The following is a 144,179-nucleotide window of genomic DNA, read 5'->3' as shown; positions in this document are numbered from 1 at the left end:
TGGTAGATATATTCTTAGGAAGTAGGTTACCACAAGATGTATAACATCTTATTTTATATTTATACAAATAAATACAAAGAAAAGAAGATGTCTGTATTTTAAGAGCAAGTATAAATATGTCCCTGGAGACAAAGGAGAAAACTGTCTTTTCATGTACTTCCTAAAAAAAGAAAATAATTAAGTTTTCCTTTGTTGGAAGAGGTTTGGTGGCTAATACGTGGATTAGAATAATAAAAAGACAAACAGTACAAAATGGGCAAAAGATCTGAAATAGACACCTGACAAAAAATATGAATAACCAATGTGCACATGAAAACAGGATTCAACATCATTACTCATCAGGAAAATAAAAACTGAAACCATGATACACCATTACAACCCCAATAAAATGGCTAAAATTTAAAAGAGTGAAAATAACAGATAATGACAAGGATATAGAAAAATGGAACTCTCATTTGTTTATGGGAGTGTACATGACACAACCACGTTGGAAAATTATTTGTAATTTTCTTATAAAAATAAAACATTCACATATCATAGGACCTAGCAATTCCATTATTAGGTATCTATTGAAGAAAAATAGAAAGACATATTTACAAAAAGACTCACTCTAACATGCATAGAAACCTTATTCATAATAGTCAAGATCTGAAGGAAAAAAGACCCAGGTGTTCAACAGAATGAGAAGAGTAAACACTCAATATTCATACTACTGGCAATAAAAGGTAAAGCATTGTTGATACATTTAATAATATAGATGAGTCTCAAAATATGACTGAAAGAGGTCTTAAGGAAAAAATACATCTGTAATTCCTTTTACTTGAAATTCTAAAAGTAATCTACAGTGCAAAACATAACCATAACATTAGTAGCCTCAGGAGAGAAAATGGAGAATTGACTGGGAAGAGTATAAAAGAATTTTCTGGAATGATGGTAATATTCTATATCCTAATAGGATTTTTGAGCTACATAGGTCAAAATTTAGTTAATGTGCACTTCAGATTTATACATTTAATTACGCACACATTTTAAATAAAAATAAAAACTAGGTAAATATTGAACTTCAGATAATAAACTGCATTCTGAATTATTTAAGGGGAATTGTATAGAGGTTTTTAGTTTGCACTGAAAGGTGTATAAAAAATAAGATGGATTAATAGATGGCCAAAGAGAAAAATGGACTTTCCTGGTGGCTGAGTGGTAAAGAATCTGCCTGCAATGTAGGAGGCTTGGGTTCCATTCCTGGGTTGGAAAAATACCCTGGAGAAGGAAATGGTAATCCACTCCAGTATTCTTGCTTGGGAAATCCCATGGACAAAGGAGCCTGGTGTGCTACAGTCCATGGGATCTCAAGGATCAGGCACAACTTAGCAACTCAACAACAACAACAAAAGAGAAAATAGGTACCTAGATTTGTGATGAAAACAAGCACAGTGAAGTGTTAATAGAAAAATCTAGGTGCTGACGTAAGTGCTTAATATAAAGTCAGTTTTGATCTATGTACAAAAATATAGTGTGTGCTCAGCTGCTCAGTCGATGCATCTTCTGCATTGCCAGGTGGATTCTTTACCACTGCACCACCTGAGAAGCCCAAAAATGTTCCAAATTGAAACCAAAATACAGAGCCTGTATATTATTTAAAATCCATTCATTCAACAAACTTTGGAGCACTTAATGTGGACCATTGTTCAAGATGCTGGCAATATGGTAGTGAATAAAACAAAATCTTCAGTCTGATGAAGTATACACATTTCTACTCTATACAGAAATAACACATACATCGGGAATATGTAAGGTGGTGAAAAAGTCTAAGAAAAATAATGCAGAGTAAGGGTAGACGTTCCAATTTAGACACTGTTAATGGGAATCTCTGATATGGTCACATCTCAGAAGGAACCTGAATGAAGTGAGGGAGTACATCGGTGTCAACAGCATTCCAGGTGGGGAAGGCTTTTAGGTGAGTGTGTATGTGTGTATACAGCCTGTTAGGAAAAAGCATGTGTGGTGGTGGGGGAGGGGAAAGGAATCAGTGTATCTAGAGAAAAGCACAAATTAGATAGAAAATAAGACCAGAGAGATGGGGCGGGGTGGGGGGGGTATGTCGAAGGGTAGAGTAGAGGAGAAGTTTATGTAGGGCTTATACACTATGGTTAGAAACTCAGATTTTCTCCTGAGTAATATGAGAAGACATTGAAATTCTTTGAGTATAGGACTAAAGGGATTCGACTTATTTTAAAAGGACCCACCTGTTTCTTGGTAATACACAAAAAGGAGACAGTTTTGATAATAGACTCTAGGAGGTAGTGATGTAAGTGAGACAAGTCCAGTCTCTTTATACAGAAAGTCTACTCAAAAATAAAGCTGGCAGGGAGTGACATCACCAAAGTGGCAATATAAGTTGTTCTTGACTTCACACTTCCTCACAAGAACAGATGCTGACAACTATTCTAGAACACAACACCTCTGAGAGAATCCTAAAACACAAAGGTAAGGTTGAAGCACTTCTTGCATTATAGAGCGCAGACTGGTCTGGTAAGAAACATGCTTACGTGTCAATAGCCTTGCCCTTCCCACAATGCCAGCATAGCACCACAGGCAGATGTCTCCCTTGAGCTTCCAATGAAAAGAGAATCTCAAGGGACAAACAGCAACACCTCCACCAACCAACACTGTGAGTAATTTTGTGAGAGTCCCTATTATGATCTCACACCAGAGATTATGGAGGAATATGGGGGGATTAACCATTTAGAATCTGACTGTGATGGGAAAGAGAGAAGGGCTTGCAATGATCAGCATGTGGATCTTGGTAGACTGAGTTTATACCATCAGGGCCCAAGTATTAACCTCAGTCAGCAGCTTAGTTCATCTGTAGAACCGAGTCAGGGTATACTCTCACCAGGGAACTCTACCTGATTCAAATCCTCAAGTATGGAAATTTGCTGGCACAAGAGCCTCAATTGCCCATGCCAGTCAAGGGACTGAATCACATCCCCACTGGCTACAGAGAATGTCTTCTAACCAGAATAACTGGGAGGAAACTCCTGGTTGCCACGCAGTCAGCAGTACTTGAGCTAAAAGGTAGGCAGGCAGAGCTAATAGCCAGCTGAAGTAAGACAAGAAAGAAAGCTTTCTCAGCTTTAGAACTGCTTATCTTGCTACACTTAAACAGGAAATCTCACTCATTGCTGAAAAAAACATTGCTTAAGCCTTTCTGGCCAGGGAACCTAACCAGAAAACACAAAAAGCTGCATAGCCCGTTGAACAGCTCTCTGTATCATAAAACTTGAGCACAGTCCATGGCTTTTCCCATCCACAGAATAAAACTGGTGATCTCATTTGGCCAGGGAATTCAGTGCACACTCTGGCCTGATCCAGATGCCCAAGTAATGAGCTATATAGTCCCTGGGTCCTGTGCTATTGCCCTGTCAAGGAAGGAGAGTAAATTCATAGCTCCGTTTACTACTGAACATAGTACCCAACTCAGAACATCTAGTAAGCCTGACCAGAGGATCCAGGCTATTGCAGACTCTCAGCCTCACCTGAGTAGTAGGTCAGCAATCCTATCCAACCATTCTCAGCCAATGGCAACCATCCTTATGCCCATTTTCAGAGTTCAGACAGTTGCCTTTCCCCAAAATAGACCATAATAGTGACTCCACATGATAAAGACATTTCCAATGGACACATCCAGAAACCCAAACTGAGTTGACTCATGAAGAACTGTCTCTGCTAAAGCAACCTGTCAAGTATAGAAGAGGAACCCAATTACTGAAGTGCATAGATACCAATATAAAGACTCGAGGATCACAAAAATTCAGGGAAATATGACACCACCATAAGATACTGATAAAACTCCAGTACCTGACCCTGAAGAAATAGAGATATGTATTATCAGACAAAGAAGTCAGAATAATTCTCTTAAGTTTTGTGAACAATAAAAAAACACAAACAACAAATTAAGGGGGAAAAGGCATAAACAAAATGAGAAGTTTGACAAGTAAATAGCAACCATAAAAAAGTAAAATCTAAAAATCTAAAGATGAAAAATACAATAAGGGAGTTTAAGAAGTCAGTAAAGACCTTCAAAAGGAGACTTGGCCGTGCAGAAGAAAGAATCTGTCCTAACTAAGCCAGGATATTGGAAATTACCTAGTCAAAGAAGCAAAAGGACAAAGAATGAAAAAGAGTATAGAACGTCCTAGGTGATTATAAGACAAAATGAAAAGCAGTTTTGACATAATAAGAATTTCAAGAGAAGAAGCAAAAGAGAAAGGGTCAGAAGGCCTGTTTAAAGCAATAATGGCTGTAATTTTCACAAACCTGGAGAGAGACATAGATTTCTAGGTCCATGAGGCCCAGAGGACCCCAAATAGGTTGAACCTGAGTTCAACACTTATAATTAAACTGTCATAAGTCAAAGACACCTAGACTGTTAAGAGAAACAAGAGAAAAGAGAGAAGCTACAATCAACAGAACTTCCATAAGACTACAAGCAGATTTTTCAACAGCAAGTTTTCAGGCCAGGAGAGAATGGAATGAAATTCTGACATACTCAGAATATTGACAGAAAATAATAGCCACCAAGAATTCCAAACCCACTGAAGCTGTCCTTCAGAAACAAGGGAGGAATGAAGACTTTCCCAAACAAACAAAAGCTGATGAAGTTCATTACCACCAGGCATAACTTATAAGAAATTTTAAAGGAATTTCTCTGAGTAGAAGTAAAAGAATGCTAATTAACATTATAAAAATATAAAAATGTACTGTAACTATTACTTGTAATGGTAAAAACAGTCATAGTTATATATTGCAATATGCTAATAGTCGTGCATAATTCACTTACAACTCTAGTTTAAAAGCCAAAAAAAGAACAGCAAAACTAACCATAGTAACCTGTTATTAATTACATATTTTTATGTCATATAAATTGTACCTGCAATAATCTGAACTGTGAGGTGGAGGAGAAGTAGAGGTATAAAATTTAAAACTTCTTTTCAAGTTGTCAGTTTTAAGTAGATGTTATATGTTTAATATATTTTATGTAATCCTCACAGTAACCACAAGGGAAAATTCTGTAGTACTTACAAAAAACAACATGATAAGGAAGTAAAACATACTGCTATCAAAAGATATAAAAACACACAAAAATATAGCAGGATAAGAAACAATAAGCAAAACTATAAAGCAACCAGAAAATAATTAACAAAATGGCAATAATAAGTTCTTAGTAAAGTTGCTCAGTCGTGTCCGACTCTTTGCAACCACACGGACTGTAGCCTAGCAGGCTCCTCTGTCCATGGGATTTTCCAGGCAAGAGTGCTGGAGTGGGTTGCCATTTCCTTCTCCAGGGGATCTTCCCGACCCAGGGATCGAACCCGGGTCTCCAGCATTGCAGACAGACGCTTTACCGTCTGAGCCACAAGGGAAGCCCCTGGTAAATAAGTTCTTACCAGTCAATAATTACTTTAAACAAACAGATTAAAGACAGAATGGCTGAATGAATTAAGGAACAAGATCAATAATATGCTGCCTAAAAGATATTCACTTTAGCCTGAAAAACATACACAGCCTGAGGATGAAAGAATGCAGATTTCAAAGACATTTCAAGCAATGTTAACCAAAAAAGTAGGGGTGAACATACTTGTACCAGACAAAAATGGTAAAAAGATACAGTAAAGTACTGTGAAAAGATACATCATACAGTAAAGTACCAATACATCAAAAAGATACAAATTTTATGTTTATACATCCAACATTGGAGCACCTAAATGCAGAAAGCAAAAAATAACAGAGTTAAATGGAGAAATAAATAGTAATACAGAAATAAGTGGGGACTTTAATACCCTACTCTGAACAATGGATGCATCATCCAGGCAGAGAATCAATAAGGAAACAGTGGATTTGAGCCCTACCACAGACAAAATAGTCCCAACAGACACATAAAAGACATTCTACCCAATAACAGTGAAATATACATTCTTCTCAAGCACACAGGGAACGTTTTCTAAAATAGACCATATGTTAGGCCAAGTCTTAGCAAACTCAAAAAGTTGAAATAATAACAAGGATTTTTTCTGACCACAGTGGCGTGAAACTATTAATCAGTAACAGGAAAACTGGAAAATCTATGAACACATGGAAATTAAATAACACTCTCCTGAACAACCAAAGTATAAAAGAAGAAATTAAAGGGGAAATTCAAAAGTTTCTTGAGACATGAAAATGAAAATACAACATACCAGAACATGTGGATACATCAAAAGCAATTATTAGAGGAAAGCTCATAACAATAAATACCAACATTAAGAAGTTAGCAACTAAGCAATCTAACTATGCTTTAAGGAACTAGAAAATGACCAAACTGAGTCCAAAGCTAGCAGAAGATATAAAAATTGGAGCAGAAATAAAAGAACAGAAAATGCAAAAGAACAGAAAAATAATAGAAAATATTAGCCAAACTAACAGTTGATTCTTCAAAAAGATAAACAAGATTGACAAACCCTTAGCTAGACTAACCAAGGGGTAAAAAAAGGTCTTATATCAGCAAACAAGTTTCAAAAATAGAGACATTAAGACTGATACCACAGAAATTCAAAGAATCATAACAGACTGATGAAAAACTATACACTAACCAACTGGACAATCTAGAAGAAGTTTTAAAATTATTAGAAATATAAAACTTACCAAGACTTATTAAGGAAGAAGTAGAAAGTATGAAACCTGTAACCAAAAATCTCCCAATGAGGAAAAGTCCAGGAAAAGATAGATGGTTTCAGTAGTGAATTTTATCAAACATTTGAAAAAGAATTAATATCAATTTTTCTTAGTCTTCTAAATTTGAACATGAAGGAACACTACTAAATCCATTTTACAAGACCAGCATTATCCTGATGCCAAAACCAGAAAAGGACACTACTAGCCAAGAAAATAAATGCCAGTATCCCTGGTGCAAAAGTTCACAATGAAATACTAGAAAACTGAATTCAGTAGCACATATCATTCTTCATAAGCAAGATGCAGTTATCCCTAGGGTGCAAGGTGGTTCAATGTACACAAATCAATGTGATACATTAATAAAGTGAAACAAAAAATTAAATGATCACCTCAATAGGTACAGAAAAAGCATTTGACTAATTTATGCATCCATTCATGATTTAAAAAAAAAAAAACCTTAAATTTGGCATAGAAGAAATACATGTGAACATAGTGGAGGCCATTAATGACAAATCTTCAGCTAACATCATAGTCAGTAAAGATAGGTGAAAGGCTTTTTGTCTATCAAGAAAAAGCTCGATAGAGGAATGAAAAGGAATAAAACAAGGGTGCACTTATCTGCATGGCAAAGGCCCTTGTCTCTGTGCCTATTAACATAGTACTAGAAGTCCTAACTAGAGAAATCAAACAATCAGAATTAGAAAGGAAGAAGTAAAATAGCCTCTATTTGCAGACATAATTTTGTATATAGTAAATCCTAAAGACTCATTAAAAATATGTATAGGTTAGGTTTAATTAGTGAGTTCAGGAAGGTTGACACAAAAGTCAGTGGCATTTCTATACACAACAAATTTCCTAAAAAAGAAATAAAGATATTGATCCTATTTATAATAGTACCAAAAACAATAAAATACTTTGGAATAAATTTAACTAAGGAGGGTAAAAGATCTCTGCCCTGAAAACTGTAAGGGTTTAATGAAATAAATTGAAGATACAAATAAATGGAAAGGTACCTGCATCCATGGACTGGAAAAATTTATATTGTTAAAATGTCAATACTAACAAAAGCCACCTACAGAGGCAATGCAATTTATATTAAGATTCCAATGGAGTTCTTTAAAACAAAGTTGAAAATACACTACTAGAATTTATATGGAACCATGAAGGAATGGGCTTCCCAGGTAGTACTAAGTGGTAAAGAACCTCCCTGCCAATGCAGGAGACATAGGACATGCAGGTTTGACCTTGGGTCAGGAAGATCCCCTGGAGGAGGACATGGCAACCCACTCTAGTATTCTTGCCTGGAGAATCTCATGGACAGAGGAGCCTGGCAGGTTATGGTCCATACAGTTGTAAAGAGCTGGACAGGACTGAAGGGACTCAGCACACATGAAGGAATATAAAAACAAGCAGGAGGCATCACAGTTCCTGATTTCAAGTTATACTGTAAAACTACAGTCATCAAAACAGTATGATACTGGCAGAAAACCAAACAAATAGACTAGTGGAACAGATTTGAGAGCCACAAATACATTCAAGCACATACAGTCAACTAATATTTGACAAAGGAGCCAAGAATACTCAATGGAGAAAAGAGAATCTCTTCAACAGATGGCACTGGATAATTGGATAATAACACATGAAGAGTGGAAACTAGGTCCACATCTTACACCAATCACAAAAATTAACTCAACATGTATTAAATCCTTAAATGTAAAACCTGAAACCCTGAAACTCCTAGAAAAACTTAGTAATAAGTTCCTTGACATGGATCTGGTAATGAAGATGTAGATATAACACAAAGCACAAACAACAAAATCAAAAATAAATAAGTGAGGCCACAGCAAGCTAAAAAACTTCTGCATATCAAAAGAAACTATCAAAGTTAAAAGACAACTTGCAGAATGGGGAAAATGTTTGCAAACCAGATATCTGATAAGAGATTAATATCCAAAATATATGAAGAATTCATATAATTCAATAACAAAAAACACTAATAACCCAATTTAAAAATAAGCAAAAGACTCAAATAGACATGTTTAATGAAGATACATGAAAGGCCAGCAGGTACATGAAAAGATGTTCATCATCACTAGTTATTAGGGAAATGCAAATTAAAACCACAACAAGTTATCACCTCTGTCAACTACAAATTGGCACTTGCCAAGAGCATTTGCCCGTGACTGAACAACAACAAAGGCCTTTGCCATCTGCCTGTGCTGCTACAGCTGCTTATCTTTAACACTCCTTGAAGGGAATTCAGGGTTGAGAGCAAGGCACTCTGTGCTCCAGGGAAACTGGTGGAATAGGTCTTTAGATAGTTAGATATTTTCAGGAACTGATTTCCTGACCACAATCCTTGCATCTCCTCATATCTAGAATAGCACTAAATCCCTTCATGGTGACATCAGCTCCTCATGACCAGCAGTCAGTGCGTTATTGTTTTGAACTACCCCTCACCAAAATCTCATATATTGACTTTTCCCAACTGCCTCTTTGGAGTAGTCTCTCAGAGCTATCTGAGTTGCTGTCTTTTTGGCTGTAGTCCTCATGTTTCCCCAAATAAAACTTAACTCACAACTCTCACATTGTACATCTTTTTAGTCAATATTTCACACCTGTCAGAATGGCCATCATCAAACAAAAGACGAGAGCTAACAAATGCTGGCATGAATGTGGGGAAAAGAGAACTCTTATGCACTGTTGATGGAACAGCCACCATGCAACACTGTGCAACAGCCCTGTGGAGGGTCCTCAAAGAATTAAACTAAACTAGAACTATTATATGATCTAGCAATTTGATTTCTGGGAATATATCCAAAAGAAACAAAAACACCAACTTGAAAAGATATCTTCATCCTCAAGTTCATAGTGTAACCAGGAAGGGTTAACTTTGACTCCGAGCTGAATCTGTTCCCCTTGCTTTAACCCTTGTTTTTGCTGCTTTTGTTATCTCCTGCATTGCAGACAGATTCTTAACCATCTGAGCCCCCAGGGAAGCCCCTTTTGTTATCGTATGCATACATAATGGCTCATCTTGGGGAACCCTGTCCCTCTCTGCCAGTTAAACTGAAGAGCCTTTGTTCATAGCTCTTTTCACCTGTAGATGGTAGGAAGAAACAAAGTAACACATCCCCCTGCCTGAGGCTTGCCATTCTAGGAGATATTTGCAAGAATTAAATGGTCTTTTTACTTTATTTGGAAAGCTGGCTGACTTAGAAGATGGAAGACTAATGTCTCAAAAAGACCATCTTGTCAGGGCCTGGATACCAGGTTCTTTTATGGATCAGATATGGGGGAGGTGAGAAAATAAAGTCATATTCCTCACCTCTACACCTCATCTCCTGGATTTATTGGTCTCTCATGCAGCAAGCAGAGCAAGCTTGGACTTGGTAACAATAGCAGCATTATTTATAATGGCCAAGACATGGAAATGATGTAAGTGTCCAGCAATGGATGAGTGAGTAAAGAAGTTGTGGGGAGATATATGTATGTATATATGTATGTATGTACACAAACATATATGTGTATACACACATATATGTATACACACATAAAAACAAAATGGAGCATTATTCAGCCATAAAACATGAGGAAACTCCCACCATTTGCAACAACACAGATGGACCTTGAAGGCATTACTGTAAGTGAAATAAGCCAAATAGACAAAGACTATATGATCTCCCTTATATGTGGAATCTAAAAAACAAAAAACCAAAAACTCATATAAAAAGAGATCAGACTTGTGGTTAACAGAGGAAGGACAAGGGATATTTGGAGGAAGATGGCCAAGAGGTATAAACTTCCAATTATAAGATAAATAAGTACCATAAATAATTATGATATAATGTACAACATAATAAGCAATATAATATATGTAAGTCAACCCATCATGCCATATGTCTTAAACTTATGTATTATGTCTCAATGAAACTGGAAATAAGGTGTCTTTGACCAGGGTAGTTTGTAATGGAAGTGGTGAGATTATGTGTCCAGACATGATTCTGGATATATGTAGATAGTACACGTGAAAGAATTTCTTCATGGGTTGGATTCAGGTTATGAGAGGAAGACAGGGAAGAACGAAAATGAAAAGTGGAGTTGCCATATACTAAAATGAGAACTACAAAAAGGAAGAAAATTAAAGTTGTTTAGTCACTAAGTTGTGTATCTTTTAAGATTCCATGGGGTATTGTCCACCAGGTCCTCTGTCCATGGGATTTCCCTGGCAAAAACACTGGAGTGGGCTGCCATTTCCTCCTCTGGGATCATTCCTACACAGGATGTTGCTGATGGATAGGAAAGGACTAGTAACTGACCTTAGGCTGACATTTAAAGCTTATGAGTGACTATATCAGCAGAGCTTCCCTAGTGGCCCAGATGGTAAAGAATCTGCCTCTGGTACAGGAGACCTGGGTTCAATCCCTGGGCTGGGAAGATCCCCTGGAGAAGGAAATGCAATCTACTCCAGCATTCTTGCCTGGAAAATTCCATCGACAGAGGAACCTGGCAGGCTACAGTCCATGGGGTCAAAAAGAGTCAGATTCAACTGAGTGACTAACACTTCACTTCTTCAATGACTGTAATAAAATTCTCTTTTACTCCTTATTCTTCAATATTATACATTTAAATATCCTTAGGCCTGCTTTTTCCTTTAGTTCAAATTGTGTTAATTTTAGTGTTGACCCTTGAAACTGAGTCCTCTCAAATGATGGTGAAAACAATATCAAAGATGATGAGAGAATGTTCTCTTTCCCTAGAACAGGAGAAAAGCAAACAGTATTCTGCATCATAAAACTAAGGTAGTTACTTGAAACTATTCACAAAAGGATTCATCTTACTTTCCTGTCCTAAGTGGAGTCTTGTATGAATAATTGTGTTTTTTCCTGATGTTATAAAATTGCCCTTGAAGTATTACTTATAAAACTATATAAGAAATATACAAATACATTGAAGAGGTGATTTCTAATATTCTGAGAAATATCTTTAGAACCTAAACTCTACAGCCCTTTTTGCATTATTCTGATAATTTTCTGCCAAGGTAATAACACTAAAAATATCATATATATTTTCCAAAATCTTACACAAATTGGGGCTCTCTCTCTTAAGCCAAAAGAACTATAAAATTTCCTTATCCCCCCTTTATTACTAAAGAAAAAAATACATCTCAGGACTCTGCTAAAGTCCTTCAAACAAAGAGAGCCTTTGTCTCACTTAAATTAGTAATGTTTTTGATCAAAGTCTTTAGGTGGAGTGTAGGAGATAAAAGCCTGATTGGAGCAGATACACAAGAGAATAGAAGAAAAGGACTCAAAAAGTAAGTCAAGGCAACTCATTCAAGGAATTTTGCTGCAAGAGGGAGCAGAGAAATGGGGCATTATCTGAAAGAGGAGGTGGGTAAAAAGAGAGATTTTAAGATGGAAATAATTATATCATTTTGCAGACAATGGGAAAAATACCATAGAGCAAATTTTGAAGAAGTAGGAAATAAGGGTGGAAAATCACAGGGACAATGACTTTGAGGAGGCTGGGAAGGGCAAGAATAGAGCACCAGGAGAGTAGTTGGCCTTAGATAGGATTGCAGCTTCATCCAATGTAACAGGAAGATAGCAAAGACTAAGTGCAGAGGCTTTTTGGTAAAAACATGTGAACATTCTTTCTGGGTTTCCCCTATTTTCTCAGTGAAAAAAAGAAATATGTTCATCAGCAGATATCAAGAAAAGGAAGTCTTTCAAGTTTGCCAGGAGAGAAGAGATCAGAAGGTAGGGAAAATGTGCTGACTAGAGAAAAGTAATCATACTGCTAGCTTCTCTCAAGGCCTAATTGAAATCTGTGATCAGGAATTTAAAATCAGACCAGGCAACACTTTGGTATGTATTCATTAGTTAAATATCCAAGTGCCACTGTGGGACAAAGGAAGTAGCATAAATTCATAGTCTGTATATTTACCCTCACTTCTATCTCAGCACAAAGAGGGATACAGGGAGTAGGGAAGTAGATAGTAGAACCAGGTATGGACTGTATAAATGAATATACATGTAAATATATACACACATGTTAACTGCAAATTGACACTTGCCAAGAGCATTTGCCAGCGACTGAACAAGAGCATTTGCCATCTGCCTCTCTGGAGAGGAGATTGAACACTCTGCTGTTGCATCTGCCAGCCTTCAACACCCCCTGAGGGGAATTCAAAGTGGAGAGAGGGGCACTCCACTCCAGGGAAACTGACGGAACAGGTCTTTAGATGGTTAGATATTTTCAGGAACTGATTTCATGATTCCCTCCTTGCATCTCTTCATATCTAAAAAAATCACTAAATCGCTTCATGGTGGCATCAGCTCCTTGTGACTACCAGCAAAACTTTCGTAGAGTAAGTGCTTGATTGCATCGAACTCCCTCCTCACCAAAATCTTACCTATTGACCTTCCCCACTACCTCTTTGAAGAAGTCTCTCAGAGCTATCTGAGGTACTGTCTCCCGGGCTGCAGTCTTCATTTTGCCCCAAATAAAACTTAAATCTCACATTGTGCATCTTTTTAGTTGACACAATATGCCCACATACATATACATATACAAATCAGTTCTTCAGGGAGCAATATAATTATGCTCATAATATGTCTGGGTCCAGTTTTTCTTATTATATCCTTTTATAAAATTTCCTACCCTTCAAGATAAATTCTTTTAAGTTTAATTAGCAAATAATTATTCATGCCAAGAGAAAAAATCAATTGTCTTCACAAATAAAGGTAAACAATAGTTAGAAAAATATACATAAGAGAGTCAACTAAAATCAACATACATCATGTAAAGATATAAACAAGCCAAATTCAAAAGAACCTATGCAATACTAGTTAGAATATTTGCCTTGCAATCTCCCATTAAATATTTTATTTCAACAAACCAATATCATCCATCAAATTAAACCAAAATTGCTTTTAATTTTATTAGCTTTACATTTATATATGTTTTAAATTTTTATTTTGTTAATTAACAAGACTTTAGAGTCATGTAAATATAAGGGATTTATGCCTAGTTTTATGTTTGTACAGATTTGAAAAGAAACATAATAAAATAATATAGTCAAGTAGAAATCTGTATTATTACTTTGTAGGTATCCACTCACTAATTATATTTGAACACACTAGAATTTAAAGGATCCGTAAAAATTTTCTATTTAAATGGGACTTTTAAAATTCCCTTTAAAAGTTATTATTAAATTGGGTTTCCCAGGTGACTTAGTGGTAAAGAATCTGCCTGCCAATGCAGGAGATGTGGGTTCATTCCCTGGGTCATGAAGATCACCTGGAGAAGGAAATGGTAATCTACTCCAGTATTCTTGCCTGGAATTGGGCTTCCCTTGAAACTCAACTGGTAAAGAATCTGCCTGCAGTGCAGGAGACCCAGGTTTGATCTCTGGGTTGGGAAGATCCCCTGGAGAAGGAAATGGCAACCCACTCCAGGATCCTTTCCTGGAAAATCTCATGGACAGAGGAGCCTGGTGGGCTGCAGTCCATGGGGTCACAAAGAGTCAGGCACGACTGAGCAACTGACACTTACTTACTTATTCTTGCCTGGGAAATCCCATGGACAGAGGGTACTTCAGGGTTACAATCCCTGTGGTTGCAAAGAATCAGATATGACTGAGCAACTGAGCATGCAACCAGATATTTAGGAGAGACATGTAAGAGTTGAAAAGCCCCATCCAATATAGAAAACTATAAATTTACCTCTATAAACTAGGCATTTTACATGCATTGTCTCATATTTATAATAAAAATAGTATAACAACCATCACCACTACCACACTATCTGGACTCCTGTCATTCACTAAGCATATTTTATGTGCCAGGTAAAGTCAAGTCCCTTTGTAAACATTTAATTTTCAGATGTTATTTATTAATAATTACATATTCAGAAATAGGATAGTCATTTCTCACCTTTTATATGGATGAGGAATCTGAATCATAACAAGAAAACTGTCCATGATCACCAACAATTAAGACATGGATCCAGGAACTGGACTTCTGAGTTCAAAGTCTAAGATACAATGAGCTTCAAGGTCGAAAGGAGTTTGCCCAATGTTACACGGCCAGTAGGCAGTGAGCTAAAGCTAGTCTGGCATTTCCCTCAAGCCAGAGGACACACTGCAAAAGATCTAGATCACAGCCAGCTCCCCAGAGAAGAAGAGAATGGAATGCTTGTGAAAACTGAACAGTGGGACCCAAAGACAAACCTTTCCTTTCCAAATTTCCTCTCTGAAAATCAGGCCACCATCACTCTTAAATGTTGAGAGGACAGCCTGTGGATATTTACATTGCAGAGATTTAAGCTGAAAATAAAATATAACAAGGAAATGATTTCACAATGAACTTTTATTACTATACAGCTATGTGATCTGTCAGAAATGCCTTAAGTAAAAATTAGTAAGAGAACTTGGGATAACAGCAAGGGGATCAAAAAGAATGTAAAGTCAGAATCTTTTCTGCTTTTTAAGGCATCTGCAGATGACTAGTGTTGTCTGGCAGGCTACAGTCCACAGGTTTGCAAAGAGTCAGAAACAACTGAGCATGCCTGCACGCAGTGTTGGAAAAACCATTTGAGTCAATGTATGCAAGGCAGGGTGCCCGCCGAGCACATAAATGCAACTGCCTCAGGCTCTAATCAGACTGTTTCCTTGGCTCGTCTGAACCCTTGGAGAGCCTGACCTTTCTTCTCACCAGGTCCTCAATATGACCCAGATCTACAGAGTACTTAGCATTTTTCAACATGTTTTACCTCTCTTCGAGGCACCAAAGATTTATGTCAGAACTGAAAAATATAATTAGTACAACAACAACAACAAAAAACAGCTAACTCATTGGAGAAGACCCTGATGCTGGGAAAGACTGAAGGCAAAAGAAGAAGAGGGCTGCAGAGGATGAGATGGTTGGATGGCATCATCAACTCAATGGACATGAACTTGGGCAAATTCCAGGAGACAGGGAGGGACAGGGAAGCCTGGCATGCTGCAGTCCATGGGCTCACAAAGAGTTGGACATACTGACTGAAGAACAACAACAAAAAATGGTCTGTTGTACTCTTTACTATCACAGGGGACAGGCATACCCTTCACCCCACATATTAGCTGCCTCCCCCACAGTACACACTTAATAAATACTTAGTATATGAAGGAAAAATGCTTAAAAAGTGAATATATGTGAAATACAAAAAGATTACACAAAAGACAGAACTGTACATAAAATCAATTTCCTTAATTACCTCTTAAGGAACACAGTTTATAAAGGAAACTTCAGCTGTCACTCAAAACAAATGACCCTTTGAATCTGTTTCTTAAAAGGTTTGCTACCCAAAATGCCTGGATGTGATTGGAAATGCAGAATTTCAGGCTCCACTCCAGATCCACTCAATCCAAATCTGCAATTTAGGTAATGAGTATCCACATTAAGTCTTGATAAGCTAGTATGTTCTCAAAGCCTGGTCACCACCAGCTCAGAAAGAGTCAAACACAACTGAACACCTAACTTCCTCCATAACTTCAGATTTTCTCAACTGGTATCTCTGGATAGAATTTCAGGACTGCGTGTAGCAATAAGTACCATTTGTGATTTCAAAGTGATTGATGTTTGATAATTGTTACTTTAAATAAAATTGATATGTATGGCTTGCTATAGATCCAACAAAATAATATTATGAAAATGAGTTTCTCAGGAAAAAATTCCAATCAGTTATTTTTTTTTTTAATCTGAATTTGGTTTGGTACAAATAGGTAGATTTGGTCTATTACTACCCAGTCTCCTGGGGTGTGTGTGTGTGTGTGTGTATATTTGTGTGTGTGTATTAAACCCTAGAATTAAAGTCTAGAATTTAATTAAGTCTAGAATTGGAGCTGAAGCTCCAATACTTGGGCCATCTGATGCAAAAAGCTGACTCATTAGGAAAGACCCTGATGCTGGGAAAGACTGAAGGCAGGAGGAGAAGGGGATGACAGAGGACAAGATGGTTGGATGGCATCACTGACTCAATGGATATGAGTTTGAGCAAACTCTGAGAGACGGTGAAGGACAGGGAAGCCTGGTGTGTTGCAGTCCATGGGGTCGCAAAGAGTTGGACACGACTGAGCTCCTGAACAACAACAAAGTCTAGAAAATCATAATCAACATTCAGATATATAATTAATAAAATTATAGATAGAAAAGCCCAGAGAGAGAATAGAGCACTTAGGAAATATCTTCTGCAATAGGAAGACTTCCAAAGAAGAGATCTTCCCTTTAAAAACTAGATTAAATTCTACTCCCATAATCAACTCCCATATTGTGCCTATTGACAGTAGCCCATAATGTTGGTTTCTTCTACTTATATAGGAAAGTTCCCAAAGGTAACAAATAAATTATAATCCTTGTGAGACAACATGGATTAAATTGCAGAGAGGAAGAGGGTACCACAGATTAGCACATACCCTCAGACTTGAAAACTCTCAAACCAGAACAGGACACACTTCAGAGATTATAGTCCTTTAATCCATAGTTCCTTCTATATTCACATGAGTTTATCAATGAATGTGCCCTGGAAACAGAGTTGACTTCACATCACTGACCATCACAAATAGTATACAGGTCAGAAAGGCTGCATTTCTAGAGACTTTTTAGCCTTATTCTATGATTTATTGGAACTTGTATCTAGGAAGTCTTTATACTGCTAACTTTATATCTGAAAGCTGTAAAATATTCTTTACAACCAAAGATTTCAAACATTTTATTTACTGAGAATATAACATTGACATGGAAATTGCTTTAATGTATATTTGCTTGACAGTCATGTTATTTAATTTTTGGAATATGGTAGGGAAATTTTTAAATGAAATAAACTTTCAGACAAATTCTCAAATCATAATATAACCCATGAAAAGAAGAGATTTCAAAATATAAAGTTAAATGTATCTTTGAAAGATTATGACATTGATTTTTCAGTTCAGGGTTACATTTTTGGTAATTCTAAGGATCTATATCACATTAAATCTAAATGTTTTCTAAAAATCTATATCCCAAACAACTTATTTTAAAGTTAAAAAGTATTTTATGAGAACTTCTTGTTTGAAAATTATCATTGCTTCAGAGACTAGAAATCAATGGTGCCTAAAATACTGTAATTTTCTTTTTTCATTCAAACCTCACTTCAAAATTGTAAAATATAAGCTTCTTATAAGATCACCACAGGAAATCAATTTAGTTAAGAAAAAGATATATGAAAATATTCTACCAAAATTGTATAAGCCTCAAGCTAAAAAAAAAGGGTTGTTTGAGAAAAAGAATTCTATTATGTTCATAAGTCCTGAACAGAAAGATGACTTGTCCACCTATTCTAGGAATTTGCAATAGTTTATCAGCCGTGAGATAATCAATACTATATGGAAGCTCCTGAAGCTCTTCAAAGAATCATACAGGTACATAAATCTATGGAAGATGACTCATATGGGAAGGGCTGCAGTCAGACATAAAATGAGAACTGCCACAAAAAATGGAACCTGGGGCAACTCGAAATAACTTGAAGTTGAACAGATAAGTCCAATTTAAAAACCAGGCAAATCAATATGGAAGACTTGACAGAAATTATAAGAAAAACTATTTAAATGTAAAAGAAATTATTTTGTGTGTGGTAGAAAAAAAATATTTCTGTTCCATTTTCCTTTTTTAAGCTCTCCAAAAATGCATAAAGCAATGAATTCCATGTGTTTTCCAGTGTCCTGTGTACTAAAGAAAAAGTTTCTTTACTATGAAACAGCCATTTTTTCTATTCAAGGCTTGCATAGCACTGTGGATATCTTCCCTCAAGTCTGACATTGCAGTAACCAAAATACCCTTGGCCAGAAATAGTGGTAGTTCAGAAAACTCCCTCAGATATCCTTTTACCAGCATCTCCATCCAAGCTCCCATTAGAGTCTAGAGTAGGAGCACCAAACAACGTTTTCTTATAGTACACTGTGCTTTTAAAGCAAAACTCAGGAGTAAGGCACTCATTTTCACATTGTAGTTTGGTAATTATTTTAGTTTGACAAATACTAAAACATACTAACAGGCAGAAAGGTTTTCATATTCACTCTTCTGTGCTCACTGGATGCCTGAATTTTAGAGGATGGTAATTTTTCAGTAACAATGTACTCAAGGAAAATCACCTAAGCAAAACTAATGCGTACTCTTAATCTAATTTTCATTATACAAAATCACTTTTCCCACATAAAATTAGCAATGACATGGATTGATTTTTTTAAACTATGGTAATTTGAAAAAACCGTCACATTTCTTCATACAGTTTTCACCTAACCTACATATTTCATCTGTCATGAATGATATTAGCATTTGCATTAGCATTTGCAATAATACCTGTGACTGCCTTATATGGATGAGAACATGCTTTATCCATAAAGGATGAAGTAAATAGCTGCTTGGTTTAAGACAATATCTGACTCTTCCAAAAAAAGAAACAGATAAGAATCAGCCACTATATTACTCTATAAATAAAATTCCCTATGATAAAAAAATTTAAACAACTGTCAGGGCGCTCCATGCTCAGATGACTATATATGAAGTTCAGCAAATTGTGCTAATACTTAGGGCCCATACTTTATTAAAGATATCTCAGTTAAAGGATTAAAATATTTGATTTGCTTTAAAAATAACCAAGAAGTGCAGAATGGGTTTTACATCCTAGGCAGAAATTACTTAAATATGTATATGTTGTCACCAACAGAAGATGGATATTTTCACACAAACAAATTTAATTTGGATAATGAGACTAATAACACCATACAGATACTACGAGGGTATGAAAAGCTTATTACTTATATAATGACACTTTCTGGGGAGGATAGAGTAGGCTCCCAAGATTATGCAAAAATGACTTAAAAGATCAGTGAGAGGACACTGGCTTGGGCTTGGATTTTTGTGATGGTCAGAAGGTGCAACACAGGTTTAGGTTACTACAAATATGGTTTGAACTTGCTGGCAACATCAAATGAGGCAATACTCCAGATTTCTTATCAGCTTGTTCAGCTATGGGTCAAAAATAGGGAGAATAATGAGGCTTTAAAACTGTCAGCAGACAATCATCAAAAATGGAGTTGGACTCTGTATTATAATTCACCCTTGATTAATAATAACCAAAATGTGCCATGTTCAACTTCATTGATTGGAACTTAAGTAAACCATTATGGCACTTCATGAGGTCTGTAGCCTGAGACCTTTAAGGGTGGTGAGAGTTTTTGGATGACTGACTCCAAGAGCCCAGAATGATATATTTTCAGAAGTGAAATGAATGCCCTGGTCACTATTAATACTGTCTGGAAATGAGAGGTATAAGGAGTGCTTTGGTAAGGTCTTACATTGTGGCTTTAGTGGTTTAAAGATATGTATGACCTTGATTTATATATTGGGTATTTGTGAGGCAAGAAATTCTCAGAGTTCTCTACCCAAAAGGATCCAAGCTTGGACAAGGAATCATTGCTACCATTGGCCAGGCCATCTGCCTAGGAGACCATAGGGAGTGGCTCAAGAGTTTATAGAACTGTGCAGAAGGGGTTACTTGTGAGCCAGGGCATCAGGTACTAAGGTGACTGCATGAAGTTTAGTTAACCTTGCTAACCCTTGGGGGCCCATCCATTAATGGGGATGAAAAACAGGCATGCTCCATCTAGTTTCTTCACATGGTAGGGGCTATGTCACCCATAAAATGTATAAACACTTTTACTCCATTGATCTCAAGAGGCTTCCCATGTGGCCAAAGTGATGTAGAAGAGGAGGGGCCTCCTCAAAAATTATGACACCTCTCAACAGAGTTGACTCAGGAATCCAGCTCTCCTGCAGGTGAGATAAGGCCAAGGACCCAGGCTTAGTTCTGACCCACAAGTAACATTTCTGCTTTAGCTTAGAGGCCTCAGTAGCTATTCTTAGCTTGCAAGGTGCTAATTCTATAAGCCAAGGACTAATGGGCAATCTGGTACAGTGAGCAGGTCATGGACTCAGAAACTGTGAGAGTTGTTCCCAGAAAAGCTTAGTATTCTAATAGCAACTTCAACTCTACTGGCTTACAGCATCCAAGCCAAGGATAGTTTCTTGCCCTGCAAGCTCAGGGACAACTTTTGGCTGTCTCAGGTGGTCCAGAAACTCCAGGAGGTGTAGAATGTTGCTAAAACCTCTACAATGCAGGAGTCTCTGGAAGGTACTCTTGTCAGATTGCAACTTAGTCAGACACTTGAGACTGCTGTTGTAGGGAACCCCATTCAAGATTGACCAGTTTGCAAGAAAAAACAACGGGTTTGGGCACAATTTGTAAATGAGAACTAGGTTGCCTCCAGAATCCAAAAGAACTAAAAGATGTTGGGATTATTCTAACATTGTTGGTACTGATAGGTTGTTGTTGTTTGTTTTGTTTTGTTTTTGGTCAGCATTAGGAATGAAGAGACCCTTGACTAATCAAATAATGCCAAGACATTTTACTAAGGTAATGATCTCGTACTGTGTGACAATGGTCCAATCCTTTTTGTCAGCTCCTTTGTGAATGTTTATATCTTAAGGAGTGTGTTGAATGAGTGTTCTTAGAAGAGGATGTTTAACTGTGTTATGCTATAACTGTGCTCCTAGAGAAAGTTGGACAGGTTAAAATGCTGCAAATATTGTGTGTGATGTTTTGGCTATTGAGATACTCCGTGAACAGCCAGGTAAAGGTGTATTGTCTTCCTTCTAAGGTCAAAGGTAACTGCAACTGAGAGGCTGTTGAAATAGACAGTGAATCAAATTAGTTAAAACATATGACTGCAGGGTATTTGCTGGCTGCAGGTTGTGCAGAATCAGTAATTTCAATAACATTAGATATGGGGTCCTTAATGGGTGGGACCACATCATTAAGATTGTGGTAATACACTGTGAGGTACCATTCACTGGATTTTAGGTTACTAGCAGGCCAAATTAGGCTGTTATATACAGCACTGGGAATAGTCATTTCTTCTCTCTATAGGTTCTATATAATGGACTTTAATCTCTGAAGTCTTGTTTTAATTTCTATTCAGCTCTATTAACTGTTAAGAAATATCCATGGAGTCCTATTTGTCAAGTCAGTTTTAGGCACAAATATCTGAAGTGATATTTACTCCATTGGGTCAGAGATTCAATGTCTACTATGGTATATTTTAGGGCAACAGATGCTATGAATGTGGGTAAGTCAGGCAAAGCAAGAGTTCTGATGGAGGACAGATAGGTTTGCATCATGTTTAGTTACCCAGTCATGTCCATACCTGTGAGACCCCGTTGACTGTAGCCTACCAGGCTCCTCTGTCCACGGAGATTCTCCAGGCAAGAATACTGGAGTGGGTTGCCATGCCCTCTTCCAGGGAATCTTCCCAATCCAGGGATTGAAGCCAGGTCTCCCTCATTGTAGTAGGATTCTTTACCAGCTGAGATAGAAGGGAAGCCCAAGAATACTGGAGTGGGTAGCCTATTCCTTCTCCAGGGGATCCTCCCAACCCAAGAATCAAACTAGGATCTCCTGCACTGCAGGCAGATTCTTTACCAGCTGAGTTACCAGGGTCAATCAGACAAAGAAATAATTCTGATGGAAAATACATAGGTTTAGCTCACCTTAACTATTTTATGTTTGTTAACTACCCTAAAGGAGCTTCCCCAGTGGCTCAGATGGTAAAGAATCTGCCTGTAAACCATACAGAATAGCTTAAGTTTAGCGGGATCCCAAGTTACAATCATAATTTGGGTACCAGTATCAGTGAAGGTTTGCTAACTGATATATTTCAGCAGATAATAAAGTTCACGCAGGATAAATGGGCTAGTGGTGCAAAGAACATTTTGCACCCATTATGTTTTTGTCATACAGATTAATTTAGCAAATTTTTGCTTTCCAATTGGGTCAAGTTTTAAACCCCTGTTTCAGTTTTTGTTTCCTCTCTCAATATCAGGTTGGGTTTAATTGTTTGGTTTTTGTTTTATTGCTTGTTTATTTGGTAGTTAGCTTCCCTGGTGACTCAGATGGTAAAGATTCTGCCTGCAATGAGGGAGATCCAGGTTCAATACCTGGGTCGGGAAGATCCCCTGGAGGAGGGAATAGCAACCCACTCCAGTACTCTTGCCTGGAAAATTCCATGAACGGAGGAGCCTGGTAGGCTACAGTCCATGGGGTCGCAAAGAGTCAGACACGACTGAGCAACCTCACTTCACTTAGTTGGTAGTTACTGGTTAGACCTGAGGTGGGGAAGGAGATACTCTCCACCCTGCTCAGATTTATAAGTTTATTTTTCCAGAGAACCCCAAATCAGTATCAGGTGTCTCCCATGCTAACAGTGGCTTTGGTAGTTTCAAAGATCTCAGACTTAAATCAGGTTAAGATCAACCTCTTGGCTGAGTCATGGGTGTATCATGAGTATTTGGGCATTTTCCCCTGTAACTTTGAAGATTAAAATCTTTTTTTGGCAACAGAGGCACAGACAGTAGCAGCAGGAGAAGTATTCTGTAGGGTCCTGGTGAGCCATCTGCTTAGGTGTGTGGACCTCAGTGTGACAGAGTAACCACTCTCCTCCATATGAGGGACCAACCAAAGAACCTGGATGATACACAGAGTGCCACTCTTTCCTTGAACACTGTACAGAATGGAGACTTAGTTCCTGGTTAAGACCCAGGACCAGTGGTAACAGGGATGTTCCCTGAGCCCCAAATTAATCATAACTTAGATTGGAATTGAGACAACGGGGGCACAGTTGGGTCCAGGCCATAGACTGGACTCTTTTTGTCCCTCACAGCACTCAAGAGAGCTAGATAAGGCTGCTGCTATGGCAAGGTTGAGGTACAACCAGCAAGCAAGCCCATCAGAGTCAGAGAGCAAACAGAAGTACACAAAGGCTCAGAATGAACATATACCGCTTCTACCATATTCTGTTGGACAATGTGAGTTACAGGACCATCCCAGAGTCAGAGAAGGTGGGAACTACAAAATTACAGGGCAACAGGCATGGGTATAAGATAGCCTTTATTTGGGGCCATCAATGTCATCATTCCTTGGGCTGACCAACTACAATAAATCTCAGCATCTTGTGACATACCCAAAAGATTGTCTTGAGGATCGAAAAATAATAATTTTTATATAATAACTGACACACAGCAGACCCTAAAAAATAGCCACTTCTCTTTTCTCTCTATAATCCAGGGGCATGGTATATTTATAATAAGAAGATTCTCCTCTCTTGACCAAGCAAAGTGATGCAAAGGTAAGGATCTGATGAAAGCCAATCCAATTAAAACTATTCCTTCTTTTTTTAGGGAGCTGAAACTCCAATACTTTGGCCACCTCATGCGAAGAGTTGACTCATTGGAAAAGACCCTGATTCTGGGAGGGATTGGGGGCAAGAGGAGAAAGGGACGACAGAGGATGAGATGGCTGGATGGCATCATCGACTCGATGGGCATGAATTTGAGTAAACTCCGGGAGTTTGTGATGGACAGGGAGGCCTGGCATGCTGCGATTCATGCGGTCGCAAAGAGTCAGACACAACTGAAAGACTGAACTGAACTGAATGATAAGAATCAGTGCCAATCAAATTTTTATGTTCATGAAATAAAAGACTTGGGAGCTATGTGTGATTCTATCTCCTACTATCATACTAAAAGAAAAAATCTAGAATGCAAAAGAACAAAGTGCACATGGAATATTTTTTATGAATCAATGCCAAAGAGACAGAGGGTCTTAGAGTAGGTTCAAGTGCTCATTTCTAGTTGTCCTTGGAACCCACCAGCTTCAGTGATTTCTGTTAGCGAGATACTCTCTTACACAAGCAATAAATTTTCCTTTTTACCAATTTCAAGTTGAATTTCTGATACACCTACCAAAAGAACTTCAATATAAAGGAATATATAGGTTCCAGTCAAAAATTCTCCTTCTTAGAACCATTGCACAGGTAAATAAGAAAAACTAGAAATTGTTTTGGTAGTTTTTAAGGATTAGCAAAAGAACAGAAGAAAAATAACTTAGGTGACAATAAAATTTAAAACAAAATTGCATTTTATAATTATTTAATTTTTAAAATTTGATATAGGGGGCTTCCCTGGTAGCTCAGCAATAAAAAGAATCTACCTGCAATTCAGGAGATGTGTGTTCAATCCCTGGGTCAGGAAGATCCCCTGGAGAAGAAAAGGCAATCCACTCCAGTATTCCTGCCTGGAAAATCCTATGGACAGAGGAGTCTAGTGGGCTACATTCCATGGAGTCACAAGAGTTGGACACAATTGAGTGACTAAGCAGTAATAACAAGCTATTAAAATATTAATACAATTTTGTTTTATACACAATATTTGAGATAATTCAGATTTCCTCAAATGATATTATGGATTTTAATTCCCAGCTGTGTTTATGCTCAACATATGGCAATGCCAACTTAACTGAAAAAACACAAATACTGATTATTCTTCCTTATGATTAATCTTAAATCTTATGCAATTTCAATTATGCAATTTTTTGGTTTTTTTCCATGCCACATGGTATAAGGAATATCACTTTAACCACCAAGGATGAAACCTGTGCCCCCTATGAAAATGGAAGTACAGGCTCTTAACCACTGCATTGCCAGGGAAATTCCTTAATTATGGAAGTGTTGAAGCCTGCAACCGTTATGTAAAATATTATATTTTTTATTACCTAACAAAGTCTGGTTTAACCCTGAAAACTGTTACATGCTGGTTGGTTAAGAAGTCTCAAGTAGTACCAAAAAAGCAAATTGTAATCAGATGCTGATATTCAAATTGCTGAGTGCAAAACAACTATTAATATAATTTTTAAAAATTCTAGACTATTTCAAAAAATTTATTTGAATATAATCAATTTTAAGCATTAATTATTAGAACATAACAAACAACTTGAATTAATGGGAGAATGGACATTTTTTAACTTTGTCTAAGATCCTTTGGGTGTCAATGAAAAATTAATTTTTTTCTGTATTTACAGCAAAGATGACCAGTATGTAGTAGGTTGAATAATTTGTTAGACGGCTATTTACAGTATAAATGGAAAAACTGAAACTGGATCAGAAATACAAAATATAATAACAAGCAATACAAATAACTGTAAGTTATTGAGTGTCCAAATGTTTTTCGATGTGTTCTGTATGTATTAACTCATTTAATCCTTAAAAACTGTTTGCAGTAGATCTTATAATTTTAAAATGAAGAAACCAACACATAGAAGTGCTGAGTAACTAAACCAAGGTCAAATAACTAGACACTAGCCAGTATTTGAACTGGGTAGTCTGGTTCTGGGGACATGCACCCTGAATCACTATTCTATTCTGCCTCTCATTATATTCATAGTACTGGTCAGGGATTTTAGAAATTAGTATTATGGATTGAATATTTCTGTTACCTAAAAAGTCTTACATTGAAACCCTAACCCCTGGTGTGATGGTATTAAGAGGTGGGGCTTCTGGAAGGTGACAAGTTCATGAGGGTAGAGGTCCCTTCCACCATGTAAAGATATAGTGAGATGATAGCTTTCTACACACCAGGAAATGGACACACACAAGAAACCAAATCTGCTTGCATCTTAATCTTAGATTCCCCAGACTTCAGAACTGAGAAATAAATATTTGCTGTGTAAGCAATCCAGCATATTGTGTTTTTGCTATAGCAGTCTGAACAGACTAAGATGGAAGGTCTTGGCATTCTGGCCTTGGCATCAAGAATAAACTCTATCCCTGTATTTGGCATGAAGCTATTTTGTGAACTGGTTGGGAGATCTGGGGTTGGGGAGATGAGGAGTGTTGAGGGCAGGAGTAGAGTGTTTTGAGTGCCACAGAAATAAAGATCCAGAAACTCATGATATTCTGAATGATGATAAAATTATCGGTCAGTCACTACTGGTTCTAGGGCTGGCTGTTAGCTCCTCAGTCATGTCCGACTCTTTGGACTCCCCGGACTGTAACCTACCAGGCTCCTCTGTCCATGGGATGTCCCAGACAAGAATACTGGAGTGGGTTGCCATTTCCTTCTCCAGGGGATCTTCCCTACCCAGGGATCAAGCATGGGCCTACTGTGTTGGAGGCAGATTCTTTACCATCTGAACCACCAGGAAAGCCCTGGCTCTAGGACTCAGTAGGTAAAAATGACTGGTGACACCTTCTAATAAAAGGGCAATTCAGGGACTTCCCTGGTGACTCAGTAGTAAAGAATCTGCCTGTCAATGCAGACATGGCTTCAATCTCTGGTCTTGGTCAATCATGGTCTGGGAAGATCCACAAACACAACTATTGAGCCCACAGTGTAGAGCCAGCGAGTTGCAACTACTGAAGACCTTGCACCCTAGATCCTGAGCTCCACAACTAGAGAAGTCTCAGCAATGAGAAAGCTCACACACCACAACTAGACTAGCGCCCACTCTCCACAGCCAGAGAAAAGCCCATGCAGCAATGAAGACCCAGCACAGCCAAAAATCAATCAATAAATAAACCATTTTCTTAAAAAGAGCAATTCATAATAAAGGACATCCGCTATTTAGAACTATTTAGAAGCTATTAAAACGTAGCTGGAATGTAGACCCTGTAAAAGCTGGGGAAAATATCACATGAGTATGTAGGTAGCGTATGAAAAACTGCATTTAGTACTGTTCTCTAAGTAAAGGAAACTTGAACACATAAGTCTGCTCACAGGTGCTAGGGAACATTGAAATTAGACCACCCTGGAGTGGGAGGGTCCCAAACACCTTCTGAAGCAGTGTTTAGGCTGAAGTAGGGTAACTTCCTGAAGCTGAAACTCCAATACTTTGGCCACCTCATGCAAAGAGTTGACTCATTGGAAAAGACCTTGATGCTTGGAGGGATTGGGGGCAGGAGGACAAGGGGACGACAGAGGATGAGATGGCTGGATGGCATCACCAACTCAATGGGCATGAGTTTGAGTAAACTCCAGGAGTTTGTGATGAATAGGGAGGCCTGGCGTGCTGCGATTCACAGGGTCGCAAAGAGTCAGACACGACTGGGCGACTGAACTGACTGACTGACTGAGGGTAACTTCCTGGTGGCTCAGATGGTTAAAAAAAAAAAAAAAAAAAATCTGCCTGTCATGCAGGTGACCTGGGTTCAATCCCTGGCTGGGGAAGAACCCCTGGAGAAGGGAATGGCAACCCACAATTGCCTGGAGAATTCCACGGACAGAGGAGCCTGGCAGGCTACAGTCCATGGGGTTGCAAAGAGTTGTCTATGACTTACATTTTTACTTTCACTTCAGGGAAACTTCAAGGCTCTTCTTGAAAGAGAATGCCTTCAAATTCTGAAGAGCAAAGAAAAAATGGAAAGACCAGGTAGCAATATCAATAATAAAAATAACTGAGAGCAGGATGAAATGAGACTCAAAAAATAGCTTGAAATTAATGGTTTCTTAGAAAAGATTATGAACTGTAAACCCATACTACTATGTCACTTTTATGTGGTTGTGGGGTGTCTCTGTGTAATATATTAGAACCCTAGACATTTGTGTTAAGTCTGTTCTGGCTTCTGTAACAAAAGTACCACAGACTAAGGGACTTCCCAATTATAAACACAGGCATTGCTCACAGATTGAAGGTTGGACATCTGAGATCTGATTGCCAGCATGGTCAAGAGAGGGCACTCTTGGGTTGCAGACTTTATCCTCACCTGGTACAAAGGGCTAGGGGTCTCCATGGGGTCTCTTTTACAAGTTATTAATCCTATTTGTGAGGGCCCCATCCTGATGACCTGAACACCTCCCAAAGGACCCTTCCCTAATACCATCACAATGGAGTTAGAATTTCAACATGAATTTTGGGGGTGGGGGACACAAACATTCCAACCATAGCAATACTCTTACATGCATTTTCTGATGTATGTGATTAGGGGAAATAAAAATAAGATGTTCTTACTGCAAGCAGATCACAAAATAGTTGATCCATTTCTGTGCAGCCCTGTCCTATATAAAATTTAAAAGAGCTTTGAAAGCAGATGTCTTAGGATTCCCAAGAAACAGTTAAAAACAACTGACAACAAAGGATCCTGAACATAGATTGAGATGCAATTCCAGAAAAATCATCTTTTATGGTTTTATTCTTTCTGCGATATGAAGAACTTACTACCCTTTCCACCTCCCTTTTGTAGGTGATGAAAGTGGGGCAGTGCTCAGAGTTCTGATCACATCTCTGCAGTTTCCATGTTTTTTACACTAGTATCTTCAGATAGAATGCTAAATTCTAGTTATAATCAAATAACTGTGTGTAGGAATGTATATATTTGACTCACCTAACAGAACCTATTGAGCTCTCTCTACAGGTCAAAGGCCAGAGGTGCACTTGGACCCCAAATATTCACATGCACTCATTTTGTGAGCATATACTATGTAGAGGGCTCATTTCTAAGTATTTGCTAAACCTCAATAAACAAAAAGTCCTTTCTTTCATGCAGTTTATTTATAGTAGAGAAAATGGATTATTAAAAAAAATACACATGAATGTATAAATTATCACATAGTGGTATTAAGAAAACAGATAAAAAGCAAGATCATAGGTGGTAATGCATAAAGGACAGATATTTTAGTTGGGGGGACATCGAGGCCACTCTGTTATGGTGATAATTTAGGAGAAAACAATAAGAAATTGGAAAGTAAACCCCAAATGTAGTGTCCCATGCAAAAAGAAGAGTAAGTACACAAACAACAAATGCTGGAGAGGATGTGGAGAAAAGAGAACCTTCCTACACTGTTGGGAATATAAGTTGATACAGCAACTACGGAAGAGTATGGAGATTCATCAGAAAACCAAAGCAGAATTAGTCTATGATCCAGCAAGCCCACTCCTGGGAATACACCCAGACAAAACTGTAACTCAAAAAGATGCAAGCACCCCTATGTTCATAGCAGCACTGTTCACAATAGCCAAAACATGCTGCTGCTGCTGCTGCTGCTAAGTCACTTCAGTCGTGTCCAACTCTGTGCGACCCCAGAGACAGCAGCCCACCAGGCTCCGCCATCCCTGGCGTTCTCCAGGCAAGAACACTGGAGTGGGTTACCATTTCCTTCTCCAATGCACGGAAGTGAAAAGTGAAAGTGAAGTCGCTCAGTTGTGTCCGACTCCCAGCGACCCCATGGATTTCAGCCTACCAGGCTCCTCCGTCCATGGGATTTTCCAGGCAAGAGTACTGGAGTGGGGTGCTGTTGCCTTCTCCGAAACATGGAAACAGTCTAAATGTCCATCAACAGATGAATAGATAAAGAAGATGTGGTACATATTTATAATGGAACACTACTCAATCATAAAAAGGATGAAATACTACACAACCATAATAATGCCATTTGCAGCAACATGAATATTATACTAAGCAAAGTAAGTCAGAAAGACATACCATATGACATCACTTATGTTGTTGTCATTCAGTCACTAAGTCATGTCCGACTCTTTGCGATCCCATGGACTGCAGCACGCCAGGCCTCCCTGTCCCTCACGATCTCCCAGAGTTGGTCCAAATTCATGTCCATTGAATCAGTGACATCATTCACATGTGGAATCTAAAATAGGGCACAAATGAAACTATCTACAAAACAGAAACAGACACACAGACATAGACAATAGACTTGTGGTTGCCAGTGTGGAGGGAAGGAGACAGATGAACTGGGAGTTTGAGGTTGGTAGATGCAAACAATTACATTTAGAATGGATAAACAAGAAGGTCCTAATGTTTAGCACAGGGAGCTATATGGAATATCCTGTGACAAACCATAATGGAAAAGAATATAGAAAAGAATGTATACACACATGTAACAGAGTCACTTTGCTCTACAGCAGAAATTGGCACATTATAAACCAACTATACTTTGGTAAAACAAGAGTAAGTACAGAAACTCTGAAGTGAAAACCTGCTTTCTGTGCTTGATAACAGTGAGGTGTGGCTGGAATAGAGTGAAGAATGCAGTCAGAGTAGAAGGAGCTCTCAGGAACGCTGGTGGGCTGGTATAACCACAAGAAGGACTCGGAGATGGAAAGCTATTAGAAGGTTTGGAGCAGAGTGCAGAGAATCATCTACAGGGAGACATGAGGAGTACAAGTGCATGGCTCCATGCCAACAATCTAGTGCAAGATGATGCTGGCTTGTCCATGGTGACAGCTGTTAAGGGAGGAGAATCAATTTAGATTCTGGATTTTTCTTGAAGGTAGAACCAACCATATTTGCCAATGGATTAAAGTGGCATTTAATAAAGTGAAGTCAAGAAAAATTGAAAAGGTTTTGACCCGAGAGAAAGTTACAGATATAAACTTGGACTTCATTAAGCAGAGAAGGAGTACATGACAAGAAGAAGAAGAGTTTAGAGGATAAGATCCTGGGGCCTACCGTGAAAGTAAAAGAACTGTACAGATAACAGTATCGGTCATAGTTGTTGAGAGTTTAATACAATTCATATTCTATGTTAAGCACTTTATATCCAGTATCTCATTTAATATCACATCAACAGTAGGAAATAGTGTTAAAATTCATTTTTTTCTTACAAACATTTTGACAATAGTTACTAAATTCTGGACCCAGACCATTTCTAATAAATGGGGCAAAAGCAGAGAATCTTAGTAGCATTGAACCCACTTACCTATCCAAAGTATTTCTATATTAGACTCAATCTAGCTCACTCAACACTAAAGAGGAAAACAGCAATATCCTATATGAACCTGTTATGAGCATTGTTTAATACCCAGCAATGATTCCCCCTTAAATCACAGTCACAACATTGGAGAGGCTTTTGAAGGACCAACAAATCTTTGGAGACTTTGTTGAGCCACACTGTGAAGCCTTTACCTGACAAACACACTTTTTTAAAGACTTTCCAGTTACTTACTTGCATAAATGTTTTGACTGGTTTCCTTTATTTTCCAAAGATTGTTGAACAAAACAGAATCATACGAACAAACATGGCTTAGTGATGTTTCTCTATTCCGTTCTCTAAGAACCAAGAAAATAAGTCACCCTTTTTTTTTTATTAGAAACATTTAAATAATTCCTTGTGAAAGTAACAAGACTTAAGCTCTTGTCTTTTTATATATATAAAGGTATGTATTCTAACACATTAACTAGGAAAATATATAGCTCAGAAGATAATTTTATCAAGGGAGCATGACTAACAGCTAGAATCAATCATGTATTGATTACACATCCCCTAGCTCTAATGGTTTATTCACTTTTAGTTTCATGATCATTATTTCTTATACAAAGCACTTCCTAATAGAGACAGAGTGATTATGGTCTTTGTTTTGCATTCCATTTAACGAAATTCATATTTTTTAAGTTAGGACCATGACATAACAGCTTGACAAATTATCCAATTAAAAATTAGAGCAATTAATAAGAAACTATAACCCCGATTGCTTCTGGAGAAGAAAACATACTAATTGGGGAATGGGGATCGGAGGCAATTTTGTTTCTCACTCTATATCTTTTTATATCTTTTGGGTTTTTTTTCCACCATGGACACATAACATATTCCAAAAAATGGTAATTTTATTTTAAAAGATTCAGTTTGAACATTCCCCTTTCCAACATAAGCAATCCTTTAAGCAATTCATAATACCGAAAGGGAAGTAAAAATATTCCCCTATTCTCCTAAAATATTAAACAGTATTATGTAATTAATCCAGTCAGGTACTCAATTTCCCAACAGATATATAAAACACAAAAAAGATTTATTTTATGCCTTAACCCTTCTGCTTAATACTGCTTGTTGCCAAAACTCAACATTTTCACATCATTATGATAAAAGACCTTAGATGTGCTCTATTTTTACAAAGCAAAGGAGGAAATTGCAGGGTTGGTTAGTAAGAAACTTCCTCCAAGCCTGCACACTGAGATAGGGAAACACCATTGGTAGTAATTCAATCATTCCCTCAACAAGACACTTCAAAAAAGGGGATTGAAAAAACAATTGACCAATCAAGTCTTTATTGAGGCACTACAGCCTAATATTTGAACTCTGAAGCCAAATGGCCTCTACCACATAACACTCTGTGGGATTCTCCTCTTTGCTTCAACTACATGGACTAAAATTTTTCCCCTAAAATTTACATACGGAAGTCCTAACCCCATAGGGTCTGTATGTGGAAATTGGGCCTTTAGGGAGGCAATTGAGGCTAGTGGAACTCAAAGACAAGATCCTAACCCCATAGGACTGGTATCTTTATAAAAGAAGAAGAGACAGAGAGAGAGCTCTCCGCATATGAGGAGAAAAAACCCCATGTGAGGACAGTGAGAAGGCCAACTGAAAATCAGCCAAAGAGCCTCACTGGAAATCAAATGACCAGCACCTCACTTTGTTACTTTCAACCCCCAGAACTGTGAAAAAGTAAATTTCTGTTGTTTAATATTCAGTCAGTTCAGTCAGTTCAGTTGCTCAGTCATGTCCGACTCTGCGACCCCATGAATCGCAGCACGCCAGGCCTCCCTGTCCATCACAAACTCCCAGAGTTTACTCAAACTCATGCCCATCGAGTCGGTGATGCCATCCAGCCATCTCATCCTCTGTCGTCCCCTTCTCCTCCTGCCCTCAATCTTTCCCAGCATCACGGTCTTTTCCAACGAGTCAACTCTTCGTATGAGGTGGCCAAAGTACTGGAGTTTCAGCTTCAGCATCAGTCCTTCCAATGAACACCCAGGACTGATCTCCTTCAGGATGGACTGGTTGGACCTCCTTGCAGTCCAAGGGACTCTCAAGAGTCTTCTCCAACACCACAGTTCAAAAGCATCAACTTTTCAGCGCTCAGCTTTCTTCACAGTCCAAATCTCACATCCATACATGACCACTGAAAAAACCATAGCCTTGACCAGACAGACCTTTGTTGGCAAAGTAATGTTTCTGCTTTTTAATATGCCATCTAGGTTGGTCATAACTTTCCTTCCAAGGAGTAAGCGTCTTTTAATTTCATGGCTGCAGTCACCATCTTCAGTGATTTTGGAGCCCCCAAAAATAAAGTCTGACACTGTTTCTACTGTCTCCCCATCTATTTCCCATGAGGTGATGGGACCAAATGCCATGATCTTAGTTTTCTGAATGTTAAGCTTTAAACCAACTTTTTCACTCTCCTCTGTTTAATATTCAGTCTGTGCTATTTTGTATTTTGTTATGGCAGCCCTAGTTGACTCCTAATGCAATCCAGGTGGCGCTGGTGGTAAAGAATTTTACTATGCAATGCAGAGATCTTAACAGATGCAGTTTCAGTCGCTGGGTTGGGGATGTCCCCTGGAAAAGGAAATGGCAACTGACTCCAATAATCTTGCCTGGAGGAGCCCATGGACAGAGGAGCCTGGCAGGCTACAATCCATGAGGTCACAAAGATTTGGACACGACTGAGCATGCACATGCCAGGTGCTAGGTGACTACTTCAGACTCCTTATCTGTAAAATAGGGGTAATGATTGTACCCACATGTAGGATATGAGTTAATAAAATATCTGGCATTTGTTAAGTAATTTTCATGCTTTGTCCACCAGTGTTTTTTATTTTAGCTGTATTACAGATTCAGAAATTTAGAATTGCATGTCTCTTCTGTATTCATCAACTTATTAACCAAAGATGTATTTATACGCCTTTTGTTACTTGAATGTTATTGATCAGAGACACTTCAATATTCACTTATATAACAAATCACCAGCCACAGGCATCAGTTTCTGCAAAAACCTCCAAGTCAATAATGTGTTAAGACAAAATTCCATAAGACTGTATTGCTTTGGGCTACTGGAGGGAAAATTAAAAAAAAAAAAAAAAAAAACCAAGTTGGGCTTCATTATTAGCAGCTCACATTATGAGACTTAAGTCTGATTATAGTCTCACTTAAATATTTTATAAAATTACCCTAGAATAGGTTGCTGCTTAATGGAGTTATTCTCTTATTAGGCAGCTCTAGCTGCTGTGGTACACTTGTCTGTCTGAACAATGTTTTCCAGTTATATGAGAGGTAGAATGCATAGACCTCATGGTGTTGTTATTCAGTCCCTAAGTCATGTCTGACTCTTTGCAACCCCATGGACTATAGTACACCAGGCTCTGTCCTCCATTATCTCCAGGATAATTTGCTCAAATTCACGTCTATTGAGTTGGTGCTGTCATCTCACCATCTCATCCTCTGCCACCACCTTCTCCTTTTGCCTTCAATCTTTCCCAGCATAAGGGTCTTTTCCAATGAGTTGACTCTTCATATCAGGTGACCAACGGATTGGAGCTTCAGCATCAGTCCTTCCAATGAACGTTCAGTCTTGATTTCCTTTAGGATTGACTGGTTTGATGTCCTTGCTGTCAAAGGGACTCTCAAGAGTTTTTTACAGCACCACAGATCAAAAGCGTCCACCACTTGACCTCATAAATTACCACTAGTGGGTCGTGATTCACCCATTATTCACTAAGACAGGAATCAAAAATTTATAAATATCAAAAGACAAAGACACTAGAAGAGACAGTCTCACAAGATAAGATGGCAGCAATTTTTGCAAGATGTAAAACCAGATGGGAGACTTCCAGTCTTCTCAAGATAAAAAGAACTGAAATTTCACTGCCTATGGAGAAGAAACTAGCCTCAGCAAGCAGATGTCTGGAAAGGCTCAGAAACTGAAAGCATCGCATATGTCTAAAGACAGGATACAATACTGGCTGAAAACAGGCTTGTCTGAATATCGGTATGAGGAGTCGGTGGACCTTGGTATCCCCTCCTTAAGCTTATGCAATCAAGCACCTTACCTTTCCCTCCCAGCAACAGTAAGATTCTGGAACCCGGGCCATCAGACGCTGCAGCAGGCAGAAGCCAGTCACCAGCCAAAACTGGAGTGTTAACAGAATACTAACAATCTCAATGTTTCCCCCCACTCAGCAATTAGAATATCACCCAAGGAGAAATCAGATTTCTCCCCGTGGAACCTGATACTCCTGAAAGAGAACGTATAGACATTTTGTAGTTCTTGTAAAACTGAAGCACATGAGACAAGAAGACATACATTTACAGACATACATATACTTGGGACATTCCTACAGCTTTTTAAATCCTGGTTCTTTTTTCTTTTTCCTGGTTCTTAAATAGAAATAAAGTGCCATGGATCATAAGATCTTAGGAGAAGTCTCTAATATGATTTGGAGACACTCAAACAAGAAAAACATGAATGTGGAATAAACAGAAACAACAGTAGGGAAAACAAAAGAACACATTTAAAAATGTATAAGGGGGAGATGGGCGCCGCCAAGGGGGATCAGGGATCCCGCACTCCCCCACCCCCTACGCACGCACACTTTCTCTCTCTCACACACACACTCATATAAACACACACTCATACATGCCCGGGCAGAGCGCTCGCTGGTTGGATCTCCCACGCAGGCGGAATGCCGCGGAGTCTGGGGAGCAGCGTGTCTCCGGCTGCCTGAATGCGCCTCACTCTCAGGAGCCAGAGCCAAAGGGCGCAAGGGAGGCGACTCCCTCAGGAAAGCCAGGACAGCTTTAGACAGTACAGACTTACTCCATGTTGTAAGAAATGGCCATAGGAAATAACACATAAGGAAGTTATTCCATCATCCCTGTGTTTCATATTTGTTGAGGGCCAGGTCTCTGCATGAAGCACCTTATCAGCAGCTGAAACTAAGCACAAAGGGAAGGAAGGGTCAGTGTTTCCTTCTGCATGCTGTTCTGATGACCAATGTAGAAGACTCTTTGGAGCCACATGGAAAGAACTGCTTCTAGAAGATCAGCCTCAAGCAGTCAGTTGAAGGCCTTAATAGAACAAAGACTGACCTCCCTCACCAAGAAGGAATTCTGCCAAAACACTGCCTTTGGACTCAGACTGCAACTTATCCCTTTAACATCCCACTCATACCAATGGACAGATCATCAAAACAGAAAACTGATAAGGAGACACAAGTCTTAAATAATACTTTAGATGAGATGGATCTCATTGATATCTTCAGGACATTCCATCCAAATGCAGAAGAACACACCTTCTTCTCAAGTGCACATGGAACATTCTCCAGGATAGATCATATCTTGAGTCACAAATCATACCTCAGTAAATTTAAGGAAATTGAAATTGTATCAAGCATCTTCTCTGACCACAATGCTATGAGACTAGAATTCAATTACAAGAAGAAACTGTAAGAAACACAAACACAAGGAGATTAAACAATATGTTTCTAAATAACCAACAGGTTACTGAAGAAATTAAAAGGGAAATCAAAAAATTTCTAGAAACAAACGACAATGAAAACACGAAAACTCAAAACCTGTGGATGCAGCAGGGGCAGTTCTGGGAAGGTTTATAGCAATGCAATCCTACCTTAAGGAACAAGAAAAACATCAACTAGACAACCTGGCTTTACACCTAAAACAACTGGAAAAAGAACAACAACAAAAAAAAAAATTAGCAGAAGGAAAGAAATCATAAAGATCTGAGCAGAAATAAATGAAAAAGAAATGAAAGATACAATAGTAGAGATTAATAAAATTAAAAGCTGGTTCTTTGAGAAGATAAACAAAATTGACAAACCTTTAGCCAGACTCATCAAGAAAAAGAGAGAGAAGTATCAAATCAACCAAATTAGAAATGAAAAAGGAGAGGTTGCAACAGATGATGCAGAAATACAAAGGATTGTAAGAGACTATTACGAACAATGACACAGCAGTAAAATGGATAACCTGGAAGAAATGGACAGATTCTTAGAAAAGTTCAATCTTCCAAGACTGAACCAGGAAGAAATAAAAACTATAAACAACTCAATTACAAGCACCAAAATTGAAGCTGTGATCAAAAATCTCCCAAAAAACAAAAGCCCAGGACTGGGTGACTTCACAGAAGAATTCTATCAAACATTTAGAGAACAGCTGATGCCTATCATTCTAAAACTCTCAAAAAACTGAAGAGGAAGGAACACTTCCAAACTCCTTCTACAAGGCCACCATCACCCTGATACCAAAACCAGACAAAGATAACACACAAAAAAGAAACATTCTCCAAATTAGGCTTCAGCAATACATGAACCGTGAACTTCCAGATGTTCAAACTGGTTTTAGAAAAGGCAGAGGAACCAGAGATCAAACTGCCAACATTTGCTGGATCATCGAAAAAGCAAGAGAGTTCCAGAAAAACATCCACTTCTGCCTTATTGATTATGTCAAAGCCTTTGACTATGTGAATCACAATAAACTGTGGAAAATTCTGAAGGAGATGGGAATACCAGACCACCTGACCTGCCTCCTGAGAAATCTGTATGCAGGTCAGGAAGCAACAGTTAGAACTGGACATGGAACAACAGACTGGTTCCAAATATGAAAAGGAGTACGTCAAGGCTGTATATTCTCACCCTACTTATTTAACTTATATGCAGAGTACATCATGAGAAACGCTGGGCTGGAGGAAGCACAAGCTGGAATCAAGATTGCTGGGACAAATATCAATAACCTCGGATATGCAGATGACACCACCCTTATGGCAGAAAGTGAAGAAGAACTAAAGAGCCTCTTGATGAAAGTGAAAGAGGAGAGTGAAAAAGCTGGCTTAAAGCTTAACTTTCAGAAAACTAAGATCATGGCATGTGGTCCCATCACCTCATGGCAAATAAACGGGGAAACAGCAGAAACAGTGACTGACTTTATTTTGGGGGGGTTCCAAAATCACTGAAGATGGTGACTGAAGCAATGAAATTAAAAGACGCTTACTCCTTGGAAGGAAAGTTATGACCAACCTAGACAGCATATTAAAAAGCAGAGACATTACTTTGTCAACAAAGGTCCATCTAGTCAAGGCTAAGGTTTTTCCAGTAGTCATGTATGGATATGAGAGTGGGACTATAAAGAAAGCTGGGCACCAAGGAACTGATGCTTTTGAACTGTGGTATTGGAGAAGACTCTTGAGAGTCCCTTGGACAGCAAGGAGATCCAACCAGTCCATCCTAAAGGAAATCAGTCCTGGATCTTCATTGGAAGGACTGATGCTGAAGCTGAAACTCCAATATTTTGGCCACCTGATGCAAAGAGCTGACTCATTTGAAAAGGCCCTGATGTTGGGAAAGATTGAAGGCAGAAGGAGAAGGGGACAACAGAGGATGAGATGGTTGGATGGCATCACCGACTAAATGGACACGAGTTGTGTAAATTCCAGGAGCTGGTGATGGACAGGGAGGCCTGGTGAGCTGCAGTGCATGGGGTTGCAAAGAGTTAGACACAACTGAGCAACTGAACTGATCACTGATGAACATGGATGCAAAACTCCTCGACAAAATTTTAGCAAAGCAGAATTCAACACATCAAAAAGCTCATACACCATGATCGAGTTGGGTTTACTCCAGGGATGCAAGGATACTTCAATATACACAAATCAACCATGTGATACACCATACTAACAAATTGAAAGATAGAAACCGTATGATAATCTCAATAGATGCAGAGAAAGCCTTTGACAAAATTCAGCACCCATTTTTGGTTTAAACTCTTCAAAAAATGGGCATAGAAGGAACATGGACATGAGTTTGATCAAGCTCCACGAGTTGGTGATGGGACAGGGAAGCCTGGCATGCTGCAGTCCATGAGGTCACAGAGAGTTGGACCCTGAAGCAACTGAACTGAACTGTCCCTCTCAAAGTAAGTAAACAAGCTTTCCGTAAATCCTTGAAGTCATTCAAATTTCATTATCCAAAAAGGATATAATAAAAATCCCTCTGTTTTAGAAAGTTAAAAAAAGACACTCTACCAGGCAGGTGTGGAATGGTCTGCCCCTGGTAACTCAGGTAGCCATCTTAGAATATTTTCATTGTTCAAGAAGTAAGTGGAATGAACATTTGCTTTGAGGGACTGAAAAGAAAAGTTTTCAGACCCCATAAGTTCCCAAGAACTGACCGTAGCTCATACCATGATAAGTCCATTGCAGGTGTAGTGCTTCTGGATAGGCTGGCCCTTTGTACGAAGACACTGCTCTCCAAGATGCTACCCTAAGAACCAGTACCAGACAGCTTTTCTTATGCCTAGCACTGAAAAAGACATTCTTTTAAGTCACATGCCTCAAAAAACCACAGTGATCTACATCAGGAGCTGGCCAGCTGGACACAATTAGCAAGATTTTCACATTATGAATTACTATTAATCACAGAAAATACCATGCAAGAGGAAGAGGCCACACCACCACAGGTGGTGGCAAACAGTTGGTAGATTAGCAACTAAGGCTCTTCTCCTTAGGTGTGCCTTTAGATGAAGTTTCTCATAGACTGAGTAAATCCCAGACGTTTAGGGGACCAAGGGAAGAGAGACTGACTTCCTTCTCAAACTGGCACACTCTTTTTTTTTTCTCTTTTTTTTTTTTTAATTAATTTTTTTTTTTTTTGGTCATACTTTGATATGAATCAGCCATAGAATACTGTTAATCTTTAGAAATAAAGGAGATAATGATCGAATCTGCAGGTGTGAAAAGCAATCTATTGAAAAGAAACAAGTCTGCATAGGAGAATAAATGAAACATAAATTAAAACATAAATGGTAACATCTTTTATTCTTTTTTCAAGTTGTCTAATGAAATCAAACTTTGAAGATTCCATAAGATGCAAATTGCAAAAGGAAGTAGAAAAATAAAATAAAGTCTTGAGAAAACAGTAAAAAGCTTACCCCTCTCTCTTTGAAGCAGTCAAGTAAAAATATAATTTTGTGCCTGCAAGATCATTGAATATCACAGTGCCAATTTCTCCTTTGAAACTCACATTGATCATTTACAGTTCTGTCGTTACAATCCTTCTCTGAGATTTTGCTGTATTTTATTTTCTGAAAACAGAGTGACCTTTTGCCAATGGGCATCTTTTTCAAATTGCATTGCATAAATGAAGTCCTACATAGAGTGCTTTCAGCTTTATACATTGCATTTATTTTGTGAAACCATTTCATCAATGCTGCCTACTTGTCAACATTCCTTCCAACTAGCAAACTTGGATGATCTAGAATCCAATTGTTTCTAAATACAATTGTTTCAAAGACAATGGAGTCACTGCCTAAAAAAATTTAACTCAACTGGGCTGGTTTATGCATAGCAATTGACATCTTCAAGATGAAAAACAAAATTGAACTTTTTTTCTCCTTATCTCTTAAACAAGAACACTGCAAAAGACATTTCAGAACATGAGACATAATCAAAGCACAGGTTGATGACGGCTAAAGCTGCCAGATGTGAGAGCTCTGTACTGAAGTAAGTTACACCACGGACCATGAAGTTCAGAGGTAAATAATCAGACTACCACAGTGGCCAGAAGAAACTGAGATTTATGTATCTAGTTAACAATCCTTCAAGGCTAAGTATACAGTGTGTATAGATACAGTATGTGAATGAAGAGATGTCCATACATGTAATTAAAGTAGATGGATGCTGTCTTGACCTGTTTGGGTACTGTAACAAATTACGATGGATTAGATGGCTTATAAACAACAGACTTCTCTCAGTTCTGGAGGTTGAAAGCTGAAAATCAGGTTCTGGGATAGGCGTCCTCTGGATTATAGACTGCAAGCTTCTCATTGTGTCTTCACAAGGAGAGAGGAAAAACAAGCTCTCTGCTGAGTTTTACGAGGGCGTGATGCTATTGTCCTTATTATCCCCCAAAGGCTCCACACTGCTTATAACCATCATCTTGGGGTTTAGTATTTCAACATGAATTTGGGGGGATATAGACACTGTCTACAGATGCTGTATAATGTGATATCACAGACACCAAGAAAACACCTAATACTTTAAAAGTTCCTGATCCTCCTGCTGTTTGAGACGTTTATTTGATAAAAAGTAAAAATAAAATCAAAGAAATAAGCCTTTTTCAGGATCAAATCTTTTCAGGAATACAGCTTAAAAAATTCAGTACATAAAGGGAATATATTCAGTCAAGAAAAATATTAAAAAGAGAGAAAAGGAAACTTCAAACAGGGAATTGTGTTCACTGACATAAATCTATGTACATTAACTTCTGTCTTAGAGTGAGTAAGAGCTTTAACATTCGCTGGTATAAAGATAGATCTCTGAGTTCTGAGCCATTCACACAGCAAATATTATATAATTAAAAGAAAAATCCTTAAAATCAGCAGTAAGATTTTACTTATTCACTAGGATACTATGACATTCCAGATTTGGCGCCTGTGTACAAATCCTTTTGTTAGGGGAAGCACACTGATTGAAACCGCCCACCCTGGCCAGGCACCATAGTAACCATTTGCATGAGTTGTTTTATGACAGGAGATCCTGATAAGGAATATGGAACTAATAAGCCACCACCAGCCGGAAGAGTTCAGGGAAGATCGAGAGGAGACACTACCTGTCCGTCCACTTCCCAGAATCCCTCTTGCTAGCATCCATCTTGGCTGAGCGATGCGTGCGCCACCAGGAAAGACTGTGAATTAGAATGATTGGCCAAAGACCACCCGGAAACTAATCCCATCACCATAAAACCCAAGACTGCGAGCCACGCGGCAGAGCAGTTCTCCTGGGTTCCCTTACCTACTGCTCTCCACCCGGGTGCCCTTTCCCAATAAAATCTCTTGCTTTGTCAGCATGTGTCTCCTCGGACAATTCATTTCCGAGTGTTAGACAAGAGCCCAGTTTCGGGCCCTGGAAGGGGTCCCCCTTCCTGCAACACTTTGAGACCATGACAGCATATTCCAGCCTCAGCTTCATGTCTTCAGACTTCACCCAACATGATGGTTCTTATTTCTAGCTACAAATTAGAATTATTTGAAAGGCCTAAAATAAAGATGCCCAGGTCCCAAACCCACTTGTTTAAATCAAAATCTCTCTAGAAGAGGCTTCAGTTTAGTTCAGTCACTCAGCCATGTCTGATTCTTTGCGACCTCCATGGACTGCAGCATGCCAGGCTTCCCTGTCCATCACCAACTCCAGAAGCTTGCTCAAACTCATGTCCATCAAGTTGGTTATGCCATCCAATCATCTCATCCTCTGTTGTCCCCTTCTCCACCTGCCTTCAATCTTTCCCCATGAACAGTATGAAACCAAACAGTATGAAAATATGAGAACTCCAGAAACAGTATGAAAAGAGAGTGCCTTGGAACTAGTATATTTTTAAAACGTCCAGAGGATTTTAGTGCACGGCAACAGTTCAGAATGACTGGCAGGATGAGGCAAAGATTCTCTAATACGGGTGTACCCAAGAATCAGTTGAAGATCTTGATAAAGATGAAAATTTTAGAGAAAATTTTATAGATCCTGTTAAAATTACAAGGCGATAAATAAAAGGCTTTCAGACCTGGTAAGGAAGAAGTAAGATCATATTTGCAGACAGCATGATTATCTATATAGAAAAACTCATAGAATATTTGAAAATGCTACTAGAACTAATAAGTGAGTTTAGCAAATTTGTAGGCTAAAAGTCAATTTTTTAAATCCATTTTAACTTGCTATAATGATCAGGTATTGAAATTAATGGCAATGCCATTAACAGTAGAATGAAAATATGAAATAAAGGTAAATCTAATAAAATATAAGACCTATACACTGAAAAACATAAAACATTAGAATAATTGGAAAATTGCTTAAAAAAAAAAAGATATTCCATGTTTATGGATTGGAAGACACAGTGCAGTTAAGACTATCAAGTCCTCCTATAGCCATAGGCTATATGCAACCTCAACACCAACCTGAGACTTTTTTAAAGAAATTAACTATAAAATTAAAATAGAAATGCAAAGGAACCAGAATAGCCAAATCAACTTTGTTTTCTTTCAAAGTTGGAGAACAGAAATCAAGACAGCTTTTGCCATCAACATAGAAAGTGCAAAGGCAATTGAATGGGAAACAAGTTACATATTGTTCTGAACAATTTGATAGGTAACGTGTAAAAACAACTTCAATCTGTGCAACATAAAAGTTAACCCTAATCATAGAATTAAATGTAAAATCTAAAACTGTATCATTTAACCAAAAACCTTTGTCATCTTGAATAAGGTAAATATTTGAGCAGACATTTCAAAGAAAAGATACAGGTATCAAATAAGCCCATGAAAACACAGGCAACCTCAATCATTAAGGGAATCCAGTATAAATCAAATGTGACATAAGAACAAGGAAATTTTTAAAGTAGGTTAATAGAGAAATATATACCAGGAAAACATTAAAGCTATATCAATATCAGGTGAAATGTTTTAACCAAAACTTTCTTATAAGTAAAAAGTTCGGTGTGTTTCAAAGTTTTATCAGGAATATATGGTTATACATTTATAATAGAGATTCAAATTCTATAAAGCAAAGCTAGGAAGAATTTTAACCAATTGATTTCACTGACAGAAGATGAAAACAATAAAGATATAAAAGATTTGAACTAAAATTTTCATGGAATGGTCATACACGGAATATAACAATCCATAGAGAACATACATTTTTTCCAGATACACATGAAACATCTGTGAGACACTTCCTTTGCATTAAAGGTTCTGATGGATTTAAAATATTTGAAATACTGACTACATCTTAACTACAAATTAAAATTCAGAACAGAATATAACTGGGAAAAAATGACAGGCATTTGGGTTGATATTTGGATTCCACGGTTTTGGGATACACTGAATCTGAAAGATTACTCTTAGCACAAGGACTTAAAAAAGAGTCTGTGCTATTAAAAGTAGAAAAACCATGATTTAAAGCAAAGACAAGATACTAGTGGTACTACTCAAAAAGTATTACAAAGGACCCCAAACACCTCATAAACTGAGAGTTGGTAGGGCTGCCTCTCCAATTACACACACACACACACATGCACACAGAGCATGCATATGTACTTGAATAAATACATGTTTAATTTTGTCTATACCAGAAAATGAGATGTACATGCTCTTAATCACCTTCTAAAAATTGTCTTGAGCATAGCACCTCAAGGGCCACCTTCTGATGGCCCTTCCAAATATCAGTTCCTATAAAGAGGAAAATATTACCTGTGATGCTTTTATCCTAGAAATTCACAAATGCATATTAGAAGTTTTGAGAGCACATGTATTTAACTTTGTTTAAACCATAATTCTTCAGACAAGTGACCTCAGAGCACATTGTTCATGTAACACCTAATAATCTTTGGCTAAATTAGTATTTGTAGGACATACACTGGGGAACCAGTTTTAGAATTGCCACCCAAATCTGGATTGTTTGTAAATAGAAATAATTTTTACCCCTATAAGGAAGCTAGACTCAGATAATCTATATCTGCAGTACCTCAGCCCATATTCTCCTTGCCATATTATGGGAGTTCAATCTGGACCAAAGAGAGGGGAAAGGTAGGAAAGTATGGTAAATAAGCTATCAACATTCATGCTAACATTTCATTCTCACAAGACTAATTCAGCAATGGTGGTGCTGGTGATTTAATTGTTAAGTCGTGTCCAACTCTTGGGACTCCATGGGCTGTAACCCAGCAGGCTCCTCTGTCCATGGGATTCTCCAGGCAAGAATACTGGTGTAGTTTGCCATTTCCTTCTCCAGGGGATCTTCCTGACCCAGGAATCGAACTCAGGTTTTCTGCATTGCAGGCAGATTCTTTACTGACTAAGCTATAAGGGTACCAACCAAAACCATGCTCGGTTTCAATTTCTTCCTATAAACACCAAATATTGCTATTCAGTTCTGAATATTTATTATCAGATATTTCAGCAATAAAACCAATTAAATCATCTGGACTTGAGCAAGTAAAGTGAGACTATATTCAACACTAGACTATACATCTAGCCCTGTTTGACGTTGCATTGAGTTGCACTGTGGATATAACCAACTGCTTTTTCATATTTTAATGAAAAGTTTGCTAAAAGAAACTGAGCTAGTATTTTAAAATACAATGTGTCATTTCACACTCTACTATGATATTTGCCTGAATCCTTTCAAAATTTCCACTCCCAGCTGTCCATTATAAAACCCAAATGAGAATCCTCGTGTATCATAAAACAAAAAGCACAATGTGAAGTGACAGAAATGAGTCTTTTTACTCCAAGCAACCTGGTAGTCTCTAGGGAGTAGAAGTTTAGGGGAATAGTAGTTGAATTTGCAAGCCCTATTTCTAAGTTTTGTGGTATTTGCTTAGATTTAAAAAAAAAAAAAAATCTTTTCATTTGGAATATTTACTTAGTACTGAAGAAAATAGAGGAAGTGGAAGAAAGCAAGCTATATAGGTCATGTCTAAAAAGGCCCAAGGGTAGGGCAGAGGTCTATTGTACACCATTGCCATGTGGAAGGAAGGCAGCTTGGTCAGGGTTTTTGTTTGTTTTGGGGGGCATGCCTCACAGCATTTGGATCTTGATTCCTCTACCAGGGATCAAAGCTGCACCCCCTGCAGTGGGAACACAGTACTGAACCACCAGGGAAATCCCCTTGTTCAGAATTTTGAGAGACTTGAAAGTCTCAGCTTCACCACTATGATCCTAGGCAGATCACAACTTCTGAGACGTAGATTCCTTGAAAGTGAAAGTCACTTAGTCGTGTCCAACTCTTTGAGACTCCATAGACTATACACTCCTCCATGGAATTCTCCACTCCAGAATACTGGAGTGGGTAGCCTTTCTCTTCTCCAGCGGATCTTCCCAACCCAGGAATAGAACTAGGGTCTCCTGAACTGCAGGTGGATTCTTTACCAACTGAGCTATTAGGGAAGTCCTTGTAAATTCCTTATCTGATATCATAAAGAGAAAAACCAGTTGAGAACCTACTGATAACAGAAACTTAATATCTCATTTAACTTCACTCTCAAAGTAGAACTATGAAGTTACTCTAATAATGGCAGCTCAAAATAAAAATTACCCAAGATTTCAGTGTTAGTAAGTGCTCAGTCATGTCTGACTCTTTGTGACACCGTGTACTATAGCCCACCAGACTCCTCTGTCCAGGGAATTTTCCAGGCAAGAATACTGAAGTGGGTTGCATTTCCTTCTCCAGGGAATATTCCCAACCCAAGGATCGAGCCAGCATCTCTTGTGTCTCCTACAGTGGCAGGCAGATTCTTTACCACCGCATCAGCTGGGAAGCCCTGTGTTAGTAAGTAGTAGAGATGATTTTCAAGCCTTCATAATATATTACCCTCTAAGCCACTGGTCAGCAGACTACAGTCCTGAGGCCCAATCTGGCCTGTCACCTGTTTTTATATGGCCCACAGGTTAAGGATAATTGAAAACCACCACAAAAATAATACATCATGACACAGGAAAAGATATATGAAATTCAAATGTCAATGCCCATGAACAACATTGTATTGAAACACAATTGTGTTGATTCATTTACATTTTGTCTTTGCCTATTTTCATGCGACAAAAGCAGAGTTGAATAGCTGTCTCAGAGACATTATGGCGTGCAAATCCTACAATATACATTATCTGGTTATTTTCAGAAAAAAATTGTAGATTTCTGCTGTTGACTATTTCACAGGGTGTCGATGTAATTATCAAATGAGATAATATAAAGAAACAGCTTTGCAATCTGTAGAGCACAAATTCGAATGATTAGTATTCCGAGGAATAAGCAGAGAATTGTAACAAACAGAAAAGAGCCAGTACTAAAAATGACTAAACAGTTAAAAAGCAGAGAAGATATCATAAACAGAAGAACTTTTTGTGCCTTGCAGTAAAATTGATGGTATTTTAATTAATAAAATAATTTGCGAGCAGAATATTTTGCCTAGATTAGATTGACTCTGTTACATGCTAATCAATAAGGTTACCACTATGATTGAAATCCTACTAAAAATCTCCAGCCTAGAAAGCAGTGTTATAAAGAGAACCACCCACTTTTGATGAAAGAGGATCTTGTATTGGTTTGACAATGTTGAACTTGACCTGACCCCTGGGCTCTCTCAATAGGATGGTTTAGAAAATGATGGTTAAAAAATCCCTAATCTTTGTGTGTCCTGAGAAATGGTTCTTAGATGTATTGATTCCTTTCCTCAATGAAACCCACCTCTATTCTTCCTCCATGAGTTTGTTGTTATATAAAACCCCAAGTTTTATCCTTCTTCTTTGAGACTTTTCTGCTCAAGGTGACCTTTGCACTTCCCCTCAAACTGATTAAGTTTAGACATTTTTCTTCCCAACTGTAGGCCTCTGGTTTCCTTTTTCTTAGGGCATTTATTTTAGAAAACTTTCAACTGTAAGATCTTTCTGTGCTCATTTGAACTATAAACTTTCCTGCAGCCTCTTGCTAACTTTATGACCTAGAAAATCAGGGTCAGTCATCCCCTTGAAATGTAACCATCAAGAAACATAGTGCCTCTATCTCCCAGTCTCTGCGGGAAGTAGGAGCCTAACTTTGGTAAGTGCCAGTTTGCAAAGAGTTGCTCTGATCACACTCATCAGCCTCCTTCTAAGTTCTTCCACAGTCCTTTTCTACCAATGTCACTCCAGTGTAAAAAAAAAAAAAAAAAAAAACTCCCACCTTTTTGTGGACAAATACTGCTTGATTCCACTTATATGAGGTACCTAGAATAGTCAAATTCATAGAGTCAGAAAGTATATTTGTGGCTGCCAGGGCTGGAGTGGGGGCGGGGGGTGCAGTTGGCAGCGATGGGGAAGGGGAACGGGGACTTAGTGTTTAATGGGGACAGAGTTCCAGTTTAAAAAAGTGAGAATTTGGGAGATGGATGATGGTGAGAGTTACATCACAATGTGAATATACTTAGTGCCTATACACTAAGTGAACTGTAGAGTTAAATCTGATTTAAATAGTATGTTTTATATTATGTGACTTTTATCACAATAAAAAAAAAAACAAACTCCCATTTCTTGTCTCAGTGGACTTGAGTTCAATCTCTATTCCTTATCACAATAGTCTAAAAGTCTTTTCTGCCTATTTAATTCCATCTGGTGTAACTTCTCTGGAATATTACTCATTAACAAACATACACTTTACTGAAATAATTTGAATAAAACTACCTCCATAACTAACATGTTTATCTCTCATGACTTCCAAGATCCTGGAAAGAAGTGTTTATGTATAAAATTGTAGGTATAGATTTGGGAAGGTTGGGGTTTCCCCAGTGGCTCAGATGGCAAAGAATCCGTCTGCAGTCTAGGAGACCTTTGTTCAAACCCTGGGTTGGGAAGATCCCCTGGAGAGGGAATGGCAACCCACTCCAGTATTCTTGCCTAGAGAATTCCATGGACAGAGGAGCCTGGTGGGCTACAGTCCATGGGGTTGCAAAGAGTAGGACACGATTGAGTGACTAACACACACACACAGAAAATGGAAGGAAATCTGCAGTTAGGCAGTGATAGATCTAAGAAAGTCTAGAGCATTATTCCTTTCTCTTGATACCTGCACCTTCCATCTGAAGCTGAGACTTTAAATCTGTTGGGCTTTTAGATGTCCCTTTTTATGGTCAAGTTTTGTTGAATTTCAATCAACCCTTAGTACTCCAGAATAAGAAGTAAAAGTAAAAATATTTCACCTGAATAGTTTAAATGACAAAATGTGGGACATACGATAAACATTTTAATAACTCCATTTGCTGGATCACTCTCTTCAATTATTTGTAGTGCCTCTTTAGAGACAGAGGGTAAACAAGTCTTCTTGAAATGTGTGAAATAAATGCAATCAAATTAAACACACATTTTCTTCTCTTTAAAAAAAATAAAATGAAAAAGAGTACTTTCTGTTAACACCTAAATGGTTGTCTTTCTCTTAGCCAAACAATTAATATGAAAGCTGTCCTCTGTACAGTCTCTTGAAAAGTTTCTTCATTAGAGTTTTAATAGCCAAATATTCAGAGAAGCACAATTCAATTTCCCATATAATCTGAGAACTTTTCTCAATTTCTGAAGGAAAATATTCACTGATATTTTCTAGCCCTTTCTACCTCCTCTGTTATAATCACCACGATGATTATAATCACCTTCTCCCTTTCCTCACTGTTCAAAAGATATTATTATTCTGTTTACTTACATTTACCTTGTATGTAAAAAGAACAAGTAATTCCTCAGCGTCCAGGAATTCAGGAAAATACTATGGGGGCAGGAAATGGGGGTTTCTTGACCATTCACCATGTGACAAATAGCTTCATCTATGAACTTACAGATTTGGTAAGAAGTGTGCTGATTCTAAGAAGCCTTACTTTTTACTCCCAGGAGATCACTTATGTAGATTTACCAAAGAGAGGTAGAAAGTACATGAGGTAGTCACCAGTCTTTATATTTTGCACTGTATCATGTGACTATCTCTATGTTTTCTCCCTTATCAGATATATTATTAAACAAATGAAGTCCACCTTAAGTGTCCTAGATAAGTGGGGAAAAAAAAAAAGGATGTCACAGAAATCATTTCAGACAAAGTGGACATAAAACTGGTCATGTCTCTAGGGTGAAACAGATCACCAGCCCAGGCTGGATGCATGAGACAAGTGCTCGGGCCTGGTGCACTGGGAAGACCCAGAGGAATCGGGTGGAGAGGGAGGTGGGAGTGGGGATCGGGATGGGGAATACATGTAAATCCATGGCTGATTCATGTCAATGTATGACAAAAACCACTACAATATTGTAAAGTAATTAGCCTACAACTAATAAAAATAAATGAAAAAAAAAAAAAACTGGTCATGTCTTGAGGAGTAATGGCCAGACCATGTCCACAAAGTTTAATGAAATACAAATTTACTTCTGTTCTATTGTTCTAAGACTGGCAAAGGGGCGTAGGAATTTCCATTTATGCTGAAATCATTAATACAATTCAAAGAGACCTTAAAACAGAGTCATGAGAACTCAGTGGAAACCATGCTGGATGTTTATCTAACCTATCTTAAATGGAAAATAAAAACACTGTTACAAACTCATTTGGCAGATGGCTCTTAGAGTTCTGAACCTTCTAAATATATGGCTTGTACATTATGAAAATAAGCAGAAAAGAGCTTCCCTTGATATTCAGCCTAGGGTTCTCCTAAAACATACATTGATTTTCAAACCCCACAAACCAGTTAACTCTGAAAGACTTTTAATGGTTCTTATCAGATCGTCTTCCTCACCTCCTGACAAACCAGCCTTCAACAGTGGTTTGGCCTCTGCCCTGATAGGTCATGTGACCAGCTCTTACAGAGGTAAATATTAATAGTTTAACCCTCCTTAATGGACATAAACTACAAAGCTCTTTACTTTCTCTGGGGAGAAAAAGAAAAAATATATATATAAGAATAGCTCAAACTTCTACTCAATTCTGTAAACAACCTAAATATCTCTTGACAGAACAATGGGTAAATAAAATATGGCATATCCCTTTAACTGCTACATAGCTACAATAATGAAGTAGAGTTACTAATGTCGACTGAGGAATCCCCAAAGCATTGTTTTTGAAGGAACAAAAGTCATGTTGCACAAAGTAGCCTGCAGTCTTGATAGTATTTAAGTACAGAAGCATGCAAAACAATATTACTCAGTGAATCATTCAGAATAAAAATATTAATATTCACAGGACTAAAAAAATTCAAAAAAAAAAAAAAATGATGCTAGTTACCTCAAAGGTGGGAGAACAAAACACTTCTCCCTGATTATAACTTTTTATGGGACATGTATATGGATTTTAACTAGGTAATTCTCTGTGCCTCTCAACATGTTTGGACTAACTCATAACAGAAGAATTGAAATTTAGATCCCTCTTTCCTAGGGGTGAGCAAAGGGTGAGGAAAGGAGAGATTCATGCTTTTGTTCCGTGTTTCACTCATTGTTATTTAAACCCTAACTAGTCAGCATCAGCTAGGTTATGCTTCACTAATAAACTCCAAAAGATTTATGGCATAACTAAACAAACGTTCAATTTTCACTCTTGCAGAGTGGCTTCCTTACAGTGGCTCCACATTTTAGATGGTTTCATATCAACACAAGTTTATACAATTACCACAACTAAGAAAGAGCAGGGATGATTAATTGCATAAAGGATACAAGTGCTTCCAAGCATGGCCAACATCACATAACCATTCCTTGCTTCAAGGAGCTAAGTATGTCTCAGGCGTATTATCCTCCCTACCCCCATCTCCAGCAAAAAAAAAAAAGAACCTGAGTAAAGTGCATGCCTGTAAATCATTTAGTTTGTAAAGTAATCCAAGAAATAGGATGAGACTAGGAAGAATACAGGGAAGGAAAGAAAGGCAGTTCTGAGATTTGTTAGCAAGCTGATTCTCTGTCATACTGGGACGCCTCACAGGAGCATTATAGAGTGGACCCCAATTGCCCAGCTGAGTGATTACTGTGGCTCAGTTGGTAAAGAATCCGCCTGCAATGTGGGACACCTGGGTTCGATCCCTGGGTTGGGAAGATCCCCTGGAGGAGGAAATGGCAACCCACTCCAGCATTCTTGCCTGGAGAATCCTCATGGACAGGGGAGCCTGGCAGGCTACAGTCCATGGGGTCACAAAGAGTTGGACACAATAGTGACAAAGCACACATATACACCTTCTTCCAATTTCATTAGCCAAGAATCACCCCCGAGTAATAACTCTCTTACATTCCCTGGTTGGTGTATGCTATGGAATGGTTGAGCTGTTTTTTACCAATGTTCTATACTGGTATGTAGAAAAACACCAGGGCAAAAAGCAAGAGATACACCATCCAGCTGAGACAAGTTGCAGTCAAGCCGTGGAGTCCCATTGCAATGTCTGGAGTAGGAAGGTGGACTGAGACATTGAGAGCAGAGCACAAGGATCACCTCATGTAGTCTAACACTTGTACCACTCCGGTCTATACTTTTGTTCATACTTAATCCAATATGTCACAGAGGAACAAACCAACGTTCCCACTGCTGCCACTCGTCCCAAGACTATCCCAAGTATTCATGATTTCTCTCCTCCACCTCGCACTATAGGTTTCTATAATTTTGGGCAGCAACTCAGTAGCTCTAGATTGCTTGCTTAGCAGGATATTACAGATCTCCATGAGAAGCCAGAGTCTTGAGTCACATTTCTGTGATTTAATCATAGTTGCTGCAGTTACCCATCTATAGTTATGCTGGGCATAGAAGCACCAGGATAGTCTCCTGGATTCTAATGTACTCCTTGTGCCCACTGTTAATAGCACCATCACAGGTCATCAAGGGCAATTATCCCCAGCTGCATGGCAACTCATATTTGTCTAACGGTTCAACAGAATTAGGAGTTAAATGACGGATAATAATGGAGCTTCAAGCCATTTGAATTCTTATCTCTGGCAGAAGTAATTCCATGATAAGAAATACTTTCCCTCTATTTCTGTAAATTCCAGGAATGGGGGAAGCACAAATTCCTAAAGAAGGTCACTTGGAGAGGTGACAGGGATCCTCTCTGTAAACATAGATTCCTACTCCCATGTGTTCTGGGTCAGGAAGATCCCCTGGAGGAGGGCAAGGCAACCCACTCCAGTGTTCTTGCCCGAAGAATCCCATGGACAGAGGAGCCTGGCAGGCTGTGATCCATAGGGTCGCAAAGAGTAGGACCTGCATGTCCATGTGTTCTAGTTACTGAGCAAACAGCACCACATCTCACACTAGGTAAGGAACAAAAGGTAGGCCAGTGTGTCAGAGTGTCAACCACAAATTGGCACTTGCGAAGAGCATTTCCCAGTGACTGAACAACGACAAGGGCATTTGCCATCTGTCACTGCATCCCAACTACTGGAGCTTACTCAAACTCATGTCCATCAAGTTGATGATGCCATTCAACCATCTCATTCTCTGTTGTTCCCTTCTCCTCCCACCTTCAATCTTTCCCAGCATTGGGGTCTTTTCCAATGAGTCAGGTTTTTGCACCAGGTAGCCAAAGTATTGGAGCTTCAGCTTCAGCATCAGTCCTTCCAATGAATATTCAGGACTGATTTCCTTCTGTATGGACTGGTTGGACCCCCTTGCTGACCAAGGGATAGCAGATGTTTTTCTGGAACTCTCTTGCTTTTTCAATGATCCAATGGATTTCGCAATTTGATCTCTGGTACCTCTGCCTTTTCTAAATCCAGTTTGAACATCTGGAAGATCTGAAGCCTGGCCTGGAGAATTTTGAGCATTACTTTGCAAGCATATGAAATGAGTACAATCATGTGGTAGTTTGAAGATTCTTTGGCATTGCCTTTCTTTGGAATTGGAATGAAAACTGACCTATTCCAGTCCTGTGGTCATTGATGAGTTTTCCAAATTTGCTGACATATTGAGTGCAGCACTTTCACAGCATCATCTTATAGTATTTGAAATAGCTCAACTGCCTTATCCATTCATCTGCTGGTGGGCATCTAGGTTGCTTCCATGTCCTGGCTATTATAAACAGTGCTGCGATGAACATTGGGGTGCACGTGTATGCCCAGAAGTGGGATTGCTGGGTCATATGGCAGTTCTATTTCCAGTTTTTTAAGAAATCTCCACACTGTTCTCCATAGTGGCTGTACTAGTTTGCATTCCCACCAACAGTGTAAGAGGGTTCCCTTTTCTCCACACCCTCTCCAGCATTTATTGCTTGTAGACTTTTGGATAGCATCCATTCTGACTGGCGTGTAATGGTACCTCATTGTGGTTTTGATTTGCATTTTTCTGATAATGAGTGATGTTGAGCATCTTTTCATGTGTTTGTTAGCCATCTGTATGTCTTCTTTGGAGAAATGTCTGTTTAGTTCTTTGGCCCATTTTTTGATTGGGTCATTTATTTTTCTGGAATTGAGCTGCAGGAGTTGCTTGTATATTTTTGAGATTAATCCTTTGTCTGTTTCTTCATTTGCTATTAGTTTCTCCCAATCTGAAGGCTGTCTTTTCACCTTACTTATAGTTTCCTTTGTAGTGCAAAAGCTTTTAAGTTTCATTAGGTCCCATTTGTTTAGTTTTGCTTTTATTTCCAATATTCTGGGAGGTGGGTCATAGAGGATCCTGCTGTGATTTATGTCGGAGAGTGTTTTGCCTATGTTCTCCTCTAGGAGTTTTATAGTTTCTGGTCTTACATTTAGATCTTTAATCCATTTTGAGTTTATTTTTGTGTATGGTGTTAGAAAGTGTTCTAGTTTCATTCTTTTACAAGTGGTTGACCAGTTTTCCCAGCACCACTTGTTAAAGAGGTTGTCTTTTTTCCATTGTATATCCTTGCCTCCTTTGTCAAAGATAAGGTGTCCATAGGTTCGTGGATTTATCTCTGGGCTTTCTATTCTGTTCCATTGATCTATATTTCTGTCTTTGTGCCAGTACCATACTGTCTTGATGACTGTGGCTTTGTAGTAGAGTCTGAAGTCAGGCAGGTTGATTCCTCCAGTTCCATTCTTCTTTCTCAAGATTACTTTGGCTATTCGAGGTTTTTTGTATTTCCATACAAATTGTGAAATTCTTTGGTCTAGTTCTCTGAAAAATACCGTTGGTAGCTTGATAGGCATTGCATTGAATCTATAGATTGCTTTGGGTAGAATAGCCTTTTTGACAATATTGATTCTTCCTATCCATGAACACGGTATGTTTCTCCATCTGTTTGTGTCCTCTTTGATTTCTTTTTTTTTTTTTTTTTTTTTATCTCTGATTTTCTTTTTTTTTTTTTTTTATTATTTTTTTTTATTTTTTTTCCAGTGGTTTTGTTATACATTGATATGAATCAGCCATGGATTTACATGTATTCCCAATCCCGATCCCCCCTCCACCTCCCTCTCCACCCGATTCCTCTGGGTCCTTCCAGTGCACCAGGCCGGAGCACTTGTCTCATGCATCCACCTGGGCTGGTGATCTGTTTCACCCATAGATAGTATACATGCTGTTCTTTCGAAACATCCCACCCTCACCTTCTCCCACAGAGTTCAAAAGTCTGTTCTGTATTTCTGTGTCTCTTTTTCTGTTTTGCATATAGGGTTATCGTTACCATCTTTCTAAATTCCATATATATGTGTTAGTATACTGTAATGTTCTTTATCTTTCTGGCTTACTTCACTCTGTATAATGGGCTCCAGTTTCATCCATCTCATTAGAACTGATTCAAATGAATTCTTTTTAATGGCTGAGTAATATTCCATGGTGTATATGTACCACAGCTTCCTTATCCATTCATCTGCTGATGGGCATCTAGGTTGCTTCCATGTCCTGGCTATTATAAACAGTGCTGCGATGAACATTGGGGTGCACGTGTCTCTTTCAGATCTGGTTTCCTCAGTGTGTATGCCCAGAAGTGGGATTGCTGGGTCATATGGCAGTTCTATTTCCAGTTTTTTAAGAAATCTCCACACTGTTTTCCATAGTGGCTGTACTAGTTTGCATTCCCACCAACAGTGTAAGAGGGTTCCCTTTTCTCCACACCCTCTCCAGCATTTATTGCTTGTAGACTTTTGGATAGCAGCCATCCTGACTGGCGTGTAATGGTACCTCATTGTGGTTTTGATTTGCATTTCTCTAATAATGAGTGATGTTGAGCATCTTTTCATGTGTTTGTTAGCCATCTGTATGTCTTCTTTGGAGAAATGTCTGTTTAGTTCTTTGGCCCATTTTTTGATTGGGTCATTTATTTTTCTGGAATTGAGCTGCAGGAGTTGCTTGTATATTTTTGAGATTAATCCTTTGTCCGTTTCTTCATTTGCTATTATTTTCTCCCAATCTGAGGGCTGTCTTTTCACCTTACTGATAGTTTCCTTTGTTGTGCAAAAGCTTTTAAGTTTCATGAGGTCCCATTTGTTTAGTTTTGCTTTTATTTCCAATATTCTGGGAGGTGGGTCATAGAGGATCCTGCTGTGATTTATGTCAGAGAGTGTTTTGCCTATGTTGTCCTCTAGGAGTTTTATAGTTTCTGGTCTTACATTTACATCTTTAATCCATTTTGAGTTTATTTTTGTGTATGGTGTTAGAAAGTGTTCTAGTTTCATTCTTTTACAAGTGGTTGACCAGTTTTCCCAGCACCACTTGTTAAAGAGGTTGTCTCTTTTCCATTGTATATCCTTGCCTCCTTTGTCAAAGATAAGGTGTCCATAGGTTCGTGGATTTATCTCTGGGCTTTCTATTCTGTTCCATTGATCTATATTTCTGTCTTTGTGCCAGTGCTATACTGTCTTGATGACTGTGGCTTTGTAGTATAGTCTGAAGTCAGGCAGGTTGATTCCTCCAGTTCCATTCTTCTTTCTCAAGATTACTTTGGCTATTCGAGGTTTTTTGTATTTCCACACAAATTGTGAAATTATTTGTTCTAGTTCTGTGAAAAATACCATTGGTAGCTTGATAGGGATTGCATTGAATCTATAGATTGCTTTGGGTAGAATAGCCATTTTGACAATATTGATTCTTCCAATCCATGAACACGGTATGTTTCTCCATTTGTTTGTGTCCTCTTTGATTTCTTTCATCAGTGTTTTATAGTTTTCTATGTATAGGTCTTTTGTTTCTTTAGGTAGATATACTCCTAAGTGTTTTATTCTTTTTGTTGCAATGGTGAATGGTATTGTTTCCTTAATTTCTCTTTCTGTTTTTTCATTGTTAGTATATAGGAAGGCAAGGGATTTCTGTCTGTTAATTTTATATCCTGCAACTTTACTATATTCATTGATTAGCTCTAGTAATTTTCTGGAAGAGTCTTTAGGGTTTTCTATGTAGAGGATCATGTCATCTGCAAACAGCAAGATCCTCTATGACCCACCTCCCAGAATATTGGAAATAAAAACAAAACTAAACAAATGGGACCTAATGAAAATTAAAAGCTTTTGCACCACAAAGGAAACTATAAGTAAGGTGAAAAGACAGCCTTCAGATTGGGAGAAACTAATAGCAAATGAAGAAACAGACAAAGGATTAATCTCAAAAATATACAAGCAACTCCTGCAGCTCAATTCCAGAAAAATAAATGACCCAATCAAAAAATGGGCCAAAGAACTAAACAGACATTTCTCCAAAGAAGACATACAGATGGCTAACAAACACGTGAAAAGATGCTCAACATCACTCATTATCAGAGAAATGCAAATCAAAACCACAATGAGGTACCATTACACGCCAGTCAGGATGGCTGCTATCCAAAAGTCTACAAGCAATAAATGCTGGAGAGGGTGTGGAGAAAAGGGAACCCTCTTACACTGTTGGTGGGAATGCAAACTAGTACAGCCGCTATGGAAAACAGTGTGGAGATTTCTTAAAAAACTGGAAATAGAACTGCCATATGACCCAGCAATCCCACTTCTGGGCATACACACTGAGGAAACCAGATCTGAAAGAGACACATGCACCCCAATGTTCATCGCAGCACTGTTTATAATAGCCAGGACATGGAAGCAACCTATATGCCCATCAGCAGATGAATGGATAAGGAAGCTGTGGTACATATACACCATGGAATATTACTCAGCCATTAAAAAGAATTCATTTGAATAAGTTCTAATGAGATGGATGAAACTGAAGCCCATTATACAGAGTGAAGTAAGCCAGAAAGGTAAAGAACATTACAGCATACTAACACATATATATGGAATTTAGAAAGATGGTAATGATAACCCTATATGCAAAACAGAAAAGAGACACAGAAGTGCAGAACAGACTTTTGAACTCTGTGGGAGAAGGTGGGATGTTTCGAAAGAACAGCATGTATACTATCTATGGTGAAACAGATCACCAGCCCAGGTGGGATGCATGAGACAAGTGCTCGGGTCTGGTGCACTGGGAAGACCCAGAGGAATCGGGTGGAGAGGGAGGTGGGAGGGGGGATCGGGATGGGGAATATGTGTAACTCTATGGCTGATTCATATCAATGTATGACAAAACCCACTGAAATGTTGTGAAGTAATTAGCCTTCAACTAATTAAAAAAAAAAAAAAAAGAATGAAATAGCTCAACTGGAATTCCATCACCACCATCAATTTTGTTCATAGTGATGCTTCCTAAGGCCCACTTGACTTCACATTCCAGGATATCTGGTTCTAGATGAGTTATGACACCATCATGGTTATATGGGTCATGAAGGTCTTTTTTGTATAGTTCTTTTGTGTATTCTTGCCACTTCTTCTTAATATCTTCTGCTTCTGTTAGGTCCAGACCATTTCTGTCCTTTATTACGCCCATCTTTGCATGAAATAATCCATTGGTATATCTAATTTTCTTGAAGAGATCTTTTCCCTGCTTCATTCCATACTCCAAGGCCAAATTTGCCTATTACTCCAGGTGCTTCTTGACTTCCTACTTGTGCATTGCAGTCCCCTATTACGAAAAGGACATCTTTTTGATGTGTTAGTTCTAGAAGGTCTTGCAGGTCTTCATAGAACTGTTCAGCTTCTTCAGCATTACTGGTTAGGGCATAGACATGGATTACTGTGATATTGAATGTTTGCCTTGGAAATGAACAGAAATCATTCTTTCATTTTTGAGATTGCACCCAAATACTGCATTTCAGATTCTATTTGTTACTATGATGGCTACTCCAATTCTTCTAAGGGATTCTTGCCCACAGTAGTAAATATAATGGTCATCTGAGTTAAATTCACCCATTCCAGTCCATTTTAGTTTGCTGATACCTAAAATATCGATGGTCACTCTTGCCATTTCCTGTTTGACCACTTCCAATTTACCTTCATTCATGGACCTAACATTCCAGGTTCCTATGCAATATTGCTCTTTACAGCATCAGAGTTTACTTCCATCGCCAGTCACCTACACAGTGTGGCTCATGGTTTCATTGATAGTTAGATACTTTCAGGAACTGATTTCATGATGCCAATACTTGCATCTCCTCATATCTAGAAAAGCACTAAATCCCTTCATGGTGACATCAGCTCCTCATGTAGCAGAAAGCCTTTTGTAAAGTAAGCACTTGATTGCATTGAAATCCCCCTTCACCAAAATCTTATATATTTTACTTTTCCCCCTGCGTCTTTTTAGCAGTCTCTCAAAACCATCTGAGGTGCTGTCTCCCAGGCTGCAATTCCTGTTTTGCCCCCAGATAAAACTTAATTTGCAACTCACATTGTTTATCTTTTTTAGTCAACAAATGCACATGATACGTTCTGAAGGATAAGCCCAAACTAGTCATGTGCTGAGAAACTTCTCTTTTCAAACTTAATTCATGCTCTGGCTCCATTCAAACATAGTCAACTTTCAAGTCACTAATGGGTGAGAAAAGTGTTCCCAAAGTGCTTTATGTGCCTGTTCCAAAATCCTAAAGAAGACTACCCAGTGCAGAGTCTCATTTTCATAGGACATCTAAACATTTTACCTGTATGAAAGACCCCTAAACCTTCTTGGAATTTCTCTTACCCTCTACAACTCATGTGACCTACTGAGATATCAGAGTATAACCTGATTCCTACTGAATGTGTCCAATTAGTTTGATGGCAATAATACAGTGAACTAGTATGATATTCTGCAGGTCAAGAAACTCATGGTCTTCAGACCATAACTCTACAAAGAAGAAGAAAGTTAACGTAACCCTGGGGCAAGACAGTGATTGTACAATGACTGCAGGCTCTCTGAATTTCAGAGCATGGTTTGAATTGATAAGGAGCCAAACAGTCAGATTTATTTTTCAAAGTTTTTCAACCAGTTAACAGAACCCAGCTAACCCCACAGTTATTGGCCCAATATTAGCCCATACTGTTACTGTATAAACCAATGAGTTACTATCTGCTATACTTCTTAATCGTAACAGTCCTTATCATACTGATACTACTACAGCACCAGGCAGAGGACGAGATGGTCGGATGGTATCACTGACTCAATGGACCTGAGTTTAAGCAAACTCAGGAATATAGCGAATGATGGGGAAGACTGGTGTGCTGCAGTTCATGCGGTCGCAGAGAGTCAGACACGACCTGGTGACTGAACAACAACCAGCAATGGGGTCTGACCACTGTGACCAATGAATAATAATCACTTCCAGAATCCCATCTTAAGGTCTGTTAGAAAAGTACTACTAGAGCTATAATATTACCAAGTATCTTTGCCTGAGTTTCCCCTGTGAGCAAAGACAGAGACAAAGATTGTTTACGTGCATTTTATTTAGGGATGTGCTCACACTCTAGAATGGTTCCCACAAAGGAACCATTTTGAACCTCAAAATTCTCTGCCTGTGGATTAAAAAGAGTAGCATTTATCTATAAACTCCTACCTCCATTGTCTAGGCTTATCTAATAGGGTGATTGATGGGGAAATTAGTATTAACAGACATAGTCTTGTTTAGGTTTCAGAGGCAACAGTAGGCCTTTGACTGAACAGAGATCCTGAAGGGAATTATATGCCAGGTACCCAGTGACCAGCAGAAACAGCTAAAGTATGTCTTGGGAACCAACAGGTAAGGAAGGTAGTAAGTTTGGAAGCTTCCTGAGCCTTGAGAATCTGGCCAGTTCCCAGGATCAGAGAACATTCTGAGATTTATGATTAGAGACATAAGCATTTACAATACTAGCCACAGCTGCATCTTGGCACATAAGCTGATGATTATTGGCTTAGAGTTGGCAAGAAAAGCAGTACTCCTCTGGAAGGCATTCTGAGGTCACACCTGTGGTATAGATACACTGCTGGGGTCTTCCAAATGGGGACTCCAGATTGCTATCAAGGTATCTCCAAGCATTGGGTGAGGCTGGATGTATTTCTCCAGTTTGGTTATGTATGCATTTGCGTCTTGCTATGCCATGTGCATGCTTCCCAGATGGGTCAGTGGTAAAGAATCTGCCTATCAATGTAGGAGATGCAGGTTCAATCCCTAGGTTGGGAAAATTCCCTGGGAAAGGAAATGGCAACCCACTTCAGTGTCCCTGCCTGGGAAGTCTCTTGGACAGAGGAGCCTGGTGGGCCCCAGTCCATGGGGTTACAAAACAGTTGGACACAACTTAGTAACTAAACAGTAACACATAACTACTTGTGTATTGGGAACCGTTTCCCCAATTTGGTGATAACTATGTATATTATATTACTTGTCCTCATACTGTAGCTTACTACTAACATAATAAACTTTCTTATTTCTTCCTTACTAAGTGTAGAGTGGTTATTTTGTCAATGAATCCTCTGAACCTAAAACCGAAAGTAAGTCTTTCAGCAGACTATAAATCTTTCTGCAGTACAGTGATAACTCTCATACTGCCAGCGTTGAACATTCATCAGAATGACAGGAGAGGTTCTGCAGGTGTCCCATGCAAATGTAGCAGAGAAACCCTAAGGCAGAAAAATGGCCGGTTATGGTGAAGCTGCGGTTCACAGAGTTGCAAAGTGTCAGACATGACTGAGTGACTATGACGATGGTGAAACTACAGCCATTAAGAATTTTTACAGACCAGTGCTTAATAGGCTCAAGTCCTAAGCCAAGGACCCCAAAATCATTATTGCAAGCTTCTAATTTTATGGCTTCCAACTTTTTCAAGTATAAAGTGTGTTAGCTGCTCAGTTGTGTCTGACTCTTTGTGACCCCGTGGATTATAGCCCACCAGGCTCCTTTGTCCATGGGATTCTCTAGTCAAGAGTACTGGAGTGGGTAGCCATTTTCCTTTTCCAGGGGATCTTCTCCACCCAGGGATCAAACCTGGGTCTCCTGCATTGCAGGTGGATTTTTTACTATCTGAGTCACCAGGGAAACCCCAACACTACCCACAGTGATCTAAAGAATCGGTGTACACCCTACCAAAAGTCCAATGATTCTTTTTGCAGAAAAACATTATAAAATTCACATGGAATTGCAAGGGATCCAGGATAGCCAAAACAACCTTGAAGAAGAACAAAGATGAAGAACACACACTCTGATTTCAAAACTTACTGCAAAGCTACAGTGATCAAAACAGTGGTGCTGGCTTACAGACAAACATATGGACCAATGCAACAGAAAAGACAGCCCTGAAATAAACCCTCACAAGTTTGGTCAAAAGATTTCCAACAAGGGTGCTGAGACCATTCAATGGGAAAAAGACAGTCTTTTCAACAAATGGTACTGGGAAAACTGGATATCCACATGCAACAGAACCAAGTCAGAGCTTTATCTAACATTATGTGCAAAAGTTAACTCAAAACGTACCAAAGACTCTCCCACCCAAAAGAAAAAAAAGGACAAAAGCCTCCCAACCCTTTGCCAACAAAGTTCTGTATAGTCAAAGCTAGGGTTTTTTCCAGTAGTCATGTACGGATGTGACAGTTGGACCAGAAAGAAGGCTGAATGCTGAAGAACTGATGCTTTCAAGCTGTGGTCTTGGAAAAGACTCTTGAGAGTCCCTTGGACTGCAAGATCAAACCTGTCAATCCTAAAAGAAATCAGTCCTGAATATTCATTGGAAGAACTGATGCTAAAGCTAAAGCTCTAATACTTTGGCTACCTAATGCGAAGAGCCAACTAACTGGAAAAGACCCGATGATAGGAAAGATTGAGGGCAGGAGGAGAAGGGGGTGTCAAAAGATGAGACAGTTAGATAGCATCACCAACTCAATGGACATGAGTTTGAGCAAACTCTGGGAGATAGTGAAGGACAGAGAAACCTAGTGTGCTGCAGTCTATGGGATTGCAAAGTCAGACACAACTTAGCAATGGAAAAAAGACTTTTTTTCCTAACAAAAAATTTGTCTACATCTTTTACCCAAATATTATTTTTAATTTAGTTCTTTTAAATAAAGCTGCATTTCAATAGCCAGAAGAGTACTGAATATAACTGAAAAAGAGTAACATGGAAAATATATATTCCTGCTGATAGTACAGTGCTGGCTTAGGGGTAGCTCTGGATCAAAATACTTGATTTAAATTCAGATTCTAAGTTACCGTCTAGAAATCTCCAAGGCTCAGATTTCTCATCTTTAAAGAGGTGATGATATGCATTTTATGAGTTATCATAAAGACAATGAGGGAATCCATGTCAACCATTCAGCATGGTGCATAGCAAATGTTAAGCTCACTCCTTGGTAATGTTTTTTAATAGAATACATAGGGACCTACTGACTATTTGTTATAACATTGATCTTCTCCCACCAAAAAGACTAGGGAAACCACTTGTATTAATTAATCTAGCCAGTCCAGGTTGCAGAATACATACAGACCACAAGAGCTATAGGACAGAAAGAGAGATATTACTATTAAGTATTCAGAGAGCATTGGGAAGTTTTTAGTAGTTCGCTGAGAATTTTATTTAAATGCCAATAGATTTTATTGATTTTGGAGTAATTCAATAAATTCTATAAATAGACCTTGGTGTAAATTTAAGAATGACCCAAAACATGAGTATAATGAAAAGGAAATTTTTCCTTGAAAATAATCCTCACTGCGTCTCCAATTATATTATAAAATGTTAATCTTTTTAATTAGAATTTCAGGTTTCTTATTTATAAAATTTATAATATTCTGTATACCAATACATATGTAAGAACAACCAACACCCTTCTTTCAGATAACCTTGGAAAGCCTAATTTAAATCCTAAGTGTTTGTAAACATGTTAGGTGATATATCATGAAGGCAATACAAGAGATGAGGAGAAAATATAATCAAAATAAAACGGTAATCATTGGTTATCACTTTGTTTTTTTACTTTTAGCAACACCCCCCACAAAAAAAGAGTTGTTTCATCTAATGCTTATGAATTTAAAGCAGTACTGAAGTGCCTGTGATATTGTTCACATAGCACATATTTATATTCATTTCTGTTCTCAAAAAGACTTCTTAAGAGCTGTGACTTTACACCAAATTTTCTTTGTGAGAATTCAGTATAATCACAGATATCTGAAGCAAGAGGACAAAAAATAAATAGAATAACAGAAATAGCCAGTGTTTAGACTGTACTGCATCTTATTATATTTAACTAGACTCATTTTTTAAAGTGAATCTTCATACAGAATTCACATGGCAGTATTTTAAAACAGGAAATGGAGAAATAGATAAAATTTTCATTATACAGTAAGCTCCTGTTTAAAGTCTCCACATTTGAATTTAGAGTGAACTTTCTAGTAGGTAGTCAGAGACTCCATTTTTTAAAAAGACACTGGATTAGATACAAAATGAGAATAAAATTTTTTCTGTTACCAGAAAACAACTTTTCTTTGCTAGTACCTTTTATCTCTATCCCAGTTAGGGTTTGGGTATGATATCAAACTGAATTCATCAGACAACTTTCTGTCCTAGTTACACATTTGAGTGTTTCAAATAGTGGTTTGACTGAATCAAGCAGCAATTTGACTGTTATCCAATTAATTCAACATGTCTGAATCAGTTCAGTTCAGTTCAGTAGCTCAATCGTGTCCATCTCTTTGCGACCCCATGAATTGCAGCACGCCAGGCTTCCCTGTCCATCACCAACTCCGGGAGTTTACTCAAACTCATGCCCATCGAGTCGGTGATGCCATCCAGCCATCTCATCCTCTGTCATCCCCTCCTCCTCCTGCCCCCAATCCCTCCCAGCATCAGGGTCTTTTCCAATGAGTCAACTCTTCGCATGAGGTGGCCAAAGCACTGGAGTTTCAGCTTCAGCATCAGTCCTTCCAATGAACACCCAGGACTGATCTCCTTTAGGATGGACTGGTTGGACCTCCTTGCAGTCCAAGGGACTCTCAAGAGTCTTCTCCAACACCACAGTTCAAAAGCATCAACTTTTCAGCGCTCAGCTTTCTTCACAGTCCAACTCTCACATCCATACATGACCACTGGAAAAACCATAGCCTTGACCAGATGGACCTTTGTTGGCAAAGTGATGTCTCTGCTTTTTAATATGCTATCTAGGTTGGTCATAACTTTCCTTCCAAGGAGTAAGCATCTTTTAATTTCATGGATGCAGTCACTAGCGCAGTGATTTTGGAGCCCAAAAACATGAAGTCTGACACTGTTTCCACTGTCTCCCCATCTATTTCCCACGAAGTGATGGGGCCAGATGCCATGATCTTAGTTTTCTGAATGTTAAGCTTTAAGCCAGCTTTTTCACTCTCCTCTTTCACTTTCATCAAGAGGCTTTTTAGTTCCTCTTCACTCTCTGCCATAAGGGTGGTGTCATCTGCATATCTGAGGTTATTGATATTTCTCCTGGCAATCTTGATTCCAGCTTGTGCTTCTTCCAGCCCAGCGTTTCTCATGATGTACTCTGCATATAAGTTAAATAAGCAGGGTGACAATATACAGCCTTGACGTACTCCTTTTCCTATTTGGAACCAATCTGTTGCTCCATGTCCAGTTCTAACTGTTGCTTCCTGACCTGCATACAGGTTTCTCAAGAACTAATTAAACTCTGAGATATCGAGAGTGAGAAGGGCAATGTGAAAACAATTTGAAAATTTTGTATGGTTTTTTTTTTTTTTTTAATTTCCTATTAACATCAGTTCAGTCTCTCAGTCATGTCTGACTCTTTGTGACCCTTACGGGCTGTAGCACGCCAGACTTCCCTATCTACCACCAACGCCCTGAACTTGCTCAAACTCATGTCAGTCAAGTTGGTAATTCCATCCAACCATCTCATCTTGTCATCCTCTTCTCCTCTAGCCTTCAACCTTTCCAGCATCAGGGTCTTTTCCAATGAGTCAGTTCTTCAAATCAGGTGGCCAAAGTATTGGAGCTTTGGCTTCAGCATCAGTCCTTCCAAAGAATATTCAGGACTGATCTCCTTTAGGATGGACTGGTTGGATCTCCTTGCAGTCCAAGGGACTCTCAGGAGTCTTCTTCAACACCACAGTTCAAAAGCATCAATTTTTTAGCACTCAACTTTATGGTCCAACTCTCACACCCATACATGACTACTGGAAAAACCATAGCTTTGAATAGACAAACCTTTGTCAGTAAAGTAATGTGTCTGATTTTTAATATGTTGTCTAAGTTGGTCATAGCTTTTCTTCCAAGGAGCAAGCATCTTTTAATTTCATGGCTGCAGTCACCATCTGCAGTGATTTTGGAGCCCAAGAAAATAGTCTCTTACTGTTTCTATTGTTTCCCCATCTATTTGCATGAAGTGATGGGACGGGACTGGATGCCCTGATCTTAGTTTTTTGAATGTTAAGTTTAAGATTCAACAAATACTAATCTATTTACATCACAAATACTACAAATACTAATTAGTTTCTCCATCCTAAGGGTCTTGTTTCCTTGCAAAAGATCATCTTGACTTCACCTAATGACTTTGCATGTGAATACTCCTGGAAGGTAAATGTCAATAAAAATATATATATATATATATTATACATGTGTGCCTGTGTAGTCGCTAAGTCGTATCTGATCCTTTGTGACCCCAAGACTGTAGCCCGCAAGGCTCCTCTATCCATGGGATTTTCCAGGCAAGAATATTGGAGTGAGTTGCCATTTCCTACTCCAGGGGATTTTTCCCACCCAGGGATCAAACGCAGGTCTCCTACTTGGCAGGCAGATTCCTTACCACTGAGCCACCTGGAGAGCTATATTATTTATATATATATATATTTTTTAAATACATATTTATACATATATATTATCTATATGTATGCATACACACAGAAACATAATATTAAGCTTAAGCTTCAAATAAACACTGGAGAAACTAAGGCTATTAAAATAGTGAAGTGTTCACTGGGATAGTTAATAAAAAATATTTAAGATGGTGAATATATGAAGGTATTAGACTAAAGGCTTATATCCAATACTTAGAGTCAAGACAGCTATTCAAGCAAAGCACAGAAAGACATTATTCAAGACTACAATAAAGTCAATTAGTTCACAAAGTTATTTTGTTCACTTCCACAATATTACAGAAAATATAGTTTGGTTTTTTCAAACACTTAATATTTCCAGTACTAAGACCAATTTCCGTCTTAGAATTAAAACAGACTTTCAGAATAGATAAAAAGGAAAATTACATGAAGTTACAGGAAAGTTGAGAAGTTACAGAAAGTTAAAAAATTAAAGTGTAGTAATCTAAATTTTTTAGAATGTGCTAGTAAAGTACTTAAGTAGTTATTCATTAGCAGTAACATTTACATTTTATATTTTAGGTGAATGTAATTGTATCCATACATTTAGAGTATTTTCTCTTATGGGTATAAAGCAAGAACAGGAAAGTCAAGTACCACATTAGAGTTCATGCTGTAAGAAAACATTATTGAAGTTCCTGCTTTCAGACATTGGGCAATAGGTTAGTTTGAGATCCCTTTAAGGAAAGAACCTCACAAAGGTGAGCTCTAAGGTAACCTTGACCCTCTTTGTGGAAAATGTCCTGACTTCAGTGTACCAAGTTGAAATCCAAAAGCAGAGCACAAGGACCTGGGGAGGCAGAGACTAGAATTTAGGGCAGCTTAAACAAGTGGAATTTTCAGGATAGGATACCAGAGGAGAAGAACCTGTGCAGGGGGAGAAAATATACTCAGGGGACACAGCTTCCCCACAGGATCTACACTGAAGACTGGGCTACGCATTCACAGGGCAAAGATACACGAGGTTTGCTAATAGGTTAAGCTTTTTTTTTTTTTTAAGTATTATTTTGCTTTATTAAAATAATTCACATATAATTCATTCATTTAATGTGTTACTATGTTCACAGAAACACACAATCATCACACAATTAATTTTAAAACATTTTCATCACCTCAAAAAGAAATGCTATAGCCTTTAGCTAACACCACACCAATCCCCTATTCCCCCAAACCTAGACAACCACTAATCTACTATGTTTCCATAGACTTCCCTATTCTGAATATTTCATATAAACAGAATCACATCACATGTGATTTTTCACGACTTTCTTCTTTCACTTAGCATAATGGTTTTCAGGTTTGTCCATGTTAAACATGTATGCACACTTAGTATTCTGTAAGGATACACCACATTTTGTTTACCCATTCATAGGCTGATGGACTGGAGTTTTTCCACTATTTGGCTGTTACGAATGGTACTACTAACATTCATTTACATTTTCATGTGGACATATGGCTTTGTTTCTCTTGGGTAGAAATCTAGGAGATGAATTGCTGGCTCATACAATAACTAAGTTTACCCATTTAGGGAACTTACAGATAATTTTTCAAAGTGGCTGCATCATTTCACATCCCCACAAGCAGTTTATGAAAGTGAAGATTTCCCTACATCCTTAAGGACACATTATTATCTGACTGAGAATATAGTCATTCTTGTGGGTACGAAGTGGTGCCTTATCACTGTTTAGATATACATTTCCCTGATGACTAGTTAGGTTAAGCCTCTTTCATGCGCTTAGTAGCCATATGTATACCTTTCTTGGAGAAATGTCTAACCAGATCCTTTACCATTTGTAATTGGATTGCCATTGTTGTTGAGTTATAAGAGTTCTGTATGTATTTTGGAAATGAAGACTTTTTGTTTTTTCGCCTTGCTGTGTGGCTTGTGGGATCTTAGTTCCCTGACCAGGGATTGAACCCAGGTCCTCAGCAGTGAAAGCACTGAGTCCTAACCACCGGACCACCGTGGAATTCCCTGGATACAAGACGCTCACCAGATATGACTTGTAAATTTTTTTTCCTACTCTATGGTTTGTCTTTTCACTTTCTTGATAAAAAAGGAAAGAAAAGAAAATCACACTTCAAAAGGATACTAATTTTGACAAAGTCCATTTATCTATGTTTGCTTTTGTTGTCCATCCTTCTGGTGTCATATATAAGAATCTACTGCCAAATTTAAGATCATGAAAATTATCCTCATACTTTTTTCTTGGAAATTAATAGTGAAATAGAAGTGAAGAGTGTCAGCTGAGTCGAGCACCCAGTGGAGGGAGCAGGCATCAATCCCAGCTCCTCGTTGGCTTGCCTCTCTTGTGTTGGAGCTGCTGCCCATAAGCTGAAGCAAGAGCAGTCAGTAATGCCAGGTCCACGGTGGAATCTACATCCCACAAGTGGGTTGTGGAAGGAAAAAGAGTACCTAGTTTGGGGCTGCACTTGCCTGGAATTAAGCTCCAGTGTAGGTAAAGGTAGGAGGAGAAATGCTGGCATCCTACCCCTCTCAAGAAGACAGACCTCTAACTGGAAGTTGGGGTGAGAGGGAGCCCTGAGTACTGAGTTATGCTTGTCTTGCTGAGCTGGAACTAGGAGTGAGTGAGTAGGTCTTATCTCAGGTACCACAGATTGTCACTTTTCTTACCAACTTTAGTCAATTTTCTTGATTAAGTTTCATTTGCTATGTGCCCTTAAAACCATTTCCAGAGACTTCTACCAGTTTCTCTGGGGAGTAAGTCCATAGAGCTCCTCATACTATCATACCAAAAGGGAAACTATAGGGCTTCTCCTTGGCATAATGAAAATGTTCTAAGATTAGACACGGTGTTGGCCGTTTAACTCTAAATATACCCAGTCACTCGATTTTATGCTATAAACAGGTGAACATTATGGCTCAAACATAATATTTAGTAGACAAAGTCTACAAACAAAGCAACTTCTATTAACACGGAGAAAGATTTAAAGGATAATATGTTTAAAGAATTGAAAGCAGATATGGTCTTGAGTAAACAAACTCAACAACAAAATAGAAACAAGAAAACCGAAGAGAAATTCTAAAACTGAAAAGTGCTAAATTTTTTGAATGAGACTGTAGATACAAGAGTAATGAACTTGAGACTAATAAATAGTAATTTTACAAACTGACTAGCAGAGATAACAAAGGTTAGAGAAGCAGAGTAGAAGCTCAGGGATGTGAGATAATATCAAATAGTCTAAAACACCATTGGGAGCACATATAATTATAGTGCTAAAGAAGATGAGAATGAAGCAGAAATGCCCTTCAAAAATAATATGTGAATCTTTCACAAATAAGATGAAAAATACTGAGTTACAGAAACAAGAAGCTCTATAAATCTTTATCAAGCTACATAGGGAAAAAACCACACCATGCACATCAGAGGATAAATACTGAAAACCAAAAGCGAAGTGCTAATCTTGAAAGCAACTGCAGGGGGTAAAAAACATACCAGAAACATATATAAGGCAAAAAGAATAGCTTTGAAAGAAAGCTTTATAAAACAAAGAAATACAAAGTATGACAAAGTACAAAGGATGAGGTGGATAAATGGTTTTATACTGTGTAAGCTTCTAAAATGTGTGAAATGGGAATAAAAATATGAGGTGGAAAGTAGGAAATGAAAACTATCCGATGTAGAGTGAGAAGGGTGAAATAGAAAGTGGAAAGTGTCAGGTATAAAACCAATAAACTTTGATTAAAGATGAGTATTGTTAGTCCTAGAGCAATTACTGAAAAATGAAAGCTAAGAAGTTGCCAAACATTAAGAAGATTATTAATAAGATTAATAAGCTGATATAAAAGAGGCAAGAAAAGAACAAAGGAACAAAATACAGAAAAGAAGAATATAAAACATTCAAGCACATAAAACAAGATTATATAGTCAATTATTTCAATAATAACATTAAACATAAGTGAACTAAATAATCAAAAGGGAGAGATAAGTCTTAGTTGGAAAGAAGCACCTATATATACCTTTATCAAGAGATTTACTTTAGAAAGACACAAATAGTTTCAAAATAAAAACATGGAAAAAGATACACTATGTAAAAAGTATAACAAAGCTGTCTTGGCTACATTAATATTAGACAAAAGAGACTTCAAGACAAAGTATTACATAAAGGGGTGTAAAAGGGGCAGTGTATCAGAAAGATAACAAAACTCTATACGTATATAATAACATAGCTTCAAAATTTAAAAAAACTACAGTATAGGAATACAAGAAAAAATGGAAAAATCCTCAAAATCTGAAAATGTGAACATCCCTGTTTCCACCTTCTAGAGGCTGCCTGTATCTCTTGGCCCCTTTCTATCTTCAAAGCCAGTAATCACATCACTTCCATCTCTGCTTTCCACCTCATATCTTTCTCTGATTCCAATTTTCTGCCTTATTCTTTCACATTTAAGAGAGCCTTGTGATTATACTGGGCCTACCAGGATTCATATTTTATATCAATCCAATTAGCAATTTAATTTTCCCTTGCTGTGGAGCATAATGTTCACAAATTTCAGGGATTATGATATGGGCATTTGGGGGCTGGGGAACAGAGGGCTCAGAGAGGCCTGCAGGGAATTGTTCTGCCTATCACAATTAGTTTCACTAACTCTTGACTTTCTAGACTCACTTAAATAGAAATTCATGAAAACCAAGGCAGTATACTTTCTCCCAGGTAGATTCTATTTGCTAATCTAATATTAACCAGTGTCATAGTATGTCCCTGAAAACTTCAAACCCATATAATCTGATTTAAATATCACTTTTTATTTAAACTGCCAGTCTTCCTTCTTTAGAGTCCTGCTTATTAGAGAATACATAGGAAACAGCATGATGAGAAACTCTTAATGAATTTCACATAGGCTATGAATATTAACACATTCTATCTTTGTGGTTCCTATTCTATTCTGAGAAAGTATTTTAAAATGTGGAAGAGAAATATATGCATTTTGGGCACAACAATCTGCTACTACTCACAGCAGATTATTTTACTATAAGTAGACTCATTTTCGCATCCTCATTTTCTTTCATAGTTTATTTTCCCCATTGTCTCATTTTGTCTTTATCAACCTCTGCCTTTTTCTCTATAAGTGATACAAAAAATATACCACTATTGGCAATGATCTAGAAAGTAACTGCAGTTTTAATATCCAGTCCTGTTTTCACAGATTACTTGGTTTCAGAGTCAAAAAATAGTTGAACAAGAAATTGCTATAAAGTAATTTCTTTTTAACTGAAACTAGACAATTTTTCCCCAACAGTACTGAGAATACTTAGCTAACAGGTTATTAGTTATAACAAGGGTGATTATGGAGCGTTTCATTCCATCAAACAACAGAGACAGAAAGATGGAGCTGTTTGTCCAAGGTTATTGATGAAAGCTCAGATATACCTTGTTCCCAAATTCTTTTACTTTCTTTTTCATTCTTTGTCTTTCTAGGTTGAATATAAAATAGCTTTCTTCTAGTCTGAACAAGCATTTCTCTTAAATATCTATGGCTCTTTTTAGTGATGTGTATTTCTTTATGAAAATGTTCTGGGGAAACTGATGATTTGCCAGTTTATCACATAACACTTCTTAAACTACTGCTGTCTTGGTAGATGGAGCCATAGTAAAGCACAATTTTCTCTAATGTCAGCTCAAATTTTCCTCTTAAAATAAATGAAGCCATCTTGCTTAATAAACCATTTATGTTTGTGAAACTTTCTAACTTCTGCACTCTGTTGAAAATATTTATGTAACAGCCTCTTTAAGTACAAAAATCATTCACAGATTTGCATAAAAACCAAAGTAAAATTATAAATGAATTAGCTTTTTCATGAAAATAGTGATTTGTTCAAATTTTACCTGGATTTCAGTGAGCAAATATATATATATATAGACAGAGAGACTTCTATCACAGTCTTAAATTTTTAAAACAGGATTGACAAACTCACTAGATATTTAAATTCCTCCATTAAACTGATTATTACTCAGGATTTATCATGTTGAGTTTTTGTGCTAACTGTTGGGAATACCTAGATGAACAAGTTTTAGCTAGAATAAGAGTTCAGCTCAGGGACTTCTCAGGGGGTAAAGAATCCATCTGCCAATGCAGGGGTCAAAGCTTCAATTCCTGGTTCAGGAAGATCCCACATGTTGTGGAGCAACTAAGCCCGTGAGCCATAACTACTGAGTCTATGCTCTGAAGCCCAGGAGATGCAACTACTGAAGCCCCAGGCTCTAGAAACTGTACTCTACAACAAGAGAAGTCACCGCAAAGAGAAACACACATCACAACTACAGAAGGGCCCACAAAGCAACAAAAACATGCACAGCCAAAAATAAAATATAAATAAATAAAATTATTTTTAAAACTCAAGAAAACATAAAATACTTTGGAAAAAAAAACAAAAACAAAAAACACGGTTCAGAGAAGCAAGCCTCAGTGTAGCCTGGAAATTCAGGTCTCTTCTGCACTCAAGGGTAGTAGTCATCCCTCAATATCCTGAGGGCAATGGTTCCACAATCCCCACAGAAACTAAAACCCAAGGATGCTCAAGTCCTTTATATAAGATGGTACAGTACTTGCATATGAACTACACACATCCTCTGGTATACTTCAAATCTTTTAATGAAGTGTAAATGCTATTTAAATAGCTGTAAACACTGTGTAATACTATGTCAATAGTTGTAAATACAGCATAAATGCTATGTAAATAGTTGCCACACACAGCAAATTCAAGTTTTGTTTCTTGGAATTTTTTCTAATATTTTCAACTCAAGGTTGGTTGAATCCAAGGATGTGGAACCTGCAGGTATAGAGAACCAATTGTAATATTCATGTACCTAATTAAAATTCTCCCTAAGACACTTTCCCCCAAACTAGGTGTCTCCTCCAGTGTGTTCTAGCCCAGAAAATGACACTAATACTCACTCGCCTGCTTAAGCCAGAAACCTGGGGAAACATCTCTGACTCCTCCCTCCCAACTTCTAGCTATCACCTCCAAATTCTGTCTTCTAAGTAGTCTCTTCGTCCATTGCCAGTACCATAGGCTGAGCCACTGTCTTTCCTCGACTGAACTTCAAAGCAGCCTTCAAACTGGTCTCTCTGTAGCCCCCTTCCATCCTTCACACACTCCATTTGTTGTTCTCATCTGCCTTCCTAGCTGGGTTAGAAGGTTCATGAGGACCAGGTAGGTTTATATGTCACTGTAACACCAACTATTTGCATGACAGCTGGTGCAGAGTGGTGTCAATTAAATACATGTAAATGAATAAGTGGAAACCTTCTTCTATTAAAAGCAAACACACAAAATGCCATAGGGGAGTCCTCCAAAGAAAAGGCTGTGAACAAGACCTTTGGGAGCCCAGCAGCACAATGTGTTCCATGAACCACAAGCAGGTCAGCCAGATTAAATTTTAATATGCAAAAAGTACCCTACAGAGGTTAGTAGGATGAAGTCACAAACTTTAAACACAGGCATTTAGCTGAAGGATTTTAAGTAGGGAAGCAATAGCATGGATTGTTTTGCATTTCAGATAAATAATGACAGCAACAGAGGAAAGATTGGTCTAAAAGTATGTTAGTTAAGATGCTTTTAATTGCAAATAAATGCTGCTTGAGTAAGCTTAAGTAAAAAAGGGACTTATCAGGATATTGGATTTTCTCATGGGAGTTGAGAAAAGCAAGGTGGTTGGGTTTTCTCTGGGCCTACTCTGCACATTAGCTTTAAGGACATCACTTGACCAACATCCATTTCATCTGGTCATTTATCAGGGAAAGATACTGACAATACACTTCAACAGTATTAAGAGAATCCAAATGAAAACTTTCTTACAAATGAAATAAATTTGAGGAAGTTCATTTCTACTGGAATACTATAATGGGAGAGTTTTCAGCAACCTGTCACAGCATAAAATGTTAAAAATTCTCTTTAGTCAAGTGCATAAGATCTAAAAATTCACTAAAAGAAGAAAATGTGGCAGCAAAAGAACTAAAGATGGACTTTAACTCACAATTTTGCCTAGAACCAGCTCTGTTTAGGGAAAAACTTACATTTCTTCTTAAGCCAGTGTTAAGATAAAGAGGCAGGAGATTTCTTCAAATTGGCTTTTTAACTGGTTGTAATATTATATCAATGTCATGCATACAACAATTTATTTCAAAGCTTGTATATTTTATTCTATTCTTTATGGCAAAAAATTCCTCTGAAATTCTACTGCTGAAATATTTAGTAAATAATTCTGTAAAAATAAATTTTTATTATGATTTTGAGTTGCTGCAACAGTGGCAGAAGATTTCACTTGGTCTTTTTTATCCTCCTCCAACCCTCAATTAATAGAGTAGTCATTGCAACTTGAAATATCTCATTGAAGCCAATTATTTCTTCCCAGTAGAATCACTATAAGCCATCAACATTTAAAAGAATTAAGGAGAGTTATATAAATAAGACTGAGAAAAGTTTCATGTCTTTTTCTATTAGCACATGAGTGCCAATTTTCAGTTGGAAAAATAAACTTAGACAAGAGAATGCATTTGGCAGCTTGTGTAGAGATTTCTCAAGAGGACACCTAAATGAGGTGTTGCAACTCTTGCTCCATGTAGTTTACCATTAGACAAAAGTGGTAGATGTTATTGCAAAAGCAGAGATAAAGTTATAATTTTTTTTAAATGAAAGAACAGGCTGATCTTATATTGTAACAAAATAAATGGGAAACATTTAAATAAATAATGGGAATAAAATAAATAGCAAAATAAACGGGGAACAACCTAATGTACCTTTGAGTGAACTAATTAGAAGATGAAATACTGTTAAATAAAAAATGCTATAAAAGTAGATATGTGTACTATCTTTTTTAAAATAATTTTTTTTATTTATTTACTGGCTATGCTGGATCTTCAATTCTGCTCAGTCTTTTCTCTAGTTGCAGAGAGCATGGGGTACTCTCTAGTGGTGCTTGGGTTTCTCATTGCAGTGGCTTCTCTTGTTGCAGAGCACAGGTTCAATAAATGTGGCGCATGGGCTTAATTGTTTTGCTCCATGTGGGATCTTCCCAATCCAGGGATCAAACCCCTGTCTCCTATATTGGCAGGCAGATTCTTTACCACTGAGCCAGCGACGTTTGACATGGGTGTTAAAAAGGGAAACTATAATATGTTAATAGTCATTCTGAGTTCTAGGATTCTTAGTAATTTTTTTTTTTTTTTTAATATTTACTTACTTTGGCTGCACCAGTTCTCAGCATGTGGAACATAGTTCCTTGACCAGGGATTGAACCCAAACTTCCTGCACTGGGAGCTCAGGGTTCTAGTCACTGGACTAGAAAGGAAGTCCCTCTTAATTATTATTAAGTGCTTTGGTACTTGTTTATTTTCTGTTTCCAAATAATCTATAGTAAGACAAAAACATACTCGTAAATTAACTTGCAAAATAAACTAAGACTTTGTTGTTGTTTAGTCACTAGTTGTATCTGACTCTTTGCAATCCCATAGACTGCAACACGCCAGGCTTCCCTGTCTCCTGGATTTTGCTCACCTTCAAGGCCATTGAGTCAGTGATGCTATCCAACCATCTGATCCTCTGTCGACCCCTTCTCCTCCTGCCCTCAATCTTCCCCAAGATCAGGATTTTATCCAGTGAGCCAGCTCTTCGCATCAGGTGGTCAAAGTATTGGAACTTCAGCTTCAGTATCAGTCCTTCCAATGAATATTCAGGACTGATTTCTTTCAGGATAGACTGGTTTGATCTCCTTGTGTCCAAGGGACTCTCAAGAATTTTCTCCATCACCACAATTTTAAAGCATCAGTTCTTCAGTGCTCAGCCTTTTTTGTGATTCAACTCTCACATCCATACATAACTATGGTCATATCCATACGTAACTAGTCAAACCATAGCTTTGACTATTTGGACTTTTGTTGGCAAAGGGCTATCTCTGCTTTTTAATATGCTGTCTAGGTTTGTAATAGTTTTCCTTCCAAAGACCAAGTGTCTTTTAATTTCATGGCTGCAATTACCATCTGCAGTGATTTTGAAGCCCAAGAAAGTAAAATCTGTCACTGTTTTCACTTTTTTCCCTTCTATTTGCCATAAAGTCATGGGACTGGATGCCATGAAATAAAGAGCTTAGCCAAGGGAAAAGTTTGGAAGACTTGTGGTAGGCAGGCAGTTGATCTTTGAAAAGCATATAATTGGTCATTGACCAGTAAGACAATCTTCCCATCTGGCCTCTAGAAATATGTAATGAGTATCTTTCAGTCTCCTCTAGAAGGTGGATTTCCATTGGCTTTATTGAGATAGCTCTGCTTTAATCTTGCTTAGTTATATTTTCCATTTTCTGAACTTTCTGGACTCCCTTTTCTGAACTTAACACTCCACAATTTTCAATATAGATGGAGAAGTTGACTTAAAATGTAACTAGTTATGCAGTTTGAGATTTTCATGAAATATACCCATGTAGTTCATCCTTAGTTACTAAGTTGGTATCAAAATTCTCTACCACTTATCTGTGATGGTCCTAAATCCAGGATATAGGTTGGCTTTAAGATTTTTCTACTGAGTTGCAGACCACATTAGTTTCATCAACCTACTCAGTTATTATAAATTTAGAGAGCCAGTGAAGAGAATAGCTAGAATAATAGAAGTGGTTAACATTAATGCATGCTACTATGTGTTTGTTGTCATGGTTAATCCTGCACATCATCTTATTACACACACAACACTCTTGTAACAAAAGTGCTAAGAGTTATCACTAACATAGGTGAGAGGTAAGGCTTAGTGAGACAAAATGATTTCCCAAGGTTGTACAGCCAATGTGAGCTAAGTAGGGATTTGATGCCAGAGCTGGTGTACCCAAACCTTATGTGACCTCATTTCCTGAAAAGAGGACTACTGCAAGAACCAAATGCTGACCTGATTCCAATGATCAAATGAACAGTAATTACCTGTGCCTCTCTGGGCTAGTCACAGAACTGGAAGTTTAGTTCTGTTATCTGCAAAATGAAGATAGTGGATTCTGCATTCTACAAGGCCAATTATGAACTCTCAAGTTATGTTATCCTAAAATATGCTAGTTGTATAGTATTAGTAACAAGAACTTTAAATTAGCTCTAAGGAATCCAAGCTTGGCCACTAAGTTTTGTGATTTGGGGCAAACCATTTAACCTTCTCAGTTATTATCTACCTCACTTCAAGGGTTATTTCAATATGTATCTCAGTGCTTTCAAAAAATGTGTAATATAGCACATAAATATAAAGTGCCATCCTATCATCCTCAATAAAATTTGTAGCATTAAGATTACGGATTTGAGCAATTGTGATAAATTGGGTTCTCACTTTTTCCCCTTATTACTTAAACATCTAGTCAGCACTATTTTAAGATACTCTTTACTTGAAGTAGGTTTAAACAAAGAGAGACCTCAAGTTTCCATTTGTACACATAAGAAGAGTAGGGAATGTTCAAAGACAACACATAAAGAGGGAGGGAAAATGTGCCCATAAATACACTAGATAAGCTTCAGTGAAAAGCAGCAATGGCGGGGGTGGTGTGGGGTAACTATATATATCCTGATTCTTTTGCAGTTTGACAAAGTTAATGATTGACGTCTCCTAGATTTTCCACTACATTTTCTCCAGCTTGTCTATTTGCTTTGATTGATGATACTTTACCTCTTGTGGCCCAAGGATGACTACCCTTGCTTCTGTGTAGAGATTAATAATTGATTAGTGCATAGCCCGGAATCTTAGTAAAAGGGAATTGGTTACTTTGGGCTGCCATTTTTTGTCAACGGGGTAACCTACAGGAGAAGGAGGCGATCCAGGAGTGGTGGCACAAAAATGAAGAGGATCCTGGTTTTCCTCCTTGCTGTAGCCTTTGTGCATGCTCTAGAGAGAGGTAAGATTTCCAGTGCCGTGACGATTTGCAAGAATTCTCACTAGTCTAATTTTGTTACCATTTAAAAGAGGGAGAGAGGGAAGAGCGAAAGTGGGTTAAGCTTAAACTCAGATGTGACATATAGTTTTCTAATAGGAGAGCCAAGAAGAATCTCATGAAAGAAAGAAAAGCTATATGATTTGTCATTTATCTTTCCCCGCTTTCTTAATAACCAAGATCTAAGAAAATGGTTCAAAATTAGAATTTTTTATTTGTTAAAAGAGAATGCAGAGGGAGGCTGTGATCCATCACTAAGCTTTGTCTCTCACTGCCATTGAGAGCACAAAATACCATATCAATGATGCATGAAGTCAACCGAGTTTTTTTTTTTAACTTCTTCAAGGAATCCTCTATTATGTAATATTTGAAGCCACATTATAGTTTCTAAAATATCTCACATAAAAGAACTTAACAGCTATGAAATATGACTATTAAGATCTTTGAGCTATATTTCTCATTAAGTTCATTTATCAACTAATGTCTTCATCTTTGAGCAATATACAACTTTGTGGCAAGTTCCCAAGCTGCAAAATTTGTAATCTGTCTCAGTTTACTTTCTGGGTGATTCTTTAATGCTTATAAAAGGAACCTGCATTCATCCCGCTTTGAAAAGTTAAAATTTTCATGTAGTGCTGCCAGTTAATAGCTTTACCCAAGTCATATGTTAGAATTCATATGAACAACATTTAACCAGTGGAATAAAATGTGTGCACCCCAGGAATCAGTTATTAACTGTGACAAGAATAACATTACTCCTGCCTTTATTGTTTTTTTACATTCACTTTTTTAGAAAAAAATCTTCGTCATTCAAATTATTTTTAAAGTTTGTCTTATTCATGTATGTGACAAAACCTCTGAATAGCCCAGGTCCCAAGAAACCCTGAAAGCCTATTCCTTTTCCCAGGGTTTCCCTGGGGCAGATCTGAGCCTGGAAAGTCCTCCTGAACTAGTTCCAGATCTGGATCTTCACAATACAGAAAGTCCAGTAATGGTTAAGTCCTGGGACTACATGTGAATGCCAGAATGTGCCATTTTGTTCTACTGACTCAGTAAGGATCCACTGGATTGACTTCAAACAGTTACAGTGCTTTGGAGAATACCAGTATTCTGCAACCTCTATGTCAACATCTTTTAAAATTCTCTCAGCCCGTGATATAATGGATGCTAAAAACTTCAAGCCAGCTCCCTTGAACTGAACTTCACGATGAATTTGGTTAACTATGTGCCATAGCTCAGATGATGGCACCTTAGACATAAAATACAATTATCTACCTAATAAATGTCCAATATTTGGTGACTGTAGTCCTGAGCCATCAGTCCTGGGTTCTATAACACCTGAGCACAACCCAAATACCAAGTTGATGATTTACCTGAAAGCTAGGTGTGCTCACTACTGGCAGAAAGTGTACACATTAAAGGAATTGAGAGGAATTTTAGATGCTGGAGGATTGGTTAGGGTTGCAGTTCTCTCTGTCTAGTTCTTGAGAGTTGACCGCTCACCCACATCATTTATCTAGAACCCCTTTTCCAAGGTGTATGTCCCTCATTTCAGAAAGAAGTTTCTATATCCAAATATATTTAAGAAATAAGCCATACATTAGTCCTTCTTGGCTGGTTTATGATAAATGTTTTTGATTTCTCAGAACTCATAGGACAACAAAACAAGAAGATTTAACACAGAGTTTCCCAGACATATCGGCTGTTTCCTAAAATGCCTATATCCTATAGAAATAGTCTCTGGAAAACATCAGCTCCAGAATGTATACAATATGAACATTAGCTCCAGTCAGGCCCATCCTCGAATATCAAATGGCATTGGGGATTCAGCTCATAAGCCCTTGTATACATCTTGTGAGAGAAGGGCTTACCGAATATGCTAAATCTAAATGATATAATATGCACTTTAGCTACCCTGTGAGTGACAAGAAAATTATGTCCACCAATTGCCTCCACTTGGCTTCTGTATTCAAAACTGGATAAAGCACTAATCCAAATTGTATCTTTCCCCCTTCCAAGAAACAAGCAAGAAGGCTACTGACACAGCCTCACAATCACCACAGAAATAATGCTACAAGAAACAAACCACTGCTGTTTATAGGAGATGTCGGCAAGAACATTTTCCTTTTGCTTTAAACATTTCATTCTCATCATAATTTAATTAAACATGATATCAAACAGCAAGAACAAAGTAAATTTCCCTCGGGTTGCTGGGTAAGCTGTATTTTCCTTTCTCCCAGTTACCTGTAACAGTCCTAAGACAATATGGTTTAACCCAGTCTTCCTATCAACCACCGAATCATTCTGTTTCTCTTTTCTACAAATTGACCACCACTTGTGAAAAACAAATCTGTCCTAAGTTTGATTCAGGAACTTAGCTATACAGAATGCTAAAGAGAAGCAATTTAGAGCAAGTAGATATTCTAATTTCCCAGATATGTCTATATTTTATCTCTGCAAAGCAAACATAATGGTGACTGAGGAGGTGACACGGGATTTGAGATCTACATGATGAAAAGAAGACAGCTATGTAAATATCCAGAAGTATGTTTCAAGCAGAAGGAAGCCAGGTGCAAATGTCCTAGACTAGGAACAAATAGGACCTGATCTAAGTTCACAAAGCAGCCCAAGTAAAAGCTTAAAAAGGCTTAGATGATAAGGGAAAGGAGGAAGAACTGAAGTCAGAGAAGTATCTAAACTCGATCATCAAGAGCAATGTCAACCTCCTTGGACATCAATACCAAAGTTATGCTTCATTGTTGTCAAGTGAAATGCCAGGTATGAACTCACCATCACAGGTGGGCTATGGGGGTGTGTACACACACTTTAAAAGGTCACAAGGTTGATCTCTATAGGAAGAAGTTGAAATCATTAAAAAGGAACTGCGTGGCCTCCCTCTAGTATCTGTAGTCACTTCGCATGGATCCGCCCCTGTCTGCTCCAAGTTCACATATAGAGAAGGCTTCCCTGACCAGCCTACCTACCAAGAGCACCCACTACATTTTTCTCTATCCCCTTACCCCATCTCAGTCTCAGTTTCCTTTCGTTTTTAGCACTCATCATCTTATCACCAGCTGTTCATTTGTTTTTTTGTAATGAAAGTAAGATGTAGGATGTAAAACTCCATGAAATCAAGGACTTTTTGTTCCCGGCTGGAATTCTCATTTTAGAACACTACTTGCCATACAGTACAGTTAGGAGACTTTTTTGGGTGTAAAATCACAAAATTAAGGTTATTAGAGTTCCTACTTCATAAGACAGCTTTGAGTATTTAAGGAAAATTAAGGGGCTTTCCTGGTGGCTCAGTGGTAAAGAATCCACCTGCCAATGCAGGATATGTAGGCTTAATCCTCGGGCCAGGAAGATCCCCTGGAGAAGGAAATGGCAACCCAATCTAGTATTCTTGCCTGGAGAATTCTATGGACAAAGGAGCCTGCGGGCTGCAGTCCATGGGATAGTGAAAGAATCAGACATGATTTAGAGACTAAACAGCAACAACAAGAAATGTCAACTAGGACACATTACAGATACCCTGGAAGGAGTAAATTTTAAGTCTTTTGTTATTTTCATTATAAAGCACTGACACTAGATTTTATGCACTGAATAAAATAGCTAATAATTTACAATGTGTCAGCTTAAATCTTTTAGATACATTTGCTTCATCCTTACACCATGATGAGCTCAGTACTATTATACCCATTTTATAAATGGAGAAATTGAGGAAAAGAGGGGGTAAGTAACTTATCCAAAGTAACTGAGCTAGTAATTGGTGAAATCAGAATTTTACATCAATTCAGTGGTTTTACAAAGGCAATGCTCACAATCATTGCTTCACTGCCTCTCATGAGACATGTAGCTGAAACAGTCTTTAACTAATCTGAGGACAGGTATAAGAGAGAACCAGTCATTAACACTGATTTAGGGGGAAGTAAGTGAAATTCATTCTGTCCACCAAGGTCATCCACAACTGATCCAAACCTCAGTTCATCCCTATTCCATGAAACCGGCTCTGCCTTCTAAACTTCCCTATTTTTAGGGCACTATCACCTCTAAGCCATCTACATTCAGTCTTGCAGAGCATTGTTGGATTTTATTGTATCCATTTGTTAATCTATATTCAGTCACTTTCATATTCTATAAATTTTAGCCCTGAAATACATCAGCCTTGCACAGAGCCTCCTCAGTGTTCCCTTTTGTCTGCATAGATCTAGTTCTCAACACCTGGGAACACTCCCTCTTTTATCTGCATGCTAAGTTGCTTCCCAGTCATGTCCAACTCTTTGTGACTCTATGGACTGTAGCCCACCAGGTTACTCTATCCATGGGCTTCTCCAGGCAAGAATACTGGAGTGGGTTGCCATGCCCTCCTCCAGGGGATCCTCCTGACCCAGGGCCCAAACCTGCACCTCTTATGTCTCCTGTATTGGCAGGCAGGTTCTTTACAACTACAGTTCCATTTCCTTATATTCTCCTTGTACAGGTTCTTGCTCCCCTTTACCCAGCTATTGTAGTGGCTTCCCTAACCAAAACCCTACCTCCCATTACTTCCCCAAACAATCCAAACTAAAAAACAAAGCAAAATTTGACATAATGTGGTAAGTAGAATTCAAAACTGAATTATATGCAAAGTAGAATCACTATTGAGAGGCTACTGAAATGATACTGATGGAATGGACATAAATTTGAGCAAACTCCAGGAGATAGTTGAGGACAGAGGAGCCTGGAGTGTCAGAGTCCCTGGGGTCACAAAGAATTGGAGACAACTTAGCGACTGAAAAACAACAATGAAATATAGGGGTGAACATGCATAGCTGGCTAGAGGGATTCTAGGAATCAGACTGTCTTATACAAATCCACACCAATTCTGGTCTCTGTTTGGAGTCACTTGATGGCGGGTAAAATCTCAGGTTTAAATATTAACATGTATGGTAGGCAGATAGAGAGTCCTCCAAAAATGTCAACATCAGTATGCCTGGAACCTGCAAATATGCTAGCTTACATCACAAAGGGGAATTAAGGTTGCAGGTAGAATAAAGGTTGCCAATCAGCTCTTCTTAAAGTAAAAAAAGACAGAAAGTATTATCTGAGTGGGGCCAATGCAATCACAAGAGAGAAACAAGAAAATCAGTCAGAGGAAGATAGTGCTAAGGAAAAAAGGCACAGAGAGGTACAAAGTTGCCAGTTTTGAAAATGGAGGAAGGGGCTCTTGAGTCCAGAAGCATAGGTGTCTAGAGGCTGGAGCAGGCAAGGAAATGGATTCTCCCCTAGAGCCTCCAAAGCAAAGAGAATTCTTAAAGCAGTAGGAATACCAGGCCATCTGACCTGCCTCCTGGGAAATCTGTATGCAGGTCAAGAAGTGACAGTTTGAACTGGACATCGAACAACAGACTGGTTCCAAACTGGGAAAGGAATATGTCAAGTCTGTATATTGTCACACTGCTTATTTAACTTATATGCAGAGTACATTATGCAAAATGCTGGGCTGGATGAAACACAAGCTGGAATCAAGATTGCCAGGAGAAATATCAATAACCTCAGATATGCAGATGACACCACCCTTATGGCAGAAAGTGAAGAAGAACTAAAGAGCCTCTTGATGGAAGTGAAAGAGGAGAGGGAAAAAGTTGGGTTATAACTCAACATTCAGAAAACTAAGATCATGGCATCCAGTCCCATCACTTCATGGCAAATAGATGGGGAAACAATGAAAACAGTGAGAGACTTTATTTTGGGGGGCTCCAAAATCACTTGCAGATGGTGACTGCAGACATTAAATTAAAAGACGCTTGCTCCTTGGAAGAAAATTTATGACCAACATAGACAGCATATTAAAAAGCAGAGACATTACTTTGCTAACAAAGGTCCACCTAGTCAAAGATGGTTTTTTCAGTAGTCATGTATGGATGTGAGAATTGGACTATAAAGAAAGCTGAGCACCAAAGAATTGATGCTTTTGAACTGTGGTGTTGGAGAAGACTCTTGAGAGTCCCTTGGACTGCAAGGAGATCCAACCAGTCCATCCTAAAGGAAATCAGTCCTGAATATTCATTGGAAGGACTGATGCTGAAACTACAATATTTTGGCCACCAAAGAATGGATGTGAAGAACTGACTCATTGGAAAAGACCCTGATTCTGGGAAGGATTGAAGGAGCAGAAGGGGACAACAGAGGATGAGATGGTTGGATGGCATTACCGACTCAATGGACATGAGTTTGACCAAGCTCTGGGAGTTGGTGTTGGACAGGGAAGCCTGGCATGCTGCAGTCCATGGGGTCACAAAGAGTCAGATACAACTGAGCAACTGAACTGAACTAGAGCCTCCAGAAGAACAGAGCCCTGCTGACACCTTGATTTTAGCCCGTGAGATCTGTGTCAGACTACCCAACAGAAATATTAGGCAGTAAGTGTGTGGTGAGTGAGTGAAGAGTGAGTGAAGTCGCTCAGTTGTGTCTGACTCTCTGCGACCCCATGGACTATAGCTTACCATGCTCCTCCATCCATGGGATTTTCCAGGCAAGAGTACTGGAGTGGGTTGCCATTTCCTTCTCCAGAGGATCTTCCCGACCCAGGGATCAAACCCGGGTCTCCAGCATTGTAGGCAGACGCTTTACCGTCTGAGCCACCAGGGAAACCCTATTATGTGGTAATTTATTACTATAGCAATAGAAATATAATACTGTAGGTTTCCGGGCCCTGTGACAGGCTGGGACTTCCCAAAGGAAAAGAGTCAATGAGTGAAAGCGTTTCACTTTTGATAGATTACAGTTTTATTGACCAGATCCAGGGGGAGTTGGCCAGGAGGTAACTGGGGTACATGTTAACTCAATTCCCTGATTCCTAGGAGTTTGGTTTTTACCTTTTCTACCATTTTCCTTGGACCAGAAAGTAATTTAGCCTGCCACCGGAGAGAAGGACTGCAGCAAGTTATATGGGATCCTTATCACAAGGCATAAAAATTGCATCTTGTACTATGTACTGTCAGTGGATTTTTACCTTGAGAAGAACTGCTAACATTCATTGAGTTTTAACCACATTTTGTTGTTGTTCAGTTGCTCAGTTACATCCGACTCTTTGCGACCCATGGACTGCAGCATGCCAGGCTTCCCTTGTCCTTCATTATCTCCTGGAGTTTGTTCTAATTCATGTTCATTGAGTCGGTGATGCCATCCAACTATCTCATCCTCTGTTGCCCCCTTTTCCTCCTGCCTTCAATCTTTCCCAGCATCAGGATCTTTTCCAATGAGTTGGCTCTTCGCATTAGGTGGCCAAAGTATTGTAGCTTCAGCATCAGTCCTTCCAATGAACATTCAGGGTTGATTTCCTTTAGGATTGACTGGTTTGATCCCCTTACAGTCCACATTAGGCAGGAGATATGCTATATAGTTTTACATAGATTAACGTATTTCATAGAACAGCCTTAATAACAAGGTATTATTTCACTTAGATCCTAAGATTACTCTTCCTTGAATACAACTCTGAGTTCATGCCTCTACATGAATGCATTTCAATAGATACCCATTATCTTAAAAAAAAAAAAAAAAAAAACAAGTAAAACTTTGGTGACCACTTTTTCTAGTATTTAAGTTCCTCACTTCAGTTTTATTGGATTACTCGTTCTCTAGCTATGACTGATTTTCTAACTTTAGATATTTTTTTCATGTTGTTCTCTCTACTCAAAATTCCTCCCCCAGTTCATTTATCCCTGTTAACATCCTGCCCATCATTTGTGGTCCACTTCAAGTGATAGCTCCTTCCACAAGTCTTTCTAAAGGCTCCCTTCCATTCTAGGAGTTCAAGTCTTCTATGGCGATGATCACCATTGCTGCTATTGGTGCTGTGGTCTTATTCTTATCTCTTCCATCAGACCTCAGTTCCTTAACTATTGGTGGCTTTCAAATTTCTTATATGGTGCTTTATCATGTTATTTATTCTTACGCTGTTTTAAAAACCAAGACCTGTAATGCATTCTAAGTTTCCAAGTCAGGATACCAAAGACAACACTCTCACACATGCCAAAGGTGGAAGAAGGAAACTTGCTCCCTTATCTTCACCTCTGCAAAAGCATTTGTAGATGACAAGGTGCTCAATTTGGGCAGTGAAGGAGAGGTGAAACAAGACGCATGGAGGAAGAATGCCTCCTTTGGGACTTTGGTGAGTGTAGCATCTATCTGGGCTACCAACCATGTTGAACCCAAAGACATCACATTTGAGTGAGTCTATGAGGCTATCCTCTACTGCAATTGTAGTATCTGGGCAACTGACCCATTGCTCTGCTATCTTCTACTGTTTGTGAATTTTCAACATCTGAAATGTTCCACTGATGGCATCCTAAGAGGTACAGTTAATTTCTTTTAGATTAGTCTATAGAAGTCAGGCAGAACTCTAGGTTCAATATTAAAAAGAACTGAATTTCAGCCCATTGACTTAAACTCAAAACCACATACTTGCCTGCAAACATCAGTATGAAACCAAATCAATAGTTTAGGTAATAATGATTTAAAATATCAATGGAAATGAACCCCCCCAAGAAAACTGAAAAAAAAAAAAGTACTAATTTGATTACCACTTCTTCATTGACAGTGTTTCTTGTGACATCTAAGTATTTTTGTGATTTTTTTTTTTTTAGTTTCAATAATCAGGGCAACTTCCAACAATGTTTAATTTCTCAACTAAAACCACTACTCTGAATATCTAGCCCAACTCGTCCAAATGAATAGTACAAACCATATTCTTTAAGTCTAAAGAAATAAAATAAAAGCATGAGTATATTGACCTTTTCTGACATAGATGAGTCTGTCAGTGCAGAATGGAAATAAAAATGTCAAAGGAACAAAACTGCAAAAATGTAAAAGCCCAACAGTTCTGAAAGCCCATGATTCTCCAGAACATAACAAGAAAATAGCAACTTAAGACAGTTCCTAGCATCCTGCTTGTTGTTGTTTTTTTTTTTTTTTTTAATTCAATTCAGTGTTATTTAGGCTTTAACCACAGCTCCCGCTATACAGCTTTTCTAGAGGATCAATATGGTTTTAGAGAAAGATTATAACAATAGTTAAAGCATTCAGAATAATCCTAAAGTTTGTATCACCAGAGTGAGTATCATCTTGTCTATCCCCACTAGAGTAAAAGTTCCACAAGGACAAGGTCATGTCCATTATGCTCTTTATTGTATATTCAGTACTGAACCCAATGCCTGCCACAGAGTAAGTCTTCAAGACATGTCTGTTATATGTATGAACACGTATTGTCAGCTGTGTTGAGAAAGGTGAAAGATGCATGAAGCAGTAAAGATTTCCCAAAAGTAAACCAAATGTTTTCAGAATCCCAGAATGAGGCAGAAGTTACCAGAATGTTTCACAATACAGATAGAAAAGGGGCGTGCTACTGCAAAAAGCAACTCTGTTGAGGACATTTGTAAACATTGAGTGCTGAGGACTCGGGATGTGAAAATGATTTTCCAGTGTCACCAGGATTATGCCAATATTTACCAGAGCTGCATCAAAGTCCAGACTGTCCTCTTCCTAGCCACGTGACACATGAAAGAACAGAGTATGACATTTGAAATTCATTTGATATAGGGTTTAATCATATGAATCAAAGTGAGCTCAACTGGTGAGAAAACATTATGCAGTAGTCCATGGAATAAGGAATCAATTTATAATAAATCACATTTTAAATTAACTTCAGCATTTGCTACTTTTTAGAAAATGAAAAAGTGATTAGCCTACTCACTTAGCCAGTTAAGCTCCAGATCTTCTCTTTGAATAAATGAATTTTTTTTTTTTTTTTGGTCAGAAATATTTAAAGTAATCCACCTAAAAGATACACGGTGTAACAGCTTCCTCTACGGGTAACTTTTGTAAGAGCAGTTTTATCTTATATTTCAATTCTAAATTTCTTCAGTGCCTCTTTTGGGCTTTTCCCCTTTCTTCTGTCTTGCCTAAGGCTGAATATTCCAAGCAAACATGGCTCCAAAATCATTTTCAGTCTTGTGTAGTTGATCTAGCTTCTCAGTTTTCTGTCATTCTTACTAATAATAGTTAGCATTCTAACTAAAAATACCCAGGAATTCCAATGTGCTGTCTGTACAGACACAGTTGATTTAATTAAAGCTGTTTAAACAAGAGATAATCTGTAGTGCCGTCTACTTGTATCACATTCACAGGCGCTCACATTCCCAACACACTGAGAGGCTCTACTTCCTGAGTGAAGTGAGAAATCTGGAAAGCTAGAAACAAAATAGATCCTTAACTGCTCAGAGGTGTCCCCACTTAATGCAGGCCCTCATTTTGCATCTTATTGAGCGGTCACATTAAAACAAAAGTGACCTCTGAAATTTTATACGGAGAGTTTATTAAACAAAGTTAGCCCTTTGCATTGAGGATAAATGAGTCCTTATTCCAGCTATTTTTGTGTGTGGCTTGAAACAATAAGCTTGGAAAAAAGATTGTATATAATTTCTTACTACTTCAAAAAGGGGTGATTTTGCAACTTTTAGAAGTGACCTGGAAGATCATGAGGATACGACTGTGTGCTAAATCCAGGACTCTATAATGTATGCATGCACACATACTTAGTCACTCGTTTGTGTCCGACTCTTGGTGACCCCATGGACTATAGCCCACCTGCCTCCTCTATCCATGGGATTTTTCAGGCAAGAATACTGCAGTGGATTGCCATTTCCTCCTCCAGGGGAATCTTCCCAACCCAGGGACTGTACCCGTGTCTCCTGTGTTTCCTGCATTGCAGGCCAATTATGTACCCACTAAATTATCGGGGAAGCCCCCAATACACTGCTATTTAAACTCCATTTGAATATTTCTAGGAAAAAACAAACTCGCTTCAAAAAGCTGTTCATCATTTCAGTTACTAATTAGCCACAGCTATAAAATTCTCTCACATTGAACTAAAACCTGTCAGCCATTTCTCTCCGCTCTACCCAGGAATAACAAACGTTGCTGACATCCCCATACTGCCTCTTCTGTCCTTATAGGAGGACAGCTGTATCCTAAAATCTTTCCCTCTGCGTCCTAATCTTCAGTCCCACCAGATACCATTAATGATTAACAAAATTCCTGCTTTATTTTGACCTTTTGAAACTGACAATATCCAACCTTGTAAATAAGTTAATAAATTACAGGAAATGTACTAGATATGAAGGTTTATCAGATAGTCAATAGAGTATAAAAAGCTATTGTCAATCCTAGTGTTTTGTCCTAGTTTCCAAGATAATGTTATATTTGATTATGTAATCACTTTCTTTGTGATTTTGATGAGTTAATCCATTATTACAAAATGACACTTAAGAAAGCTTTTGCCCCTCAATTCTGACTTTTCACCTTGGATATACACGTTAAACAGTTCACCTGAAAGACTTAGGGTGCAAAAGCTTCCTCTATGAGCAGTTTTCACCAAAGTCAGGCATTTTCACCATTAATTCAAACAAATCCTAAAGAGAATCTTTTTAAAAGGGAAAAAAACAATCTTATTCAGTCAGTATCCAACCACAACCACCTCCACTCCAAATCATAAAATGAGAATTTCTACATGTAAGCAATATATGATATAAAATACGCAACTAATGAGAACTGTATAGCACAGAGAACTCAATACTCTATAATGGCCTATATGGGAAAATGATCTAAAAAAGAATAAATAAAAAATAAAAATAAAAAAGAATAAATGTATGTATAACTGATTCACTTTGCTGTACACCTGAAGCTAACACATCATTGTAAATTAACTATATTCCAATTTAAAAATAAGAAGAATTTCTACCCTGTGTTATGTATATTTATTCTTCTGTGGAGTTGAGGCAAGGACATGTAGGTGGTAAAAGGCATACCAGTAGTTGCCATCATATCACCCAAGATGGATTTCCCAATATTTAAATCCAAGAGGATGAGTTATTAAACATCAAAACAATTTAGAATAGGAACTGGGCCATTTATATACTTATTTTTAAAATATAGCATCAAAATATTGGGAAATATCCTAGACTTACTTGAATGAATGATGAATCAGGGATGAACACTGACTGCCTTCCCTGTGTTCTTCCACTGTATATGTAATAGGTATGTTGAAAACATGGGTCTCACCATCAACAAAGTATTCATTCCCAACCACCACATCCACATCCCCAACCACAACAAAGTACTCATTCCCAGCTAGTGGGAACTAGCTCTTTCCAACCACTTGGAGGGACTTAAAAGTAGGGTTTTTATTTTTCTGATTACACAAATAAGGTCTTATGTTCCTTTTGAACCTCAAAATAACGACCTCATAATAGTCATGGTAATCTCTGGTTAGTTTAATCATCAAAAATTTATAAATTCAAATGTGTTCTTTTTTATGGCTGAGTAGTATTCTGACGTCTATGGGGTCGCACAGAGTCAGACACAACTGAAGTGACTTAGCAGCAGCAGCAGTATTCCATTGCATGCATGTAGCACAGCTTTATCCATTCATCTGTCAAGGGGTGGGAAAAAGGGTGGAAGGTTAGAGGGAGGTTTAAGAGGGAGGGGAACTATGTATACCTATGGCTAATTCATGTTGATATATGGCAGGAACCAAACCAATATTGTAAAGCACTTATCCTTCAATTAAAAGTAAATTTTTTAAAAATTGTAAATTCATTATAGTGGGAAGTTTGACTCCCCCAGGTCATTTGTATATCAGTCTTGCTGCCTTTAGTGGCAAAGGGAATCATATACACTCCACTGCCTGTTCTCTTCTTCTTCGTCCTACTCTCTAGGCTGCTTTTAGTTCCTCCAGGGTTAACACGAGGGAAAAAGAAGCCAGCAGGAAAGGTAAGCAGCAGCAGATCCCATTCAGTGGGCAGCTTGGTGAGGTAGCGTTCCTTTCTCTGGTTACAGATGTTCAGAGTGAACACTTTCTTTTTGTGGGTTCTTCGGAGATCTCTTTCCCCATCATCCCTGGTGATCACTCACATCATCTGGCAACTTAAGAGCTCCCTCTGGCCCTTTGATTTTCAAATTGTCTGCATCTGCACAAAGGCATCCTACTGTTTGTTGGTAGCCTATTGCTTTCTAGATAAACGTCTCCCTACTTCAAAAAAAAACAAAAACAAAAAGTGAGGTAGGATGATTCCAGGCCAGTTTTGCTCTCCTGCCCAATCAGCATCAGGTACACAGGTCACAGCAGAGTCTCCCTCTCACAGCCTAACCTTTATTGCACCAGGCACTTAACCAGCCCTTCTAAATGTACAGATTTCTCGAGGCTGAATCAGATACCTGACCATGCCACCGCATCTTCCAAGGATCACCTATCAAGTTTGAACGTGTTCTTTGAAGCCCTTCTTACGATGCTTGAAGTGAGGAGAAGCACTCTCTTACCACTCTCTCAAACCCATCACATGGACTGACAACTTTCCCCAAACCTTATTTTGCCTAATTTCCAATTTTTCCCTCAGCTTACCCAGCCTTCTGTTAGAGTCTGGAGGTGTGAATGAAGCAAGAGTGGCAACACCAGGCCTCACACCCTGCCTTGAAAGGCCTGCATGACTGTGCCTAGTGCTTCACTTTGGAATGTAGACATGCCCTCCATTTATTTACTTCTTGGTTCATTTGAGCCCTTGGATGAATCTGAAGCAAAGAAAAGAGGGAGGGATAAAAAGCTTTCTTTTAACATTATCATAAAGAAGGCTGAATGCCGAAGAATTGATGCTTTTGAACTGTGGTGTTGGAAAAGGCTCTTGAGCGTCCCTTGGACTGCAAGGAGATCCAACCAGTCCATCCTAAAAGAAATCAACCCTGAATATTCATTGGAAGGACTGATGTTGAAGCTGCAGCTTAATACTTTAGCTACCTGATGTGAAGATCTGCCTCATTAGAAAAGATCCTGATGCTGGAAAAGATTGAAGGCGAGAGGAGAAGGGGACGACAGAGGATGAGATGGTTGAATGGCATCATCGACTCAATGGACGTGGGTTTGAGCAAGCTCCAGGAGATGGTGAAGGATAGGGAGGCCTGGCGTGCTGCGGTTCATGGGGTCACAAAGAGTCAGACATGACTGAGTGACCTGACAACAAAAAAAACACTTCCAATTTACTAGTTGGCATATACATTTTGATTCACCTACTTTCAGTATTATTTCATTCTTTTTCTTAACTTAATTTTCATTAAAGTTTATAGAATGCCATCAAATAGTATGCCATCAAATTCTGATCCATTGTGAGAAACAGAAAGGCATGACCAAAATGAAACCGCACAAAGATATTAAGAAAATGCTAGTTTTGTATCAATGAATCATGTCCCTTTGTATATACACATTTAATGGAGCATTCATTTAAAGGGGAAAGATTCAACTTTTCTATTTCTGATTGTCAGGTCGAGATTATGAGAAAGATAAAGTCTGCAAGGAACTTGCCAGCCTGGGAAAAGATGACTTCACATCTTTGTAAGTATGATGTATTCATTCACTCTTCTTGGTTACCTGACCTTGAACGAAGCTCAATGTGAGGTAACTTCAACTCAGCTTCAGGGGCTAAACTGAGCTCCACTGAGATGAAGAGGATAGAGTCCCAGGGTCAAAGTGGGCAGAGATGTTAGGCATGTGGAGGCCATCCAAAGATTCAAGCTGGACTACCACTACCATGGTCTGAGAATTTGTTAAAAGTTTACCAATGAGTTGAGAGAATAAGCAAGCATAGTTTTCTAAGGTGAATTAAAAGGCAGCAGTATATGCTAGGACTAGGGCCAACAACATGACAAGGGCAAGAACAGGTTCATTCAGAGAAGCTTGAGAGAGGAAAGAACATGAGGCTGCTTTGATGGAACCCCTCAAGTCCATCTTCTACTGCTTTACAAGATGAGATTTTGTTCTAAGTGAACCTATTTTTAAAGTCAATGTCCTATTTTTATTAGTCAAGAATATGTGTGCAAAATTCCACTAAAAAAAACAATGGAAGAGACTTCATATTAAAATATGCACAAACATGAAGACTTTTAAAAATTCTGAGTATGTTCATTTTTCTCCTCAGGTCAATGGTCCTATACAGCAGAAAATTTCCCGGTGGCACCTTTGAACAGATCAGCCATCTTGTGAATGAAGTTGTCTCTTTAACAGTGACCTGCTGTGCTGAAGGGGCTGATCCTGACTGCTATGACAACAGGGTAGGGATATGTGGTTGGCCTCATCTGTTGTGGCCCATAGAACAGAGTCGAAATAGCCCTTTACATCATATCTTGGGGGAAATCTTAGACATCAACCCAGCTACTCCAAGTTTAGGGGAAATATGAAGCCTATTATCCCAGAACTCAAATTTATTCTAGTATAGTGAACCAATTTTGTCCATTGGTCCTACAAGGTTCAAATGAGAAAACTGGGATGTACATTAATTCATGAACCTCCTGAAATAATTCTATTATTCTGTATATCTTAGAAGCCTACCAATATGCATACCTGTATCATGCCAAGACTGGTACCAACTGCCCTGGAAAAACTTAGCATTGGTTTCAAACTATTTCAGGGTTCAAAAATTGCCCTATATATACACACACACTAAATTCTGCATTTTCTCCATTAGAGTATATCTGCAGAAATTTAAAACACTGAAATGAGTTTCAAATATATATGTTTCCAAATGAGTTTCAAAATATATGTTTCAAAATGAGTTTCAAAATATAGACAGTAGCTAAAAGAGGTAAGACTACATGCGTTTCTAGCAATTTACTGATACTGTCAATCAGGCCAAATAAAAATGGCATTTAACTGCATCTTGATAAATGCCCTACAGGCAAATATCTCCCTGTTCAAAACTGCAGCAGTCAACCAACAGAAACAATGTTCCAAAGATCTGATTAGAATATACTCTACACAGTGACTCTTACCCATTAATTGCTTTATCTGGCCCTTATCTACTATCTAAGTATTTTCTCCCATAAACCACAAAAGCACATCATTTCAACCCTACCTTCTGCACTGTCAAAATAAACAAGCAAGCTACCAATTATAATCAAAACAGAACACATTTTTATTTCCATTTTATTTTATATATTTGCTAACCCATCCCTTGACCAGAGATGGTCTCCAAGATTGTTAGAGACAGATCATAAGAACAGAAATGGCATTGATGTTTTTTGGATTACATCTTCCTTCTCCTATTGTTCAAAGCAATTTTTTTTCTATAAATATGTTACTTTCTTTGTAAACTTTTCTTATTTGGAAGAAAGTAATAAAGGAAAAATAGGGAAGTTGCCAGGCAAAGAAATGGTGAAAGGTTCACTGTTTACTTCTGGTTTGCAAAACTAATATCACATTGGTTTCCCTCATTGACAGGAAAAATCTTTAGAAGGTTTATCCTAAAAAGATAACTTATAAAGTAAGTGTAAAAATGTCAAAGTCTTTTTCCCATGTAAATCCTCAAATAATTTTTTCCATGATGACTATTTCTATTCCATACATCAAATTATTCCAGATATCAAATTCTTCCCAAAAAAGTTTGTTGCTACAATTGTTTGGTGGTATTACCATGGGCTTAGTCTGCCCACATGAATCAGTCTACCATTGTTGAGGCAGTAAATTAAGTTGTAGCACTGCTTCAACCATGATGCATAGGAGAATAAACTTTGGGGCTTTGGGAAAAAAACAGAACCTCAGGCCTCATCTTTGACCTACTGAATCAGAATTTCTGTGTTATGCAGCCCAGGCATTTCCAATTTTTATACAATCTGTGATATGATGCAAAAGCAGGTTCAAGAACCACTGTGTTTTCAAGAACACAGATCAATGTTGAAGACCAAGGCAGTCAAGGATTAAGAGTCTGTTCAAGTAACAAAGCGAAGGGAGGAGGGCAGAGAGAGGTCACATTCTCAGCATAGTATTTAGAACAGAATGCAGACGGAAGATCATATCAGAATCAATGGAGTTTTTTAAAAGGACCTCCCTCATCTTCAGAAATGTTAATATCCCCATAGAGAAACACTGAACTAGAGTATCCAACCTCTAAAAGGTGTAGTCACACATCGTCCACTCCTACTCTGAGTCTTTTTTTTTTTTTTTTCAATTTCTCCTTTATTTTTTTTTTTCCAGTGGGTTTTGTCATACATTGATATGAATCAGCCATAGATTTACATGTATTCCCCATCCCGATCCCCCCTCCCACCTCCCTCCACCCGATTCCTCTGGGTCTTCCCAGTGCACCAGGCCCAAGCACTTGTCTCACGCATCCCACCTGGGCTGGTGATCTGTTTCACCATAGATAATATACTCTGAGTCTTAACATAAGACTCTATACTTGCCTATAACTAGAATTATGCAACTTGTCATGGACAACTTTGTTTCCAATGAGAGTTTTCAAATTTAGAGCTAAGATGCTATATACCAAGTGGAGAACTACAAGCCTAGAAACTTGTAGGTATATGAGTTTGTTTTTCCTTTCTCATCCTAGACTTCAGCATTGTCTGACAAGTCCTGTGAAAGCAACTCTCCATTCCCAGTGCACCCTGGAACTCCTGAGTGCTGCACCCACGAGGGCCTTGAAAAGAAGCTCTGTATGGCTACCCTGAAGCACCAGCCACAAGAATTTCCAACTTATGTGGAGCCAACAAATGACGAGATCTGTGAGGCATTCAGGAAAGATCCCAAGGGGTTTGCTGATCAGTAAGCAGCTTTCATCACATGTAAAACTTCAGAGTACAAAATAACAAACATGTTTAAACTAACCCCCTACTCTGTATAGACACCTCTTATACCATACCACAACCCAATTTCCAATAACAGAAAATTGGCTGTTACCCAAGACAGCCCATCTTTGTCAGTGCTGATTATTATAAATGCCTTTTCTCAGATGAAGATGAAAGCAACTTTCCCAAACCCCCACCTTCTGTCATCCTAGTTCTAGTATCTGAAGCAGAATCACCTGGAACGCCTCCATCCTTGTGACATTTCCAAATATTTAACAGCAGCTATTGTGATTACACTTATGTTAGAGATCTTTGCATGCTCCATCTGATAGGATTTTATTGCTGTGCACAAGTATTTAACTCCAGGTAGAGCATAAGAAATAGCTTTTTCTCATTCCTACAGTACATCCCCAGAAACAGCTGTGAACAAGATACATATTGCACCCCATAAGCAAACATATTACATTTATCTTCTCATTGTTTAATATTCTTGAGGAGATCATATATTGATTCTTTAGACTTAGAAGACCATAAAAATGAAAAATTGAAAATATTTGTGATAATAGAATACATGTATATATACATAGAGAATATATATATAGACACACACAGAGAAGTCAAAAGAAATGTCATTAAAGCTGGCTTTAGAAATAAGTCAAGGTGATAATTTTATAAAAATTGGTTGGTTTGCCCATGCATGTAAATTTTCAGAGAGGATTTTGCCCAGGATTTCACTCTTTAGACCCTTAGGGGTTTATACTCCTAAATATGAATTTCAACAAATAAACAAGCCAATATATAACAATTGTCTAAACTAAAAAGATAATGAAAGGTAATTGCATTACATTCATTTTATTTTTTTTTTATTAGTTGGAGGCTAATTACTTTACAATATTGTAGTGGTTTTTGTCATACATTGACATGAATTAGCCATGGATTTACATGTATTCCCCATCCTGATCCCCCCTCCCACCTCCCTCACCACCCGATTCCTCTGGGTCTTCCCAGTGCACCAGGCCCGAGCACTTGTCTCATGCATCCAACCTGGGCTGGTGATCTGTTTCACCCTAGATAATATACGTGTTTCAATGCTGTTCTCTCACAACATCCCACCCTCACCTTCTCCCACAGAGTACAAAAGTCTGTTCTCTACATCTGTGTCTCTTTTTCTGTTTTGCATATAGGATTATCGTTACCATCTTTCTAAATTCCATATATATGCATTAGTATACTGTATTGGTCTTTATCTTTCTGGCTTACTTCACTCTGCATAATGGGCTCCAGTTTCATCCATCTCATTAGAACTGATTCAAATGAATTCTTTTTAATGGCTGAGTAATATTCCATGGTGTATATGTACCACAGCTTCCTTATCCATTCTTCTGCTGATGGGCATCTAGGTTGCTTCCATGTCCTGGCTATTATAAACAGTGCTGCGATGAACATTGGGGTGCACGTGTCTCTTTCAGATCTGGTTTCCTCAGTGTGTATGCCCAGAAGTGGGATTGCTGGGTCATATGGCAGTTCTATTTCCAGTTTTTTAAGAAATCTCCACACTGTTCTCCATAGCGGCTGTACTAGTTTGCATTCCCACCAACAGTGTAAGAGGGTTCCCTTTTCTCCACACCCTCTCCAGCATTTATTGCTTGTAGACTTTTGGATAGCAGCCATCCTGACTGGCGTGTAATGGTACCTCATTGTGGTTTTGATTTGCATTTCTCTGATAATGAGTGATGTTGAGCATCTTTTCATGTGTTTGTTAGCCATCTGTATGTCTTCTTTGGAGAAATGTCTGTTTAGTTCTTTGGCCCATTTTTTGATTGGGTCATTTATTTTTCTGGAATTGAGCTGCAGGTGTTGCTTGTATATTTTTGAGATTAATCCTTTGTCTGTTGCTTCATTTGCTATTATTTTCTCCATTCTGCGGGCTTGCTTTCACCTTGCTTAGAGTTTCCTTGTGTGCAAAAGCTTTTAAGTTTCATTAGGTCCCATTTGTCTAGTTTTGCTTTTATTTCCAATATTCTGGGAGGTGGGTCATAGAGGATCTTGCTGTGATTTATGTCGGAGAGTGTTTTGCCTATGTTCTCCTCTAGGAGTTTTATAGTTTCTGGTCTTACATTTAGATCTTTAATCCATTTTGAGTTTATTTTTGTGTATGGTGTTAGAAAGTGTTCTAGTTTCATTCTTTTACAAGTGGTTGACCAGTTTTCCCAGCACCACTTGTTAAAGAGGTTGTCTTTTTTCCATTGTATATCCTTGCCTCCTTTGTCAAAGATAAGGTGTCCATAGGTTCGTGGATTTATCTCTGGGCTTTCTATTCTGTTCCATTGATCTATATTTCTGTCTTTGTGCCAGTACCATACTGTCTTGATGACTGTGGCTTTGTAGTAGAGTCTGAAGTCAGGCAGGTTGATTCCTCCAGTTCCATTCTTCTTTCTCAAGATTACTTTGGCTATTCAAGGTTTTTTTGTATTTCCATACAAATTGTGAAATTATTTGTTCTAGTTCTGTGAAAAATACCGTTGGTAGCTTGATAGGGATTGCATTGAATCTATAGATTGCTTTGGGTAGTATAAGTCATTTTCACAATATTGATTCTTCCAATCCATGAACATGGTATGTTTCTCCATCTGTTTGTGTCCTCTTTGATTTCTTTCATCAGTGTTTTATAGTTTTCTATGTATAGGTCTTTTGTTTCTTTAGGTAGATATACTCCTAAGTATTTTATTCTTTCTGTTGCAATGATGAATGGTATTGTTTCCTTAATTTCTCTTTCTGTTTTCTCATTGTTAGTATATAGGAATGCAAGGGATTTCTGTGTGTTAATTTTATATCCTGCAACTTTACTATATTTGTTGATTAGCTCTAGCAATTTTCTGGTAGAGTCTTTAGGGTTTTCTACGTAGAGGATCATGTCATCTGCAAACAGTGAGAGTTTCACTTCTTCTTTTCCTATCTGGATTCCTTTTACTTTTTTCTGCTCTGATTGCTGTGGCCAAAACTTCCAAAACTATGTTGAATTGTAGTCGTGAGAGTGGGCACCCTTGTCTTGTTCCTGATTTCAGGGGAAATGCTTTCAATTTTTCACCATTGAGAGTAATGTTTGCTGTGGGTTTGTCATACATAGCTTTTATTATGTTGAGGTATGTTCCTTCTATTCCTGCTTTCTGGAGAGTTTTAATCATAAATGAGTGTTGAATTTTGTCAAAGGCTTTCTCTGCATCTATTGAGATAATCATATGGTTTTTATCTTTCAATTTGTTAATGTGGTGTATTACATTGATTGATTTGCGGATATTAAAGAATCCTTGCATTCCTGGGATAAAGCCCACTTGGTCGTGGTGTATGATTTTTTTAATATGTTGTTGGATTCTGTTTGCTAGAATTTTGTTAAGGATTTTTGCATCTATGTTCATCAGTGATATTGGCCTGTAGTTTTCTTTTTTTGTGGCATCTTTGCCTGGTTTTGGAATTAGGGTGATGGTGGCCTCATAGAATGAGTTTGGAAGTTTACCTTCTTCTGCAATTTTCTGGAAGAGTTTGAGTAAGGTAGGTGTTAGCTCTTCTCTAAATTTTTGGTAGAATTCAGCTGTGAAGCCATCTGGTCCTGGGCTTTTGTTTGCTGGAAGATTTCTGATTACAGTTTCGATTTCCTTGCTTGTGATGGCTCTGTTAAGATCTATTTCTTCCTGGTTCAGTTTTGGAAAGTTATACTTTTCTAAGAATTTGTCCATTTCTTCCAAGTTGTCCATTTTATTGGCATAGAGCTGCTGGTATTACTCTCTTATGATCCTTTGTATTTCAGTGTTGTCTCTTGTGATCTCTCCATTTTCATTTCTAATTTGGTTCTTCTCCCTTTGTTTCTTAATGAGTCTTGCTAATGGTTTGTCAATTTTGTTTATTTTTTCAAAAAACCAGCTTTTAGCTTTGTTGATTTTTGCTATGGTTTCTTTAGTTTCTTTCGCATTTATTTCTGCCCTAATTTATAAGATTTCTTTCCTTCTACTAACCCTGGGGTTCTTCATTTCTTCCTTCTCTAATTGCTTTAGGTGTAGAGTTAGGTTATTTATTTGACTTTTTTCTTGTTTCTTGAGATAAACCTGTAATGCTGTGAACCTTCCCCTTAGCACTGCTTTTACAGTGTCCCATAGGTTTTGGGTTGTTGTGTTTTCGTTTTCATTCATTTCTATGCATATTTTGATTTCTTTTTGTATTTCTTCTATGATTTGTTGGTTATTCAGAAGCGTGTTATTTAGCCTCCATATGTTTGAGTTTTTAAGAATTTTTTTCCTGTAATTGAGATCTAATTTTACTGCACTGTGGTCAGAAAAGATGACTGGAATGATTTCAATTTACCAAGACCAGATTTATGGCCCAGGATGTGATCTATTCTGGAGAAGGTTCCGTGTGCACTTAAGAAAAAGGTGAAGTTGATTGTTTTGGGGTGAAATGTACTATAGATATCAATTAGGTCTAGCTGGTCCATTGTGTCATTTAAGGTTTGTGTTTCCTTGTTAATTTTCTGTTTAGTTGATCTATCCATAGTTGTGAGTGGGGTATTAAAGTCTCCCACTCTTATTGTGTTACTATTAATTTCCTCTTTCATACTCGTTAGCGTTTGCCGTACATATTGCGGTGCTCCTATGTTGGGTGCATATATATTTATAATTGTTATATCTTCTTCTTGGATTGATCCTTTGATCATTATGTAGTGTCCTTCTTTGTCTCTTTTCACAGCCTTTATTTGAAAGTCTTTTTATCTGATATGAGTATTGTGACTCCTGCTTTCTTTTGGTCTCCGTTTGCGTGAAATATTTTTTTCCAGCCCTTCACTTTTAGTCTGTATGTGTCCCTTGTTTTGAGGTGGGTCTCTTGTAGACAGCATATATAGGGGTCTTGTTTTTGTATCCATTCAGCCAATCTTTGTCTTTTTGGTTGGGGCATTCAACCCATTTACATTTAAGGTAATTATTGATAGGTATGGTCCCGTTGCCATTTACTTTGTTGTTTTGGGTTCACGTTTATACAACCTTTCTGCATTTCCTGTCTAGAGAAGATCTTTTAGCATTTGTTGAAGAGCTGGTTTGGTGGTGCTGAATTCTCTCAGCTTTTGCTTGTCTGTAAAGCTTTTGAATTCTCCTTCATATCTGAATGAGATCCTTGCTGGGTACAGTAATCTAGGTTGTAGGTTATTCTCTTTCATTACTTTAAGTATGTCCTACCATTCCCTTCTGGCCTGGAGGGTTTCTATTGATAGATCAGCTGTTATCCTTATGGGGATCCCTTTGTGTGTTATTTGTTGTTTCTCCCTTGCTGCTTTTAATATTTGTTCTTTGTGTTTGATCTTTGTTAATTTGATTAATGTATGTCTTGGGGTGTTTCACCTTGGGTTTATCCTGTTTGGAACTCTCTGGATTTCTTGGACTTGGGTGGCTATTTCCTTCCCCATTTTAGGGAAGTTTTCAGCTATTATCTCCTCGAGTATCTTCTCATGGCCTTTCTTTTTGTCTTCTCTTGGGACTCCTATGATTTGAATGTTGGGGCATTTCACATTGTCCCAGAAGTCCCTGAGGTTGTCCTCGTTTCTTTTGATTCTTTTTTCCTCTCTGCTTCATTTATTTCCACCATTTTATCTTCTACTTCACTTATCCTATCTTCTACCTCCATTATTCTACTCTTGGTTCCCTCCAGAGTGTTTTTGATCTCATTTATTGCATTATTCATTTTTAATTGACTCTTTTTTATTTCTTCTAGGTCTTTATTAAACATTTCTTGCATCTTCTCAATCTTTGTCTCCAGGCTATTTATCTGTAACTCCATTTTGTTTTCAAGACTTTGGATCATTTTTATTATCATTATTCTAAATTCTTTTTCAGGTAGATTCCCTATATCCTCCTCTTTTCTTTGACTTGGTGGGCATTTTTCATGTTCCTTTACCTGTTGGGTATTTCTCTGCCTTTTCATTTTGTTTAGATTGCTGTGTCTGGAGTGGGCTTTCTGTATTCTGGTGGTCTGTGGTTCCTTTTTATTGTGGAGGTTTCACCCAGGGGGTGGGGTTGGATGATTGGCTTGTCAAGGTTTCCTGGTTAGGGAAGCTTGCGCCAGTGTTCTGATGCATGGAACTGGATTTTTTCTCTCTGGAGTGCAATGGAGTGTCCAGTAATGAGTTTTGAGATGTGTTAGGTGTGACTTTGGGCAGCCTGTATGTTGACGCTCAGGGCTATGTTCCTGCGTTGCTAAAGAATTTGTGTGCTATGTCTTGCTCTGGAACTTATTGGTTCTTGGGTGGTGGTTGGTTTCAGTGTAGGTATGGAGGCTTTTGGATGGTCTCTTATTACTTAATGATCCATGTAGTCAGGAGTTTTCTGGTGTTCTCAGGTTTTGGGCTTAAGTCTCCTGCCTCTGGATTTCAGTTTTATTCTTCCAGTAGTCTCAAGACCTCTCCAACTATACAACACTGATAATAAAACTTCTAGGTTAATGGTGAAAAGATTCTCCACCGTGAGGGACACCCAGAGAGGTTCACAGAGTTACATGAAAAAGAGGAGAGGGAGGAGGGAGATATAGATGAGCAGGAGGAGAAAAGGGGGGACTCGAGAGGAGAGAGACAGATCTACGCAGTTGTCTGTTCCCAGAGTGTTCTCCGTAGCCCAGACACCCACAAAGATTCACAGAATTGGATTGGGAAGAGAAGGGGAAAGGAGGAAATAGAGGTGTTCTGAGGTAGAAAACAGAGAGTCAAGATTGGGAGAGAATAATCAACACACTCCTGAATAAAAATGGGAACTGAATATTGGATTCTTAAATGTCCAAAATTTATATCACATACTGAAAAACAAAGATTAAAAATCTAGAGTAGAGTTTAGACTCTTAAAAATACAATATTAAAAACAAAAACACAAAAAATTTTAGAAATATATATGAAGTTCGGTTTAAAAATAGGGCTTCTTTTTTTTTTTTTTGCAAGGTTATAGTGAAATGAAAATGAAAATTAAGGAGTAATAGAGGATTTTAAAAGAAAATAAGAGAAAAAAAAGAAAAACAACAAGAAAAAAATTTTTTCCCTAATTAAAAAAAATCATAAAAATATATGAAAATGAAAGTTAAGGAGTAATGGGGGAGTAATAGGGAATTTTAAAAGAAAATAAAAGAGAAAAAATAAAAAAGAAAAGAAAAGAAAAAAAAATTTTTTAATTAAAAAAAAAAAGGTAAAATTATATCTAGGAATTTCTCTGGAGCTGTTGTGGTCAGTGTGGGTTCAGTTCAGTTTCAGATAGCTCCTTGTTCCAGCTTACACTTCTCGATATCTACAGGCCCCTTCTTGTGTAGTCGGTGTTATCTACAGGGATTTTAATCTGTTGCACCGGTCCCTTCTGAAGCGGTTCCCTTTGTTTATTTGGCTTCTGTTTGCCGGTCTCTTCACTGTCTAATTTCCGCCCTGACCCAGGCGGGTGAAGGTGGTCTCTTGTTCAGGTTCGCTAGTTCCGTCACGCTGCGGGGAGGGAGGGGTGCTGCAGGCAGATATCGCTCTGTGTGGGGAGCACTCACAGTTTCCGGCCATACTGGGTTTGACCCCGCTCATGGGTGTGTGTGCTTTCCCCGTTTACACTGCTCAGGTTCCCTGCTGGTCTATATGGAGCGGGCCCTGCGTGGCGTGCGGTTCCAGTTTTCGGGTACTCAACAAAAGCACGGACTCAGTTGGGCCTGCGTTTTGTGCCTTCCCCGGCCGGAGCAGCTCAGGCAGCCAGGAGCTTGAGGGGCACACTCTCCACGGGTGCAGTGCCTTCTCCCCTCTGCGGTCCCAGCCTCAGTTTCCGCGCGCACCGGGTCGGGTGCGCGTGCCTTGAGTTTAGCCCGACCCTCCCGGTGGATGTCGACCATCCAGAATCTCAGGAAGCCTTTGGTTAGAAACTGGAGGCCTGTTTGCAGTGTGGTAGGGGATGCCGTCTCTGGGGCCGAGTTTGCCCCTTTCCCCTCCCCCCTGCCTCCTGCCTCCGGTGGGGATGGGCCGGTCCGCCGCGGGCTAGCTCTTCTCTGGAGTTTCTCAGTCCCTTTGTTCTGTGAACGGCCGGCAGTGTGTTCTGGCCGGTTCATTTTCTTTCTCTCTCTTGCTATCCCACAGTTTAAGTTGCTATCTCACAAAAGCTCCCTCTGATTGCTCTCAGGGCCTTCGGGCCCGGTCCTTACCCTAAGCAATGCCGCCCGCTCCTCTCCATTCCGCCCCCACTTGCTGGTGGCGGATGCAGGCATCTGGGGTACTTTTCTGCTGGGAGTTGCTTTTAGGCATGTAATCTGTGGGTTTTATTTATTTTTCCTCCCAATTAGGTTGCCCTCTGAGATTCAAAAACTTCCCCCAGACCCGCCAGTGCGAGGGTTTCCTGGTGTTTGGAAACTTCCTCTATTAAGACTCCCTTTCCAGGATGGGTCTCTGTCCCTAGCTCTTTTGTCTCTCTTTTTATCTTTTATATTTTGTCTTACCTCCTTTTGAAGACAATGGGCTGCTTTTCTGGACGCCTGATGTCCTCTGCTAGCGATCAGAAGTTGTTTTGTGAAGTTTGCTCAGCGTTCAATTGTTCTTTCGATTAATTTGTAGGGGAGAAAGTGGTCTCCCCGTCCTATTCCTCCGCCATCTTGGCTCCTCCCCCTGCATTACATTCATTTTAGTTTGTTTCATTAATGTTAATAAGCAGCCACCCCAGGCCATGCATATGGTAGAAGCTAAATGAATAAAGGGACAAATGACTTTTCTCAAGTAATCTACATGGAAATTTAGGAAAGATTTTTTTGATTAAAATATTGATGAAAAGTGACTAGTATATATTGCCGCAGGCACCTCCTTCCAGCTCCAGTTCTGCTGGAGACGCAGCCCAGAGACTACATTGCCTTACAGCAAGCTTCTGAGCAGATTTCCGGGCCTGTCTTACTGCAGTGGCGCCGCCCGTGCGTTCCAAAGCAGAGGGCTGTAGCCACCGTCCCAGCCTCGGTGTTTGGTGAACACAAGCCCCAGCGTGCCTCGAGTGTGCAACCTCTCGCCGAGCCCCGCGAGTCCTGGGCATGAACTGCGCTGACGGAGGGAGAGTGGCAGCCTCTGGGGTGGAGAAGAGCAGCAGGAAGAAGACCAAGAAGAAACTTGCTGCTGGAGAGGAAGCCAAATTGTTGGCAGGTTTCATGGGTGTCACGAATAACATGCAGAAACAGAAAACACACTATGATGCGATCCTTATGGTCCAGGAAAGAAAGATACCTGCTCATCGTGTTGTCTTTGCTGCAGCCAGACATTTTTTTAACCTAAAGTTCACAACTAACATGCTTGAATCAAAGTCCTTTGAAGTGGAACTCAAAGATGCCGAACCTGACATTGTTGAACAACTTGTGGAATTAGCTTCTACCGCTAGAATTTCTGTGAATATAGCAATAATCTTCATTCCTTGTTAGATGCAGCAAACCAGTACCAGATTGAACCTGTGAAGAAAATGCGTGTTGATTTTTTGAAAGAACAAATTGGTGCTTCAAACTCTCTTGGTATAAGTGTATTAGCAGAGTGTCTAGACTGTCCTGAATCAAAAGCAACTGCAGATGACTTTATTCATCAGCATTTTACTGATGTTTCTAAAACTGATGAATTTCTACAACTTGATGTCAAGCAAGTTACACATCTCCTCAACCAGGACCCTCTGTCAGAGCAGAGGATTAGGTTTATATGCTGCAGTCAGGTGGTTGAAATATGATGAACCTAACCGCCAGCCTTTTATGGTTGACGTCCTTGCTAAAGTCAGGTTCCTCTTATGTCAAAGAATTTCTTAAGTTAAAACAGTACAAGCTGAGCCACTTATTCAAGACAATCCCAAATGTCTTAAGATGGTGATAAGTAAATTGCCTACTTTCCATTTATTTATAACCTGATCATGTAGCCAGTTTCTCATGGACTTAAAATCCTTCAGAATGGATCAGACTGGGCAGACAGGGAGAAACACTTGAGACTTGGCCCCTCTGGATAGTTAATCTGTTGGGTTTCTCAACTGTCTATCTGGAAGGAACTTAACCTCATCCCTTATTTTATAGGAACGCATGTGATAGAAGGTAAAAAATTAGACTTTGTCTCATTTCATGTACAGTAACTTTTAGTTTATGTGCTTTGTTTCCTTTTTAAAATTCAAGTAGTGTACTGTGATCACATTTTCTTTCTTGAAGAAAAAAGTTGGTTTGTTGTACCTGGAGCACATTTTTTGCCACTTTTTTTTTTTTTCATTTACTTAATTTTTCTTGACTTGCAGACTTGAGTTCCAACCAGTCTGTAAAATGCCACTTAATAAAATTGTACAATTGAAAAAAAAAAAGTGACTAGTATTATAACCCCTTCTCTATATCTCAGGTGCTTTTTAGGTATTAAAACTATAATGTAACAATGCATCCTTTTTTTCCCATCAAAATACTTCTGAAAAAGTGAGTTGTTTCCCACAAATATTTTCATTAATCCTACTATTTTTCCCCCACAGATTTATGTATGAATATTCCATTAATTATGGACAAGCTCCTCTGACACTTTTAGTCAGTTACACCAAGAGTTATCTCTCTATGGTAGGGTCCTGCTGTACTTCACCAAACCCAACAGTATGCTTTTTGAAAGAGGTAGGTGTCATTTTATCACATAGCTAATGTACTTTTTTCTTCTTCTATTAATGCCATTCTTTTTAAATAATGTTAGAAAGATTCAGATTCTGGAATCTGAAAACATTTTTTAAATGCCTCTTTTTTATTTTGTTAACTGGAAAAACACACATCTCTGGGGGAAATGTTCCTTTGGTCAGAATTCAGTTTTCCAGTCATCAAAAGGAGTCAGAATGTCTCTTTTTTCTGCTATTTCTGCACACTGCTTTCAATGTATCCTGACCATCTAATGAATTTTTCTCATTTATTTTCTAGAGACTTCAGCTTAAACATTTATCACTTCTCACCGTTATGTCAAACAGAATCTGCTCACAACACGCTGCTTATGGGAAGGAGAAGTCAAGGGTCAGGTAAAAATTGAGCACAATCAGCATGTGTAGCTATTTCTGTACTATCAATCCATGTTAGGATTCTCTAAGAAAATGTTTGCAATAGAAAATACAACCCATAGTGCTGTGTTCCTACAACCCCCCAAAATAGTGCTCAGATACTTTTTATTTTCTCTACACAGAACATGAATTAAAGGAACAAGACTATTATAAAACCTAATTTGCTTTTAATCAACCTTTTCCATATACTCATCATAAGACTGGTAGACCACTAGAAATTACTTCCTCAATATTCATAATGCTGTATATTGCAAACACATAAGCAAAAACAATCATTTTCTTATTTACCACCCATTACTTGCTTTACCCATTTTTTCCTTGGGAAGAAAACTTCCTGAATTCTTTTTATATATCTCTTAAGCTCCATGAATTTATTTTACTTACTTACTCTGTTCTAATCTTCACTTTGATTTTTGTATGGCTGTGTTAATGTCACACTTTAATTTTGACAGTTTCTATGTTTACAATGCTCTCAGAGCTCATCAGACATCTATATTTACCAGCTTTTGTATCTTTAGTATTTACAATCTCTTTAATTCTTCTTACTCTGATTCACAAATTCTTTCCTAATGATAATGAAAGAATTCATGCTGGCACCAGATCTTACGGTTCCCCCAAAGGGCATAGAAGCTACTTTCTTGAGTCCTTTAAAAATAATCTTCCATTAGAACTGCTGAAAAACTAAACTGTATTTTCTCTTGAAATTCCCTTTAGTTTTTCTTTTGCATTAAGAGTATTAGGCATGTAGAGCACAGTATCATAGTATAAAACCTCCTATAAAGATATACATATATAAATGTCTTTATATATTTTAAATATATAACATAAGTAATATATAAGATATAATTTATATATCATAAACTTACACTTGCATTAGAGTGTAGAAATTTACTCTGAAGAGCTGAGTGTGAACAAAAGTTTAGCTAAAAATATTGCTGCCACATTTTTTTAAATAGGAAAAACATTTCCTAATATGCCTAGAATAGAGCATGTTTAAATCAAGTATAATATGTCCATATGAGAGAATGCCACACAGTTAGAATTATGTTTTAAAAGAATATTTAATGAAAACAAACCATCACTCAAAGAAATCAAAGCCACAATAGAAAAAATTCCATTCTTATGAATTAGAAGAATTAACTGTAAGAATAGCCACACTATCCAAAGCAATCTACAGATTCAATGCAATCTCTGTCAATACCCACTGACTTTTTTTTCTGAAATAAACATACACCCTAAAATCCTTATGGAATATCAAAGGACTTCAAAGATATTACAAAGCAACAGTAATAAAAATACTATGGTAGTGTTACATAAAAGCAAATATACTTAATATTACTGAATTATAAAGTTAAAAATGGCTAAGATAGCCAATTTAATTTTCTATGTTTTTTGCCATAATTTTAAAAGAAAGATATGGAACCTATTCCTGATACAGAAAGTGAAAAAGGCAAATAGATAAATGGTATAGCAGAGTAAAATCCCTTATACCTTGTAAACCTTGCAATATACTTCAGGGTAATACACCAAAACATCAACATTAACTTGTGGTCTAGGGCTACAAGTCTTCATTATTTCTTTTATCTGTAGTTTCTAAATAAATTTATGAATAATTCTAAAGATTAGAAGGGGCCACACAACACAACATTGGCCTTATGAATAGATGTTAGAGATTTCTTTATTACCATTTTAGGTCTAACATTTTAATTTTTAAGATGTATTTATTTGGCTGTGCCAGCTCTTAGTTGTGGTGTGCAGCATCGTTTCACTGTGGCATGAAGCTCCCTGACCATGGATTAAACCCAGAACCACTGGGAGCACAGGGTCTTAGCCACTGGACCACTAGGGATGTCCCTAGATCTAACATCTTAAAGACTTGCTTCAGCTACAAAAATCTGGCCAGAAGAGAAGCTCTTTATCAGTACTGAAAACATGAAGAGATTCATTGGGAATGACTGAATTTTCAATAGCGACTTCTGCACAAAGGATCTGCGACATGACAGATATGCTCCTCCAGACTGTGTTCATAATGAAACCAAGAAAACTGAGAATATAGGTAAACTAATCATTCATTTTTAACTGTTCAGCCATCTCATCAAATTTGCCCAGAAAGTGCCTACTGCACATCTGGAAGATGTTTTGCCACTTGCTGAAGATATTACAACAATCCTCTCCAAGTGCTGTGAGTCTACCTCAGAGGACTGCATGGCCAAGGAGGTAAGAAAATCTTCATGATCCGTGGACCACTTACTGAATGGCAGGCACTCTCCTAAGCTGCTTTTTACATGCATCATCTCAGTGAATCCTCCTATGTATCCTATGAAATTTAAATACACTGTTAACTCAATTTTACAGATGAGGACACAAAAGATTATCAAGGATTAATAAACAAAGTCCTACAACTAGTAAGTGGCAAAGTCCACACAAAAGCCAAGATTCTGATTCCAAAGACCTTACTCTACCTACAAAGCCCAGAGCATATCTACTAGCCATAGATGGTTATATTTAAATTAAACTTCAGTTCTTTGAAAACACTAGCCACATTTCAAGTACTCAGTATTGGACAACACAGATAGAGATTATTTCATCATCACCTGTTCTATTAGACAACATTGAACTCATTATTAAAAGCTTCTAATGTTTTGTTATACTTGTTAAAATTTGATAGTCATCTAACTTTCTCACCAATTTTCATTTATATCATCCATTCAAGTATATACAAGTTTGTACTGTTACTTTAGCTAAAAGTTACTCCATGTCTGTGGACCTCTTTAGAAACAGATACTTTGACATCTGGTCTTTCTTTAAGGATATATCTCAGTGATAGGTGTTTCTCTATAACCTGACTTATAATGGCTAAGTGGGACTTTACTGTATATATCTACTGCATATACTACATTTAGCTACTGGTGGTGGTGGTTTGTTGCTAAATCGTGTCTGACTCTTGAGAACCAATGGACTGTAACCCACCAGGCTTCTTCTGTCTATGGGATTTTCCAGGCAAGAATACTGAAGTGGGTTGCCATTTCCTTCTTCAGAGGCCTTTAGCTACCTAGATGTACCATATTTTTAAACCAGTTCCCTTTTATTGGATTTAGGTTGTTTCAGTTTAACATGGTAAGCAGTGCTGCCCTTAATAGTTTTTAGCTAAATCTCCCCTTCATTCATAATTATTTTCTGAGAGTAAATTCTTGGAAATCATACTGTTATACTTTAAGACTTTTAGTACATATTGACAAGGACTTCCCTGCTGGCTCAGTGGTAAAGAATCTGCCTGCCAGTGCGGGAGGTGTGGGTTCAATCTCTGGTTGGGAAGATCCCCTGGAGGAGAAAATGGCAACCTACTCCTGTCTTCTTGCCTGAAAAATCCCATGGACAGAGGAACCTGGCAGGCTACAGTCCATTGGGTCACAAAGGAGTCAGACACAGCGATTGAACAATAACATATTGACAAATTGCACTCCACAAATAGTCTACCAGTGTACCTTGTAAGAGCATTCATGCTGACTTTTTTAAGCTTTCCTTATTTTTAATGAGACTAAGTAGGAAACTAACAATGCACAAATGCACAATTTCTCTTGTAGCTTCCTGAATACACAGTAAAACTCTGTGACAACTTATCCACTAAAAATTCGAAATTTAAGGACTGTTGTCAAGAAAAAACACCCATGGACATATTCATGTGCACTTACTTCATGCCAGCTTCCCCAAACCCTGAGTTGCCAGATGTCAAGTTGCCCATGAACAAAGACGTGTGTGATAAAGGAAACACCAAGGTCCTGGATCAGTAAGTTGGGCTGATTTAATTTGGCAGTACTGACATTCACTAGCATTAAGTGACAAAAGAAATAAAAATTGGAAGAGATAGTACGTCTTTATCTGTTTTCCTCCATCTAAGAACTGAGATACACCATGGGCTACATACACTGAGTTGCATATGCTACAAGTATGTGCATACTTAAGGCCTAAAACTATCTCAGTTTGAATTAACAGGGCCCAAAAAATCAATTACTGGTATTAGAGATTAGAACTTAGACTGAACTTGGACTGAAACTCTCATTTACATTTGTCTAAATACTCCTCGCTTTTATAAATGCATAAATATTGGGATGAGACAATGGAAGTGTTTACACAAATTAGTTTCACAGAAAAGCTACTTAAGGTACCTGCTTGATGCATTATATTGGATTCATGTATTATCTTTACACAAATGCAGTTCCATATATATCTGAAGTATTGATAGATCTGTTTATGCATAAATTTATAAATAAATGTATATTTGGTACATATAGAATTTTAATTTAACTAATCACAGTAGCTTCAAAGCAATTATCCATAACTTGTATTTCAATGAGAATTTTAACTTAAAATGTGTTAGAGTCATTTTTAGTTCAATCTTTTAGTTTTAATTAAGCCAGGTATTCTGCCACAATAATAGATATTAAATTTCAGAACATGACATGCATATGCAAATCTACCCATGTTAAAGAGTGTTATCTCCTTTCTCTCTCCTGCCAGATATATATTTGAACTAAGCAGGAAGACTCAGATTCCAGAAGTGTTCCTCAGTAAAATACTTGAGCCAACCCTGAAAAGCCTTGATGAATGCTGCCACTCGGAATCTTCTACTGCCTGTTTAAATGCAAAGGTACAATTTTCTATATTTTCTTTATTAACCTGGGTATGGCTAAAGGGTTAACAAACCAAATCTGGCCTGGTGCCTGTGATCTAAGAATGGTCTTACAGTTTTAAATGGTTTAAAAATAGTATTTCATTATACATGAAAATTACATAAAACTCCAACGTCAGTGTTCGTAAGGTTTCATTGTAACACAGCCCTCCTCACTGTTTACAGCTGTTTTTGTGCCATATTGGCAGCTGATTAGTTACAGCAGAGACTGTATGACACTTACAAAGCTTGAAATATTTACAATCTGGCCTTATGTAGAAAATGTTATCCAATATCCAATAATAGACACTCATATTTTTTAATTAATTTATTTATTTTAATTGGAAGCTAATTACTTTACAATATTGTAGTGGTTTTTGCCATACATCAACATGAATCAGCCATGGGCACACATGTGTTCCCCATCCAGAACTCCCCTCCCACCTGCCACCCCATCCTATTCCCCAGGGTCATCCCAGTGCACCAGCCCTGAGCACCCAGTCTCATGCATCAAACCTGGACTGGCGATCCACTTCACATATGATAATATACACATTTCAACACTACCCTCTCAAATCATCCCACCCTCGCCTTCTCCTACAAAGTCCAAAAGACTGTTCTTTACATCTGTGTCTCTTTTGCTGTCTCACATATAGGGTCATCATTACCATCTTTCTAAATTCCATATACATGCATTAATATACTATATTGGTGTTTTTCTTTCTGACTTACTTCACTCTGTATAATAGGCTCCAGTTTCATCCACCTCATTAGAACTAATTCAAATGCATTCTTTTTAATGACTGAGTAATATTCCATTGTGTATATGTACCACAGCTTTCTTATCCATTCGTCTACTGATGAATATCTAGGTTGCTTCCATGTCCTGGATATTATAAACAGTGCTGCAATGAACATTGGTGTACACGTGTCTCTTTCAATTTTGGTTTCCTCGGTGTGTATGCCCAGCAGTAGTTTTGCTGGGTCGTATGGCAGTTTTATTTCCAGTTTTTTAAGAAATCTCCACACTGTTTTCCATAGTGGCTGTACTAGTTTGCATTCCCACCAACAGTGTAAGGGTTCTCTTTTCTCTGCACCCTCTCCAGCATTTATTGCTTATAGACTTTTGGATAGCAGCCATTCTGACTGGCGTGAGATGGTACCTTATTGTGAATTTGATTTGCATTTCTCTGATAATGAGTGGTGTTGGGCAACTTTTCATATGTTTGTTAGCCATCTGTATGTCTTCTTTGGAGAAATGTCTGTTTAGTTCTTTGGCCCATTTTTTGATTGGGTCATTTATTTTTCTGGAATTGAGCTGCAGGAGCTGCTTGTATATTTTTGAGGTTAATTCTTTGTCAGTTGCTTCGTTTGCTATTATTTTCTCCCATTCTGAAGGCTGTCTTTTCACCTTGCTTATAGTTTCCTTTGTTGTGCAAAAGCTTTTAAGTTTAATTAGATCCTGTTTGTTTATTTTTGCTTTTATTTCCAATATTCTGGGAGGTGGGTCATGGAGGATCCTGCTGTGATTTATGTCGGAGAGTGTTTTGCCTATGTTCTCCTCTAGGAGTTTTATAGTTTCTGGTCTTACATTTAGATCTTTAATCCATTTTGAGTTTATTTTTGTGTATGGTGTTAGAAAGTGTTCTAGTTTCATTCTTTTACAAGTGGTTGACCAGTTTTCCCAGCACCACTTGCTAAACAGGTTGTCTCTTCTCCATTGTATATTCTTGCCTCCTTTGTCAAAGATAAGGTGTCCATAGGTTAGACAGTCATATTGATACACTGCCTGGAATTCTGATTTAACATCTCTCTCTGATGAGTGTTTCAAGACAAGTAATTGTTACGTAATCATTATTTTCTTACAGGGCCCTCAGCTCACAAGGGAATTATCATCTTTCATTCAAAAAGGACAAGAACTATGTGCTGATTATTCAGAAAACACTTTTACTGAGTACAAGAAAAAGTAAGAGTCTTGTTCTGGCTGATTCCTTCAAATTTATCAATAATAATAGCCTGGTATTGTGAGTTGAAGCAGGGTTAAAGACTTAAGATGTGTTAAGTGAGCAGTAAAAAGAGGAGGTGCAATTTAAGAGTTGTAAAGAATAGTCAATCTAATATCTAAATAAGAAAAACAGTTCTTTTTTGGGGGGATGTCATGTATATCAGATGAGAGGTCAGTTAGAACAGTCACAGAAACATAAATTCCAAGATCCACAGGGACTTGATTTTAAAAATATATAATTAACTCATATCAACACTCTTACCATAAAGTTATCTGTAGTTGTTGCTATACATAACTGAGAAACTAAAACTCCCGAAAAATATTATCTAACTTCATGGCATATTGTCTGATTAGACAACCCAAACTTTCAATCAAGTACAGTGTCATCCATTACCAGTATGTATTCTCTGTAAACTGGAAATAGATATGTTAATCAATAAGGTATAATAGCCATTTTTCACAAGTCAAAGGAAGCATGTCTTTATAAATAGGTGTTAATACTAAAATCATAGGTCATAACAAAAGTTTTACTGGCTTCCTAGAAAATATCTCTGAGATCATGTCATTCTCCATTTCATTAAGCAAATTTCTTAGCTCTATTTCAAACCGTCAACAACACACCCCTCAAATAAGCACAAATACAACCTCACAAAAAAAAAACCTTTTAAAGTATCCCCAAAGGAGGAAGCCTTCAGTGACCCCTATGAAGACCTTAACAAAGTCTAAAAGAAAAAAAATGTGAAAGCCTTAAGTTCAAAATGGTTGTTTCCCATTTATCAGGAGATTATATAATTCATAAATTATGGAAGTGGTATAGAATATTATGGATAATACAAAATTAAGTTCCCGGCCAACAGTTTTGTTTTGAACTCTAGGGTTACATGGGACAATTCTGTGATAATTTATATAATCTCAGTATGTTAAAAGTGTTAATGCAATAGAATTGACATTTGGGATTTTGAAAGTAGAGGAGATTGAAACTATTGAGTCTAGATATTTAAAATCCCACACACCCTCTCTTTCTCCCTATTCTCTGAGTTGTATCTAATCTGACTTCCTTTCCCTACCAGCTGGGACCTACTATTTTTAATAACTCTTTAATAAGCAAGCTAATCCCCCTCACCCTTCTGTCCTTTCCCAGCATCATTATACTAATCCCAACTCTAGATAAATTTGGGTCTCTATTACAATGCCCACTACTGGGCTGGCAAGTATCAATATTTCTTGGAAAAGTCATAAATCAGGCTGAGTTATCCATTATGAGGAGAGAGAGTTAATTTAAACTGGGAGGGACCATTCAAATTGGAGGGAATCAAGAAAGTCAGATCCTAGCAGCATCTTAAATGGAGATGGAGAGTTCCTAAAGAGAAAGGCTTAAAAAACAGAAAGACCTGTTGTTCCTTCCAGCATAGCTAGTTGAGTAGCAGGCAAACAGAAGAGATTACATATGAGAGAAAATACCTTAAGGTGACAAAGTCCTATAAGGGAAGTACTCTTTGAGGAGTTTGAAATCTAGAACTGGAGAGAAGAGGAAAGACTAGGGAAAAGAGAGGAGGAGGTCATCCTCGTGATTGATGTAACTGCGTGCATGAAAGGGAAATAATAGGAATTCAAATTCAGCAGCAGGTTGTATGTTTACCTTCATGACTAAAAGAGACATAGGTTTCACTTCCTAATCTTCAACTGAGGCATCAAAAATCATTCCACAGTTACTAAATTTTCTTAAGGGTAACTATTTTCCTTTTTTGTCATTGCTGTTGCAAAAGATCTGAAGTGGCTACCATTTTGCACTTGACATGTTTATAGAATACATCTAGTAGAACTTTACATAAAATTGGCCTTTCAGACTGGCAGAGAGACTAAGAGGAAAATTTCCTGATGCCACGGAGACGGATCGCCAAGAGCTGGTTGCCAAGCTCTCAGACTTTGCCTCCAAGTGCTGTTCTATAAACTCACCTCCTCTCTACTGCAATTCAGAGGTAAGAAAATTTAATGTTCTACTTATCACTGCATAGTATGAAGAACTATTGCAGTCAGAATTGCTCATTTGTTATTGATTGCCTGTCCTGCTCATGGGAAATGTCTTGTTGGTGTTTTCAGATGCACGTATCCTATTTGTTCATATCCTCCATTTGACCCCTTATTTTCCAGCAGTCATTACAGAATGCTATATTAGAATAGTCAAAAAAGATATGGATGGAGGTCATTTCATTTCACTTTATGGCTAATTCGGAAGTAGTAATGACAATTCCAAGGATTTTGATGTCTCACCTGTTATATTTCTGGAATACAGAGGCAGGGTTAAGAACAGCTCTATGCCATGCTAAAACAGATTCTTCCTTGGCTCACCTTTCTAAAGTTCATGATATTAAGTTGTATTCCTTTTGACTAGATTATACTATTGTTTACTTTGTAGTCTATTGGGAAGGAAATACTTATGGTCCACTTTGGACCCATCATTTCTGCATCTATACATAAAAATAATTTTACTATGGTGTTAATACTACTTATGCCTGGGATTTCAGGTCAATTAGAAGTCCTTTTCTATAAATTAAAGGATTTTTTAAAAGAATTTATATGAATTTATATGCAATTAAACCATGAAAGCAACAAAGCCTGATTTAATTTTATGGGTCAAGAAGATCCCCTGGAGAAGGGAATGGCTACCCACTCCAGTATTCTTGTCTGGAGAATTCCATGGACAGAGGAACCTGGCAAGTTACAGTCCATGGGGTGGCAGAGTCAGATACAACTGAGTGACTAACACTTTCACTTCATTTTTCTATTATCATTCTAGTAGAGCACATTTGAAGATACCTAAGAACTTAATAAGAAATCAAATGTTTATATGAAGAAAACTATAAAGGTCATTTAGTGTAATTTTTCACTCAGTTCATCCCTGCCAGAGGTCATTCAGCCTCCATTTAAATATCTGAAATTTGTTTTCTCCTAGAGGCAGCCTATTTCACTGCCCAGTAGCTTGATTTATGATAACAATTTTTTTCTCTAAAACATGATATTCCCCTCATAATTTCTGCTGAGTCTGGTCTGGCTTTCTTTACCAACTAGAAAATGTATTTTCTCGGTTCTCCGGTAGAGGTTCTTTAATATTTCAACTGGTTTTCTAAAAGTTAGGCTGAAAAGTTTTGTTTGTATTTAAGTCTTGGTTATACATACTAATTCTTTTACATATTTTGGTGGGTTTATTTTTTTATTACTCTGTGTGTGTGCGTGTTAATTGCTCAGTCGTGTCTGACTCTGTGCAACTCCATGGACTGTAGCCGCCAGGCTCCTCTGTCCATGGAATTTTCCAGACAAGAACACTAGAGTAGTCAAAAAAAAAAAAAAAAAAGAACACTAGAGTGGGTTGCCATTTCCTCCTCCAGGGGATCTTTCCCACCCAGGGATTGAACTGGGTCTCCTGCATTGCAGGCAGATTCTTCACCATCTGATCCTTTTTACCTTACATTTTCTAACGAAGTCTTAAATCAATTTAACAAGTTGAGCTACATCACATTACTCATTTGTGTGCTCTGTACCCTTGGAAATTCTAATTTCGCCTCCAGTTTCAATGCATACCCTTCAAATCCCAAACCTATCTGTCAATCTTCCTGGTAATAATTTGTAAAGCCAGAATTCTGGAATGAAAAGGGTACAGTAAAATAAAAAGAAGCCTATTCTTAAAATTCTGCTGAGAAACATATCATGTTCATCTTTCATTAAAGTTCAAAACAAGGTTCTAAAAGACATGGATTATTAGGATATTTTGATCATTACTGGCATTAAAACATTTATCATAGAGCAACTAAATCCAACAGTTTTTCTTCCTTTACTGACAACTGGCTTTGGGTAATATGATAACTGAATTTAGGTTGCCTTTACCAGAAGTAAAAAAAAAAAAATTACCTTACCTAGAAGCTATTTTCTACCAGGAGAATTTGCTATGAGGGTCTCATTCAGTCATTAAGAAAAAAAAAGAAAAAAGCCTAACTCTTTTTTTTTTTTTAACATTCTGTCAAAAATACCACTTTGCTAACCAGTCTTCAGTCCCTTTATCTGTTCATCCACACCCACTTTCCTTTTTGACCTTGTACAAGCAAATGGAGCTTTATGCATGAAGCACATACTTCCTTCAAGCCTGTTCATTTCTTTAATTTGCTTTTCAGTATAGTTCATTATAATACATTGCCATTTTAAGGCTTTATTTTCATATTTTCAACAACCATGGTGAGAAGGCAGTTTTATGATGCTCTATTTTCTTGCTTTATAACCAGTAAATTTATAGCAGTGCTGCTGCTGAGTAGCCAAACTGTCAGAAATTGCTAAGGGACAGTGAGATGAATGAAGTTGAGCTACTCATGGATAAATGATTTTTTTAGAGCCCTGGGAGGTTAGACTCTCTGGCGTTTCTGTTAGCCTTTTGATGGTCTCTACATTAATGTTAATATCATAGCTAGGTAAGTGAGCTCACCTCTGACTTCAGGTTAAGGCAAAATCTGTTAGAACAGCATTGACTTTAATTCTCAATGCTTAGTGTAAATATTTGTCCCATTCACCCCATAATTTGGATTATAGTTTATCATCAAATCTCCTTGTCCTATCTTTGCTTGGAAGTTTTCTCCTTAAAAGCAGTGCCTGTGCACTACATATACACAGAGTCATTTATATCCAAGGATCCACCTCTATCTGCCGTTCTACACATACATGGCACAGTGGCCAGAGGAGTGGCAGAAAGGGCCTCTGAACTATACTAAATTAGTGTTTGTTTATGTCATCTGCCTCTATCCACTCCCTCACCTTCATCTTGAAATGACCAAGAAATAGAACAGTGTCGCTTTCTTTCAGCTTTACCACAGCACTCAGAAGTCATTCCTTTTTATTCTATAGAGGCACATTGACTGAAGAAAAACTTATAGTTGCAAAATTAGGCTTGATTTTTTTTTTTCTCTCCATCATTCAGGCAGGTCATTCCTATTCATGACCTGATAATATAGCTTCTGAAGACTCATCAGTATATTATCCCTAAGATGTCCCAAAGTTTTCAGAAAGCCACTGTCATATGCTGGATTTGATCATTAAAATTAAAAAAAAAAAATCAAGAGCAAATCTCCATGAACAGCTGGGCAAAGCTCTTCTCATCCCTTTCCCCTTCTGCCTTCTCTTTCCTTTTCTCTCACACTTCAGGAAAAATTTTAATTTCTCAGTATAAGTAGTTTTTATAATCCTCAATGTCATGCTGTTGCTGCTAAGTCACTTCAGTCGTGTCCAACTCTGTGCGACCCCATAGATGGCAGCCCACCAGGCTCCCCCGTCCCTGGGATTCTCCAGGCAAGGATACTGGAGTGGGTTGCCATTTCCTTCTCCAATGCATGAAAGTGAAAAGTGAAAGTGAAGTCACTTAGTCGTGTCTGACTCTTGGCGACCCCATGGACTGCAGCCTACCAGGCTCCTCCGTCCATGGGATTTTCCAGGCAAGAGTCCTGGAGTAGGGCGCCATTGTCTGCTCTGCCTCAATGTCATAGCTAGAGTTTATTAAGCCATTACTATTTGTTAAGCAGAATATTAATAGCTTTATATGTATGTATTTGTGGAGTGATCTAAAGCAATTCTAAAATGTTGGGTACCATTTTAATTCCCCTTTTATGAGTGGGTTGAGTGAGATACATGGAGGTTAGATCATGTTAGAAAAACCATATTTAGATGTCAGAAAAACCATCATTTATTTCACATGAGTCTGTTATTCCATGAGATTGTCAGAATTTAGCCCTAATTTAGCCAATAATGGTGAAAATAAATTATTGATACCAGAAAACTTAATTACTGACTGGAATTCCACAATGATTGTTAAAATAGTAAAATTGACACCAGGTTAGTAGTATCACTCTGAATTCCATTCATCCCAGTTCCTTGGACTCTGTTTTCATTAGTTATACTCTTCTGTTTCAACAATACCTTTTGAATGAGTCTAATTTAAAGTTTTTTATCTCCTGATCTTAAATAAGGTAATTCAGACACTACTCCCTAGCTACTTTTCTTTCTCCTCCCCTTAAAGCCAAGATTCTTGAAAGAATAGTATACACTCTCATTCATCACACCTCCTGTGAATTCCTCTGCCCTTTGCAATATGGCATCTGATGCTGCTATCCCACTAACGACAAAGTCACACTGAAATTTTCTTGGTAAGTCTAACAGTTTGTCAGTCCTTAGCAGGCTTCTCTGTAAAATACTTGATATCCACAATGATTTCTTTCTTCTTGCAACAACTGTCATCTTATCATATTCTACCTTTTTCTCCTATGGTCCTTTCCTTCTCACTCTCTTTAGTATTTTCCTCTTCTACCTACAATTTAAACTTCTTTTCTTCCAGTTTTTTCCTTGATCCTCAAGTTTCATGACATTACATTTTCCCTTAGTGTTCTTGTCCATGGACATGTCTTTAATTTTCAAACCTCCATCTCCAGGCAGAATCTCTCCCCTCAGAGCCAAGATTTTTATCCAGCTGTCCATGGGGGCTCTTATCCCACAAGAAATTCAAACTCAACATGCCCAAAGTCTCCCTCTAAAAACTCCTATTTCCCTACATTTATAAATACCATCACCATTCACCCATTGTCAAAAATAGAAACAGTAATCTTTGACTTCTACATATGTTCAATTCAGTTCCAAATCCTATGAATTATAACCCTTCAATATCTCTCAGTAAATACCTTCTTCTATATTATCAGTACTTAATGAGGACAATGAAAGATGGCATTCCTTGCACCATGCAAAGAGAATTATGATATAACTCTGCTGTAGTGTCTCGGAAAAGAAAAATTTGCCTAATTACAAAGTAGAAGATGACTGGATAAAAACTCATACTCAATGGCTTCCCTGGTGGCTCAGAGGGTAGAGAATCTGCCTGCAATGCAGAAGACCTAGGTTTGATTCCTGGGTTGGGAAGATCCCCTGGAGGAGGGCATGGCAACCCACTCCAGTATTCCTGCCTGGAGAATTCCATGGACAGTGGAGCCTAGGGGGCTACAGTCTGCGGGGTCACAAAGAGTCAGGCACAACTGAGCGACTAAGCACAGCACAGTTTAGGCAACATTTTACCTGGATTACAAACTTCCCATTGGTCTCTCATCTCTAGTCTTCCTCCAGCGCCTCACACCCAATCCCATCTCTGTACTGAGGTCAAAATAACCTTTGTGATGCACAAAATGGTAAATACATTTTAATTGCTCTCCATCACTTCTAAATTACATCCAATCTTTTTTCCTAATCAAAAGAATTTGGACCATTGGTTTCTTCTCCAAACTGGTCATGACTTCTTATTCTTATTGCTTTGGCTCTCCCAAACTACTTGCAGTTTCCTAAGTACATTAAGCTTGCTCTTACCTCAAGGCTTTTGCACCTACTAACTCAACCCAGATTGCCCTATTCACACACTATAACTGGCTCAATCCATCCACAAGCTTCAGGATTCAAATTAAACATCAGCTCCTCTGGGACTCCTTCCCTGGCACCCAACCTCATCTGCTATGACTTAATATTCTGTGCACACCCAATAATTAGCACCTAATAACTCATGTCATTGTTTCTTGTCTTTTTTCCTGGAATACTGTAATATAAAACTAAATAAATATGAAGGATGGTCACTTAAAAATTCAATATAAAACTGTATTTTGACAAGAATTGTTTCATATAAACAAGGTTCAAAAAATGTTTATTCCTTCTGAATGATCTGTTATCTTACAGCAAAATGCCCCATGATTTATATAATATTTTTTCATTTCAGATTGATGCTCAAATTAATACCCTACAGTCCTGATGCGTGTGTACCATCTTAAGTAAGTACAGTTTTTAAAGGCAGCAAAGAACCTAGCTTTGTACTATGCATTTTTTAAAGTCATAATAGGAAGGAGACTATTTGTTCAAATTATTTATTCTAACAATTATCTAGTCAAACTCATTTTATAGATGAGAATATTAAGCATATGAAGAAGTTAAGAAAGTTAAACAAGAATATACAACCAACTTCTGACATATTTAGGACTAGAGTCCTAGTCCCCAGCCCAGTGCTTTATCCGTTATAACCCCACAGCTAAGATAATGACCTCATAGAGATCAGGGGTCCTGATGCATTCAGCAGAAAAAGCTGAGTTTGAAGACAAAATCCATCAAGTCTTAAAGATAACATGACAGGATTCTGAGGAAAATGACATTCCTCAAGCTAAAGCAACACTGTTGAAATATTGCCACTTGCTTTTTTCAGATAGTACATTCTCATCCATTAAAAAAAATGTCTGATGAAGATATTGAGTATAAAATAATTTAGATAGAACCCAATACCTTAAACTGAGGTGACCTTAACTCTGCATTTTTACAAAATACATTTACTCTTCAAATTTAATTGTATTCATTTTAAAGATATTGCTTCTGAGACTTTTTAAAAATTACTAAAAACAAAGGTTTATCTCAGATCTTAATTAAACTGAGGCTTTTCAATTATATAAAATTTTAATTTTTCTGATTTCCTGACAATGTGTCCTAGAATGCTTATGGAAGGAAAAGCCATCAACTAATGAAATCCAAGCTTCCAACTCTCAACAATTTGAATCATTAGAAAAAGCAAAAAAAAAAAAAAATTAACATTCTGAGAGGCAGTACAATGCGATTAATCAAGGGAACTCATTTTTGGACTCATCCATTCTGGTTTAGAATTCTCTCTTTGTCTGTCTTTGTAAACTTAAGCAAGTTACAATCCCTGAAGCTAAGTTCCATTTTCTGTAAGAAGAAAAGTGTAATATCTCCCTTTCAGCATTGTTGTAATGATTAACTGAAATGATGATGTATTATATAAAAGTCCTAGCAAATAGTAGCAAAAATACTAGCAAAAGTTTTTACTGCTGTTGCTTCTACTGCTGATAAAACTGTTGTCTAAAGAAAAACACACAACCTGACAAAGTTGTGAGTTATGTTTTATTTGGGGACTGTACTAAGGACTATAGTCCAGGAAGATAGCCTCTCAGATAGCTAAAAGGAACTTCTCTGAAGCGGTAAGGGAGGAGCCAGAATATACAGGCATAGGCTTTTTTTTTTTTTTGCTGAAAAAGCAAACATGTAGTAGAACATCAAAGATGACTGCTATTTACAAAGAACAGACATCTCAAGTTAATGATTTTAGTTCTCTATATTGTATGAGAAGATGCAAGAATCTGGGATCATTGAAGTTATCCCTTGAGATATTCATCTTAACTATCTAGGACCAATGGCCAGAATCCAGAACACTGAAAGTTTTCTGTTATTCTCCCTTCTAAATTCTTCTCAGGGCACACCATTAGCACAGCTGAAGTGTCTGTTGGTGGGCAACATGTATTGTTCCCTAGAATAGCAGGCAATATTCTTTGTCTAAAATATGAATTGAAACTAAAACAAGTTTCCCTCTCTATATATTCTTTGTGCTTTAGCATATGAATATTATGTCCTAAAGGCAAAGTAAGTTCACTGAATAATTTCTGGAGAAAAGGGCTAAAAGCCATACCTGAAACTAATGCATTATGTCACTTAACATTGTTCAGTCGCTCAGTCATGTCCAACTCTTTGCAGTCCATGGACTACAGCATACCATCCTTCACTATCCCTCACTATCTCCTGGAGTTTGCTCAAATTCATGTCCATTGACTCAATCAACTCAATTGCACTTATACCTCAATGAAAAAAATGAAAAATCCAGGTTACTTGATTGTAAAATATTCTAGAGTTTAAAATAGTATACGGTCTCTATTGCTGCTAAACTAATCCTTTTCCCTCATTTAAATTAATCCAGTATCCCTTTATTTCAACCCATGTGTAATCTCAATAGAGTTAAAAATCTCAGTACACAACAGCCACCTCACCTCCCACCCTTCAGGGTACCTATTTTACATGAAAGCTTTGCCTTTGAGTTTGTTTTAACTGAATTATTTTTCTCTAGGAACACAGTGCATTTTCTTGGTGTCTCATGTATATTCTGGAGGAGGCAATGGCACCCACTCCAGTACCCTTGCCTGGACAACCCCATGGACGGAGGAGCCTGGCAGGCTGCAGTCCATGGGGTCTCGAAGAGTCCAACAGGACTGAGCGACTTCACTTTCACTTTTCACTTTCATGCATTGGAGAAGGAAATGGCAACCCACTCCAGTGTTCTTGCCTGGAGAATCCCAGGGACGGGGGAGCCTGGTGGGCTGCCATCTATGGGGTCGCATAGAGTCAGACACGACTGAAGTGACTTAGCAGCAGAGCAACATGTATATTCACATTCTTTCAGTCTCCGGGAGCACAAATTGAAAAAGAGGGTATTCTAATAAAGAGAGAGGGAACACTAATTTGAAGAATTAAGAGTTCTGTGTTTCTTTTTTTTAACCTGACAACTTTCCAAACTACTCTTAATGCTAGCTAAATCAATAGGGTAAATTTTTTCAGTGACAGATTGATGAAGGTTCTAGTATACTGATTACTCTGGTTCTGGTCATTAACCTGATCTTCTATAAAAAAAATTTCAATCATTTCTCTCATATTAGTATTTTTTCTGTTTTTGCCTTTAATTAGTCCTACGATTTCTGTATCACCCGATTGGCCACCCAGATACCATTTGATCATCTAGAAGAAAGCCCTAAAAAAAAAAAAAAAAAAAGGAAATCACTCACATGTTCCTTCATATGCTTCCACAATGTGTATTGATTCTTTTGGGTTCTCTTTACTTAATGCCTATTTATTATAATCACAATCTGCAATTATAAAGGGTTATATTAGGAACAGTTGTGTGGCCTTGAAAGAGCAAATTATAACTTGCTCATAAGGTTGTGAGACTAGGGCACTAGATATCTAGAAATAATGATCCACAATCTAAAAGTTCTATTAGGTTTCCAGAACACAGCCAGCAGATTGGGGTTCTTGGGTTTCAGGGAGAATTCTGTAGCTCTGTAGGACAATAGTTGCTGTTAGTTGCTAAGTGCAACTCTTTGCAACCCCACAGGCTATAGCCTGCCAGACTCCTCTGTCCTTGAGATTTCCAGGGTAAGGATTCTGGAGTGGGTTGCCATGTCCTTCTCCAGGGGATCTTCCCCACCCAGGAATCAAGCCCGTGTCTCTTGCAGTGCAGGCGAATTCCTTACCACTGAGCCGCCGGGGAACATTCAGTTATCAGCAACATTGCCCAAAAACAACAGTTCCAGTTGTGAGTTGTTCTGAATCCAGCACTTGACTTTGATTCCAAACTAAGGAGTGAGCACTTGTCAGACCTCTCCTCCTCCCCATAGACCAGTCTTTTCTTCATGTTTTAAACCTGACTTGTCATCTTGACAGTTATTGGTCCCCTTAGTCAATTTCTTCTAGAACACATCCATTTCCTTCTGTGGTTTTTCTTACTAAAACAAGTTTGCTCTAGGTGACCACAGTGGCATATTATTTAGTACAAAGCAGTTCCTAAAACTGAGTAACTTTGGCTGGATGTGTATTTTTCAGTAAGAACCTACCCCACTCTAGGGACCTGAAAAACATGTAGAAGCTGAAGCTTTTGTCTCAAGGTGTTCCTCTCCTTAGGTACATGTGCAATTCATGTCTTCCACTCTGTAGTTTGATGTTATTTTATCTTAACTAAAGTCTTTATAAACCAGACTCATCATCTTGACAGTTACTGGTCCCCTTAGTCAGTTTCTTTAAGCCTCCAAATTGATTGTGATCACATTTGCATGCCCCATTGGAGAGGGATTTGCTGTCTTTTAATAAGTCCCAAAAAGCCAGTTATCTTTTTCCTCCAGTTTTGGGAACAATTAGTGTGCCTTGGGTTGCCAACAGATAAAGGAGTCGACTCATGCTGCAAAATCGGGTGGGAGGGAAACTACTACTAGAATTACACTCAACAATGTCCAGTGCTGACACAAGGAGAGAAATGTGAGAAAGAAGCACAGAGGGGTCTCCCTTCTCATCCTCCTTCCAAGGCACACACTCATTGAGGACAAAAGATGGCATGTCTTGCACTATGCAAAGAGAATTATGATACAACTCTGCTGTAGTGTCTAGGAAAAGAAAATAGACAAGGGGGAGACACTCTTGCCTAATTACAAAGGAGAAGGTGATTGGATAAAAACTCACACTCAGTGGTGACTCAGTGGTAAAAGAATTCGCCTGAAATGCCGGAGACGCAGGTTCAATCCATGGGTGGGGAAGATCCCCTGGAGAAGGAAATGGCAACCCACTCCAGTATTCTTGCTTGGGCAATCCCATGGACAGAGGAGTCTGGCGGGCTATAGTTCATGGGGTCACAGAGTTGGACACGATTTATTAACTTAACATCACACTCAGTGAGTTATTAAAATAACTACTGAACTTTTATCTCAACCCCATGACTGAGGGGCCTCGTGTGTCATTGGCTGCTGCTACTTTTCCCTCTGACAGTGATTATTCATGCTTATACATCAGAAAGTTACATACATAAATTAGCTCAAAAAAAAAAAAACAAAAAACAAAACACTGTATGATGTACCTTAGCCAAACAGTGATGGCTTTATATTGAGGTCTTGGGAATTTCTTACATTAACTCAGAACCCATCAAGTGGGCCATAGAGGATATACAGGTCACACTAGACAGGTTTATCTCTATACATAATAACCTGACTTTATGCGCATCTGTTGAACTGTAGGATGATTGGTGTCCATTATCTCTGTTTTCCTAACATGTATTTCCATGGTCCTCACAGGCCTCAAGCTGGAAGCGCTCTGGGAATGACAACTGCTGGCCTAAACTCAGCAACACCAGAGCTCCCGGGGAGACAGCTAGGATCCTCCCTGCTTGTTTTCAGCTACTATATCCTCATCTGATGTTAAGCGTGATGATTTGTTACCAAAATAAATTGAAATATAGTGCAAACCATAAATGCTGCTTTGCCTGATGACACAATGTCAGTCTCCAGCACTATTTCTATGACCTCCACAAAGACACTATAGGAGGCAACTCCAGCCCACCAGCCCTTGCTTTCTTCTAGATCTATGGTGGCCTTCTAAAAGATTCACAGCAGAAGCATCCACTTTACAGTTCCCAGCACACGGAGCTCCAGGCTTGATTGCATCTCAGGCTTAAAATGTACCATTAAGAAAAAGTTAATAGCCTTCTACCATAAAGAGCCTGGAATAGCTCACTTCTTAAAGAAAAAAAAAATGTGTTTTTAATTAAAGAAAATATAACCTCCTATGGATACTTTCTTGCTTCTAGCCATAAGTTGTACCGCTTTAGTTAGGTAGTATCTGCCTTGCAAAAAACAAACAAACTTTGTGACCCAGACAAGTTTATTGTTGCTAAAGAACTCCTCAGAGCAATTGATTAAGCCAAAGTTCTAAAAATAATGATTTCTGCTTAATTCTATTTACCATATACACCCTATATGATATTCTTTCTACATGCTTACTTTTCCCAGGGAAACTGAAAGTGTTCTAACAGATTTTGCTTTGAAAGAAAGATCATCTTTTCAGAATAAAGACTCCTTGGAAACCAATACAAGCCAAGGAAAGTCTTCTATATTTATAGTTAACTGCTTCAAGGAATTTGAATTCATCTCATGGTAGATGTAGAGTTTTATGGTACAGATGAAGCATATTTTATAGCAAATATACCTGGAGTCATAGTAACCAAAATCATCCCTGGTCCCCTCTCGAGATGCTAAGTCCCAGCAGGCTGCACTGCATTAACTAAACAAAGATCAGGTGCCTAAGAACTGAGACAGCAAACACCTGCCTCTTGTGGCTTCTACAATAGAACGTGGAGTTCTACCTCACATAGACTCCAAAAGGAGAAATTAACCTCAAACAGGGAAGTTGTTTAGATGATGCAATGAAATTAAAATGTACCCACTACATACATAGGCAGTATTTTTTACTTTTTAAAGTTCTTTTTCACTTCTAAAATTAGCTTGTAGATTCAAAACAAACTCTAAGAAGAAAATAGCATTGATATAAAGTATGAGAAGAATAAGACTCCATAAATGAGTTCAACAACCACCACCAACATGAGAGAAATAAGGCTCCATAAAGGTGGGTGTGGGGCCCCAGGTAGCAGAGTTAGTATAAAAAAACAAAACTTAAATTCCGTTTCCAACATGCCATGCAAGATTCATGGGTCTACCTGAAGAATACACTCCCTGATCCAATTAGTTTTGGAATTACTATACAATATTTGTCCCGTGAAGAGCCACAACTTCAAGTATAAAATTTATTACTGTCTACATTCAACCACTGACCTCTTTTCCTTCAAATACGACCCAGACTTATTCAAAAATTCAAAAATCTGAAAATAATTTTGAAAAATACTGCTCTGCTCTTATTTGAGAGGTTGCATTTACAAATTATTCATGAACTGCTTACAAACTGGTCCCTTTTCAGGAAGTATTTTTATGCCCAACCAGGTAGAAACAGGCATCTTTTTACCACTAAGTATTCAAGTAAATAGTACATGATTGGTTGAAGTAGTATTTTTATGGTTCCCCTGGATATATTTTCTAGCAAACTCTCAACACCTTTCCCCATTTTTTAATATTAAGAATCACAGACCCAGATATTCCATCATTTTCATACAAGAGTTTCAAAGTTTAGACTTTATAGGTATAATTATGCCCGTATTTGTTCCATTTGGTAGGAAAAACAGGCCTTTTGAGAAGCCATTGCCAGAATTTATGCTTACTTCCCAAGCGCTTCCCAATATTAGAGACACTTCTGAATTTCCACCTACTATCAACCATGGCTGATTTTACTGGTTAATGTCTATAATATAAGTAGTCCTCAACTTTTTAGACCTTCCAAATCGCCTTCCTTCAAAAACACTGATCATCATGAGAGAAACAAACCAAACAACACTTTGTTTCTGAGAATGAAATTCACAAACTGTATCAGCCAGGCATTCTCCAAGGAAATAAAACTAATAGGAGATAGATTGATTTATGATTAAAACTAACTCACACAGTCGTGGAGCTGGCAAGTCCAAAGTCCGTGAGGCAAGCCGACAGTCTGGAAACTCATGTATGTTGCCGTCTTGAGGTGGAATTCTCCCCTGAGAAATCTGTCTTTGCTTTTAAGGCCTTCGGTTGATTGATAATCCATGGGGTCTCAAAGAGTTGGACACAACTGGGCGACTTTCACTAAAGCACCTTTGTTTCTCAAGGATTTCCAGGTGAGGTATTCACACATTCTTGACCTGAGATGTATTAACACCACAAGCATTAGTTTCTATAAAAATCACCCCCCACCCCAGTCAATAATCTGTTAATACAGGAATCCTGTGCAGATGGTTAGAGGTGATGGTTCTCAGGTAAGGGTTTAACAATTGCCTGTGGGATATCTTAGGCAGGAAAACACAGAACATTAGTTCTGCAGTTTGAAAGACTTTAAACTTTGTAAAGAACAACAGCAATAATAGAAGACCTGTGTGATGGTTAAATTTTAGGTGTCAATTTGTCTAGGCTATGGTGCCTATTTGTTTAGTTTCAAACATTAATCTAGATGTTACTATAGGTATTTTGTAGATGTGATGAACTCTCCCACCAGCTGACTTTAAGCATAAAAGATTACCCTTCATAATGTGTGTGGACCTCATGCGATCAGTGAGTGAGTGAAAGTCGTTTAGTCATCTCCTACTCTTTGAGACCCCATGGACTATCAGTCCATGGGATTCTCCAGGCCACAATACTGGACTGGGCAGCCTTTCCCTTCTCCAGGGGACCTTCCCAACCCAGGGATGGAACACCAGATCTCCCGCATTGCAGGCAGATTCTTTATCAGCTGAGCCACAGGGGAAGCCCAAGAATACTGGTGAGTTTAGCCTATCCCTTCTCCAGGGGCTCTTCCTGGCCCAGAAATTGAATGAGGGTCTCCTGCATTACAAGCAGATTCTTTACCAACTGAGCTATCAGGGAAGCCCAAGGTGCTTTATGTGGAGATTAAAATATAAAAACATAACAAGGAAAAAGCTATCCAATTATGTCATTTAATTCAACAGCCATACACTCTAATGAAGCAAGAATTAAATCAACTTAACTGTTAATTTGCATTTGGTGACAAATAGCTAACAATAAAGACTTCCCAAGTGGCTCAAATGGTAAAGAATTTGCTGGCAAATGCAAGAGACTCAGGTTCTATCCCTGGGTCAGGAAGATTCCCCTGGAGGAGGAAATGGCAACCCACTCCAGTATTCTCGCCTGGGAAAACCCATGGACAGAGGAGCCTGGTGGGCTACAGTCCATAGGGTTGTAAAGAGTTGGACACGACTAAGCATGCATGAACAGGCAGCTAACAATAAACAAGAAGGCTTAGAAGGTTGTTCTTTTAGGGCTCTCAGTTCAGTTCAGTCACTCAGTCGTGTCCGACTCTTTGAAACCCCATGGACTGCAGCACACCAGGCTTCCCTGTCCATCAACTCCCAGAGCTTGCTCAAATTCATGTCCACTGAGTCGGTGATGCCACCCAACCATCTCATCCTCTGTCATCCCCTTCTCCTCCTGCCTTCAATCTTTCCTAGCATTAGGGTCTTTTCCAATGAGTCAGTTCTTCGCATCAGGTGGCAAAGTATTGGAGTTTCAGCAAAGTATTGGAGTTTCAGTTTTAGGTCTCTGAGTTCCCTTTTATGTACCTCTCCCCACCAGATAGTGGAGGACAGGAAGCCTGGCGTGCTGTAGTTCATGGAGTGGCAAAGAGTTGGACACGCCTGAGTGACTGCACAACCCTACCACAGAAGTCTCACCCCCACCCATCCTATAGACCAAGGGATTCTCAAGCATAGCTACACATTAGAATCATCTGAAGCATTTCGAAGGGGAAAAATAATGAAACAGAACAGTGCCCAGGGCCCCCTCTCAGAGATTCAGATTTAATCACCCTTGATGGAAGCCTTGGCGCTACCAAGCTTGCGAGTCCTGTTCCAGCGACGCCTTCCCCGGTTAGAAAGAGGAAAGCCTCAGAGATCCACCTGTTACGCCTCTCTTGGCTAAGTGACTGATTGTACTGGAGAAGGGAAATTTTCCAGTGCTGCTTTATCTTAATCTGCCACTGCATTTTGAAAATTCTGTTGAGTATGGAATGAAATTTTCATCTCCCATTGTAGAAAATCCAGTCATAGTCAAGTTAAAAGATGACCTTTCAGGACTTCGCTGGTAGTACAGTGGATAGGAATCCGCCTGCCAATGCAGGGGACACAGGATTGATCTCTGGTCTGGGAAGATTCCACATACCAAAGCGCACCTAAGCCCATGTGCTGCGACTGCTGAAGGTCTCACACCTAGAGCCTGTGCTCTGCAACAAGAGAAGCCACCGCAATGAGCAACCCATTCCCCACAAGAAGAAAAAGGCTGAGCGTGGAAAAGAAAGCCCAGAAAAAAACAAAAACAAAAAAAAAATGACCTCTCCCAGAGGTGATTTCTATCTTGTCCATTTTTTCCAGGACCTAAAATACTCTTTTTCTCATTAGGCCAAAAGAATACCTAATTGTTCTTTCCATGACACCCATCATCACAAAGCTCTTAGTTTCACGACTTTAGCCTTTTTTTTGGCAAGTTCTGGTTTACAATTAGGGATAGGACCTACCTACTCATCCGTAGGTCAGGGTTTGGGATTCCTTTATTGCTTTACCCCAGTAAGAAAGTTTCTAGCAGCCAATCATGTCTTTGTGTCCTCACTTTCCAGGCAAGAATACTGGAGTGGGTTGCCATTTCCTCCTCCAGGGCAGTCTTTCCGATCCAGGGATCAAAACGGTGTCTCTTTCATCTCCTGCATTGGCAGGTGGATTCTTTAGCACTGCACCACCTGGGAAGCCCCTTTTAATATCAAAAGCATGGATCTTCATATCCCTTGTATATTGCACCCTGAAAAGCCTCAGGAGGGCTTGTCCGTTTCAAATCAAAATCTTTACTGCCACCGTGTGGACGACAGATACAAATTCAGATGACTGCTGAAATCTATCCTAAAATCAGATACTAATAAAATTGATATTAACAGTACATAAAATCAACCCTAAATATTCATTGGAAGGTCTGATGCTGAAGTTGAAGCTCCAATACTTTGGCCACCTGATGCAAAGAACTGACTCATTGGAAAAGACTCTGAGGCTGGGAAAGATTGAAGGCAAAAAGAGAAGGGGGCAGGGGGCGGAGGATGAAATGGTTAGATATAGCATCACCAACTCAATGGACATGAATTTGAGCAAATTCCTAGAGACAGTGGAGGACAGAGGGGCCTGGCGTGCTGAAGTCCATGGGGTCACAGAGAGTCAGATGGGACTTGGCCACTGATCGACAATCACCTGGAATAAGCTTACTTTGTGCCACAGCTCTTTATAGAACAACATGAAAAGCTTGGAGGCAAGTTAAAGACGTGCAGAACTTTCAACTTTTAGTCTCAGAGATTTTACCTGTGTCGATTTGGCCACTTGGTGCGCACACACCAAATGATTCATCTAAATTTTTCATTTTGTTCCTTCGAATTTTTTAAATTTTAGGGAAAAAATTGACCCATTTTGTCTCTTACAAGATAGCATTAGTGATAAACTATATCTTCTCAATATTAAACTCCCACCAAGATTGGTTAAAAGATGTTAAAAATAGTAAAAAAAAAAAAAAAAAAAAAGAAAGAAAAAACTTCGCTTTTTACATACTGTATTGCTTTTCTTTTTTTTTTTTTTTCAAAACCAAATTTATGGTTACCCATTTACAAAGGACTTTCCTACATTATCTCATCCAGTCTTCACCACAGTCACATGAAGCAGATAATCCAGGTCCTAATACATCCAATTTGCAGATAATGGATGCGCTAATATCAAGCTAACAATGGTGATCTAACAGCGATCACTGATCACGAGCACTGATCTAACAGCAAATTTACTTAGCACCTGCCTTAAATCAGTTAGGGCACATCCTGCTTTGTAATTGTGACACTTGTCTATTGCTTAGCAACATGCCGCCCTGAAAAAGCAGCTTAAAACAATAGCAATCTTTATATATGCTTACAAATCTGGGGTTTGACTGGACCCAGAGTTTCTCAGAGAGTGAGAGTCAGGCAGTGGTTGGGGCTGGGGCCGTCTTGCAAGTTTTTCATTTGTATAAACTAGCCTGGGCTGAAAAGAATCCAACAGCTGGAGTCAGAATAGTGGGAACTCCCAGGGCCTCTCTCTCTTAGGTGGTCTATTCAGGTATTCTCCACACGGTGGCGCTAATGGTAAAGAATCTGCCTGCCATTGCAGGCGGCACAGGAGATGGGGGCTTGATCCCTCGGTCTGGAAGTTCGCCTAGAGAAGGAAATGGCAACCCACTCCAGTATTCTTGCCTGGAGAATCCCATGGAGGGAGGAGCCTGGTGGGCTACAGTCCACGGGTCGCAAAGAGTCGGACACGACTGAGCTACTTCACTTTTCAGTTTGACTCCAGACTCTATACTCTTAACCTATAGACATATCTTATTGACACTGAAATTGGTAGTTGATATACACTGACAATTCCAAAGGGTATTTCACTCTCAACCATAATTATCAAGTTAAAAAGTGGAAAAGCCTGTATTTATACTTCTCTTTATCCCATTTCCACAAGGAAATCAGATCTACCCAGGCTACATTTTGCAGAATATATTACCTTTTAAATAAACATTTATTGAGCATCTCACCAGCATTTACAAAGGACATTCCCCACTGTCAGAGGAATTTCCACTCTAGAGGAAAGACAGGCATCTATACCCATGAAATAGGGAGTAAATGACATCCCCAAAAGAAAGGAAATCGCAGAGGTAAGGGTTGGTCAGTGGTAAGTCTCCACATCTGAACATCAGCACAGGTTCTTGAAGGCTTCCCTGGGGCTCAGATGGTAAAGAATCTGCCTGTAATGCAGGAGACCTGGGTTTGATCCCTGGGTCAGGAAGATCCCCTGAAGAAAGAAATGGAAACCCACTCCAGTATTCTTGCCTGGAGAATCCCATGGACAGAGGAGCCTGGGGGGTTACAGTCCATGGGGTCGCAAAGAGTTGACATGACTGAGCAACTAACACTTTCTCTTTCTTTTCAGTTTCTTGAAGCTGATGCTGCTCTCTGCAATTAAGTCAGCTCAGGGGCAGTTTACCTTGTAATGCTCCTTGCCCATGTAAGAAGCATGCCATCTGTCTTTTCTTCTCTTGATGAGATACCAGCCAAGTCATCTTTCCTGAAAATTCCAACTGGCAATTCAAGTTCAGAAGGACAATGAGAATGATACATCCATCATCAGGCTTTAGTTGAAAAATCACCATAAATTATTTGGTTTTATTTTGTTTGTTTACCTTAGTGATAGGTGGGAAGATGACACATCAAAAATAGTAATTAAAATAAGTCATGCTGCCACATCTACAATCAGGCTCTGGATAAATAGAAATGAGACACAATATGTCTTCCAAGGTCATCAATAACCAGCTCTGGACTTCCTTTTGTACTTGTTACTTAATCCTCCTTTTTACACAAACTCTCCACAGGGTTTCCAGTGTTCAAATAACAGTGATAATAATACTTAATGTTTATATATGTTTGACACTTTTCGATGTATCTGTCCTTCATCTAGCCAGTACCCTCCCCATGGGGCCAGGCATTCACGAGGCCAAAGGGACATGCACACCTAAGAATCCATTTTTCCTCCTTCCAGACCTTGCTCTAGGACACAGGGTGCAGAATGACTTGCAAAATTCCAGCCCCTACACAGGCATCTTCTGCAGGCTGACCACACTGTCAGCGGGCCAAGAGGGAGTTGTTTGCAGATGTGGACAGGGTTCAGACACGTGGGCTGAGGTCTGAACATGCGTGTAAATGAGATCATCAGAGACCTGGACAGATTGGACCTGGCAAGGAAACAGTGGCAGGTCATGGACTGGAGGCTGGCTTTCTGCCTTCTGCCAAGTTCAATCACAGAGTTCAGAGGACTCTAAGGATTTTAAACTTAAACCCGGATGTTCAGATTGTTATGAAGACGTATTTGCCAAACTAGGAGTATAGAACATATTTTATTTATTTAACAGTTTGTTAGCTTGATTTCAAACATTTAAATATTTAGACATATGCTGTGTGGGTCTCTGTTTGGATTCACACACCTGGGCCTACAGTTTCGGGTCCAGTCTGTATTTTGCAGGTACTAAAATGAGCCAATTAAATGATTTCTTCCCTTTCTCCCCCACCACATAAAAGCAGTTCTCAGCTGTCTCACCCAAACAGGTTTAACAACAAGTTACACCCAGGCTTATCAGGATGGTGATTTAGAGCAAGCTACTGGCTCTCTCCTCCAGAATCAAGCCTGGAAATTGTGAAAGAAAAGGAAAATGATTTGAGGGACGAACAACCATAATGATAATTACTGTGAGAATCCTGGAGGCTCTGAAGGCTGGAGGATTCCCTAAAGACTATCTTGAACTTGGGGACGGAGAGGAGAAGGAGGCTGAATTGTAGTTTCAACCCTGGGCAGAGAAAGCCGGAGGAAAGTTTCTAAACTTTGCTCATGCACTCAGAAAAGTTTAAAACTCTAAGAATATCATAAAAGAAAGCCTGAATGAATGAAAAGACAGTCTATGCTCCCAGAGTCAAGGACTTGCTATCATAAAAATATCAATTCTCTTCAAATTTATCTATAAATTAAATTCAATCACCATTAAAATTCCCAATGAATTGTTTTTATCAGTCATTCCAAATCCTTATTTGAAAATGGTGGACTTCCCTGATGGTCCAGTGGTAAAGAATCCACATGCCAAAGCAGGGGATATGGGTTCGATTCCCAGTGTGGGAAGATCCCAGAGCAACTAACCACAACTACTGAAGCTGTGCACTCTAGGGCCCGCATGCTACAACCCCTGAAGCTCATGCACCCAGAGCCCATCTTCTGCAACAAGAGACGCCACCGCAATGAGAAGTCCAGACACCGCAACGAGATGAGCCCGCATTCGCTGCAATGACAGAAAGCCCCCAGACAGCACTGAAGGCCCAGTGCAGCCAAAAATAAATAATAGAGAAAATTATACTTTTAAAAAAATGGATGTAGAAATATAAAGTCTCCAACAAAGAAGTCTAAAAATGAAAGCGTAGTGTACGAGAATGTGCGTAACCAGATGTTAGGACGTAGTACTGTCGCTGCTGCTGCTAAGCCGCTTCAGTCGGTGTCAGACTCTGTGCGACCCCATAGACGGCAGCCCACCAGGCTCCCGCGTCCCTGGGATTCTCCAGGCAAGAGCACTGGAGTGGGTTGCCATTTCCTCCTCCAATGCATGAAAGTGAAAAGTGAAAGTGAAGTCGCTCAGTCGTGTCCAACCCTCTGTGACCCCATGGACTGCAGCCCACCAGGCTCCTCGTCCATGGGCTTGTCCAGACAAGAGTACTGGAGTGGGTTGCCATTGCCTTCTCCAAAGACATAGCACAAAACCATACAAATAATAACAGTGTAATAACATACAAAGAGTTAAAAAGAATAAAATAGGAATCCAGGTATATATGGAAACCTAAAACTTGATGGTAATGGCACCAGAAATCCGTGTGAGTAAGTTTTAGAATTTTTCAATTGTGTAGGAAAATTTAATCAAAACCCTACCAAAGAGACATGCAAAGATAGACTGCATGCAAATGGTCTAAAGGCTTTAAAGTAAAAGATAATTCTCTGGAGTCAATAAAAATGTAGGGAAATATATTTGTAAAATGGGGTCAGGAACTACCAAATAAAGATTCAAAAAGGACAAATCATAGGCAAAATACTGATGTATTTTATTACATCAGTGTTAAGGAGTTCTGTTCAACAAAGGGTAAATTTCACAGACATATGCAGACGAGTAATATATCTGCAAATCTAAAAACCAACAAGGTGGGGATTTCCCCAGTGATCCAGTGGTTAAGACTTTGCCTTCCAGTGCAGGAGTTGAGGTTCAATCCCTGGTCAGGGAGGTAAGATCCGACATGCCTCATGGTCAAAAAACCAAAACATAAAACAGAAGTAATATTTTAAGAGATTCAATAAAGACTTTAAAAATGGTCCACCATCAAAAAAAATCTTTAAAAACTTAAATTAAATTATAACCAAAAAGGCATTAAAATCTAGAAAATATGACAAAATCCACAAAGAAGAGAATAAAAATACATCAATTGAATAGCTAAAGCACAGGGAAATTTTAGGGTGGTGAAAGTGTTCTGTGTGATACTGTGGTGGTGAATAAATGATATATTAATACATTGTTCAAAACTCATAAGACTGTAAAATACAAATAATGAATAATATACATATATAATGTATGTATACAATATATATATACAATTCTAAAGTCATCACTTAGGAGGTCGAGGATCATGGGAAAGAATAAGGACTATGACAAGAGAATCTGACTGTATTACACGTGTATGAAACAACTCCACTGAAGGGATGGGGGAAAAGATACTAACCTACATAACTTTAGAATTAATGAAGTCTTTAGGACTAAAGGCAAGAGGAATTGCACATAAGCATTGTACTTGCATTGATAAAGTTATTTCCCATGGGGATATACCAATGAGTTAACAATTCTGATACTGCAGTACATGTGTTCTGGAAGTGGACAATTAAATAAGTAGATGGAGGTTAGTAGGATCGAGGTTTCTCACTGTTGGAGTGGAAGTTTACAAGCAAATGAGGAGGAAGCTGAAATGATGAGTGTGGTGATGGATTAGAGATGAAGATATCAGTAGGATACATGTCTAATTTAGGGACTTTCCTGGTGGCTCAGATTGTAAAGAATCCATCTGCAATGCAGGGGACCTGGGTTCAATCCTGGGTTGGGAAGATCCGCGGGAGAAGGGAAAGGCTACCCACTCCAGTATTCTTGCCTGGAGAATCCCACAGACAGAGAAGCCTGGCAGGCTACAGTCTGTGGGGTCACAAAGAGTCAGACATGACTGAGCGGCTAAACTCACACACGGGTGGCTCAGCAGTATAGAATCTACCTACCAATGCAGGAGACGCAAGTTTGATCCCTGAGTTGGGAAGATCTCCTGAAGAAAGAAATGGCAACCCACTCCAGTATTCTTGCCTGGGAAATCCCATGGACAGAGGAGCCTGGAGGACTACAGTCTAGGGGGTTGCAAAGGGTCAGACATGATTCAGCAAGTAAACAACAACAGATGGTTACACATAGAAATATTTATACATGTGTGTCTATGCAGGGGGTGGTATAGACTCCCGTACTTGTTTGCTCTGTCTGAGAAGGCCTAAAGGAAACAATAGTCCAGGAGCAATGAACACACCGAACACTCAGATTTTGGTTTCTAATACCATTCTCCAACAAAGGGATCTAACAAATTTTTGGATAAATGGCTGTTCTAGGATTAGGGGAGGAAGTATTGAAAATGAACTTAGAGACTCTTGTAACGCCAGGAAGAATGAAAGTGCTAAAAAAAAAAAAAAAAAGGAAAATATCCACAAAGATTGGGGTAAAGTCAAAGGGACACAGGAACCAATGTAAAGAATTTCCATTGAAATTATATCTGGTTATATCTGGAACAAAATAGATACACTGGTATTGGATTATAACCCAAAGTATAAACTAAATGTCCATAAACTAGTTCATACTAATATAAATAAACAATTACATAAACTAACAAATGAGAGAGAAGAAATAAAACTCCCTGCAAAAGCATTTCAAATAAATTATGAAGATATTCCTCCTTAAAGGAAGAGGGAGCATAACTCTCCATTCTTTAAGTGTAGACTTAGCCTAGTGACTTCCTTCCAAAAAGTACAATATGGAAAAGGAAGGGGAAAAATAAACTTCACAGTAGAGAAGCCTGAAAAACACTCTTTAGCCAGAAGATCAAAGTCAACATCAACAGTGATAAATCATGTAGATAGTATGTACACTTGCTGTGATGGAATGAAAATGAAATTCTACTCCAGGTGTCTTCCTCCTAAAAATCCACAATTAATGAGAAAAATAGCACACAAGTCCCAACAAAGGAACATTTACAAAATATCTTAGACCAGTACTCCTCAAAACTGTCATGGTCATCAAAAACTAGAAAAGTCTGAGAAACTATCACAGCCAAGAGGAGCCTAAGGAGACATGAAGACTGAGGATCCTGGACAAGGAAAAGTATATTAGGTAAAAACTAAGGAAATCTGAATAAACTGTGGTTTGTTAACTGTAACAAATGTAACATACTAATGTAAAATATTGTTAGGGAAAACTATTGAGGTGGGGAGGGAATATGGGCACTCTGTATTACTGGATCAATTTTCTCTAAATCTATCAATTCATATCAATGTATGACAAAACCCACTGAAATGTTGTGAAGTAATTAGCCTCCAACTAATAAAAAAATTAAAAAAAATAAATAAATCTAAAACCCTTCTAAAATATAAAGGCTAATAATAAAAGTTCAGCTTATCAGTGAGGAAGCCCAGAAAGCTTGTGAGCATATAAAGAGATAATCACACTCATTGTTATCAGAGAAATGCTAATTAAAACATTAGTGAGATATCACTTTGCCTCTGTGAGACTCAATGAACTTGGAAATATGGATAATGCCAGCTTTGGAGATTTTTATTAATAGATAAAAGAACCCTCGGTATTCTGCTGGGTGGAGCGCAGTCTGGTGTACATGGTCTAAGAAGCATTTAGTCACTTAAATACAGGTACAAATTCTGACTCCACATTCCATACTAGGAGATAGATGATAGGTAGGTGGATAGATAGATACATACATAGATGATGGATAGAGAGATAAAAAGAAATAGATAGATCTCACGTAGATGCATAGGAGGACATGTAGAAGGATGCTTTTGTGGAAGCAGAGAGTCAAACAAAAACTGCATAGCCAGCCCTAGCCTAGAAGAATAAACAGGTAGAACATGAGGGATGCACACCATGGAATATTACACAGACGTTAAAACATCAGAAGATATACATTTGGAGCTACGAGTGGTCCTTAAAGTCACAGTGCTGACCAAAAATTGAAAGAAATGCAATGGCTTTTTTACATATTACCACCTACATAAATTAAAAATGCATACATGCAAAACAAAATTTTGTATTTAACAAGAACAGGCACAATGAAAGTATCTGTAGGACGTACATGGAATGGTTACTTATAGGCAAAGGGAAGTGGGATATGAGGAATGAGGATAAATTGGAAAAAAGATGAACCTTGCATTAACCAAAGAAGATAACATGTATTAACTGCGTGTGAGTAACATTATTAACTGAATTTCTGCCCTTGAGGCCCAACAAGAAGGAAAATATATTCTAACTCAGATATGGAAAGGACGTCTGAAATCTCAGATGAGATTTCACTCCCATACATTAGATATCCTTCAGGTCCACGCTGTCTGTGACTTTTCCCAAGACCTCTCCCGTGGTCTGTGATAACAGTTGAGGGAGAGAAGGATCCTATGCAGCTTCCTAAGGAATTCTACAATGTAAGTCATCCAGGGCTTCATGTCAGAGGCCCAACCTGTCATTAAGACATCATTCCCAGGGACCAGTAGTGACTATGGTCACTTGCCCAGGAATCAGTTAGCCAAGGACTAAACCAGAACTTAGCATTGTCTGTATGCTGTTGAAAAGTAACCTGCATTGTCACTTATTCTTGTGATGCCAACAAATCCTAACAAGTATAGTAAGAGAAAAGATAATGTTTCCCCCAGCATGAGGCTAATTTGGGTCTTGCTGTGGTAGCATGGCCCCCACATAGTACAGAGCAGTCAGATCCAACACATTCAGAGAAAACCCTGTTCTTTACAAGGCCTAGAACTCTTCTCCAAGAAACAGAATTAGTTCTAAATGGTTAGGATGGGGATTGGTTCAAGAGAAATGTTATCTGATTCATGATCCCATTGAGTTAAGCCTGGGCTTCAGTTACTTAAGATCTCTAACTAGGGTCCATTAGTTAGGATTATTTCAATAGCTGAAAATTATGTTTACTATGTGCCAGGCATTGTTGACAACATTTTATCAGCCCTATCCCAAAATCACACACACACAAACACACAGATACCTCTATGAGATAGGTTCAGTAATTACACAAACTTTATAAATAAGAAAATTGACACAGAGAGAAATTAAGTGACTGGGTAAAGGCTGTGTGTGCACGCTCAATCATTCAGTTGTGTCCAACTCTTTGCCCCTTGGACTGTATGTAGCCCACCAGAGTCCTCTATCTATGGGATGTTCCAGGCAAGAACACTGGAGTAGACTGCCATTTCTTACTCCAGGGGTCTTCCCAATCCAGGGATCAAAACCACATCTCCTGCATTTCCTGCATTGATGGGATTCTTTACCGCTGCACCAGCTGGGTGAAGGCTGCCGTTGCTCTTCAGTCACTAAGTCGAGTATGACTCTTTGCGGCCCCATGGACTGCAGCCCACCAGGCTCCCCTGGCCATGGGACTTTCCAGTCAAGAATACTGGAGGGCGTTGCCATTGCCTTCTCCGACATCAATACATGACTACTGGAAAAACCATAGCTTTGACTATATGGACCTTTGTCAGCAAAGGGATGTCTGTGCTTTTTAATATGCTGTCTAGTTTTGTCATAGCTTTCCTTTGAAGGAGCAAGTGTCTTTTAATTTCATGGCTGCAGTCACTGTCCACACTGATTCTGGAGCCCAAGAAAAGAAAATCTGTCACTCAATTCAGTCACTCATTCACGTCTGACTCTTTGTGATGCCATGGACTGGAGCACACCAGGCTTCCCTGTCCATCACCAACTCTCGGAACTTATTCAAACTCATGTCCATAGAGTCGGCAATGCCATCCAACCATTTCATCCTCTGTCATCCCCTTCTCCTGCCTTCAATCTTTCCCAGTGAGTCAGTTCTTTTCATCAGGTGGCCAAAGTATTGGAGCAAAAGCTTCAGCATCAGTCCTTCCGATGAATATTCAAGACTGATTCCTTTAGGATGGACTGGTTGGATCTCCTTGCAGTCCAAGGGACTCTCAAGAGTCTTCTCCAACACCACAGTTCAAAAGCATCAATTCTTCAATGTTCAGCTTTCTTTATAGTCCAACTCTCACATCCATACATGACTACTGGAAAAATCATAGCTTTGACTAGATGGAATTTTGATGGCAAAGTAATGTCTCTGTTTTTTAATATGCTGTCTAGATTGGTCATAGCTTTTCTTCCATGAAGCAAGCATCTTTTAATTTCATGGCTGTAGTCACCATCTACAGTGATTTTGGAGCCCAAGAAAATAAAGCCTCTCACTGTTTCCATTGTTTTCCCATCTATTTGCCATGAAGTGATGGGACTAAGATGCCATGATCTTAGGTTTCTCAATGTTGAGTTTTAAGCCAACTTTTTCACTCTCCTCTTTCACTTTCATCAAGAGGCTCTTTAGTTCTTCCCTTTCTGCCATAAGGGTGGTGACATCTGCAGATGTCTGAGGTTATTGATACTTTTCCCAGGAATCTTGATTCCAGCTTGTGCTTCCTCCAGCCCAGCATTTTGCAAGATGTACTCTGCATGTAAGTTAAATAAGCAGGGTGACAATATACAGCCTTGACATTCTCCTTTCCCAATTTGGATCCAGTCCAGTTCTAACTGTTGCTTCTTGACCTGCATACAGATGATTGAGGAGGCAGATAAGATGTCACTGCTTCCACTTTTTCCCGTTCTATTTGACAAGAAGTATCCATCTAGTCAAGGCTATGGCTTTTCCAGTGGTCATGTATGGATGTGAGAGTTGGACTATAAAGAAAGCTGAGCACCAAAGAATTGATGCTTTTGAACTGTGGTGTTGGAGAAGACTCTTGAGAGTCCCTTGGACTGCAAGGAGATCCTACCAGTCCATCCTAAAGGAGATCAGTCCTGGGTGTTCATTGGAAGGACTGATGCGGAAGCTGAAACTCCAGTACTTTGGTCACCTGATGCGAAGAGCTGACTCATTTGAAAAGACCCTGATGCTGGGAGGGATTGTGGGCAAGAGGAGAAGGGGATGACAGAGGATGAGATGGCTGGATGGCATCACCGACTCTATACACATGAGTTTGGGTAAACTCCGGGAGTTGGTGATGAACAGGGAGGCCTGGCATGCTGTGATTCATGGGGTCGCAAAGAGTCAGACACGACTGAGTGACTGAACTGAACCGAACTGAACTGAATGGGACTGGATGCCATGATCTTAGTTTTTTAATGTTGAGTTTCAAGCTAGTCTTATCACTCTCCTCTTTCACTCTCATCAAGAGACTCTTTTGTTCCTCCTCACTTTCTGCCATTAAAGTGGTACTATCTACATATCTGAGGTTGTTGATATATTTCCTGGCAACCTTGATTCCAGCTTGGTATCCAGTCACATGATATACTCTGCATATAAACTAAATAAGCAGGGTGACAATATACAGCCTTGTCATACTCCTTTCCAAATTTTGAAAAAGTCAGTTGTATATCCAGTTCTTACTGTTGCTTCTTAACTTGTATACTGGTTTCTCAGGAGGCAGGTAAGGTGGTCTGGTTTTCCCATCTATTTAAGAATTTTCCATAGTTTGTTATGATCCACACAGTCAGAGGCTTTTGAAGAGTCAATGAAGCAGAAGTAGATATTTTGCTGAAATTCCCTTGCTTTCTTCATGAGCCAATGAATGTTGGCAATTTGATTTCTTATTCTTTTGCCTCTTCAAAACCCAGCTTGTACATCTGGAATTTCTCAGTTCACATACAACTGAACCCTAGCTTGAAGGATTTTGAGAATAATCTTGCTAGTATGTGAAATAAGTGCAATTGTGTGGTAGTTTGAACATTCTTTGGCATTGCCTTTCTTTGAGATTGGAATGAAAGCTGACCTTTTCCAATCCTGTGGCCACTGTTGAGTTTTCCAAATTTCCTGACGTATTGAGTTCAGCACTTTAACAGCACATTTCAGGATTTGAAATAGCTCAGCTGGAATTCCATC

The 144,179-nt window shown here is 38.4% G+C and overlaps 1 protein-coding gene and 1 pseudogene across 2 annotated transcripts; both read left to right on the top strand.

Annotated features, from left to right (window-relative positions):
* The first annotated feature begins 78,658 nt into the window (after positions 1–78,658).
* On the top strand, positions 78,659–127,183 carry GC (GC vitamin D binding protein). 2 transcript variants are annotated; one of them, XM_043448353.1, is made up of 13 exons: positions 78,660–78,871; positions 93,257–93,326; positions 93,910–94,042; positions 96,319–96,530; positions 107,050–107,182; positions 107,477–107,571; positions 109,698–109,827; positions 111,195–111,397; positions 112,129–112,258; positions 114,148–114,245; positions 116,131–116,263; positions 122,065–122,116; positions 127,007–127,183. In XM_043448353.1, exons 1-12 carry the CDS (start codon positions 78,814–78,816, stop codon positions 122,095–122,097), a joined length of 1,428 nt encoding a protein of 475 aa, XP_043304288.1. In that variant the 5' UTR covers positions 78,660–78,813; the 3' UTR covers positions 122,098–122,116; positions 127,007–127,183. The 2 variants fall into 2 exon arrangements, with proteins under 2 accessions (XP_043304289.1, XP_043304288.1); XM_043448354.1 differs by lacking the exons at positions 122,065–122,116; positions 127,007–127,183 and having other exon boundaries at positions 78,659–78,871; positions 114,148–114,251; positions 116,131–116,252.
* LOC122428369 lies at positions 105,120–107,033 on the top strand (annotated as a pseudogene).
* Positions 127,184–144,179: the final 16,996 nt, after the last annotated feature.

This window comes from Cervus canadensis, chromosome 26 (assembly GCF_019320065.1).
Source record: "Cervus canadensis isolate Bull #8, Minnesota chromosome 26, ASM1932006v1, whole genome shotgun sequence".
Taxonomy (NCBI): Eukaryota; Metazoa; Chordata; class Mammalia; order Artiodactyla; family Cervidae; genus Cervus; species Cervus canadensis.
Note: the sequence above shows the minus strand (reverse complement) of the source record. Positions and strands in the feature narration are given on the sequence as shown.

Excerpts from the sequence above, each read along its gene's own strand:
- GC (XM_043448353.1), top strand. The coding sequence starts at position 78,814 with ATGAAGAGGATCCTGGTTTTCCTCCTTGCTGTAGCCTTTGTGCATGCT. Across the intron at positions 112,259-114,147 it reads CTGCCTGTTTAAATGCAAAG|GGCCCTCAGCTCACAAGGGA; the intron begins GTACAATTTTCT and ends ATTTTCTTACAG. Across the intron at positions 116,264-122,064 it reads CTCTCTACTGCAATTCAGAG|ATTGATGCTCAAATTAATAC; the intron begins GTAAGAAAATTT and ends TTTTCATTTCAG.